Source organism: Panthera tigris, chromosome C1 (assembly GCF_018350195.1).
Source record: "Panthera tigris isolate Pti1 chromosome C1, P.tigris_Pti1_mat1.1, whole genome shotgun sequence".
Classification (NCBI taxonomy): domain Eukaryota; kingdom Metazoa; phylum Chordata; class Mammalia; order Carnivora; family Felidae; genus Panthera; species Panthera tigris.
The window spans coordinates 149245623-149367518 of record NC_056667.1 but is presented as its reverse complement, the minus strand read 5'-3'; the positions used below and the strand labels follow the sequence as shown (position 1 = coordinate 149367518).

The window sequence follows — 121896 nt, the reverse complement described above, 5'->3', positions numbered from 1 at the left end:
ATTTTCTAAAATTATTACTCTTGTACCATTTTAAGTAAAGTCCCCTCATTCAGTTTAATATATAGAAGCTGTCCTGAGTCCTCCCAAAAACTTCTCCAAAACAAATGCCCTGCGCTAAGATAAAATATATTAATGTCATACGGCTCAAATATAGCATCTTTACATGAATAAAGTTTTTCTTCATTTCAATCCCACAGAAGATGGTATCTATTCTATTTTCACCTGGATTCACAAAGCACTTCAGAATTTTAAAATTGACAAACATAAGAATTATAATTATGATGAGAGTGGTAGAGGATTTAGACATATTTGGGTACACTGGCCTGAATCGTGAAGTCTTTGGTCTTGAGAGTATATCCGTGTTCTGGCTATTTACTCAACTCAGAAAATATACACTTCAGAAAGAAATATTGCCTCCTTTAGGAGATTAATGTGCTCCCCTCTCAGATGAAGAAAACCCTACAAACACATTTTAATAAGACACATTGTTTCCCCTGATCGCTAGCTGTGGTAATGAGTTTTTACTGAGCCATGGTCCCACATCTTCACCTGCTCCCACTGTGGAAGCCGACAGCATTCCAAAACATAGTTTCTCTCTAGATATATTAATCCAGTGTTGTCTTCACTGTCCATGACATCTCACCAATCACCTCATTATGATACTTTGTGTCATATGACACAGAATCTTTCATGAATCAAAACGGTTCTTACAACACCACAAACTGTTTATGACTTAAAACAGTAGGATATCCTGAACTGAGACTAAAACAATGATTTGATAAATATGCTATATTAGAAATTTTTGAGACGAATTTTTTAAATGAACTTCCATTTAAAGATGGACCAAAGTAAGTACAGCTAAATATTCCAATAGTGTATATGTGTTACAACGAACCCCTATGTAAACATTATCTATGCATCAATAAATGCCAAGAAAATAAACTATGTTATAAGTGTTATAGCTAATCTAAGTTAATCTCAAAATCTGACAATGAAACATATAAACTTGTGACTTTCTGAATTTTGAAAAATGCATCATATTTATAACAGCATCAAAATAATCTAAAGTCAGAACACCTTCCTTGGATATAATTATATTATTATAATTCTCTACCTTGACAGATGACAATTTTAGAAAAAACCTAAATAGAACTTCTAGTATATGCACTAAAATAAAATGTTAACAGATAGACAACTCACCATAGTATAAGTAACACATTCAAATTTAGTAATTTATTTTCCAGGTGGAAACCAGGCTTCTTGGAAGACTTCAAACTATGCCAAATGGTCTGATTTTACCATAGAGGTAGGCACTAAAGGACTAAATTTACTTCTGTGTAATTTTTGTTAACTACATTTTGCATGCAAATGTCTATACAACCATGTTAATGAAGTTATAGAGAAGGAAAGAAAGTTGGCGTTCCCATTTTTCTGTTTTATTCAAAAGCAACTTTTCAGTTGACTCACTATGTCATTTTAAATCACTTTTCATTCAGTCATAAGAAAACAGAAAAGCCTAACAATGCATTCAAATTGGATCACAAGTCAAGAAAAATAATACCTTGCTTATGAACAGAATACAGGCTTGACAGTTTTTCTCCTGTACCTCAAATCTTCAACACATAGGATACCCCTACTGGAATCAGACAAAAAAAAAGTTCAGTTAATCATAAATATTTAGAAAGTACAATCTACTGGTCCAGAGTCAATCACTAATGGAAAAAAATTTTGTCCTTATTAGGAGCTCAAAATTTTTTGAACTCAACACGGGATTGGATGCTTAATAGATAGCTATCAAAAATTTTCTTTTCCAAGAAATATGAACAAATACATTTAAATTGTATGTGGGTGAATTTTCTATTAAAATTTTGATCTTCAAGCTTCAAAGCCCATGTTGGCAATGAAAGTACTGCTTTCAAGTGGGATGTTAATCCCAAATTTATCTCAGATTATAACAGCGGTTTCCCTATGGGTGTAGGAAAAAGAGTATTTTTAAAATAAAGGCACACTTGATTTGCAATAAAACTGAAAGTAATAACGTCAGAAGTGTTGGTGATAAAAGGAGAAAAAGGCAGAGGTAACGGTCACAACTCTGTATCGATGGTCTGTTACAGCCAGGACCAATACAATCTCACCCCAAAACATCCAGAAAAACAAAGCAAAATAAAACCTCTTTCACTTTCACACATTGAAGGCAATCAGGATCCTCACCCAAATTTCAAACTCCTGGAACTTGGAAATATCTGTAAAACCCCCAACACCAAGGTTTCTGAAACCTGCCACATCCCAGAAGTAGGCAGCTCTTCAACCATGGAGATATGACTATTAAGAATTCACAGATTATCTGAAACATTTGCTAATCACCCCACCCCCCTAGGCTAGAGGGAGAGGAAGACTCCAAGCATTGGTGAAGGCCTGCTGTGAAAATGCCAGACCCTTCTTAGGGCCTCAGGTTGTCCACCTAATTCCAGCCATAGCTATTACATGACCTTATCAGAGAAAACAGTATACTCGTGTGTGTGAGAACTGGGGTGGGGCCAGGATGTCAAGACATTTAACAAATTCATATGATTTTTTTTCTTTCATCATTTGAGCGCGTTGTGTTTATACACGCTGGGCAACGTAAATCATAAATCTTGCTAGATTTCTGCTATTGCTGCTTGAAGCCCACAAACGACATTCCTGTCAATGGGAGGAAGAGACAGACAGAAATCAAGACAGAGACAGGCAGCACCCCCAGGATGTGAAGCTTGTTCCTACTGCAAGCTGTAGTGGAAGGAGATGATGACATCCAGAACAAAATGTTTTTGCCCCGAGCATGCTAGAGCTCTTGCTTTGTGATCTCTGTGTATAAGAAAGAATGATCAATGGAGAGGACTTAATTTTCCCCCTTTTCTGGAATCAAACTATAAGGGCTTTTTAGTTATTTTTAAACTTCTTCCTGTAGAGTCCATTGCTGTGTTCCATGAAACAGACAAAACTCAGCAAGACAACAAAGACTTGATCTGCAGGAGAGAAGGTAATAAAGAGCAAGTCCTCTCCAGAGGGTAATTAATCCTTAGTCATTCATCCTAGAAGTCCCAGTTACAGTGGAGGTTAATGTTCAGGTAGCTTCTTTCTATTTTCTTTAAAATTTTTTTAAACATTTTTTTTTTTTTTTACAGAATGTTATACTATTAATTGCCAATTTGCATATGTGTGCAGCTGCTGTTTTGGCTCTGAACTCAATCCGATAAGCTTGCTGGAGGTATCGCAGAGCACTTGGCAGCTTTCCTATTTGAAAAGAAAGCCTCTCCCCACTACAGAACAGCTGATCGTCTATCAGCCATAGACCCTGATGGCGTGAATTACAATTACACTACTTTTCACACTAAATCTGGGTGATAGCTACTTGGAAAGAAGTTTCATCATTTTTTACCACAAACTGGAAAAAGAATTACATGGTCATGCTGTGCTTTTAAAGGCAGTTTGGTTCACTTTTGTCTATTTAACACCTAATTCCAAGAAGTCCATAGGCATCCAGAGATCTGAATGGCGCGTAATGAATTCACTGTTTAGATTGAAGATTTTTAAAATCTACCTCAAATTACATTTATTAACAAGGCGACCAGGAAGTGTTAAAGTTGTTAGACGCTTCATTTATTAAATAATTTGTGGGTATTTTCAGTTGTCATATCTAGAGTCATGGGGTTTGCTTATTTTTTTTAATTAGCAATCCAAAACAATGCTACTGCAATTTAACAATTCATCACGTAATCTTGGGCTCTTCAGTTCAGCTGTTAATGTTAGATAATTCAGATTGTTATTTTGATCTGTTTATAAATGATTTAGGTTGCATTGTGCTGGGAGGCGAACTGCAGCCGCCGAGGCAGAAGATCTTCCTCGTCTTTACTGCGGTGCTCAGGGCGGCTGAGGGCACTTCCCAAAATGCATTTGGGGAGCTTTGGGTCTAGCAGGAGGGAACACGTGACAGGGGCGAGGGCCACTAATCATGCCTTGATTTATTATGAGTCCTTGGTTTACTTCGTTATTGATTTACACTTCCTGTCTGCTTGGAACACTGAGGAAGGCCCTCGTCGCCAAAGTGCGTCTTCATAGAATCCTACACCTCTCGCAGCTTTTCTGGGACATTAGAAAGTCCCTTCCTTCCTCTTCTTGCAAGAACCCACCAATCATGAGAAAAACGTTATGAGGCCCCTAAGCACCCCTCTTCTCCACACGTTCCCCTCCCGCCTTGACATTTTTATCCATTTGCTTAAAAAACAGCAACAAAACAAAACAAAACAAAACAAGAACAAGAGGTAAACCCACCTCAAGCAGCAGAAGTGGAACACACCCATCCTGACGTAGTTCACCTAAGAGGAAAATAGATTGTTTTCCTTTTTTAGTCGCTAGCTTTATTAGATTTCTCACTCTCACAGATTATCCGAAGACTACCCATTGATTGATCGCCCGTAGAGCTGCATTTGGTGTAAAGAAAAAACTCACAGCTTTATTGGCTCCCAGGAGACAAAACAAACAGAACAAGATATTCATATTAATGCAAACAATGCAACAAATGAGGGGAAGAACCGCCCGGCTGGAGCGAGGCGCCGAGCGGCGCGGCCGGGCGGGGAAGGGCCTGGGCGCGTCCCGCCCCGGAGCCGGGCTCCCCGGCCGCCCCGACCCCGGGCCCGCAGCGGCCGGCCCCCCGCGCCGCTCCCCGGCCTCCCCGACCCCGGGCCCGGCGACGGGCCTCCAGGCCTCGCGGGCCCTCGCGGCTATGCAGGCCTCCAGTGCAGGCCTCGGGGAAGGGCCTGCCTAGGCCCTCCATCCTTCGCAGTGCTGGGCTGCAGGGATCGAAAAGCCCTCCTGGCTCTCTCCTTTCCCTTTCGGTCCGCTCCGACGAGGGCCCTGGCCCAGAGCTTCCGGCTCTGGGTCAGCGGCGAGAGTGGAGCCCTCCACTGTGCCTCCGGACCCACCTGACCCACCTGGAGGGAGAGGCTAGAAAGGCGCCTGCGGCCTCTGGGAGGGAGGAAGCTACCTGACACTGATTCTCTCTCTTGGAGAAGCTCACAGGATCATGGGGGAGGCTGTATAAACACATTTAAACACAACACAAAACACTGTATAATCGAAAACGAGGGGAGAAGTATGTACAACAAATGCTGAGAGAGATTTAAGAGGCACTGAGATTTTCCTTGAGGAGTGAGAAAGGAAGACCATTCCAATCACAAAAAAGGGGTAATTGCCTCAAACCTAATCACCCACCTCCAAATCCGCAAAAAGCAAAAAAAACAAACAAACAAACAAACAAAAAAAAACCCAAACCACAACAAAACAAAACGAAAAAAAAAAACTAGAGGAAAATCTGTTAAGTAAGACCTGATTTCACATCTTTATATTCAATGAAATATTAAAAATAGGATTCCCAGATATTGCATAGGGCATACTTTCAGTAAAAAATTATTTGTTGTTTATCTGAAATTTAATTGGGCATCCTGTATTTTTGTTTGCCAAGTCTGGCAATACTAACTGAACCACCACCACGCCCCCCCCCCGCCTTTTTTTTTTTTTTTTTGGAAGAAACCATACAAGAAGCAAGGCTCATTCTCTGATGTATATATTAATCAGAATATTCCGGACTTTTCAATAGGACTTTGCCTTTCAGAAGAAATGAGTTACTTTCACAGGATACTTTTCCAAGCACATTGTAGGGTGGAGGAAGAAGAAATGATGAAAACACTTGGAAATGTTCTTATATTTTAGAGGAAGTGGCAGTGTTATTGACTTGAACAGAAAATGGGCCAGGGTTCCTTCATTGAGATTGGGTCCTTTCCAGGCCAGTACAGGGTAACCATAGCATGTCTGAAGGTAGAGTGTCAGTTACAGTGGTGTTCCCATGTCAGGTTTATATACATTTTCTAATCTCTTACTATAGAGCCACACTACTCGTTGGTATTTATTTTACTTTGAAAGAGACAAAGTTGGGACTTGAAAACGTTAAAGGTGGAAGGGAAGAGCAAAATCTGCTTTGAAATTTATCAAGTGGTCTAAACCAATAAAACAGATCTCATCCAGGCCATACAGATGCTGAAAGAAAAGACTTTCAGAATGCCAGTGGTAAAACCTCAGGAGAAACTAAACAGTGAGTCTTTGCATATTGGAATGTGTGTGTGTGTGTGTGTGTGTGTGTGTGTGTGTGTGTGTGTGTGTGTGAAACCAAAAGCTGAACGGTAGAAGCCTGCTGCTTGAGTTTCTCCCTCAGTTCTGGTTAGTGAGAGCTTTTTCAAGGGAGCTTTATCACCCTCACTGATACTTTGGATTCCCAGGGAGCGTGCCTTCCTTTTAAGCCAATTGCTTGAAGTTGTCTGAATACACCCACACAGGATGCCCCTTTAACAACTGCGAAGGGAGAAACTATTTGTCTAATGAGAGCTGTTTTCAGAGCTGATTCACCAACATGTAAGGGAAGATAATATAATGCCAAGACCTCCTCACGAGCCTCAGGGCCATCTTGAGACAAGTGAAGGCAAACTCTTGAACCAATGGAACATTTGTTTGGTTTAGAGAATGTTTTAGTTCCAGTTTGATAGTTTTAGAAAATATATATGCTCACTTCCAGTTCATACTGGTTTACTTTTTTTTTTTTTTTTAAGTTTATTTATTTTGAGAGAGAGAGAGAGAGAGAGCAGGCATGAAAGTCAGGGAGGGGCAGAGAGAGGGAGAGAGAGAGAATCTCAGACAGGCTCTGCACTGTCGGTGCAGAACCTGATGCAGGGCTTGAACCCATAAACCATAAGATCATGACCTGAGCCGAAGTCAGACACTTAACCCACTGAACTACCCAGGTGCCTCTGGTTCACTTTTTTCCCTTTACCATACAAACTATAGCCTTTGGTTTAGAATTTAGACGATTAAAGGTAGTGTAGTGGTGTGGGTGTTACAGTGAGGTTTAACTCCAAGCTTTAGAGGTACAAATCTTTTTAACCTTTTCTCCTACCTTAGTTTGTGTCTCAAGCTATAAAAATACATCCCAACACTTGCTGCCTGGAGCAAGGCAAGAGAAATTCTTGACACTCAGTGCACGGAGGTGCTTCTTCCTCCCAGTAGAAATGTTCTGAGGCCTGTGTTAGGGGGGTGATTAATGGATAATCCCTAAATAATACATCCCACCCCTGGTCAGGTTAATGTCAGGCTCCCCACTGTCCCTGTGGTTTAATATAATGGTTAGTCTCTTTGTGTATAAAAGACTTCTGATAGAATGATTAAAGCTTTCTATGAAGCCAAGTACAAAGTCAGTGAAAAAGTATACCTGTTTTGAGGTAAAGGATTATAATGGAAAAAATAGTGGATTGAAAGACAGGAGAGCTTGAGTTAGGTTCTAACTATTTGAGTGGGTTTGAAGAACTCATTCATTCTCTTTAGCTGCATTTTTCTTTTTGGTTTGTTTTTTGTTTTTGTTTTTCATCCAAACAAAAAGAAAGTTGGATTAGGCAATCTTTAAGATTTTGTTATTTCGAAAACAATTATTCCTTGAATTAATTAGTAAGTGGTAACTTATCTTTGGTACACTGCTTCCGAAAGATATAAGTAAGATATTTAAAGAATTTATTCATGCTATAGCTCTAAACAACAAAGGAAGCATGGGCACACTTCAGGTTATCCAGGCATTCCAGATTCCCAGGGGATCTTCAAACAAGGGAGACCAGTTCAACATCAAGATATACCAGAAACAGGTGGAAAAAGTCTGGAGACATGTGAGCCACTTAATCCTATATACCCAGGACAAGGGCATAACATGTTCTGGAACTTATGGTTGAGTCCTATTTGGGGATTGAGACCTCAAAAAGAAGACTGCAGTAAAGAGAAAGCTAAAATTATTTACTAAATATACATGGCATCACTATCGTGAATATTCTAGCATTTGCTGCATTTTAAGTATGAAGTGCTCTTCACCCATGAAGAGCTCTGAGGCTGGAGAAGTTAGCAATCTAGTTGTAACTGATTCTTGAAAAGACCCAAGGAACTCACCTCCTTACATCGTATCAGGGTTATAAAGTGATAGGTCTTTTAATTTGAGGCCCTCCTTGTACCGTAAGCTCCAGCACGCTTTCGCTAAACAGACTTCATTCACATTCTGAATCTGGTTTTTGTCTCACACATATTAAATTTTACAAAACAGAAAGAAACAATAGAGCTTATTAGGAAAAACTTGTTTTGAATAGTAAATTAAGCATAATGGAAATAGGCACATGTTTTAGCACGGTCCCCCCCACCCTTTTTTTTTTTTTTTTTTTTTTTTTACCAATTGAACATTTACATCTTTTTCAAAGTGCTGTGATTTTCCCCTTAAGTCTTAAGCTGGCACCACACACTTTCAATAAATGAAACTTACATCACTTGTATCTACTGAGAGGAATCGTTGTGGTACTGTAGATTCCAAATGCGCAGCCTCTGTAAAAAGGGTTTTAAGCAGTCTCCCCTAAACTGTATTAATCAAATCATTGTGGCATTCTAAGAATCCAAAGAACTACCTAATTTCAAAGACAGTGTAAATTAACTATCAGTTCTGACTGGTTTCAAATTGTACCCTGTTCTTGGACACTGGAAACCTGTACATTCAGAGGCCCACTTGACTAGATGGTTTGTTAAGGAGAGATATGCCCCAGGTGGAGGCATCTCCAAAGCCAATATATTTTCTTTATAACTGGTGTCAAATTGATGTATATATTAAAAAATCTTGGAAATGATCTCAAAAAGGAAGTAACAGCCCAATGAGCCATATGTTCAGGGAACCTAACAGGTTTCCGTTGGGACCAAATTTCACTTCACCTTTTTGTCCTTATGTGCAAATAAAAACTTATCTGTAAATACACCATTAGAACAACCATGCAAATTTGTGAAGTCTGTAGACTGAGAAGAAATTGCATTAAAGTCATCCCAACCAAGATATTGGAAGGTAAAGAATTTGATTAGATATTAGATACTAGAAATAAATAATGCAACACGGAACTGAACTAAATGTATGTTTGAACTCTATTGGTTTACCACTTCAGGGAGAGAGGTTTTGGTTCTATAGAGTTGGTTAACGAAGAAAAGACTGATGAATAGATAATGAATTGATTAATTTTGATGCTGATGAAGCATCTGAACCTCCAAATTTACATTAATAAACGTAAGGTTAATTTTTTTTCTGTGAGATATTTTAATAGATTCAGATGCTAGGGAGTTTCCAAATACCAGATAGTACTTTAGCACTGAAAAGTCTGTGTCGCATTAAGTGCAGAAGAGTGCTGCTTAGTGGTTTTCCAAGGAGTAGAAACCACACACACATACACACACACACACAAAACCAAACCAAAAAACAAAAAACCCCAAAACCCCAAAACCAAACAAAAAACAACAAAAAACCCCATTATTTATATACAAAATTATTGATGTAACGCCTTTAAAAAATTCTCAATTTTAAAACTTTTAAACATTCTCTATTATTTTAGTAGATCCCAATAATTTTGCACTCACCTATTGTATTGGTATGCCTGGGCATCTTCTAAAAGGAAAAATGATTCACTCTGTGTTTGTGTAGGTTTTCATATGACTAGATCAATGATGGTATCAAATCGCAAAATTTACTCAAGTCATTTTTATTTTATTTTTTCCTATTGTACTTTTATTATGAAACATTACAAACAGATAAAGGTAGAGAGGTTAATATAAATGAAACTCTTATGTATAAATGACAGCTTTATCAAACCTTCACGTTTTAAATTGATCTTTTTTAAATGAACAGTTGTGTGTAAATTAATGCAATGGTAAAGGTCAGCAGAAAAAAATTATAATGGCTGGATTATCTTTCAGGGTCTTTCCTTTTCCATCTATGTTTGGGGGGAAGGAAGTTTTATGATGTTAATTTAGACACCTGCTTAGCTAAATAGCACGGAACTGGTTGGAAGGAATTGCATTTTCATTCAGTCCAAATTCCTACCAGTTCTCTGAAGCTATGTTTCGGTTAACCCTCTCAAGGCACGAGTACGTCAGTCAGTGTTTCAATGTTTTAATACATATGCAAATATAAAAGTGTTGGGTATGGTTAAAAGTGTATTTTAAGCAAAAGCTTCAAGCTCAACAATCAGCTTTTAAACTCAAAAAGTAGGAGGAAATTGATGCAAAACCTCAGGTCCCAGGCCTGCCTGCCTCAACAGGTATAGACCTTTTCCAGCGGACTCTGGTTCTGGTGGTTCACTCAGGTCAGAGTACTGAGAGGAGCAACCAAGCAGAGACCTGTCCTTCCGGAAATGCCCGGCCCCCTCTTGCCTCCCAGGCTATGCGGCAGAGGGTGGGGTGGCCGTTTTTTTAATGGCTTTCTGTCACCAGCAACAGTGTAATGGTGTGTCTCTGGGGATCCGGTCTAGTCTTGGGGTCAGGAGGTCAGGCCTTGGAAACGCAACTAATGCCAAGGTCCTTTATTTGTCCTCCTCACTCTGATTATTAAGTCGTGAGCGCTGCTTTGGCTTGGTGGGGTGTGGAAGGTGCTGGGGCGGGGGGGGGGGGGAGGTCTGCGGGGCACAATGAAGGAGCCTTCGCTAGGGTGTGACCTCGCTCGCTGCGCGGCTGCCCCGGGGCAGGCTGCGGGCCGCCGGAGGCCTTTGGGGGTGGCGGCTGCCCTAGGGCCGGTTATCAGATCTGCAGGTTGTCCCGGGGCCGTCTTTGCCTTTCTGATCTCAACTCTCTTCCCACTCCTGTCTGCCCCTCCTGGCCCTTGCCCTTCATGAATTCGCTTGGGTTCCCACTCGCTGCCCAACGCGTTCAGTCCACCGGCCGAAAGCAAGGCGGGCAGGAGAGTGCAGGCTCCTCGGCCTCTTCTCCAAGAGGTGGGTGCGAGAGCGCGGGCGCTTGCCCCACCCCCAGGAGGCGCCCAGGGGTGGGCGCTGGGCGCGGGCCGGTCCTGGGCTCTCTGGCGCCGGGTGGCTCTGGCCCTCGGCGAGCTTGCGGCCGGGCCCAGCGGAGGATGCCCGCGGCGGGCTGCGAGGGGGCTCCCGGCCCGCGAGGGACGCGATAGTTGTGGCTGAGTTCCACTTGCCAGCGGCGGGAAGGACGCGCGGGAAAGCGAGGGAGCAGGAAGCGGGTGGCGGCGGCGGCGGGCCCGCTGGAAAGGAGGGAGCGCCGCAGGCGGGAGGAGGGAGCGCGGAGGAGGGAGGCTGGGAGGAAGGAGGGAGCGCGGCAGGCAGGCGGAGGGAGGGCTGATTAGCATGCAGCAGCGCTCGCGCGCCCGGCTCCATTGTTTTAACACCTCCCCTCTCCTCCGCGCCAATCTGTCACCGTTCAGCAGGCGAACGCTGCTGCCTCAAATGCTGCTCTTCTCAAATGAGACGGATAATTAGTTGCCCCGCACGAATGCCGCACTCTTCTCACCCCTGATTGCTATCACCTTCTTGCTCCTGGCAGTTTTGACACCTCGTAATCAGCCTGCTGCTTTTCTCTTTTCTTCCCGACTTCTGCTTCCCTCCCCACCCCCATTTATTTATTTATTTATTTATTATTATTTTAAATGCAATCCTGGTTCCTATTTGGACCAGGCCCCCGTGGAGTTCACCTCACGCGTATACGTGTGCGCATATATGCGTATATGTAAAACAGGGTGTCTGTGCGAGTGTCGCGGGCGGCCCTGCAGCTTTGCGGGAATCACTGCTTCCACGGGGAGAGAATTCTCTTCTCCTGAAGATATTTTGGGGAAGGGAGGAGTTGGGGAGAGGGACGGGAGGGGAGACTTGGGGAGACCTCAATTAATGCTTTAAAGATCTCTTAGAAATTAACAAACTGGGGAGTCTCGGAATCTGCTGTCAGAAGCGTGTTCTCCCCGCTCTCCTCTAACAAGCACTGACAGTCTAATTACTGTAGCTACAAGCAGCTGTCGAGGCAGCAGCCCGGGAGAGAAGGCGCCACAGGCGGAGCGCACCAGGCCGGCCCCTGCGCCCGGCCCAACCGCCCAAACCGGCCCGGCTCCGGGGAGGATGCAGGATGGAGAGGACAAGGCCCCGCACCCGAGAGCCCCGCGAGCAGAAGGCGGGCCTGGGAGCCAGCGGACGCGTTTATCCGTTTCATATTTATAAAGTCTTTACCTTGAAGGTTAAAAGATGTGAAAAAAAAGGAGGGGACGTGGGGGAGTGGGAAGAACATCTCCTGAGCTCCCATCCACCCCTTTTCTACCTCCTCGAGCTCTCCCTCCCTCCGTGTTGGTAAAATAACCACGCAACCCGGGCTGAGGGGGCGGGGTGAGCCAGGCTGGAGTGTAAGAAAGCAGATGTCCCCGCTGGCAGCAGCCTCAGCCTCCGGGGAAAGCTGCACCGGGGGGGGGGGGGGGGGGCCCTCCCGAGGACATTCACCTCCCACTTCTCAGGCATCCCGCTCACAACTGCCTCGTCTCGGCGGGGGTGGTTTTTTCAGACTCAGCGTTTCGCGTGTGCAGCTTTTTTACCTGGGAGCTGTTCTTACCCGGCCACGCTTAGCAGATGCCAAGATGCGGCCCCTGCACGACTCCGTAATAAGAGACAGAGGGAGAGACCTGGCGGGTGCCCATTCCACCTTGAAAGCTGCAGTCAGCGCCACCTCTGCGGCGCGGGGCTGGAGCTTGCTCCCCAGGCTGCATTTCCTGTGGCCCAAGAGGGCCTTTGTCCCTCGGAAGTTGGAGCCCTGGAACCCAAAAGCAAAGGAGAGTTTCCCGCTCTTACTAACGGTGGTGGAGGTGGGAAAAGGGAGGACTGGGGAAGAGTCTGTGATAACACTTTAATTCGAGTCACTTTGTGGGCTATAATTTCCTTTGGCTGTCAGCAGGCTAGTAGATGTCAACTGTGTGAGAGGGGCTCTTTCTCTTCTAGAAAAGAAGGAAAAAGAAACCCCGTTTACGAGATAGGTACAGTGGTATATTCTGGCTGGTACAGGCTGAGAAGTTTTTATTTTTAATTGTGTGTGTGCGTGTGTGTGTGTGCGTGCGCGCGTGTGTGTGTGTGTGTGTGTGTGTGTGAGAGAGAGAGAGAGAGAGACACAGGGAGAGAGAGAGAGAGAAGTGAGCGAGAGGGGAGGCTGGGTGGGTGGGAGGTAGGGAGGAGACATGGGTAATTGTCTAGGTATTTCCATTCAGCCCCAGTGGCAGTGGAGGAAAGATGTACACGTCTCAGAAACCTTCACAGTGAATACCTAATAATCGCTATGTCACCTTGGTGAGGAAGATGTCAACCTGACGTGCTTGGCACCCTGAGCAGTCGAGGCACCATTCTCATGCTTCCACCAGTTAAGGCTCCTCACTGCAGCACAGAGGCCTCTCAAATTCCCCCATCCTAAAACCTTCCAATTTTTAAAAACACTTCCTCCAAAGAAGGCTTAAATTTCTGTTTTGAGAGTTGCAAATCAGTGTTCACTTTATAAAACGGAAGCCATGCCTCATTTTAAAAATTGGAGGGCAAAGGGAAACCTAAAAAACAAGCAGCATAGGGAAGAAAAATGAAAGGGAAGTCTCATTTTAAACAAAATTTTGCAGCATTCTGATTTGGTAGCCTTTCTCGCAAATGTCTTCCAGTGGCCATCAGTCAGGCTGCTGACAATGAATAACAAATTTCTCAACAACAATGTAAACATTTCTAATACAAATCAATAAATGTGGATAGTTCCTACAGGGTTTTAGATTTGCTCCCAATAAATACAAATACGTTTCTTTAGCAAGTTTACTTTGAAAATAATTTTTAAATTCAAAGTGATCGACTACTTGTAATTAAATGTCACCAGATCTGATATCACCCTTCTATCATTAGAAAACATGAATGTTTTAAACTTCCCCCAAATGTGATTTATTCCTTTTTTTTTTTTAACTCAGGAACAGAGAACATATTTAATGATCATGACATAAGTAACTTTAAATATTTAACTCATTTCATCATGTAGCTATACACATAGTAAAATTTAAAACCATGTATATTATTAAAAGAAAAAACAATCTGAAGTGTTTGAATAATCCTACCAGTGATTTTATCACTGGGTAACAAATCTTAGGTTTTGGTATTTATTTAGACATTTATGTTGTCTGCTGTTCTGTATTACAGGTTTATTAAAAAAAAAATCAGCGATAGCATAAATAATCTAATTTTTAAGTGAAACATCCTATAAACATTTGACATCACCAAATTTAATAAATTTAACTAGAAATCCAAGCAATAAGCTTAGACATTTGAAACAAACATAAATTAAGGTAATAAACAATGTAAACATGAATGCAATGAATTACAGTTTTATACAGAATGATCCATAAAAGTTAATAAAAGAAAGTTACAATATAAGTTTAGGAAAAAATTCAAATAGCTGTGACATAGCTATTTTTCAATGAACGATCTTGAACTAAGTTTTCAATCAAGTATTTATAGTATTACAAACCCAAGATCATCACATAGAACCTGATGATCACATAGAATCATTACACGGAGCTGTTTTCAAATGCATCTTAAGTCTCCCCATTAAAGTGTGAATTAAGATGCCGGAGGAAATCCCCCCTGGATGTAATGGATGGTGGGAAAACTGCTTGACAGAATTCACATACTCGAGGTATATGCAGTTCTGAGCCTGTGCCACTTAGTACCGATGATATATCACTGTCTTGATTAGGAAAGGGCTTCCAAACGGGCTATGGGAAACAAACAAAAATATCTTCTGTTATTTGTAGGTAAAATCAACTTAGAATAAATTTCAAATTCAAATTTTTTGAGTGGGTTTTGTGCATAAGTACAAAATTCCTTTATGAAAGCAAATTACCTTTCTACAGGGTTAGCATGAAGACCTAACTCAATTTTCCTTTCATTAAGGGCCCAACTAAACTTTGATTAAGTCACTTAAAATACATACATGCACTTTATCTTCACATATTTAAAATTTTTCCAGTTTTACCACCAGCAAATTTTAATACTCGTTATCATAACAGCAGTAGTTTTGGCACAACAGTCAATCATTAAGACTTTTTAAAAATTGAATTCTATCTTTTCTGTCTTACAACAGAAACCTTAAGTTATAGGGCTGTGATTAATACAAAGTGCACTAGACATGATGTGTGTACACATGCAGTTTGATCAAGAGCAGTTTAAATTTCACTATTTATAAGGAAATATACAATGAATAAAACACATAGGAATAAGTTGCTCTGGTTTTCGAAACGAAATTTTTTAAGTACTAAACAAATTCCACTGATCAGTTGTTTTTTTGAAACCTCAAATATTTAATCATTCAACCAAATCTAACATGGGATGCATTCTTTTGGCTTATTTTGCTCCTGCTATATAGTGCGTAGTTCTGCCTTCTTTCCCCTTTCTTGTGACTGAATAGTGTCAACAGTTGCCCAATTAAATAATTATGGAAAATCACAATTCAACAGAACTACCTCCATTATAAGCAGCACATAAATACGTGAAAATACTGCATTTATTCTTTCTAAAAAAATATCTAACAGGGCAGAAAAAGCATTTAGTTCAATAGTAGGTGCTCAATAAATATTTTTTGATTGGACTATCTTCTTTTCCTGAACTGCATACCAAATTATTTTTAAAATTTGCTTTCTGGTATACCTTGACATAGGTAAATTACCTTGACACAGTTAATTTCTGATACTTTGAGGAAAATCACTTAAAAAGTCAATTTAAAGAGACCTTTTTGGGCTCTTATTACTAATATGTTTTTATTAGTCCAACACCTGATACAGTGTTAAGTTTTCATTCCCTTCACCAATCTCTTTCATTCTAGTTAACCAATCATTTACAATAAACAGTGTATTACTAATTGAAGCATTTAAGTTTCACGACGTCACTGTCTTATAAACATTTTACTGGACAGCTGCGTACAGTTGGTGTAAATATACAAAGTCTGTCTAGACTGAGATACGTTCAAATATCAGAACAGAGGGTTTATGATAACATTGACTCAATTGCTTTTTAGAGAAGTGACAATTTTATCACAAAAAATAGTAATATTTAACATGTTTATTTTAAAATCTGGGGTAAGATAATTTTCTTCAGAAAAGGTATGATTCAAGAGCAGTGGTAATAAATGTGAGTATATAAGCCAAAATAAGTTAGAGTCAGCCAGATCTAAATTTTACTGTTTGCAGTTTAAACAAAAAGTACAAGTGATTAATATGCATCTCTTTAATGGGAAACTGATATGGATATAAAGAAAAGATTATTTATAAATAAAGATGATTCTTATTAAGATCTATAAAACAGTAAGAAATAGATTTAGAAGCAATTTAGCTTCTAAATTTGGTAAGCCAATCTTCTACTGCCAGTTTATCTTCAAAGTCCATCCTTATCCTTCTCTATTAGGAGTTATTAGTTCAGATTGGATCTTTTCAGAGAATTCAGTTGGGACCCCACTCACTGACTCAGCAAAACTATGAAGAAAATAAAATCACACAGAGCAAAAATCAGCAGATAGATTTTAATTTGAGGCTTTGTTATGATAGCTGAATGTTGAAAAAGGTGTTAAGTAGCGGTAATCGATACAGCATAAAAATCGGAAACATGAAACCCCAAATTTTCACTTCTCTTTGTCATTACCAACAATTCAAGAATTTTGTATTTATCATACTAGCTTTATTAATACAAATCAAACAGTAAAATGTTTTTAAAAATTAAGAAATATTCTTTCAATCCTAAACTGCAACGTGGCCTTCAAACAAACTAATTTCTTTGCCTTTTCTGCCAAAATATCAATTATCTAACCTTATGCCCCATGTCTTGTGACAGCTCAACACCAATTCTCCTGCATTTTTTAAGCTGAATACTTTTCCATCAAGTTGTAATCACATACCAGCTGTTTCCCTTGCTGTAGCATAGAAAGCAAATGCACAATGCAGGGTGCCATCTACTGAAACATGAATGCACACAGACTAACTAGTAAAAGAACAAGCAGGAGATATAATGGAGAAAAAAGTAACAAGCATTAGAACTGATGCACTTCACAGCTCCACAGGAATTCTACTTGTAATAAATGAAATTGTTTAATTTGCTTCATTTAGTAGTAACTATAACTGAGACTATGATGTGAAATAAGGCACAATGTAGAACATAAGTGAGTTTATAATTAAAGCTGATTGTCAGAGATGCCTAGTTTTCCCCCACTACTAAAATATGCCACAGCTTGACTACTGCCTCCTTTGTATGCTGATGTAAGTCTGTAACCTATACAGCACTTATAAAGCCAAAGGTATCCATCAAGGTGTTGGATTTTTTAAAAATAAGTATCTCAAGGCAAAAAGAAATTAAACAAATGTTTGCAAATTATATAGATATTTACACCAGTCAGTATTTTCACAAGCTTTTGCTTATTGTAACAATGATATATTTTTCATTTGCCTTCAGGCATTAATTTTTTTTTTTTTTTAAATAAAAGCACCATTCTCTGATAGAACCTGAATAAATGGGAGGGTAGTAGTGGACTGGGGGGCTGCAAGCTTTAAAAATATCGAAGTGTTTGATTAAAATCATACATATGCAGAGGCCATTTAAAAAATGTATTAGGCTGCATATTCATTGCCAGATTAGAAACCAAACCCTACAGATCTGCGTACTGTATAACTGAGAATGTAACAGAGTATTAGACGAAAGACAGTTCACTTATTTTCATATATAAAAATATGCAATGCAATTATTTACTTATGAAAAGCATTCTTTTAAAGATGAGTATGATATACACAAACTTTTTAATTTAAAAAATGCCATTTGTTTCCCAGTATGAAATTTAACAAAGAATGCTATTGTAACACTGATGCTGAGTAAAAAGCTTTGAATAAGGGACTAAGAAAGTGACACATACTAGCTATGGATTAGGCTGACATGTATTTTTTTAAAATGTTCCCTAAATTTTAAGGTACTTTATAATAGAGCTGTACTATAGAAGACGAGTATCTTCTATAATTTCATGTCATTTATTATAGGACTTGGATTTTTTTTTAAGTCTTAACTTTAACCAGTCATTAGTTTAAAAGGAATTATCTGATAACCTAAAAGAGATGCATATCTGTGCATGTATAGTAAAATATGTGTTCATGCATAATATATTTTTTAATGCAAAACAGTTACCTGCTGTGGTCCTCGGATAGCTTTTCCCGGGGAATCAAGTGAAGGAAAAGGTGCATCGGATGGTTCCTGAAGTGGTAATGTATTTACATATAATGCATTATGGTTTCCAGGTGGTAAACACGTAGCTCTATCCAGAGTTGTCCTGATACAAGTGTTTACAAGATTGGAGGGTTTTGTTTTGTCAGTTGTTTTAAGGTTTTGTATAGCTGATGCTATGGGGTCAATTTCCTGAATTTCAAATAAAGTTTCTTCTGTTTTAACAAAGTTTCCCGGGTTGTCTCTGAACTCCATATTAAATTTATCCTGGCACACTGCCTCAGATGTGGCAGGACCAAGGATGTTGGGTCTTTCTGGAGTGCTATGTAAGAAAGTAGAGTCATTGTCCATAGGTGGAAACTTGACATTGAATTTAGAAAGTGATTCGAAAGAGGTATCTTCCTCATCTCGGGCCAGTCCTCTCGGTGTGACAGATGTGATGCATGGTGCACCTCTATTTATATCATCTTTAGCCTGAGGCTTAAACAGCTCTTCTTGTTTATCTGTTGTATCCGTACACTGTACAGGAAGAGAGCACTGTGTTTCTGCAGGGAAAAGAACACAAAAGGAAAATGGTTGCATTCCAATCATTCTTAAAAATGATGAATATTATTTTTACAATTCCTTTTTATAGCAACTGAAGACAACTGGTACTTTTTACCTTTGCTACCACTTTCCATGGAATATTAGCAGTCTCCAGTGGGTGAACTGGAACGTAGCTTATTAGTTGCAGTGAAACTACTTTGTCTTTTCCTAGGTCTTTTGCTGTAAGCTTTGCATCTTGTTCACAGTTACACTGCTCTATGCTTAAAAAACATTTGCTTGTAGTGTATACATTTAAACATTTTGTCAGTAATGGAAGCTACAACTGTGAGCTTGCTTAGACAAATAAGTTGTTAAAAAGAAAATTCCTTACTAGGCATATATAACACTATACAGGTTAAGAATCTACATGAATTTGGCCATTTATTAGCCCTAATATCACTGTGTCACAAAATATATCAGCAATCAGTCTAGCCCTTGGGTATTCCCAATAATTCATGTGAGGGAGTGGTAGTGGTGGGGGTTGGAGAGAAAGAAGACAGTAAAGGCAAAAGAAGGATGAAATTTTGGGATGCATGTTCAGAAAACTGTATATGAATATATAATTCTCCCTTTATATATATATATATATATATATATATATATATATATATATATATATATATATATATAACATGTGTATATACACACACACACACACACACACACACACACACACATATATAAAAGGCCTATGAAGATAGCAGGTGGATATCAGGTAGATACCATGGCCTCTGCAGCTCATTTATCTGGAAGTTGCTCATCCAACAAATTCAGCTCCAGAACAAATTCAGCTCTCTAGGACACAGGCAAAAGCTAGAAAGTAAGTAAACAGAGCTTCTGAGGAGTCAGAATTAGAGCCAAAAGGCCCACAGATATATGTATTTTGCTCTTACTCTCATTTTAGATTTATTCTAACAAGCTTGATGATATTTCCCTTAGCTCAGAGCTGGTTAGAAGCAGCAAATTAAAAGGTAGGGATAGGAGTTGCTGAAGACAGATATAGATATCAACAAGAGCTGAAAACATGAGAGGAGACGAGAAAAACAAAATAGCAGATATAAGAACTCACAAAACACTACAGTCTGGTGTAGGGCCAATAAGGGCTACATTTCTCAATGCAAAAACACAATGATCAAAGCATTCTCTATGCTGATAATCCTGAGACATTAGAAAACACTAAATTATGCTCCACAATCTTACCTAAGAAGACAGTAGGTTGGAGATTGGTAATGTGTGATTTTCATTAAGCGGACAGAAGGAAGAGATTAAAAAAAAAATCAGCACTTTAAAAAGGTAGTCATCAGAGAAGTTTTATCTTCACAAAAGGAGACTTGCCCAAGGATGCCGATTTAAGCAGACGGGGTACACAGAACACCTTGTGTAGTGTCTGTCAAAGTTAGTAGGCACTTAACAAACGTCAGTTCCTTTCCTTCTGGTCCTTGCAGTCTCATGACACCTTCCTATCTTTTGCCACAGCACATTCCAACACAAGGTATTTTCTGTTTGGACACAACTGCAGTATATTGCAACCAAATCCTCAAGTTTACAACTTACCTCAAGTTTGCCTCTCTTTAGTACACACCACCTTATCTTGTTGGATTATTACAACAGCCTTTGAACTGCTTCTCTGCCCTTTAAACTTAGCTCATAGCCAATCCATTCTCTACATTGCTCCCTATTTCTTTTCTAAAGCACAAATCTGATCATGTTACCTTCCTCATAGAACCTTTTCATGGCTCTCCAAAGCCTCATCCCTCAGAAAAGTCATATAAAACTGTTCATGACTGGTCCCTGGTCACCTGTCCATACTCTCATCTTTCCCAACTGTTGCACTTCTTATTCCAGCTATAATGGACTTTGCACAGTTCTCCAAAACAGCCAGGCTCTCCTGTCTTTGGGCCTTTGCACAAGCTGTGCAGGCTGCCTGAAATGTCCTCTCCAGGTACTCTTTACCAAAGTCTTACTTGTCCTTCATTCCTTAATGTAGACTTAATTTCTCTGGATAGTTCTATCTAGCTCCCCAAGACCGGGTTAGGCATGACTCACAGGTGTCCCGAGGCTTACACATGTTGCACTGTATTTGTTCTTTCTCCCAATGACGTACATTTTTTAAGGTCTTAAACCATGCTTTGTTTCCCACTTAACCCCAGTACCCTGCCCAGTGCCTGACACATAGTATGCCCTCAATAAATGTATTCTGAATGCATTTGTATTCTGTTCACAAGACAGCCCAGTGTAATAATCCACATTCACTAGATAATCTGTCTGTGACTAGAAGTAGTACAGTAACAAAGACCGAGCTCAATTGTCTGGTAGAATTTCTTTGTCCTTGCAGGTTTCTCAAAGTCCTTTAACTCTCAAGTAGTCGTTTTTCCTGATAGTAGACTTAACAGTAGCAGGAATTCTAGGCAACGGTACTTTCTTTGCAGATTACATTTACTAACTGCAGGTAACAAATCAGGAAAATCAATTGCTGAGGTAACTACATTTTATAACACCTGAGGAGGAAATGCTTATCAAAATGATCTTCACAAGGAGAACAGGGAGAATGATGAAGAATCTGCTGCTGCTGCTAATGACAACTATTAACATCAATAGCACTTCTATGTGTCATGCACTACTATAATCATTTTATGTGTCTTAATTCATTTCATACTCAAAATAATCATGTGGTAGGCATTAGATTATCCCCACTTTACATGCGAAGAAACTGAGACATGGAGCAGTTACTTCCAAGGCTACACAGCTAATGAATGAGTGGTACATCTGGCATTGGAACCCAGGCAACCTAATTCTAGATCCTGTGCTCTGAACCATTATGTTAAATTAAACATACTGTATGCTGTACATATACACACATACACATAGAAGACACAGAAGACAAACATACTGTATGTGTGTGTATATGTATGTACACACACGTATACACACACACACACACACACACACACACACACACACACACAGAGAAGAGTCCCCGAAATGATTTTCTTTTCCAATAGATGACCTATCTCCCTTGTAAACAAAACCTGGGAAACTCAAAACAGCTATAATAAAGCAAATATTTTCTTTTTTATAGCTAGCAGGCATACCTCAGCCACATTCAAATAATTTTTGGAATTAATCTGTTCAAGCAATGAGTTACTATCAAAAAAAAAAAAAAAGATTTGGGGTGCCTGGGTGACTCAATCAATTGAGCCTCCAACTTCAGCCCAGGTCATGATCCTGTGCTTCGTGGGTTTGAACCCTGCATCAGGCTGTGTGCGGACAGCTCAGAGCCTGGAGCCTGCTTCAGATTCTGTGTCTCCCTGTCTCTCTGCCCCTCCCCCAACCCTGTCTGTCTCCCAAAAATAAATAAACATTAAAAAAAAAAAAAGATTTAAATGAGGTGCATAAAAGCACTTGTGATCCTGACACTATACTGAGAAACATGATCAGGTGGAGCAAATTACCTTTCTATTTTGTTTATTTTCAGAACACTTATTTTTGCAGGGACACAAAAAACACAATGAGAAACATTTTTAGGTTTCTAAATTTTAAGTACAGGCTGTCCATTTAGATTACTTCTTAGTCTAATTACCTCGTATATTGACAAAAGAAAAAGATCTGATGGTTGTTTGTAAGTTGCGATCCTATATTCTACTCTCTTCCATCTTCCCTGAAATAGGACTTTCCTTTATGGACCAAATAGCACTTTTTATGAAGCCACATTTGCTTAAACATACATTTTATCTTTATCCCTTCTCAAGGCTACTGCCATAAGTGGATGAGAAGAAAAAAGAAAAAGGAAATGTATAATTCTACTAACTCAGCAATTTTTCATGAATTATATGTTTATCTAAAGGTAAAAGTCAAATTTTAACAAAAAAAATAACATGGGGACAATACTGCTAAATACGCTCTTTCCAGATGTATTATACAAACCACATTTAAAATATTTTCCTTATATTTTTATTCAATGTAATGTTCATCCTTAAAAGGCCTGAACAGGCATCTTTTCCCAAAACATTTTTCTTTCTTTCCCTTTTTGATCTACTACTACCAGAATAATATTTAATATTTTGAGTTTTGTCTAGACCCAGCAAAACTTCACTGCAGTCTATGGCACAACAGATCTAAAACATTTCAAGAATATGCTGTACTTATTATTTGTGACACATTTACTATAAAACATAAGAATAACATTAGGAAGCGGTTTTAGTGGGGAAGAAAATGAAGCTAAACACTCAGTGTCCTAGTTGACAGATACATACTCAGATTTAGACCTGCACAATTTAAAAATGGTCAAAGTATTAAGCCACTGATAATGGGGTAGGTTCTCTGCATAACGATGAATATATCACCATTACAATGTTTTGATAAGATGCTGATGTTAAAAAAAAATCATGTTTATGAGTTCTATGTACTACATCTCTTTAGCTAGTAGATTTTAAATAAAAATAATTCTTTTACTTCAGAGGTACTTAGTGTCTTTAGCCTACACAAAAGATCAATTTCTCATGAAAATGACAAAAATTCAGGTGAAAGAATTAGCATTCTTTCTGGGTAGCTGGAGGGGGAAAAGGGGAAGAAATAAATTATGTCTGTCTACAAAGACTGTTTTGTTTCTCCACCATATTGTGTACCTTTTCTGAAGATAAAACAGGAGTAGTATGCAAAAAGTGAATTTACACTATAAAATGATTTTTAAATAGTCTAGATATAAGAGATGGAAGAGATGGAAAGTGATCTTTAATTAAAGGGGCATTAGCACTGCCGCAACATCTTTCAGAGTGAAAACTGTAAATCACATCTCTAGGGAACCATATGCAGAATATCTCAGATCACAAGGGTAAAGGAGAATTTATCATTTTAAATGATCAGTTTACCTTCCTTTTGTTATGGAAGTGCTTGGTAGCCAGATTCAATCTCTGGTGTTTTGCTATTCATATGCAACGGCTGAAGCAAACCCTGGTCTGGGGTTTTAGGAAAGGGTACAGGCTTTAAAAAACACACGGCAACACATGTGTAAAAACAGATGTTCCTTTTAAGTCATATTTTATACTAAATTTGTACTTTGTATCTCCAACAGGCTAGCCTCACGAAATGTGAAATGTTTATTTCTTGAACCAAATTATAAAAATCCATAGTGTCCAATGAACTTTCAAGCAGAAGTTAAAAACAAACCTGATGTTCTAATTTTACTTAGCTTATATATGGTAGTGCAGCTTCAAGGCTGCTTACTAATACATGAGTTAATGTTTAATTAACCCCCCCAAATAGCAACTGAAAACTTTGAGAGATATTTCCTATATTTATTTTGTACCCTTTGCAAGGTGGGACTTCTCATTAAGATGATTAGTAATTACATCACTCAAGTCACTCTACATAGCCCCACACACAATAAAGAGAGAAAAAAGCCAATCATTAGATAATGTAATACAGTACAGAACTTTAACAGCACTTACCCATTATAAGTGGTAGGAGGCGCAAATTGCAGATTCTTAGCACTTAACAAGCATTTAGAAATATTTTTACGATCAAAAAGAAATACATTTAAATCAATCAAGTTAATAGTACTGTGTGTTAAATCAAACCTTACCAGTTGCAGTGGCTGGTACATTAAGTTTGCTTAAGTGGTCTTTTTGTGCTTTTGCTAGCATGCATATTCTGTGAAATTCTTCTTTTAGATCCTGGAAAGTCTTCTCTATATAAGCCCTAGAAATGAATATTTTAAAATATGAAGCTTTATCTTTAAATATTTTCTATTGTCATTAAATTTTCATAGCACCATTTTATGTACCACAAAATAATTACTGAAAGGTTAAAGTTAAAAAAAATTATTTTAAAATCCTAGAAAATGTCCCAGAGAACTACTCTAATGTTTGGAGAGCCAGGTACAAAGGCACAAAGTAAGCAGCAAGTTAAAAGTTCTAATACATAGATGTAGCACAGACTAGCATATCTACTTATTTATAAATCACACTTTTGCTGGCTGTCTCATTCTCACATTAGAAATTTCAATACATGGAATTTTGTTCTCAGTAAACATCTTAAATAGAAGAAAATGAAATGTTCCTCATTTCGATAATGTTTACGTTAAGATCTGTCCATATAACATAATATGGCCATAATACTTGGTCGATTGAAATATTAATACCTTTCATGGAATAAAGGAATGCCAAGACTCCTTGGTGAAGTTTCTTTTCTAGGAGAAGAAACCTCTTGTCTTCTTGCCTTAAAGATACAAAATAATCACCAATTTAAATTGCTTCTAAACTCAAATGAGAATAGGTTAACAGAAAATACAATGGAAAATTCACCTCCGTCATTGAAACATATATGTACGTAGCTTACAGATACATATCTTTCTTTTCTTTAAATAAGAATCATCAGGGAAAAAGGAAAACTGAGGCAGAAGAATAGGATGGAGACAAGAAGTATTTCAGGTAACTTCTGTAATTACTATTTCCAGTACTGACAATTTAAGAAGCACCTGATATGACCAGAAACAAGGAAAAAAAAAAATCTGTGTATGTGTGTGTATTTACTTCTTTTCCATTATTGGTCTATAGGTTTAAGTTAATGTCTTTGTATTTTCTTATAGATTCTTTGCTGAGGAATGCAGCTGTGTAGAGAAGAAGAAAGAAAACCAGGCTACAGCACCTTAGCATTTAACAAGCATTTTACAGATAGTGCAATGATGTATTTAAGCTACTTTCTGAAGCTAAGTTCTTGCCTTTCACTCCCACCCTGTGGCTTATTCTGGTATTACATTCATTCTGACATTTAAAAGTCAACATTAAAAAACATGTAATACATCCACTGTATGGTTTAGATTTTTTAAAAATATTTAATAATACCTAGAAAACTCTGTGTATGTTCTAAAGTCACAAATTGACAAATACAAAGATTTGAAGAAGTCTTAATATTATACAATCATAAATTATAATTCTACCAAACCTGCATAGGTCTTGTTTAAGTTCAAATGAAACCAGTGGTCATTTATATTTAGTGACTTTTTAAGATTTAAGGTCATTGTAGCCATTATTAAAGTGGATGATTTTACTTCATTGTTTCTTGTCATCTGAGTATAACTCTTTTAATCTTGCTTTTCGAAAAGTTCCTTCAGTTTCTTAGGAGTCTCATTTGTTCTTTAAGAAAAAGACTTGATTCCAGTTTGTTTTTTTAAATTAGTATCTTCTCCAATTTATTTCAGTTTATTGCTCTACTTCTCCAGCTTTTTCTAAATACCAGTGTTGGCTTAACATTTCTAAAATAGAGTATTCCTTTAATTAGTAAAATGAAATCTCAGCAACCCAAACAATTTGTGATTTTATATATTATGTTGTCAGACTGAGGTAACAAAAAGATCATTTGCTGCTGCATACTTTTTGTCTGGCAAGCACTTAGGCCAGGTCTTCTTCTGGATGAAAAGTGTTTTACTGAGCTTACAAAGCAGTCACATCAGAAGACATTTTCACATTCACAGTTTGTTTTTAAAAGCAGTAGACAAGGTTTTTCTTTAGTGTTATGTGCAATTAAAAAACACTCAGTGGATTTTAGTGTGTACTAGGAAGAGAGGCGACATTTTAAAGATAGCCAATCATTCAGGATGCTATAAGTAGGAAAGCAAACTTTTAAAAGATACTATATTAAGGGGTGCCTGGCTGGCTCAGTCAGTAGAGCATGTAGACTCTTGATCGTGGGGATCATGAGTTCAAGCCCCATGTTGGGTGTAGAGTTTACTTAAAAAAAAAAAAATAAAATAAAGATATTATATTAAATCTGTATCAACAAAATCAGAGAAGAGGTAATATTAAGAGAATAGAAACACTTGGCAATTTAATGTTAAATCATAATATGTGATTAAATAAAATGACTAATCTTTTAGAATTTACTACTAGAAATCCTGAATATGAAACAAAATTATTTTATCACAAGCCAGAAAGAACCAAAAAGAAGCACAGTTGACCCTTGAACTATGGGGTTAGAAGTGCCAACCCCCATGTACAAAACCCATGTATAACTTCTGACTCCTCCAAAACTTAATTACTAATAGCCTACTATTGACCAGAAGCCTTACAATAACATAAATAGTTAACACATATTTTGTATGTTATATATATTACATACTGTATTCTTACAATAAAGTTAGCTAGAGAAAAGAAAATGTTATTACAAGAATCACGAGGAAGAGAAAATTACATTTACAATAGTGTACTGTATTTATGGGGAAAAATCCACATATAAGTGGACCCAATCAGTTCAAACTTGTGTTGTTCAAGGATTAACTGTACTCTAATTTTAAACCTAAAAATGAAGATATTTACATAAAGTAGTGAAGACTATTCCAGTTCCAAAGTACTGATTTTGGAATCAGTACTTGGAATGATTGCTTCTTATGTTAAAAAGAAACCTTAAAAATTGAGGGGGTGGGGGTGGAGATGAGAAAAAGGTGAAGGAAAAGGCAGGAAAAGAATGATAAACTTGTGTATGGTTTGGTAAATAACCTGTGACAACCTACTTGTTTGTTGTTTAGATTTGATAACTGGTGTGGGTGAATTAATTTATCCAGAAAAGACTCCTCAGGTGTATTGGTAGGGGGTAAAGGGAGGACTCTCTTATTAAGAAATTTCCACAAAGCATGTAAACTTAAGGTCTTCAGCTTCTTTGGGATTAGGAATACAGCCCTGCTTACTGTTATCTTTGTTACTATTATTGAAGAAAACTACTACGATTGTACTACGCAATACACTGCATCTTCTATCATTCACACCAAATAAATCTCTTGATATAGTTCAAATGAAAATTTTAGGTTTCCAGCATCCTAAGAAAAAATTTTAAAAGGGGCCTTTTAACATGTTAGCTCTGCAAACAAACAACAAAATTGGCAAACAGTTCTCCGACACTGTGAAGCAGGGTTTTATCTAGAATGGGTGTAGCATGTCAATGCTATTTTCCATTGTAGCTATCTGACACAACTTTCTGAAAACAATCATTTATACCTCAAAGGATGTAGAATTAGTGTAGTCAATGGCAGCTCCAACATTTCTCCCAGAAACTCAAGACTTGCTTTTCAATGCCAAGTTACTTTACTTAATAAAGACTATGCAGTTTGTTGAACATCCCAGAGAGTAAATAAACATTAAAGGAGGTAACTTGTAGTTTTCTTTCTATTCTCAAATATTATCCAGGCGGACCCTGCACTGCAGGAAGCTGAAGTTACTGTGACTTCAAATAAGAAAGCAAGGGAACTTTGAACATTATATTTTAGGAGATTTTAAACGTTAAATCATTCAACAAATGAGTTTATTTTGAGGTACTAAAACTTAAAATACTTAACATTATAAACTGTTCCAAGTACTAGTTTGGAAATGCCGAAGTTGTGGAATGAATACTGAAATAAGAGCTTTACACGTCGTACTTTTCATTTACACTTCCACTATGGCGCTGGAGAAGTCATTCAACTAAATCATTACGATAAACCCATTTGAAACAGTTGAAAGATGTTGTGAAATGATTCCTTAAATTGCCTCTTATGTGAATTGGGAGAATTTTGTTTTAGTGTAAATCAATTTAAGTTTCTCATAGATGGGTATCATATTAAAAATATATGCTCCAGGGCCAGCTGAATATGCAATGAGACTTAAGAAGGAAAAAGAAAAAGTGGCTAATATTTTTGTTAGTCAAAAACCAGGTTTATTCTTAATGCACAGATAATGGAAAACATTTTTGTGTTGGTCTGGGATCTGGCAGATATCAGCATCTTAAAGAAAGAAATGTACGCTTTCCCCAATTCTTGCCTTTATAAAATATTTAGCACAAAAGTGAAAGTATTTTATTCCTTTAATAAACTGATTTGAAAAATAAAGAAGTGACTCACAATAACCAAAATATGGATTTAACCTAAGTGTCTGTAAATGGATGAATGCTAAAGAAAATGTAGTGTGTGTGTATGTGTGTGTGTATACATACATATATATATAGTACAGTTGAGTCTTGAACCATATCAGTTTGAACTGTGCAGGCCCACTTCCACGCAGATTTTTTCAACAAATACAGGGCAGTACTGTAAATGTATTTTCCTTACGATTTTCTTAATATTTTCTTTTGTCTAGCTTATTTTATTATAAGAATACAGTATATAATACATATGCAAAATATGTGTTAGTCAACTGATAACAGTAAGGCTTCTGGTCAATAGTAGGCTATTAGTAGCTATGATTTGGGGAAGCCAAAAGTTAGATGTGGATTTTCAACCATGTGGGGAGTCAGTGTCCCTAACTATATCTATATCTATATCTATATCTATATCTATATCTATATCCACACACATACATAATGAATAGATCAACCTTAAAAAAGGAAGGAAATCAGGTCATTTGAGAAAACATGGATGAATCTGGAGGACATCACGCTGCATGACATAAGGCAGGCACAGAAAGACAAATTTGCACGATCTCACTTATATACGGAATCTAAAGAAGCCAAAATCATTAAAGTGGGGAGTAGAATGGTGGTTGCCAGGGTTTCAGGGTGGGGGAAATGGGGGGGATGTTGGTCAAAGAGTAGAAAGTTTCAGTTATGCAGGATAAGTTCTGAAGATCTAATATATAGCATGATGATTATAGTTAATACTATTACATTGTACACTTGAAACTTGCTAATAAAATAAATCTTATATGTATTCATCACAATGGAAAAAAAGATAACCATGTAAAATGATGGATATGTTGGCTTGACTATGGTAATCATTTCATAATGTATATATGTATCAAAGCACCATATATACTAAAAACATATACAATGAAAAATTTTTAAATGTTTACTTATTTTTGAGAGAGAGAGAGAGACAGAGAGAGAGATGGAGTGTGAGCGAGGGAGGGGCAGAGAGAGAGGTAGACACAGAATCTGAACCAGGCTCTAGGCTCCAAGCTGTCAGCACAGAGTCCAATGTGGGCTCGGACCCATGAACTGTGAGATCATGACCTGAACTGAAATTGCATGCTTAACTGACTGAGCCACCCAGACGCCCCTATGCAATTTTTATTTGTCAATTATACCTCCATAAAGCTGGGGGGAAAATGCAATAAAATTTAGACTCAAAATCATTTTTTTTTCTTAAAAATTTTAAGCAACTGAAGTCAGCAGAATTAAATTGTTATGAAACTTTTAAAGATAATACTAAATTCATTAATACAATGTATACTTTCTCATACGGAATTTAAACTTTAAAAGGCTAATATTGAATAAAGGTGGTAAGTTTGCAATGATACATATTTGAACTACAGCAATGACTATCATTCTATTCCAGTGTTCCTATCAAAGATGTCCTCTAAAATTTAGTTAAGATGCAGAAGGAATATTTATTTTTAGGTGGCTCAAGCAACTGTATGTAGCCACTATTGGATTTTGTTTCTGGATGAGGCTTAATAGAATTATTCTTTTATTTTACTTTATTTATTTTTTTAACTTAAAAATGTTATATATATATATATATATATATATATATATATATATATACACACATACACACACACACTTTTTTTTTTTTTTTTGAGAGGGAGAGACAGAGTGTGAGCAGGGGGGGTAGCAAAGAGAGGGAGACACAAAATTTGAAGCAGGCCCCAAGCTCTCAGCACAGAGCCCCACGCCGGGCTCGAAATCACGAACTGTGAGATCATGACCTGAGCTGAAGTCGGATGCTTAACCTACTCAGCCACCCAGGTGCCCCAATAGAATTATGCTTTTAAAATAGAAAAGAGAACTACGCTCTTACTTGGAACAATATAATTCAAGAAATGAGCCAAGGTGAGATAGGATGGATTAGTAAAGGAAACATAAACTGTGGAATAGTTATAAATACTAGCTTGATAAAGTTTTCTACAGAAAAAGGAGAAATAAATGAGCAGCGTAAAAAGAAACTGAAAATAATTTACTTATCACTTAGGTTACTGAAAGTAAGAATGAAATGAAAGGAGAAACTAAGGTTGAGTATTTTCTTACCAGTTTTAGATATATTTAGACAAAGATATTATGGTAAAGTCAAGCACTGAATATGGTCTAAATAGGGAGAAAGTGAGAATAGGGCTAAGACAAAAGAGATTAAGGTGGAAACACGAACAAAAAATTACAAAAAAAGAGATCTGATGAGTGTACAAAAGCAGAGTAAAAGGTAAACAAAAAATACAAGAAAATTGTATTTATGAGTATTTGCGGCCGTGTGAAATCTATAGTTCTCTCACCCTCATTAATATTATTGAAAATCTAGCAAAGCAAGAGGAACACAAATCCTATGAGTCTCATCTGCTTGGCATGGCAGAGTATGCCAGGTAAACCCACTGCCAGTGCAGGAACAATTTCAAGGCAAAATGGGATCCATTCCAGAGTTCTGAAGGAAGCAGCAAGAAAATAAACAATATAAGCATGAAGTTAAATACCCCAATTACTTCCAAGATCTTTATAGGATTCTGGTTTAATATAAATACCCCCAAATCACTATCAATTCTACAGTATTCTTTTAAAAAAGTTAAAATCCTTTACTAGTAGTAACACAACGACTATGGTTTCAATTCTATTATGTTAATTTGAAGCAGAGTGAGATTAATACTTTCCTATCATCTGCCTTTGGAGTCTTCACTGTGTATTAGGTTCCTTCTGCACACATCTTTCTGAATTTCTTGGAGAGCCCGATGCAGGGCTCGATCCCACGAACTGTGAGATCTCGACCTGAGCTGAAATCAAGAGTCCGATGTTTAACTAACTGAGTCACCCAGGCACCCCTGAATTTTTCTTTTTTTTAATTTTTTTAACGTTTTATTTATTTTTGAGACAGGGAGAGACAGAGCATGAACAGGGGAGGGTCAGAGAGAAGGACACACAGAATCCGAAACAGGCTCCAGGCTTTGAGCTGTCAGCACAGAGCCCGACGCGGGGCTCGAACTCACGGACCGCGAGATCATGACCTGAGCCGAAGCCGGCCGCTCAACCAACTGAGCCACCCAGGCGCCCCTGAATTTATTTTCTTAATAGGAAGAAATATTGAATTGTGGGGATGCCTTTTTATGAAAAATAGAAAATGAATACCTTAAATGACCAATTAAAAAAAAATAAGATAACCCATTCCCCTCACCCCTTCTCCAAACACTACATGTAAAACAAACTGATTTGGGAAAACCCTCTTCATTAGCCACAAATTTAATGTTACAGCATTGTCATGGTAAACAGAAAATACCTTCATGAAAGTAGCTGTTACTTAAGCAACTTGTATATATTAATTATTTAACTTAATCCACATAATCTTGTAAATTAGGTACTTTAATTTTAAAGTTTGCTGTAGCAATAAGGCTTTGGAGAGGTAAATGATTTGCCTACAGTTCGGTACGTGGGGTAGCTGTAGTTGGAACCCTTATCACTGTATGATCTTAACTTCTCCAGTTGAGAGAGGACTTGGCTGCCAGAGAAGTTCAGTAGTGGGTATCTAGCATGGTGAGGTAGATATAGAATGGTGACATTTACACACTGTACCAATGCAAACTAATTTTAAGCTTCTAAAACTTGTCATACAACAAATACATTTTTCACTGAGTAGTGATAAGCCAAGTTTTGATGTTTAAATTTTGCCTGGGAAAAAACCTTTGGTATGGCTTTTGTGTGTGTGTGTGTGTGTGTGTGTGTGTGTGTGTGTGTGCTCAAGAATGTCCAAATAGAAATTTACATTTAAAAATAACCCAGATAGATTTACCCAAGTTCTGTCAAACCAGTTCACTTGCTGACAGAAGTAATCTGGCAATAGTTTTTCTTAACCAAAACTTCACAGTTCCAATATTTCTCAAACTTACTATCAGAAGTTAGCCATTTGACAAACAATGACAATGAGGTATCTTCTTGTTAATTCTATCCTCTCAAAACCTGAACTCTCTTCCTGACTTCTCATCTCCCAGTAGAGGACTAGGCATAGTTTTAGTAGCTGATTTAAAACCCTTGCCTGATAATTTCACTATCTAGATCTACTCAGAGTTGGTGTGTTCGCCTGAAACTGGGTCACGTTTTACTGACTCTCCACATGTTGAGTAATTTTGGACTGTACCCTGAACACTGAATACGTTGTGGAGACATTATGCTACATGGTGCCAAAAGTGGTGATGATTTTGTTTTTGCAGGCACTTGGTTAGGCTTAGATTCCAAACTGTCACTCCTTTCAAGAAGGGTAGTTCAGATTTCAGATCAGTCCTTTTTAAGCTTTAGCTGCAAACTGCTTTATTTGCCTAGCACATCCATGGGCTCTGGGAACAGCCAGAAACTTGAGCTGAATCTAAACACAGAGCTTACGGTTCTCCTTCCTTCTCTGGCTCTCTCCTCTTTGGGGCTCCTTCCCTCTCCCTGGTGGCTATGCTTCTTCTGAACTCATTCTCTTTCCTGATTCTTCCAGCCTGAAGGATGGTGGGCTTTCTATTGGAATTTCAGTCACTGCAACTATGGCCATTCTCAGGACAAAACTATAGAAAACTGGGAATTTACTCTGAACTGATTACTTGCTCCACATTTTGACTCCTCTCTAAAATATGCAAAGTTCAGTGTCCAGTTTCTCAGGGAGTTGTTCTTGTATATGTTGCTAGAGTTAATACTGTTATTTGTAGAGGGATGGTTAACTACTCATTCTTCTATAACAGAAGCTCCAACTAGCAAACTCAGGGTTTGTTTGTTTTTAATCCCTTCATTCTTCTGAGATTTACCATGGTTTTCCAGAGATGTCTTCATCACTAATCCAATGGCTTCTCTTAAAACTCTCATTTTGTTCACTGCTCATTTGACAGTATTTCACACTACTGACCATATCCTCCTCCTTGAAACATTTTTTGGCTACCAGTATAACATGCTATTTAGGTTTTCTACTTAAAGTTTGATATTTTCATTGGCTTCTCTTCCTAGGCCATAAATGTGGGCATTCTCTAGGGTTCAGACATGGGTACACTGTTCTTCTCTCATTATATACTTTTCTTATCATTCATTCTCATGTCAATTCTATTGAGTATTCATTTCCTACAGTCTGTATTTTCAGGCCTACCCTCTCTCTTGATAACCACTCTCATCTCTTTTGAGCCAATGGATTTTCACTTGTTCTGTTATCTACTGTAGACAGAGTTTTAAAACCTAACCTAATTACCTTTTCCTCAAATATAGTTCCTATTTCTAATCTTCATTTTCCTTTTTTTTTTTTTTTTTTTTAATATAAGGCTGTTCTCCTTAGCATCAAAAATCTTAGGGCAAGATAAAATCTTAAAGAAAGTGAGGTAAGGCTTTCCTGACATAGCAAAATCCAAAACAAAACTGTAGGTCTGACAAAGGGCAATAAAATGCCAAGATCTATTATCTTTCTTATGTCAAAAAAGAATAGACATTTATCAAAAAAGTAGGAAGGAGAGAGTTTTAGATTCAGCTTTTGAAAAAAAGTTATTACCACTTTGTCCTTAGGACAAGAGGCGAAGCAAGAGCTAGGGGTAGGACTTGGGACTCCAAGGCTGCAGCATGGAAAAAGAGGAGGAGAGAATGTTTAAACAGCTACAGCAAGAAGGAAAGCAAGAGTTATCATGGCTATTTGGCCATCCAGCATAAGTTAATTTCAAATGACACTTCTGGGGAATATGGACAAGTCAGTGAGCAACATTATGTGGATGCAATGTGTAGGGAAACACACTGTCCTTAATGTTAAATAGTGAAGAGCAATTAGGGATAGAAAAACTGAGTAAACCCATCCAATATGGCCGTTATGGAATTACTCAGAGGAAAACTGAGTTGGAATACAAAAATCACACCACTGCTGACAAAATGGGAGAGAGAAAATAAAAGACACCCATCTTTGATAGAAAAAAAATTTTTTCAGAGAAAACGCCAGGTTTCATAACATAGCACGTAAGCAGCAGAGTTCAGAGAGTATAACACATTAGGTACAAATGAAAAATTGGGTGAGCCTTCCCTGCCTCTCCCCCACCAAATTCTAGAAATACCTCAAAGGGGACTACAAATCTGGTAAGAAGTTGTTAAAATACAATATTGGGAAAAATGCTAGCTAGAGATTCTGCGGTTAAATGAAGTGAAGTGGTTTTCTTACTGCTAATTTCAGATCCTATAATGCATTCTTATGTCTTTAAAATTCATCAGAAAGAGTACACAGTATGCAGCACTTTACAGGTCTGGGGTTCTGTGGAACACTTCAGGAAATGTACCAGGTACCACACTATCTTTTAACAGATGAGAGTCAAAATTCAGTTTGCTCCAGACTTAATATATTAGGTATAGCTAAGTAACTGGGAGCAGTTTACAGATATCATGACTTAATGTATAAAGATGTAGCTCTCTGGGCTCAGACCTAGTTTGCAGTGACATAGCTAAACACACCAAGGTCGGAATCACCGGTAAATATGGGACACATTATGGTGCCTCCCTTGGGAAAATGGTGAATTAGACTGAAATAAACCAGCATGCCAAATACACGTGCTCCTTCTGTGGCAAAACCAAGATGAAAAGATGAGCTGTGGGGATCTGGCACTGTGGTTCTTACATAAAAACGGTAGCTGGTGGTGTTTGGACCAACATCACTTCTGCCATTACAGGAAAGTCAGCCATCAAAAGACTAAGGAGTTGGAAGACCCGTAGAAGCTCCACCATTTGAAACATTGTTAGCCTATAATAAATGGGTACTTTATGTAACAACAACAACAAAGTATAAAGATGTAAAACAATTAGTTACCTAATAAATGTGAAAATGATGAACAAGCAGTATGACTTCCATACATAAATAAGGGTTCCTGAGGGGATGTTAAGAGTATTCTTAAAGTATGACGTTTTTTCAATAGAAGGAAAAGTAAGTAACTTACTGAGAAAAAGGCAATATTTTTCTAACAGAAAATTATAATCTAGTAAAACAGTGGTTCTCAAAATAAGGTCTAGGATCCCTGGAAGTCCTGAGATTCTTTCAAGGGATCTACCTTTGGGAAAGAAATCTACCTGGGCCCCGAGTGTCCCTACATTTTTGCTGTGTATGCCAAGAATATAAGGCTCTGATTGTTCTTTACCTGGGATATTTCTGAGGACTGTGTTTGCAGAGGGCAAACATGAAAGCTAATGTCTCTCTTGGACAATGAGCATGCTACTTACTGCTTGCTGTAAAATGACCCATCTCCCAAGCTCAGTGTTCCTTACTTTTAATGCAACCCATTACATATGTAGGCATCCATCTGGGTCTTACCACGTTACCCTTCCCTCTTTCCTGGAGGGACCAACACAAATAATAATGCTCTTGCTGCTTATGTGCTGTGTATAACAAAGATTTTTTTCTGATTCAAGAGCCTTGTGTCTTATTACAGCATCTCTGAAGCAGTAACTGGCTAACTTACTAGCTTGTGGGTAGCGTAAAATCAAATCCCTGACCCTGACATATATGGCGTCAACTATTATCACAGTACTATTAGATGTTATTTGTTTTTTTTACTCTTTTGATATTTATATTGATGATGCAAAAGCAATGGTGAGTAAAACTGCTAGTGCCTGAACATATCAAGGCCATGACACAAAACTGGAGTTACCGTTCTCTTTAATGCCACATACTCAGTAAAAAAAAAAAAAAAAAAAAAAAAAAAAAAAAAAAAAAAATCCTTGGGGTCCTGAAATGTCTCCTTGATGAGATAGTAAAAATTATTAATTTTATTAAATTTTGATCCCAAGTTAATAGCTTTTAAATACTGTGTGAGACAAAATAGGAAATACACACAAAGGACTTCTATCTCATACCAAACTACAAGGGTTGTCTTGGGGAAAAGCACTGGTTCAACTGTTTGAGAGTTGCAAGCTGAACTAGTCACTTTTTTAATGGAACACCATTTTCACTTGAAAGAATGACTGACATGCATGCTATGGTTATTCAGACATTCTCAAAAGTAAATGAAGTTAGCCTCTCACTTTATAGAAAACTGACAAGATTTGTTGTCCATGAAAAAAAATTTTAGAAAGTGAAAATGAAAATCTTGGGAACTGTGTACCCCTTATAGTAAGCTTGACAATTGCCCAATACTTAAAAAGACTTTTATGATGAGATCAGTGATGATGTTAAATGTGATTTTTAAATATCATAAGTCAACATTTGCAAGATCTGCATAGCACAGTGAACCAGTATTTTTCAAATGACCGATTTATGATGCTACAAAATCATATAGGTAAAAGACAGATCTAAAGATAGACAAGATAGACCTCTGGCTTTTAATGCAGTAGAAAAGTTTGGGGCGCCTGGGTGGCTCAGTCGGTTGAGCGTCCGACTTCGGGTCAGGTCATGATCTCACAGTCCGTGGGTTCGAGCCCCGCGTCGGGCTCTGTGCTGACCGCTCAGAGCCTGGAGCCTGTTTCAGATTCTGTGTCTCCCTCTCTCTCTGCCCCTCCCCCACTTGCACTCTCTCTCTGTCTCAAAAATAAATAAACATTTAAAAAAAAAAAAAGAAAAGTTCATTGGTTTCAGCTTTTATATTGCAATTGACACTTAAACTACTACTTACTGAATTTTGGTATAGTATCAAAAGAGAACAGCCACAATTTCTAAAAAGGTTATTAAAATATTATTCTCTTTCCTAACTACGTATCTATATGAAGCTAGATTTTCTTCAGATAATTCAACCAAAAAAACCAAAACAATAAAAAAACACAACAAATCACACCAGGTCCAATGCAGAAGCATTTTATAATGTTGAAAAACAAATGTCTTCAAAACGGATTTGAAATTAGGATGACAGATAATAATATGAGAGAAACTAGATTGTTTTGGGGGGCTAGTCCTAACCTACTGAGGCTGAGAGAATAGACTTTCATGCCTGGGTCAAGAGAAATCAGGGCTGAACAGAATATACTAACTCTTGTTTTGTGGGCTCTGGAGAAGAGTAGAGAAAAGAAAAATGGGAAATGCGAGGAAGAGCCTAATAGGGGGAAATGAGGGGAGAAAAACCATACCAGAAATAATCAAATCTGCTTAGAAGCCTGGGAAGAGAATTTAAGAAGTGATATGCCACTTCTCATTTTTTTCTCCCCTTAAAAATTATTTCCAGTATTATAAAAACAAAAACTCTAAAATGATGTATTGAATTAAAAAAGAGACCCAGAACAGGAAAGGGTTAGGATGGATTAATAACTCAGATTTGGAAACAATCAAAACTGCAACAGAAGTTTCAATATATTGAAATATTCAAAATAGTGAAATGTTTGGGATATTAATATATATATTTTTTGTTTCTTAAAATCTGTGATATATTTATTATAACACTTTGGGAAAAAACTCTGAACTTTGATGAATGAGCTGACTCAAGAGGATTTTTCTGCCTTCTAATTATTATTCTACCAGATAATCTATAAACAAAAGCGGTCTCCAAAGAGGAGTAATACAGAAATGTAATACTTTGAAAGAAGGTATATTCAATCCAGTCTCTAGAAACAACTTAGGGGAAATAGGACATTTGCTGTGACTGAGAAGAGGTGCTCACATACATTTCTCCAATACTACATAAGCCTCAGCTTAGGCTGGCATGTGCCATTGTATAGAGGGTACATCCCTATTTTTATCTAATAAAAGATGATAAAAAGAGAAGCTTGAGCATTAAAATATAGTCATTTTTTTAACAAAGTTGAGTAATGAACATTAAGTGAATTTATTTCAAGTTCCTCTCTTAGAAAAGGTAGTGTTTAGACAATGTAACCAAATTTGACTTTTCCCACAGAAATCACTTGATGGTTACATATCTTGACTAATGGTCTAATTTCTAACTTTCATTCAAATGATGAAAAAATATTTATCATATACCTGTATATGACAGTCTATTTTTTCCCAATAAATATGTATATTTTAAATCAGTTTGGTACATGATACAGATTGGTTTTACAGTTTTTAATGGACTAAAATAAACATTTCTAAATATAGTAGTGTCTGCTTATGTAACAAATATCTGTAAAGTAAAATAAGATATTTGAATAGAACTACATCCACATGAACAAATAAGAGAAGAAAAAGCTGAAAAGGTTCCTATATACCTTCTGGATTAAAAAAACACAAATTATTAATGGTTGAAGATAGTAAACTACTAAAGGAAGGGGGAAACAGTATGCAAGTTCTATTGTAAGAACTCTTTGTGCAAAACTTAACTGGTTTCATATTATGGTTTTGTTGTTAGAGCAGTATTCAAAATTACAGATGAAAGGCTTTATCAGCTACACTTTCACAAAAACTGCTATATGCATTGACAGAAACGTGTGGCAAGGTATTCATAATACGACAGTCTATTATAAAGCTTTTATAATGCTTATAAAACCAGGTACTTGGACAATATATGGCAAGTTGGCCAACAAACATAGTTGAAAAGACCTGCAATAGAAAAAAGGAGAAGCTGGGGCACCTGGGTGGCTCAGTTGATTAAGCATCTGACTCCTGATCTCAGCTCAGGTCACGATCTCACGGGTTTGTGAGATCAAGCCTTGCATCTCTGCGCTGACAGCATGGAGCCTGCTTGGGATTCTCTCCCTCTTTTGTCCCTCCCCCGCACTTGTGCAAGCTTGTGTGTGCACTCTCTCTCAAAATAAATAAACATTAAAAAAAAAAGGGAGAAACTATAGGGGGCCTAAACTCAGATATAGATCCCTAAGTGGGAGCTGCATCTGAAATCCATAGTATATGACAAATGAACACTGCAAGGATGGGGATACCATCTAAGACCTAGACTTGTGAGGCCAGTTTTATAAGTTACAAAAGTTCAGAAAGTAAAGCAGCATTAAAGTTCATACACTGTCTGTTGAAACTGTCATGCATAACAACTGGAGGAACACACCAATGCCTCTCAAGGACCATCCACAGAATAAGGTAACAAAATAGTAGGGAGCATTCTGTCTTCTGAAGCCATGATTATGTCATTTTAAAAGGGTTATAGTAGGGGCACCTACTATAGTCAGGTAAGTGTCTGACTCTTGATTTGGGCTCAGGTCATGATCTCACAGTTTGTGAATTCGAGCCCCATGTTGGACTCTGCGCTGACAGCATGGGACCTGCTTGGGATTCTCTGTCTCCCTGTCTCTCTCTGTCCCTCCTCTCTTTGTGTGTGCTCTCTCTCAAAATAAATAAATAAACTTAAAAAAAAAAAAGCTTATAGTAAATGAAATTGATCTTTCAAAATCGTCAGTTTTACCTTTCAGTTATGTATGTATGCATGTATGTATGTATGTAATCCTGCACCCAGTGTGGGGCATGAACTCATGACCCTAAGATCAAAAGTTACACACTTTACTGACTAAGCCACCCAGGCACCCAGGTTCAGTTTACATAATGTTCTCCAAAGTGGTCTTGAATAATCTGAGCTCGTATCTAGAAATTATTCTTTTCCCATTAAAATCTTGCAGAAAATTAGGTTTTCATACCTATGCACACAGTACCAAAACATAGGCACATAAGAATATGTTTTCTTTTCTCTCCTTGAACTAAATGTTGATCCCTGCTCAAGCCTACCTTTTAGCTCACTGGGAATTTTATTTTTAAATTAAGGTCCTATATGTTTTATCTGTACCATAAAATTATAATTATCATTTCATTTTATCATATAATTAAGACTTCACATTGACTTACAATGTTTGCTAATTGCTTTGGGGTCCAAATCTTTGTTTCTCCAATCAGACTACATGGCTCCTTAAAGTTAGAGACGGATCATGTCTCATTCTTTTTTTGTACTCCTGTCAATGACTAGCAAGACTAGGCAAATAGGAGTTCAACAAATACTTCTTGTCTAAGTGATTGACAAGTGAATTTTTAGACATCAGCTTTCTTCAAACATGTCAGAGCCTCTATATTCACTAGAATTACCAGGTACAGCACATCTTATTTCCTTAATGTTAGCACTGATGGCAGCTCCACGGCTACATCACTGTTTTACTCTTCAAAACCCACAAAATCTTTGCTGCTCCTTGATGCTACCATCTATCTACCGATCTAATCACAAGAATGGCGACATGAGGGATGGGCCAACTGTCTAACTGGCATCTTTCCGTAATAACTGCATTCTTTGTATTTTTACACTTTTGCTTAAAGCATGTAACTCAGATGAAAAAAGACGTATAAAGAACAAATGAGAAATACATACATAAAATCAGAAACAAAGCAGAAAATCAGCTCTTTGGACACATGATCTCTATGTTAAAAAACAGAAGTTCAAATAAACTCGTATTACACTTTGTATCCTGGATCCTAGACTCTGAAATGACCTTACAATATTCAGTAACGTTGATTTTGGTTATTAAATCAAAACTTTAAGCCAGCATCGACAATATTTCTTTGTTCTTCCAGTGGCTGGCAGTGTCAGGTACATAGCAGTTCAGTCACTGGACGAGTGAGCAAAGAAAATTTACCAGTATCACCAAATTCTTCTATGTATTCAATATCATCACTCCTTATACATTTTCTTGCATCCCAACATTTTATCTAGACTCTTGTATAACTTCCAAAAAAAATACTGTAGGATAGAAAGATGAGGGCAAACAATTTTTGTCAAACCCTGGACACCTAGAACAGTATTCAGTTTGGCAACTGAAGTGCTTCTCAGAAGCAGTATTATAAAAATCTCTTATTTCCAAGATCTTAAAAATGATCCAGGATATTACAATCCTAGTTTTTAAAAAAGTGAATTAAACAATGCCAATTTATATCTACATTAAGAAACACAATTTGTTATTTAAATAACTGCTCTCATGACATATGCTACTGTGTCTGACAATGGTGTTCTATAAACAAGAGATAGTTTTGTCAAGAATAAGTGTGTGCATTTTTGTGTTGATTTTCTACATATAAATATTTTCAATTTTCAAAACTGGTTATAAAAAAAGAAAACGTAACAACAGGCAATAGTTTCTTGGTTGTCTAAAACACTGCTCAGCTGTTCTCTGGAAAGTCTACATTCACGTCAGAGTTTTTGAAATTGTTTTTTTTTTAATTTTTTTTTTAACATTTATTTATTGAGAGACAAAGAGAGACAGAGCATGAGCATGGGAGGGGCAGAGAGAGGATGAGACACTGAATCTGAAGCAGGCTCCAGGCTCTGAGCGGTCAGCACAGAGCCCGACGTGGGGCTCAAATCCACAAACTGCGAGATCATGACCTGAGCCAAAGTCGGACGCTTAACCGACTGAGCCACTCAGGCGCCCCAGAATTTTTCAAATTGTTAAGATAAGAAGCTATGATATTTGTTTCTTCTGAGATTAACACTGATAGGATTCAGGAAGCTGAATTTACTATTAAATTCTGCCAAGGTCCTTGACTTTTCATTAGTATTTATCATATAAATCAAATACTACACACCACAACCTGATCTATGGTACCCTCTCTGTATGTCACAATCTACCATCCCGGGATGCTTTTAAAATACATGTACAAAATCTCTGGTACTCCTCCTTTCAAGAAGAGGAGCGTATTTCCTTGCCTCTGAAGCACTTTGTGACTTATTTCTAATGAGCAGAATAAAGTGGAAGTAAAGGTATGTGATTTTTAGAAACTAGGTCATGTAAAGCACTGTGGCTTTTTGTTGCTCTCTTCTCTTGGATCTCTTACTCTCTTACTTTGAGGAAATTATCGGCCAGGTTGTGAGAAAAGGCCATGGAGATGTCTCCTGCCAACAGTCATTTGAGTGAGCCATCTTGGATGTGGATCCTCCAACCACGCCAAGCCTTCAGATGACTGAAGCCCTTGCCCACATCCTAACTTCAGTCAAATAAGATCTTGAACCAGAACTACCCAGCTAAGTCACTTCCAAATTTCTGACCCACAGAAACTGAAATAATAAATATTTGTTGTTTTAAGTTGTTAAGTTCGGGCATAAAATTCGGGGTACTTTGTTGTATGATAGATAACGCAATGACCCCTTTGCCAAGACCGTATCTCCTCAAGAAAGACTGTGCAAACTATGGTGGTATATGAGAAGTGAAATTCAGGTTTTCCACTAAACTGAGTACTTTTTCTCTAATGTCTCTAAACTAAAGCAGAGTATTAAGGGTCACCCAATTATACAAGCTCTGCTGTCGTGACTTCCTTATGTCCTTTTAGAAGTCGAAGAATTCTTGCATGTTCTTTGTGGAGGAGTACCATGAACAGAGGCCGATCTACAAATTTCATGTTTCTCAAATAAAATTTTCTAAAAGGGCTTTTTTCCCCTCAAATACCCTTTTCCTCTGCTTTTTGTTTCATTTTCCAGGGCAGCCTGGCATTATGGCATTATTTCCTCAAAGTAAGAAAGTAAGAGATCCAAGAGAAGAGAGCAACAAGAAAGCCACATCATTTGCCATAATGCCATAATGTCATTTGTTGCTGTCAAATATCCTAACCAAATCCTGAACAAAATAAATAGTCAAAAGAAAACAAATCCTCAAACAACTCACCAAACAGAAGGAGGAAAGGACTGTGAGCGGTTAGCAGTAGCTTCCTTGTGTTATTGGTTCAAAGCATTTCTATTAGCTTATTCTTTACAGAGGCTAGGCCAACTGATTGGGAACGTGATTTCTAGAAATTGTTTAGTTTTTAAAAAGACTAATTACATAAAATTATATTGGAAACAGAAAAAAAGTGAATTGTACCATTCTCTTAGCCATTTGTACATGCTGCCTTTCAGTTTCTACACGTACATGCACACTTTTACAAAGCTGCAACTGACAACCAATATGCAATTTTTCATTTTGGAAAAACCCTGATACATCCAAAATCAAAATTCTTTAGGAAAGGATTTCACTTGTATTAACTAAAACTGAATTGAGTTTCAACTGCTTAATTGGCCAGTATTTTTCTAAATAAGGCCTATTTTTTTTTTTTACAATATACAGCCAGCTCTCAAATATTCAATAAATCCAATTCCTTCCTTCTTTTGGAATATATTTCTTCCTTTTAATCTGTTGCATATTTAGTGCTCATTTAGCACTTTGACTCTAGATAATGATGAGAAACCGGAAATATAAGAGTTAATTTTATTTTTATTAAATAGTTACAGTATAAGAAGACTGAGTTGATGAGCTATTCCAAGTATTAAATATGTAGCTGTCACATAAATGTTTCCCCTATTAGTAAAGATCATTAAGAGAACTCACTAGATTTATATTTCTCACTTTATTTTTTCCTCTATTGTCTGTTTACAAATAAAGTTACAATTGTGCAACATTATTAATTCTTTGGAAATAAGCCATCTCTGACATAATTTCTATTACTTACACTTAATGTAAGCCAGATATCCAGATAGTATATATTTTATAGACAAAAGACATCTTATAAAAATAAAACGAATGTAATTTAAAAAATAATTCAGAGGAAGGTTCCCACTGAACACTTACTGAATGAAAAATAAACCCTAAACCTTTCATAAACAATGACAAATTACCCAAATATAAAATAAATGAAATTACTAACATATCTAAGAGCCTTTTACACCATCCTGTTTGTTCTAACCAAGATTAATATTTTCAAAAATGCCTTCTGTATATTTTGAACTAGAGATATTTTATTATCTTCAAAGAAATGTTATAACTGGAATATATGTAGGAATTTTGATTAAAAATTGATGGTAAATAATCACATTTCAAAGTCTTCAAAACAAGGGGCACCTGGGTGGCTCAGTTGGTTAAGCAACCAACTTCGGCTCAGGTCATGATCTTGTAGTTCCTGAGTTCAAGCCCTGCACAAGGCTCTGTGCTGGCAGCTCAGAGCCTGGAGCCTGCTTCAGATGCTGTGTCTCCCTTTCTCTCTGCCCCTTCCCTGCTCACACTGTCTCTCTCTCTCAAAAATAAATACTAAAAAAAATTTTTTTAAGTAAAAGAAAGAAGTCCCCAAAACATGAAAATGGAATGTAAATACTGTTTACTTAAGCACTAAGTTTATGTGCTGCCATTTCACAGTAATTCAATTATTTTATAATGCACTATAATAGACCCAATCATAAAATTGTATTTCAGAAGTCAGAATCACTGTTTCTGAATTTTGTCTTTTGCAAAATAAACTGAAACATATTCCAGTGCCAGAGTTTCTTGTGTTTATCAGCATTTTTAGATAAATGGAAATTGGAGTGAGGGTGAAGAGACCTGAATGATTCAAATAAAAAAACAAGATTGATTTTTAAAAAAATGAAAGGGGAGATACATTAGAGAACTTCTCATTCTATTTTTTATATATATATTTTATATAATTTTATAAATTATATAAATTTTATAAATTTTTATATATAGAAAAGTATTTAAACTGGGTTTCTCATATTTCATGTTAAATAAAAACAAATTACAACAGTCTTAGTTATGGGATCGATAAATGAATAACCTTGGCACACAAAGCTAAAATCTTCTACCATATTTAGAAGAAAAGAAATAAATATAGCATTCTTGACTTAATTGGTCTTGTGGATGTTAAGAGTCCTCATTAGTTAGGAAATCTTATTTTATTGAAAAGCTATTTCATCCTTCTAAAACCTAACTCATTAAAAAATTCCTTTTTAAACACACATTTCAAGGATTCATAAAAACATGGAAAATAATACACATCTATGTATCTAGTACCTTGACTTAACAAGTGTTAACATTTCACTTCAGTAGTTTTCTTTAAAAAAAGAAAAGTTATAGATACAACTGATCTTTCATTTTATTCCCTTCCCAGAATCAGAGACTCTTCTCTCCCCAACTATGGAGGTGATCATTTTTCCAAGAAAGTTGTGGAACGTTCTTGTCCATGTTTTTATACTTTTACTACATACTTGTGTTTTTAGAAACAGTGTCATAATATTTTATATCTGAAAAAATTTACATAAGTCATTCCCATTTTATCATTTTGTAATTTCCACTTTTTGTTCAATACTGTTTCTGAAATCTAGGCATACGAATATATAAATGTTTGGTTTTTAGAACAAAATTTTAGAAAAATTTTAATTTTTCTAAAGTGTTTCCTGTAAAGGTGTACTGTTCTGCCACTGATGGATGTTTAATTTGTTTCTAACCAACATCCTTATACATGTCTCCTTGCAGAGATATGGAACGTTCCTTCTTATATTGTTTCAGTGAAGACTTTTGCCGAACTGGTTAGGTAGATTTTTTAAAAAATTAAGCACAGGAAATTGAAGAACAAACTAGAATGTTATTTTCTAATCCAGAATCATCTGTGCCTTACTACCTACCTTAGTTAAATGTTTTATTTCTTTGTGATATAGAAAAGAGGATACTAGGAAACATGAACCCTAAGCCTTTATTTTACCTGGAAATAGTGCTTCTATTTGAAATATGTAAGTCATTCGTTTGTGTACATCTACAATTTGTTTAGAATTCCAGTGGTGGATCTACCGCAGGAGAACAAAACAAAGAAGCACATGTGTTATGTGTCAGCATTTGAATGTTGCTTTTTGAAGCAATGGTAGGAGTGAAAAAAATCTCCTCCACCTTCTCCCTTGCTCTCGCCCACCCAAATTCTATAGAATACTGACTGAATAATTCAGTAAGTCTGTGGAATCCAATTTCTCATTTCTTATTTTCTTAAAAAAATTTTTTTTTCAATGTTTATTTTTGACAGAGAGAGAGAGAGACCAAGCACAAGTGGGAGAGGGGCAGAGAGAGAAGGAGACATAAAATCTAATAATGAAAGCAGGCTCCCAGCTCTGAGCTGTCAGCACAGAGCCCGATGTGGGGTCTGAACCCACGAACCACGAGATCATGACCCGCGCCAAAGTTGGGCGCTCAACAGACTGAGCCACCCAGGCATCCCATCACTTCTTATTTTCTTTAGGGAATAAACCAGCAGTGCAGTCTACCTTTAATTCTTTTTCTCTTGGTATTCCTGATTTTACTTTATCATGTGGCTGATCAAGAGTCAAATTATTCTTTCTTGCTTCACTGTCTTCAAGCAGAGGAACATAGCCAAAACTGTTATCTGCAAGACAAAAACCTCTTGGATATAAGTAGGATATCCCTGTTTTTGGTACCAGCTGAAAAAATAAAAAAAAATCAGAAACCCTAATTTTAAAGAAATTTTAAACTATGAGTTTCAGGAATTCTTAAGATAAAAATTACCTTGACAACTTAAATTTGCCCATTTAGATTTTTTCCATTCCCACAAAACTCCTACACTCCCCAAATCAGTGGTATAAAAACTATGTAGAATCTAGAAAACTAGAAGCTCTTTGAGGCCTACCATCAACAAGCAGGATTTTCAGGTATGCACTTCTTGTTTAAGACAATCATTTGCATAACTACTCCATACTTATTATAGGAAAATTAGAAAATGCAGACATACCAAAAATAAATAAATAAATAAAAGCTGCTCACAACCTTTATGACCTGTGAATTATTCCTGTCAAAATTTTAGTTTATATTTTATCACAGTTTTTCTTTTCCAATACATATAAATTCATACAAGAATCTTTTTTGTTGCTTTGTTCTTTCCTATATATAATGAACATGTCTCATGTTAGTAAGTTAACATCTATTATCATCGCTTTTTCTACACAGCTGATGATTATATGAAAGACTATAATTTAACTGTTGAACATTTCATTATATCTAATGTTTCATTATTAGAAGTTATACTGTGATAAGCATCCTTACATATGTATCTTTGAGTATTTGAACACACATTTTCTTATGGCATATGGTTAGGACTTGAATTTTTTGTTTAAAAGGCACAGACATTTAAGAAAGCTTTCACTACTTACTGGCAAATTGCCCTCTAAGAAGTTTTATCAACACAGAGTTCTACAAGAATGTTCATTTTCCCACACTCTGGCAAGTACTCATTTCATAAATGAAAACATGTAACTGCACCGCAATCATTAAAATATCAGAACTACTGAGAAACAATGGAGAAATAAAATAGAAACACTTGATTTCCATCTTTCTGTTCTTCAAGAGGTTTAAGAAATACATAAAAAATAAATATGAAGATACCTTGACTGGAATTCACAAGAAGTAACTGTGATTTCAGCTTGTCAATAATAGTTTGTTGAAGTGACAGCTGTTCCTGTTGCTCACGTATTCTCTGCTCATAGTTCTCAGTCTGTGGACATAAAAACCATTCAGCCTTGTATTTACTGACAGATGTGTGTACATACATCTACTGTCCATTAAGAATTACATATAGATATGGTTTGCCCTATTGCCATTTCCCAGGTAGTGAGCATGTTATTTGTGAGCCAAAAACTGGATCCAACGATACAGTAATAATCATTATAAACATCACTGACTTAAAACACTGTAAAATTTAAAAAGTCACTTTAATTAGAGAAATTTCAGTTAATAGTTCAACTCTTGGTCTTTCAGTTAGGATAAAAATTGTAATTTAGGATTCAGTTCTTAATGGCAGCAACGAAAAAAGCATGAATGACAAAATGGATTCATTCTATCATTCTATGCCACTGTATAAAAATACCTGTAACTTAAAAAATGTTAACATTTCACGTCTCTTAAGTAAAAACACTTCTGAATTTATACTTAGGGTATAAAATCACAAAGAAAGTAGCTCTGACTAAAACCCTATGAAAATTAAAGGAATGAGTACAAATTACAAAATTATACTGACCAAAAGCTTATTTTCTCAGATTAAGTTTTAAGAAGCAAGAGAATATGTGCTTAATCCTTACTGGATATCTTAAATATCATAATTTCCCTTATATTTTTAATCCATTCATCTTGCTATTTTATTGCAGTGGCTGTGAAAATTATGCAATGAAAAAAGACAGCAGTTTGCATTAGAGAATATAGATGTTAACAAACCTTCAAGCAAATTTGAAAATGCTACATTACAATTACCAAATTAGTACAAAGTCTTAAAAAATTATCACCAACAAATAACAGAGAATTCTTTATCAATTTTTATCACTGGTGCAACAATAAATGACTAAATTGTAAATTCCCTGAATATAAAAGAAGGTCCTAATAATCTTGGAATGTCCTTCAGTACATACTAAGTATTAGATTTTGAATTTTTTTTTAATTCAGAGTTCAAAATTAATGAAATTATTCTTTTCAGAGACCAGTAAGCTTAAAGTTCTTTATAAATTATATAGCGGTTCCTAGATTCCCAAAATATATTAGCTTAGGAAATTAAAGCAAAATACCACATTTTGCCAAACAAAAGGTGAAATTTTATAAGTAATACACTTCAAAGAAGAGTAACTGACAGAGCTGATAAGTAACTTAGGTGGTTCATTTTCTTTGCATGTTGCCTGAGGGTAGTGTTATAGGACTTGATACTCCCATTAAACTTTGCAAAGTAACATATACATAGGAGATATTTAGTACATGCTTGTTGAAAAAAAAAAATAATGGAAATAAAGAATCCAAGTTAAAAAAAAAAAAGGAATCCAAACTTTATTATTGCAAATAGAAGAATGTATCTTGTTAATCCATATGGATCACATATCCTACGATTATGAGTCTCAGAACTAAACCTTAAATACCAAAATCCAGTCTAGGGCCATGCCTCTCAGGACAAGACATCTCTTTCCTAGATAAATTTATGCCCAAGTCCCTAGAAAGAGCGAGTTGGCTGACTGAAAGGAAGATTTAAATGTCTATAGCAAATTCTGTAATACCTAAATTTACCTGGGCTGCACAGAGCTACCAGGCTGAGGAATCAGCAAACATGCTGATGTTACTTCCTCACTATCTACTTCTGTGTATTTACGGCTTTTTCCAAAGAACTCAAAGCTCTTCATAAATACTAACCAATAATTGCCCATTCTTTCATCACTATGTTTTGATAGGTAAAAATATTCTATTATCCAGACACTAAGTAACCAGTATAAAAAACTTAGCAAGTTAGAGATAGGCCCAGAATGAGTGTGTAAGTGATTCAAACTTCAGCCTATTCTCTTTCTACTATATATTTTTTCCCCACCTGCATGGAAAACCAAAGGACTCGTATTTTCTTTTGGAACCAAGTCAGAAGGTTCTGCCAGGTAATATTCATCTTTTATCTCTGGCTTAAAAACATACTTTAGCATACCTGCATATAAAATATTATAATAAACGAATAATGCTGAAAATGTAGTCACTGGATGGGAAAAATCAACAACTTTTTCAAGTTAAAGTTTTGAACTATTTCTTAAACCACTTAATAAAGTACTTTATAAACTCAAGCAAATTCTGTAATAAATTAAAAACTGATATTCTGGAAATACAGCAGGGGAAAAGAAGAGCAATGGCCCTTGTTCTCTTACTGCTTTTTCCACATACTTAAAGCAATTATAGTATTCTAGTCTCATTATCTATACTTCTGATTTCACTTTAGACTATGACCTCTTCAAGAGCAGAGACTATTTTCTTCTGGTATCTCTAGAGTATAGCAGAGTGGCACATTTTGAGATGCTAAGTATTAGTTGAATAAATAGACTTTAAGTTGTTAATTAAGTTGTTAATTATCAGAGAAATAGACTTCAGAAATAACTTAAGAAGTTACCTGAAAGAATGGAGAAAGGCTTTGCTTATACTTTATAAGGGAAACAGGAAAAATAGGAGACAGGTCACTAGGTGAATAAGAGAAAAGGAAATTAAGTTTGAGAAAATGGGTGCAAAAGATAGGCAATGTCTGAAGATCTTTTCTTTCTCTTTTTTTGGGGGGGGGCGGGGGGAGAAAAAGGGAAGCTTTTACCATCAGAAAAAAAGGTACCATTTCAAGAAAAGAAAATACATACTCAGAAAATAGTATAAAGATTTTGACCACAAGGCTACAAGATGGAGAGTCCACAAGAAGATACTGATTCAAATTCAGAAATAACCAGTAGAATTCAGTTTATTTGTTATATTTGGAAACTGAAACAGGAAGGTTTCTTTCCTTTTTATTAAATGCTTTTTGTTCACTGAACAGATCTGAATAAACTTATAACCTGAAAAGTCCTTTTAAAAGGTCAGATAATTGTTGCACTGTCACAGTATTTTTTAAAAAACAACACAATTACAAACCAAGTACATTCCAGCCCGATCAAAGATCCCACAAAACAGAAAAATCACTAACAACCACATTGAAAATGTACAACAGCAATGTCTTGTCAACACGTCTGTACAGAGCACAGACATGACAGCTAAAACAGACAGAAGAGAAGATGCTTTTGACAGCCAGTGTGTGTGAATGATTCTTTGAGTCAGATGGCAGCAACAAGTTACCAACTAGGAGATCTGCATGACAACTAACCATCCATCTGTATCAAACACCATCTGGCCAAGATGACTCTGGCTTCTGTGTATTTGACACTCCTTCCAATTCCAAAGACTAGCAAAACAAGTGGTCTACCAGTATCTGAAGAGGTAAACAGGTACTTAGGTATTTGTGCCATAATGCACTCTGTATTCTTTCTTAGTGTTCAAAAGCAAAGCTGAAAACAATGCTGATCAAGTATGGTATACATTTTAAATTTATTAAAAATGGTTGTCCATACATGCCTTCCTTGATTATCATAAACAAAGCAAAAAGATTATCTTTAGAACTGTCCCTTTATCCAGGGAAATTTCAATCTACCTTTAAAGCTAAGGCAGCATATTCTCTATAATTTTGGATATACAGCTGCTCAAGTTTTCATGTGTTTTATAAATATTAAAAGAGTTCTATAAATTGTTTTTTTCCCTATTGCTGACACTGAAAATTCTCATTTTTAAAATATTTTTCAAAGCACTTATTTCCTAGATGAGGGAAAAAAGTTCAAGTACCCTTACGTCATTGATGATACTTGCTAAAGGTCAAACATTATCTCTTTTCATCCTTAAAAACTAATCTCAATATTCTGAAAAATACCACTGTTTTCCTCCAGGTATAAGAAGAAGAGGAATTTAATAAATTGAATGGATTAAAACAAAAAAGAATCTCAATGTAAAAATCTTTCAGACTGTTCCAAGATTAACAAAGAGAACAAAAGCTTTGTAGAACGCTACCACAAATGTTCTCAATACGGAAGCTCCACAGTTCTTGAAGGAAGACAATTAAATAATAACTGTCTCAATACACAGCACTTTGAACACAAACTGTTTTATCTTGAAACTCTGGGTAAACTAAACATCAACTTCAAGTTAAAAAAAAAAAAAGATTGTATAGGATTAGCAACTCAGAGATCCTGATTTATACAGCCTATTCTTCAACCATTCTCTGCTATATTTTCTTATTATAACTAGGTTATAAACCCTGCCCTCCCCCATCCTCCTGGCATCAAGTCTTACCTAGACCTGCAATTTGACAGAACAAATTATCAATGTGAATATCTACTACTCAGTGCTGCCACCAATTTCTCAGCATGCCAAATGGTAAACTATGACAAGCTATTTTTATTTTGCAATCTTGTGTTTTGGTTCTGATTACTTATTAGCCTTTTTGAGGTTTGGTTTCTCTCTTCCTGAAATGAAAATGGTATTTACTTGAAGGACTGAAGGAAATGACATGTATAAATTATGTGGTACATACTAAGCTCTTTGCAAATGTTAGTTCCTTTCTTTTAATAATGAGCAAGGTATCTACATAATACCTGTTACCATAGCATGTAGCTCTATTACCCCTGAACATGGACAATTTGTCACCAGACTTACCACACAACTTCCCCATGCTCTAAGCCAGTTTTCTCAGTCTTTCTTCTAGTTCATTGTAACCCAGGATTCAGAAGTTTCTTTTTGAGAAAGCAGTATGGTACCTCCATTGAATCAAAAACATTCTGTCAAGCAAAAAAACTAAGAGCCCTGGTTGTTCAAAGTTTACAAAGGAAAAAATAGTCAAAAATGATTACGGAACCATTAATGGCTGTTAAAAATTACAAAAGTGGCACATTTGTTGAGAAAATGCACAAAACAAAATGTCTACTATCATTACCACCACAAAACCCCACATGTACAAGGTAAAGAGTAAGTCTTTCCCTTTACTATGCCTTTCATTCCTCCTCAGAGGTAACTACTGATGCTTTGGTCTATATCCTTTGGGAACTTCCGTGCACATGTATATGTATTCTACTTCTTAAAAACTGTGAACTGTTCCACAATCAAAATTTTCAACAATACACGATCATCATATGATCATTTCACCGAATACTTACTATGCACCAAAATCAGAGACCTTTGTTTCATTTTAGCTGTTAAACTGACTAATCTTCTGAGGCAGTTATTTCCTACATTTTACAGGTGAGAAAACTGAAGCACAAAGAGGTACAAAAAAACCTGGCCAAAGTTTCTTAGTAGGCAGTGGAGCTGGGATTTTAATCCAGGTTTTGCATGACCACCAAAGCCCAAGACCCTAAATAACCACCATGGCAGATCACGTGAGTATATTTAGCAAGGTATATTCTAGTATATTGTGCTAGTATATTCTAGCAAGGTCCTCTTTTTGCTATATAGGCTCCCCTTAAGCAATATCATCCCAAGTGGCAGGTTATACTCCAGACTCTCAAATATCTCCTTCTAGCCCAGACTTCTCTGGGATTTCTAGGTCTCTCTTCTAGATCTATGTCGCCAAGTGCTGCCGGGAAAGCATTTTAAATTTTACATATTCAAAATTGACGATCTTTTCCCTCCAACATCTCCTTCTCCCTCCTACCACCCCAGCCCCTGGGAAAATCAGGTCCTTTGCATTCCTTCTTTCAGTACAGGGCACCACTATCCATCTGGAAAGCTATAACCATCCTTGACATCTACTTGTTCTATAGCCAATCCATTACCAAGTGTCAATTTTAATACTGAATTATCTCTCAAATTTGTCCACTTTTTTATCTTCAATGTAGCCATCACCATTCAAGCCATCACATCCTTAATAGACTACTGCAATAGCCTTACTGCTCTCCCTAAGTGTAGCAGCCAATCCACTGTCTAAACTGCAGCCATTATGTATTTTGCAAAATGCAAATATAATCATAATACCCACTGGGTTCTCTCACCCTTCCCTCATAAATGTCTTAAATGGTTTCCTAATGTTTTCAAAATAAAGAATCAAAAATCCTCAACATGGCCTCTAAAGAGCCTACATAGTTTTGTCCCTGATTCTTATTGCACTTTTCTCTTATACTTTCAATTCTTCAGGCCAATGAGTCATTGTAACACAGTTTGTTTACTTGGAAAGTACCTCAAACCTGTCCTTTCAAAAATCACTTCATAAATATTATCTTCTCTGATCTCCTAGATTAGGTCAACTCCCTAACAGATGTTCTAACAACAGTTTACTTTTCTTCCTAATACTTACCAGAGTTTGAAATTTCACATTTATTTAAAAATAATTTTTTAAATGTTTAGTTATTTTCGAGAGAGAGAGAGAGAGAGAGAAGGGGGAGGGCAGAGAGAGAGAGAGGGAGACACAGAATGTGATGCAGGCTCCAGGCTCTGAGCTGTTGGCACAGACCCCGAGGCAGGGCTCGAACCCACAAACCGCAGTATCATGACCTGACTGAAGTCGGCTGCTTAGCCAACTGAGCCACCCAGGCACCACGAAAATTCACATTTATGAGATTATTTGACTAGTCTATTCTTTACTAGATGTGCCACCATTCCACGAAGCAGACAGCGTGTATGCTTATCATGGTGGACCCAGTACTTAGAACAGTTCCTGACACAATATACTGAGTAGGTGCTCACAATATCTTTGAATGGGTATCATAATTTAAACATTCCTAATTATTAACATAACTTCTTGAACTTCTACCTTAGCATGCCTGTCTAAAAGTTTTGACAGAACGTATTTCTGGAAATAAAAACCTGGAACAAAGGATACAAATATTTTAAATTTTGATAGGTAGAAAATGAGTCTATGGCAACGTACTGACAATGTACAATAGAGGAAATAAAACTTCAGTCAGAAACAGCAGAAGCACCTTTATTCTAATACCAGTAGCTTCTGTAGAAAGAAAGAATAGTAAATTGCTCCATTTCCACTGACACTTTACACAGAGGTTTTGGGGAACAAAGAAAGGAAAAAAAGAAGGGTGGTAAACAATGAGGCCATTCACATCTTAAGTGAAAATAAAGGATTTTTAAATAAAGTACTACCTATAATAAAGGCACATTATGCTTTAGTAAACATAGTCTACCAGCTTTTACAGGTAACATAAGCCTGACACTTTACATTTCAGATGGGTCAAGACTAGCTCTAGAATAAAGCAATCTGACAACACAGTCCTTAATGGTTTAACATTGTTGTTGGAAAAATGTTTGGCTCTATAATTTATGACAAAAAGTGCACAGTCAAATTTAGTCTTATTTGAGGCCTTCATCATTGACTGACTGGTTAGTGAGTGAGGATCTTTACTTAGCAAACAGGATGGTTTTAAGTATTCTGTATCCTTCACCTTTCTTAGCAGTACAAAGAAAGGAAATTTCGTTTGTAAGCACCTGAACTATCTTATAATTAAGGAGATTTTTACCTTCCCACATAAGACATTGTTGATTTTTCACTTTTAACCAAGAACAGGCAAGAAAAGACAAATACATTTTTTTCCACATTTCTCTTTCAACAAAGGAGATTTATATTTTCTTTTTACATAATGCAAAGATCTTGGGGAAAGCAGGAGACCCGCTCTAGGAAGTTTTCTGAAACTTAATCATTTATGAATACTGTAATCTGATTTTTAAATGGCAATCAGTTTTAAAATTTTCAGATTTTTAAATTACTTATTACTGATACTTCTCTTGGAAAGATGGTCAAATAAGCAATAGAGGGTACTTAAGTCTTTATTAAATATATTTGGTTTCTTCCACAGAACGGTGGCAGAAATGGATCAGAAGCAACTTGGTATAAGTAATACAGTCGATTAAATATTTAAGTCCACATTATAGACTCTTGTGATATTTGAAACCTTAGCCTAGTTAGTCAAAATGTGTGGCAAAGACTGCTAGTTATTCCCTCATATACCTTCTCGGTTTTTCTTTTAGTAATATAGACTTTTACCTGTGCACATGGTCATCCAGCTAGAGAATACATTTACTAGCCATATGACCATATGACTAAGTTCTGGCTAACAGGATGTGAACAGAAGTGACCTGTACAAATTTTGGACCACATTATTAAAAGAAAGCTGTCTGCTTTTCACTGTTTCTTTCTGTTCTCACTGGCAGGGAAATGTTAACAAGTAGAATGGCCGCTGTGATTCCAGAGGGGGAAACCGTATTTTAAGGATGGTAGAGCTGCCCCACTATCCCTGGCTACTCTGGACTGTTGCACGAGAGGACAAACTTTTATCTTATTTAAACACAGTACTTCCTGGTCTCTTGAATTAGTTACCCTGTACAGTAACTGATTCAAGGACCAAGCCAACTCTACCACTGTTCTATTTAATAGTTTCTTCTCTTATTCTGTAAGCATATTAAAAGTTGCCCATGTTAGGGGCTACTATGATTAAAACATCACTCTACTTTGGAAAAAATCAGAAGACCTCTTAGCATGGGTACATATGAATGCTTATACAAGGCAACAAACAGAAGAAGCAATATCAGATTGTGAACCCTTTAAGTGTATGATCTGTTTTATTTATCTTGTAATTCCTAGCATTTATTATGTACCTGGCACATCATAAATTGTAGAATGAATGAAAGAAATACGAACAGTAAGCCTTATACTCTCCAGCTTCTTTTCATAAGAGATGTATTAAACACAAAGTAAGGATTTATCCAAGAAAATAGGAAGCCAAATTAGATTATTCATAGTAATGGGAAGAACACTTTGAGTACCTGGAATGGGCTGTGATTTGCTAGGTTAGTAAAATAAATGTGGCCTCTGGATTTAGATAAACCTAGTTTCAGTACACATTCTGCCACTTTGCATAAAAAAATTAACTTATTTCTGAGTCTCAATTTCTTCATTTGAAAATGGGCTAACAATGCTTACTTTGCAGAGCTAGGAGGATTTACATACAAAGTTATTTGATACTTGTAAAATTTATGGTCAAATCACAGTTCTACCACCTTTATTACTCATTAGATGTGTGGTTGTGGGCAAGCTACTTCACCTCTCTGCACTTTCTTTTCCTCATCTGAAAAAATGAAAATAATACTTCCTCACCAGATTTGTATAATGATTAAATTAGATGACTGTATAAAGCACTCTGGTAAACATAGCTTTGATAAATCTTAGTGATGATGATGGTGAAGATAAAGACATTTTTGAAAAAATTTAACCTTTTACAGATCAGCACCATTCCATTTAAAAAAATATGATTCACATGTTCGGAAAGAATATATATCACATTACTAACAATGCTTACCCTTGGAGAGTAAGGGAAAAGACAATCACTTTACGTTCTGTATATCCTGAATTACTTGCATTTTTTTCAATAAGCATGTGCTGCTTTTGTAATTTCAGCCAGCAATATTTTAAAAATCACTTACTTGCCCTTATTTGTCTTTGTTTCCTTCATTAATTTGTAATAGTTGGATGTCTTTGCTTGACCGAATGCTTTTTTTTTTTCTGACCGAATGCTCTTAAATGGATGTAGCACACTGACTTCTTAAAGAGGAGTCTTTAAAATTTTATTATTTTTTAATGTAAGAGACAGAGAGGGAGAGAGAGCGCATGTGCATGAGCAGGGGAGAGGGAGAGAGAGAATCTTAAGCAGGGTCCACACTCAGCATGGAGCCTGATGTGGGGTTTGATCCCACGACTTTGCGATCATGATCTGGGCCAAACTCAAGAGTCAGATGCTCAACCAGTGGAGCCACCTAGGCCCCGAGAAGAGCCTTAAAGTGTACTTCTTCACAGAAACACTATGAGAAAAACTGGCTTGGAGTATGGACAACTAAGTGGTGAAAGGCTGGTGAGTTTGTATAGATGAATAGCATAGCAATAAAACGTATCTAGTAAGAGAATCTAGGCCACACCAATTCTTTTCTTTTTTTGCAACAGATTTTTTAAAGTTGTGGTAAAATATATATGTACAATTTGCCATTTTAACTATTTTTCAGTGTACAGTTCTGTGACATTAAGTAACACTCACAATGTGGTGTAATCATCACCACAAACTATTTCCAGAACTTTTTCATCTTCCTCAACTGAAACTCTGTATCTTTTAAACACTAATTCCCCATTCCCTTCCCTCAGCTTCTAGGAATCACCCTACTACTTTCTATCTCTATAATCTGACTAGGTAACTCATGTAAGTAGAATCATACATAAACATGTCCTTTTGTGACTAGCTTATTTCACTTAGCATATCTTCAAGGTTAATTCATGTTATACTATGTGTCAGAATTTCCTTCTTTTTAAAGGCTGTATAAATTCCATTATATGTATATATTGCATTTTGTTTATCCATTCATCCATCCATGGACATCTGGGTTGCTTCCACCTTCTGACTTACAAAGATTGCTATCAACACGGATGTTAGGATGTACAAATATCTCTTTTGAGTCCCTGCTTTCAATTCTTTGGGGTACATAGCCAGAGGTGGAACTACTAGGTCATATGGTAATCCTATGTTTATTTTTTTGAGGAAATACTATACATTTCCCACAGTGGTTACACCATCTTACATTCCCATCAGCAATGTATAAGAATTCTAACTTCTCCACATCTTTGAAGGAAGTTGGGTATGAAGTTGTATCTCATTGTGGTTTTGATTTGCATTTCCCTAACTGCTAATGATGTTGAGGATCACTTCATGTGCTTACAGGTCATTTTATAATTTCTTTGGAGAATGTCTATTCATATCCTTGCTTATTTTTTATTCAGATTATTTTGTTGTTGTTGTTCAGTTGTAGGAGTTCTTTATATATTCTAGATATCAACTCCTTATCAGATATACAATTTGCAAATACTTTATTTTTTTAATGTGTATTCATTTTTTTTTTTTTTTTTTTTTTTTTGAGAGAGCGAGCAAGCAAGTGCTAGTGGGGGAGGCGCAGAGAGCGAGGGAGACACAGAATCTGAAGCAGGCTCCAGGCTCTGTGCTGTCAGCACAGAGCCTGATGCAGGGCCTGAACCCATGAACTGTGGGATCTTGACCAGAGCCAAAGTTGGATGCTTAACTGACTGAGCCATCCAAGCACGCCTGTTCTCTCACCTTCCTTGGGATGCCTTTTCACTCTGTTGATAGTATCCTTTGATACACAAAAGTTTCAATTTTGATGAAGTTCAAGTTACCTAATTTCCTTTTGTTGCCTGATCTTTTGGGGTCATATCCAAGAAATCACTTCCAAATTCAATGTTATGAAGCTTTCCCCTTATGATTTCTTCTAAGAGTTTTATAGTATTAGCTCTTGCATTTAGGTCCTGGTTTGAGATCATTTTTGTATATGGTAAAAGGTAAATCCAATCCATGAGCATGGAATTTTCCACCATATGTTGATGTCTTATTTTTCCCAGTAATGTTTTGTAAAAGTCCGTCACCTACTTGGTTAAGTTTATTCCAAAGTATATTATTTACTTTGATGATATTGCAAATGAAGCTTTCTTAATTTTTTCACATTGTTTAATGTCAACGTATAGAAATGTTATTAATTTTTGTGTGATTTTGTATCCTACAATTTTGCTGAATTCATTAGTTCTAACAGTTTTGGTGAAATCTTTAGAGTTTTCTATATATAAGATTAAGTTGTCTGCAAACAATTTTACTTCTTCCTTTGCAATTTGGATATTGTTTTTCTTGTCTAATAGCTCTGGGTAGTACTGGAAACAGTACTATGTTGAACAAAAGTGGCAAAAGTGGATATCCTTGTCTTATTCCTGATCTTAGAAGCCTTCAGTCTTTTACTATGGATTATCATGTTAGTTGTGGGATTTTCATAAATGGCCTTTATTATGTTGAAATACTTCCTTCTATTCTTGGTTTATTGAGTGTTTTTATCATAAAAGGATGTTGAATTTTGTCAACTGCTTCTTCTGCATCAATTGAAATGATCATGTGGTAACCCCCCTTCATTCTGTTAAAGTGATGTACTATGCTGATTTTGTATGCTGCACCTTTCTTGCATTGCAAGAATAAATCTCACTTGGTCAAGGTGTAAAATCATTTTAATATGCTGTTGAAGTTGGTTTCCTAGTATTTTGTTGAGGATTTTTATATCAATGTTCTTAAGAAAATTTGTCTGCAGTCTTCTTGCAGTGTCTGTGTATATAGCTTTGGTATGAGGGTAATGCTGGCCTCATAGAGTGCATTAGGAAATGTTCCATCCTGTTCAATTTTTGGAAGAATATGAGAAGGACTGGTGTTAATTCCTCTTTGAATGTTTGGCGGAATTCACTATGAAGCCACTGGGTACTAGGCATTCTTGGCAGCTTTTTAATTACTATTAATCACTACTATTCTCTTCTTTCTGCTAGCTTTTGATTTAGTTTGTGCTTTCTTGTCTAGTTTCCTATGGTGTAAAGTTAGGTTATTGATTTGAGATCTCTCTTCTAAGATAAGTATTTAAAGTTAAAAACCTTCCTCTTGGCAGAGCTTTCACTGCGTCCCATAAATTTTGGTATGTTGTTTTCATTTTCATTGGTCTCAAGATATTTTCTAATTTCCCTTGTGATTTCTTCTTTGACCCACTAGCTGTTTTAGACTGTGCTATTTAATTTCTACATATTTTTAGTTTCCCAGTTTTCCTTCTGTCGTTGACTTCTAGTTTCATTCTATTGTGATTAGAAAAGATGCTTTGTATGATTCCAATCTTTTAGTATTCATTGAGTCTTTTTTAATGGCCCAACATATGGGCTATCCTGGATACTGTTCCATATGAACTTGAGAAAAAATACAAATTCTACTGTTGTTGAGTAGGGTATTCTGTATATGTTCCAACTGGCCTACAATGCTGTTCAAGACCTCATTTTCCTTATTAATCTTCTAACCTGGTTGTTCTACCCATTACTGAAAGTGTTGAAAATAGAGTACTAAAGTCTGATGGCTGCTGTAGAGCTGTAATTTCTTCTTTTAATACTGTCAATGTTTGTATCATATGTTTTAGAGCTCTGATGATTAGTGCATAATTACTGTATCTTCTAGACAAACTAATAACTTTGCCATTATGAAATGCCCCTCTTTATCTTCTATAAAAATCTCTGATGTAAAGTCTGTTTTGTCTGATGTCAATACAGACACCCTTGTTCTATTTTGGTAACTACTTGCATAGAATCTTCTCTCATCCTTTCATTTTCAACTTATTATGTATGTGCTTAAATCTAAAGTGAGTCTTGTAGATAACACACAGTGTTATCTGTGTAGGATAACACAGTGGGATTCCATTTCTTAATCCATTCTGCTAACCCATTTTTAAAAAAATTCATTTATTATTTAATTTACATCCAAGTTAGTTAGCATATGGTGCAACAATGATATTAGGAGTAGATTCCTTAATGCCCCTTACCCATTTAGACCATCCCCCCTCCCACATCCCTCCAGCAACCCTGTTTGTTCTCTATATTTAAGAATCTTTTATGTTTTGTCCCCCTCCCTGTTTTTCTATTATTTTTGCTTCCCTTCCCTTATGTTCATCTGTTTTGTATCTTAAATTCCTCATATGATAAGGTCATATATTTGTCTTTCTCTGACTAATTTCACTTAGCATAATACCCTCCAGTTCCAACCAAGTAGTTGCAAATGGCAAGATTTCATTCTTTTTGACTGCTGCATAATACTCCATTGTGTGTGTGTGTGTGTGTGTGTGTGTGTGTGTGTGTGTGTGTACACATATACCACATCTTCTTTATCCATTCATCCGTCAATGGACATTTGGGCTCTTTCCATACTTTGGTTATTGTTGATAGCACTGCTATAAACATTGGGGTGCATGTGCCCCTTTGAAACAGCATACCTGTGTCTCTTGGATAAATACTTAGTAGTACAATTGCTGGGTCGTAGGGTAGTTCCATTTTTAATTTGTTGAGGAACCTCCATACTGTTTTCCAGAGGGGCTACACCAGTTTGCATTCCCACCAGCAGTGCAAAAGAGATCTTCTTTCTCTGCATCCTTGCCAATATCTGTTGCTGCCTGAGTTGTCAATGTCAGCCATTCTGACAGGTGTGAGGTGGTACCTCCTTATAGTTTTGATTTGTATTTCCCTGATGATGAGTGATGTTGAGCATCTCTTCATGAGTCTGCTTGCCATCTGGATGTCTTCTTTGGAGAAGTGTCTATTCATGTCTTTTTCCCATTTCTTCACTGGATTATTTGTTTTTTTGGAGGGTGCTGAGTTTGATAAGTTCTTTATAGATTTTGGATACTAACCCTTTATCTATGTCATTTGCAAATATCTTGTCCCATTCTGTTGGTTGCCTTTTAGTTTTGCTGATTGTTTCCTTTGCGGTGCAGAAGCTTTTTACCCTGATGAGGTCTCAATAGTTCATTTTTGCTTTTGTTTCCCTTGCCTCTGGAGAGGTGTTGAGTAAGAAGCTGCTGCAGCTGAGGTCAAAGAGGTTTTTAACTGCTTTCTCCTTGAGGAGTTTGATGGCTTCCTGTCTTACATTTAAGTCCTTCTTCCATTTTGAGGGTTTTTTTTTGGTGTATGGTGCAAGAAAGTGGTCCAGGTTCATTCTTCTGCATGTTGCTGTCTGGTTTTCCCAGCACCACTTGCTGAAGAGACTGTCTTTATTCCACTGGATACTCTTTCCTGCTTTGTCAAAGATTAGTTGGCCAGGGGCACCTGGGTGGCTTGGTCGGTTAAGCATCCGACTTCGGCTCAGGTCATGATCTCACGGTCCATGAGTTCGAGCCCCGCGTCGGGCTCTGTGTTGACAGCTCAGAGCCTGGAGCCTGTTTCAGATTCTGTGTCTCCCTCTCTCTCTGCCCCTCCCCTGTTCATGCTCTGTCTCTGTCTCAAAAATAAATAAATGTTAAAAAAAAATTAAAAAAAAAAAAAAGATTAGTTGGCCATACCTTTATGGGTCCATTTATGTTCTCTACTCTGTTCCACTGATCTGAGTGTCTGTTCTTGTGCCAGTACCATACTGTCTTGATGATTACAGCTTTGTAGTATGTCTTGAAGTCCAGGAGTGTGATGCCTCCAGCTTCAGTTTTCTTTTTCACGATGGCTTTAGCTATTCGGGGTCTTTTCTGGTTCCATACAAATTATAGGATTGTTTGTTCTAGTTCTGTGAAGAATGCTGGTGTTATTTTGATAGGGGTTGCATTGAATATGCAGATTGCTTTGGGTAGTATCAACATTTTAACAATGTTTGTTCTTCCAATCCAGGAGCATGGAATATTTTTCCATTTTTGTGCATCTTCTTCAATTTCTTTCATAAGCTTTCTATAGTTTTCAGTGTAGAGATTTTTCACCTCTTTCGTTATGTTTATTCCTAGGTATTTTATGGTCTTTAGAAATCGATGTTTTTTGATTAGGGTGTTTTATTCATTTACACTTAAAGTAATTACCAATAGGGAAGTACTTAGTTTTGCCATTTTGTTATTTGTTTTCTGTATATGTTACAGCTTTTTGTTCTTCATTTCCTCCATTATTCTGTGTTTAGCTGGTTTTTTGTAGTGACACATTTTGATGTCTTCTCCTTTCCATTTGTGCATATTCTGTAGATCTTCTTTGTGGTTACCACTGAGACTACATACAACATCCTGAAGTTATGACAGTATCTTAAGCTGATACCAAACTAACTTCAACTGCATACAACAAACCCTCCAACTTTATAGCTCTACCTCCCTACTTTGTTACTGATATCACAAATTACATCTTTATATATTGTTCACCCATTAATAAAGATTTAAAGTAATTTTTATACATTTGTCTTTTAAATCCTGTAGAAAATAAAAAGGGGAGTTACAATCTAAAATTACAATAATGCTAGTTTTTATATTTGTCTGTACATTTCCTTTTACAGAAAACCCATTTTCATATGGCTTCAAGTTACTATGCAGCATCCTTTCCTTTCAACTTGAAGGCATTTCAATTCTTCAGCATTTCTTCTAGGTCAGGTCTAGTGGTCAGGTCTTCTAGGTCAGGTAGTTTTACCAGATATACAGAATTCTTGTTAACAGGTTTTCTTCTTACAGCACTTTATTTTTTTTTTTAATTTTTTTAACGTTTATTTATTATTGAGAGACAGAGAGAGACAGAGCATGAGCAGGTGAAAGGCAGAGACAGGAGGAGACACAGAATCCAAAGCAGGCTCCAGGCTCTAAGCCGTCAGCACAGAGCCTGATGCAGGGCTTGAACTTACAAACCGCGAGATCATGACCTGAGCTGAAGTCAGATGCTTAACTGACTGAGCCACCCAGGCGCCCCTTACAGCACTTTAAATATGTCATCCCATTGCCTTCTAGCCTGTAAGACTTCTGCTGAGAAATCCACTGACAGTCTTATTTGGACTCCCTTGTATATTATGAGTTCCTTTTCTCTTGCTGCTTTCTAGATTGTTTTTGTTGACAGTTGGTTATAATGGAGTTTGACATGGGGAACTCTGAATTTATCCTACATAGAATTTGTTGAGCTTCTTGGATATGTATATCTATGTTGTTCCCCAAATTTGGGAAGTCATCATTTAATATTTCTTTAAATAACCTATTTTTTTTCTATTTTTAAAAAATAATTTGTCTCTCTTCACCTTCTTCTATAATGTGTATATTGCCCCACTTGATAATGTCCCCTAAGTCTCTTAGGCTCTGCTCACTTTTGTTACTTTTTTCTTTTTGCTCTTCAGACTCCATTATTTCAAATGGCCTGTCTTGGAGTTCACTGATTTTTTTTTTAAACATTTATTTATTTTTTAGAGACAGAGTGAGACAGAGCACGAGTGGGCGAGGGGCAGAGAGACGGGGAGAGAGAGAATCCCAAGCAGTTTCCAAACTGTCAGCAAAGAGCCTGATGCAGGGCCTGAGCTCACGAACCATGAGATCATGACCTGAGCTAAAGTCAGACATTTAACAACTGAGTCACACAGGCATCCCTCCTTTGTTTATTTTGTATGCTCTCTGAGCATATTTATGACAGTGTTTTAAAGTCCTTGTCTAGTAAGTCTGATGCATGTTTATCAGCAACTGTTTCTGGAAATTTATTTTATTCTTTGAAAGGGCCACATTTCCCTGTTTCTTCATAGGCCTTGTAATTTATTGAAAACTGGGGCATGTGAATAAACTCTTCCAGTCTCTAAAGCCTGGTGTGGAAGACCTTCACTAATTAGCAGGCCCCTAATGAGAAAGACTGAAATCTGGCCATTTGTAGCAATGTGGATGGAACTGGAGAGTATTATGCTAAGCGAAATAAATCAGGCAGAGAAAGACAGATACCATATGTTTTCATTCATATGTGGATCCTGTGAAACTTAACAGAAGATTGTGGTGGGGGGGAATAAGTTACAGAGAGGGAAGGAGGCAAACCATAAGAGACTCTTAAATACTGAGAACAAACTGAGGGCTGATGGGGTTGGGGGAGAGGGGACAGTGGGTGATGGGCATTGAGGAGGGCACCTGTTGGGATGAGCACTGGGTGTTGTATGGAAACCAATTTGACAGTAAATTATATTTAGTAATAATAATAAAAAAGAAGTCAGAGGAAAAGAAAAGAAAACAAACAAAAACTAATTAGCAGGCCCCTTAGCCTTGAGATTGGCTCAGGGTAAAGCCTTAAGGTCTTCCTCGGTATTTGCCGAGTGTGTATCCTGTTTGGGCCAGTGGGTGTAGGTTTCTGTTTGTTTCTGATTTTCCCTGGCTAGCTGGAAGTATCTTAGCTTCTCAAAAGGTCTTACCCCAGCTTCTTAGGATCTTAGATGTTCTATTATAGTCTTCTTCCTTCAATCTCTTGCACTCAGCTGTCCATTGCAGTCCCCCTGCAGTTTCCACAGGCTAAATTGCCCACCACTGCCTTCCATGACTTCTAGCCTGAGACCCAAACTTATGCTACCATTCCCAACTCTGAGCTCCAAGTCAGATGAGACAGAACACACTCCCTTGGACAGTCCACAGACAGGTCATGATGTTTCAAACAAGTTTCACTCTTCTCCTTCCTTCCTGAGGGAGGGAACCAGGAATTGGGCTATTTCCTCCCAAATGCACCATACCACACTGGGCAGGTAGTGGGTCAAGGGCAAGTAGAAATGCCATGAAATTTCCTGCAGTTTTGAATATGGCTTTTCCTTGACTAGGCGTTTGCTTGGTTGCTGATGATCACTGATTTCCAGAACTCCTATAAAATTATTTCAATCAATCTGTAGTTGTTTATTTGATGTTTTCATGGAAGAACAAGGCCTAGAACTTCCTAGTTTGCCATCTTGCTGTCACTCAGTAGACCAATTCTTCAAGCACAGTGTTAGGAAGGGCAGCTAGGCTCACTGACAGCACATCCCTTGGGGCCCTTCTGACATCAGAATGCCAGACAACTTCTGCAAGGCTGTCCTCTTGCTTCTCTCTCTCACCCGATTCTTTTCCCCATTTGTAGCTCCTTCTCCTATTGCTCCAAATATCTCTGTGAAGATGATTCCCAAATTTGTGTTTTCAACTGATGCTTTACTTCAAAGATGCACACTTCAATTGCCTGCTGACCATCTTCGCCTAATCTTCTAACACTTGAACTCAAAATATCCAGATCAAATCAAGTAATAATTTCCTTTACCAAAATCAGCATTCAGAACCTTTGCTCTTATCTGCATACTATTAAGTTTGAGAACTTGTACATATCATCTTATTACTAAAGATTCTAAATGAGGAATATTTAGCTGGTTTTACTTCAAAGTTCAATTTCATTTCTGGGAGTAGTTAGATGAGAACAAATTAGTGATTTACACTTGGTATGTTTGAGTCTGTAATTCAAAAAACAATAAATATTCCATAAAATAAAATCCCAAGAAATGTCAAGAGGAAGTATACAGGTCTTCCCACAAAACTATTTTAGAAAATTGTTAACTTAAAAAAGCATAACAAATGAGATCGAAGCATAAAACTTAATGTCAGAACTATTTCGTTATACTATGGAGAAATGTAATGGCTAAAAACAACTGAATTTCAAAAAGACTGGTATCTCACTTAATTATTTATTTTTTTTTGAAGTTTATTTATTTATTTATTTATTTTTTGAGCAGAGAGAGACAGAGTGTGAGCAGGGGAGGGGTAGAGAGACAGAGAGGGAGACACAGAATCTGAAGCAGGCTCCAGGCTCTGGGCTGTCAGCACAGAGCCCGATGTGGGGCTCAAACTCATGAACTTGAAAGATCATGACCTGAGTCAAAGTTGGACACTTAACCGACTGAGTAACCTAGGCACACCTCACTTTAAAATGGGAATTATTGGGGCGCCTGGGTGGCTTGGTCGGTTAAGCGTCCGACTTTGGCTCAGGTCATGATCTCACAGTTTGTGAGGTCGAGCCCCGCGTCGGACTCTGTGCTGACAGCTCAGAGCCTGGAGCCTGTTTCAGATTCTGTTGTCTCCCTCTCTCTCTGCTCCTCCCCTGTTCATGCTCTGTCTCTCTCTGTCTCAAAAATAAATAAACGTTAAAAAAAAAAAATAAAAATAAAAAAATAAAATGGGAATTATTATGTTGTCTCTGGAGGATACAAATACCTCTGCAGTCCCCTCATATGAAGCTGTCTAATGTCCTATCAAACCACAGGGGTTGGGCAATGAAATAGGAAGTGGGAGAACAAGAAGATAAACACTATCTCGCCTCATCATTGCCACTTTTGAGCCATATTCCTTTAAACTTAAGCAAAAGGCCACCCACAAGGCATGCAATTAATACCAGTCTCTCCTCAAAACTGTTTATCTTAAAACATAGTAGTCATTCTCTCACATTCAAGAATTTCAGCTCTTTCTCTCACACAGTCTTTCTAAATGCTCCTAATCTTGTCACCACTTTAAGGAGAAGTGCTCTAATCTGAGTTTCTTAAAATTTCTCAATCCCACTCCGGCTATCCACTTTCATGACTCATTATGAAAACAGAAAATCTTAAACATCAATTCAAACTCATTGCGAACAGTCAATCCTTTCACTTCTCACATTCTTTTACTCCTTCTGGATCTGTTCTTTCACTTCATGGAAACTTCAGACATAAACCCTCTTTTTTTGTTTTAGTCTATTAGACTGCTAGATTAACTTCTTCTTGATGTTAGTTTGTATCTCAAAGCACACAATTTCAATTGCTTTTGCACCCACTTTCTGGCCACCACTATCCACATTCTTCTACTCTTAACTCTGCAATCTCCTAATCCTGGATTTGGCCATCTGCTCATTCCACTTCTATACGAAGAAAGCTGCTGAAAAAAATGACCAACAAACATGGATTGATACCACCAAAAATTCATGGTAAATGCTGGATGCAACATATTTCTTCTCCCATTTTTTAACTGAAGCTATTTCAGTTCTTTACTACCACTCTCAGAATATCCTAAAATCACTTCACTCAGATGACCTCACCATGTATTTCACAGAAAAAAATAGACTCTTACATTATAACCCTATTTTTCTTTTATTGAATAAATTTGACATGTAACGCTGTGTAAGTTTGAGGTGTACAGTGTGTTACTTTGATACATTTACATATTGTAATATGACTGCCCCTGTAGCAGTATTTATCACATTATATAATTATAGTATGATATTATTTTCTATATTCATTATACTGTGCATTAGATCTCTTTGGCTTATTCACTAATCATTACCTCATTACAAGTTTAAACCCTTAAACACCATCAATATTATGCCCACCTCCTAATCCCTGGTAACCACCATTTTACTGTTTTCAATAGGTTTGACTTTTTTAGATTCCACATATAAGTGATACATGATAACCCTGCTAACTTCCTGCCACCACCAACTCCTATCTGCAAACTTATCTTCGTGTGAACCTGTTTTTTTTTTTTTTTCTCATCCCTTCCAGTTCTGAGGAATAGGTGTTTCTCCTCTTGTTTCATAGTCAATTCTTTAGTTTTAAATCTCCAATGACCAACTGGTTGGTCTTATTTCCACCCTCTCACCCTCTTACCCTTCAAATACTCCTTTGCTCTATACACTCTAACTTGGAAATGCTATTTTATTCAACGCTATAATAAAATTTGTTATTCTTTAATCTATAACTATAATCTCTTCTTCACAATTCTACCTAAGCTTCTAAATCCATATTTGTAACCATCCATTATACAATTTCACCTGCGTGTCCCACAGGTAACTAAACTCGATAGCTAAAACCTAATTACACATCTTATTTCCCCATCTGTAAATCTGCATCTTCTCTACTGTTCCTTTCAGTCATCAGTACCACCATCAATCCAGTCTTCTATTCCAGATACTTAGTTATCATCTAGAATCTATGTTATCACACTCAGAAGTGGCCTGCATTCAGGTGCCACCTACTTTCCATTCTGTTTTCTAAATAAACATTAGACTGCTTCCCTAATTCATCCCTAATGCTTAAGTCTGCATGTTGACTGCTTAAAATGATTCATTTTTTTCTTTTTTACATTGAAGTATAATATATGTACAGTTGACCCCTGAACAGCACAGGTCCACTTATATGTCAATTTTTACCCCCAATAAATACAGTACAGTACTATATATAAATGTATTTTCTCTTATAATTTTCTTAATAACATTTTTTCTCTAGCTCACTTTATTGAAAGAATACAGTATATAATACATATAACATACAAAATATGTGTTAATCGATTGTTTTATGTTATTGGTAAGGTTTCCAGTCAACAGTAGACTAACAGTAGTTATGTTTTTGGAGAATCAAAAGTTACATGCAGATTTCTGACAGCGCGGGGGGGGTGGCGGGGATGGTAGTCAGCACCCCTAACCCCCTGCGTTATTCAAGGTCAACTGTATATATATAAAACATATGCATATTAATGGATACTTATATATTATCATACCATTTATATATGTATACCTTTACATACACATAATACATGAAACATATATGTATATATATATATATTAAAGTTGATAAAGTGCCTTGATGATTACCACTTATTTTTATATTCCTAGCTCTTAGAACACTGTTTATCATCAATATGTTTGTTGAGCTGAATTCTACATTGTCCTCTATCCTATATCCTAATGTCAGGAAGCCTTTTCTGAAGCATGTATATTAATCCTTCAGTACATTTTGATTAAGAATGTAGTATGAACTACTTAGTCCTATTCCTCATGATAGGCCCCTAATCTACCTTCACAGCTTCTTTTCCTGTACTGCTCTATTGTTCTTGTTGGAGCCATAGAATCACCTTATTGTATGTGGAACGTACCATATATTCCCTTCCTTTTGTGTTTTTATTACATACACTGCTCCCCCTGCTTGCAGGACTCTTCTTCCTTAATTTACCCAACTCCTAATCTCAGCCTAAGTGAGGGGTGTGAGAGTTGGCTTATCACCTGATCCTCCCAGACTGATTGAGGTGCCTCTTCTCTGTGCTCCTATGTTATCCTCCACAGATTTCCACTTTAGCACTTAGCATCCTATGATAAGAACTATTACTCTTCCTTTTTAGCTTCTAATTGGAAAGTTCCTTAAAGGTATAAACTATGTTTTGTTTCAGCATTCTCAGAACCTCATCAAGGGCCTAGTATACGGCAGACATACAATAATATTTTAAAATAGATCAGGATATTTTGAGTTTAGTACATAAGAATATATAGTATACATGTTTTCTTTATTCTTGAGTACTTGACAAATATTAAAAAAAAAAATTCCCTTTACCCTCCTTGAAATAATTGCTGACGTGAACAAAGGCTTCTTCCATGACAGTTAAAAGGTTAAATTACAAGAGTTTCTTACCATTACAAGAGTAAATATAAGAGTTGCTTACCATTGGCTAGTGCAGGCAGAGGAGCAGTTAGAAAAATTTCTGTCTCTGCCTTAACCTAAGAATATGTCAATACTGCTCTTCCGTAATTCTGTGTTTCCTAACTTTCCTAGAACAAGTATAGGATTGTTGAAATTTCTTAATGAACCTAATAGGAAAATAAGAAGAATAAAAGTTGGGAATTTTGTTTTTGTTTTTTCTGTTTTGTTTTTTAAAAAGTGATTATGCCTTATACCTGAACTAGAAAGGAAAAATCCAAATTCTAAACTTCAATAATTTTAGAAAACTCCCTGTCATTGTTATGCGTCTGTTTCTCCTCTGTGCACCCCAAGGAAGAACTTAGTCCATAAGTCTGCCTATACAAATGGAAGTATTCTTTTATAAACCAACAGGAGAATCACAAATAATAATGATTTCTGAGGAATGCAGGGAAATATGTATAACAGCTAGTTTTATAGATGTTTAAAGTAGGATGAAGAGAATTGTGTAGTTCCTAAATTTATGGAAGAAACTAAGAACTGCATGGCTAGCATATTTCTTAGACTTCAGAATTTCAAAGCTAATATATTTTTTTCTTAAATGAGAGAACCAATGTAAGATCTCCCACTTTCAACTACCTGTTGAAACTAATGAAGGTTAGCCCTTGGCTGGCATCTGGGAGCCTAACTTTGAGAACATTTCCTAAGTGATAAAGTTGACTGCTATGACGGCTTACTTAGACTATACCAAGAGACTATGAAATTTATGATGAAGACCTACTTTCCTTCTGAGAGTCTGAAATTTTGGTTGACATAGGGTATCTATGGGACTAGTTCTTTTTTTTTTTTTTTTGAGTCTTTACCTTTATTATTTTTTAAATATGAAATTTATTGTCAAATTGGTTTCCATACAACACCCAGTGCTCATCTCAACAGGTGCCCTCCTTAATGCCCATCACCCACTTTCCCCTCCCTCACACCCCTCATCAACCCTCAGTTTATTCTCAGTTTTTAAGAGTCTCTTATGTTTTGGCTCCCTCCCTCTCTAACTTTTTTTTGTCCCTTCCCCTCCCCCATGGTCTTCTGTTAAAGTTCTCAGGATCCACATAAGAGTGAAAACATATGGTATCTGTCTTTCTCTGTATGACTTCTTTCACTTAGCATCACACTCTCCAGTTCCATCCACGTTGCTACAAAAGGCCATATTTCATTCTTTCTCATTGCCAAGTAGTATTCCATTGTGTATGTAAACCACAATTTCTTTATCCATTCATCAGTTGGTGGACATTTCGGCTCTTTCCATAATTTGGCTATTGTTGAGAGTGCTGCTATAAACATTGGGGTACAAGGGCCCCTATGCATCAGTACTCCTGTATCCCTTGGGTAAATTCCTAGCAGTGCTATTGCTGGGTCATAGGGTAGATCTATTTTTAATTTTTTGAGGAACCTCCACACTGTTTTCCAGAGTGGCTGCACCAGTTTGCATTCCCACCAACAGTGCAAGAGGGTTCCCGTTTCTCCACATCCTCTCCAGCATCTATAGTTTCCTGATTTGTTCATTTTAGCCACTCTGACTAGCGTGAGGTGGTATCTCAGTGTGGTTTTGATTTGTATTTCCCTGATGAGGAGTGACGTTGAGCATCTTTTCATGTGCCTGTTGGCCATCTGGATGTCTTCTTTAGAGAAGTGTCTATTCATGTTTTCTGCCCATTTCTTCACTGGATTATTTGTTTTTCAGGTGGGGAGTTTGGTGAGCTCTTTATAGATTTTGGATACTAGCCCTTTGTCCGATATGTCATTTGCAAATATCTTTTCCCATTCTGTTGGTTGCCTTTTAGTTTTGTTGATTGTTTCCTTTGCAGTGCAGAAGCTTTTTATCTTCATGAGGTCCCAATAGTTCATTTTTGCTTTTAATTACCTTGCCTTTGTAGATGTTCTATGGGACTAGTTCTTAATAAAAACCCTTAACTCTTGCGTCTCAAATGGAGTTCCCTATGTAGAAGCACTGTACATGTGTGACTAAATTTTTGACTGGAGGCAGGGTGCACTCTGTGTGACCCCTCACAGGTGGGAAAGAGCATAGGAGGCCTGCATATGGATCTTTCTAGAATCTGCCTGATGGTTTTTTTATATTAATGATCTGGCTGTGTATCTTTATCATGACACTGTAATAAATCTTGGCTGTGAGCATTACTGTATGCTAAGTCCTGTGAGTCCCTTTAGAAACACAGAATGTATATATGCTATTGGGGACCCCCAAGACACTACTAAATAGTGATATTAAATAAATAAACAAAAACTCTATCATTATCATCTCACAAATGTGGGGGGCGGATTTTTTTGTTGTTTTTGTTTTTTTGTTTAGATAGAAAAAGAGAAGAGAACCCACAAGCAGGGGGGAGTGGCAGAGGGAAAAAGAGAGAATCTTAAGGAGGCTCCATCCTCAGCATGGAGCCCAATGCAGGGCTTGATCTTCTGGGAAGGGATCATGACCTGAGCTGAAGTCAAGAGATGGATGCTCAACCGACTGAACCATCCAGGTGCCCCACAAAAGTGTGTGTTAATACAATTCTGCCCTATACTCTGATAGTGTGGAAACATGGAAACATAATATGAGAATAAAGGACAGAATTTTGAATTGGATAAATTTAGCATTACAAGAAGTTCATTACATTCTTATTTTTCTCATTTTGCTACAGATCAGTGGAGACCTAATTATGGGCCAATAGCAGACATGTGCCGAGGAACTACTAAGGTAAATTTATGCCTAGGAAGTATACCTTTCCTCCAACTTACCCTCTTTTGCAACTGAAAATTAAAAATTATTCATGGAAGATAATACTCTTTGTGAACTCTTCCCTCTGGTCACAATGTTTTTTTAAAAAAAAAAACAATAACAATCTTAAATTCCATCCATTAATATAAATCTCTGTGTTTTAGTTATTTATAGTTCTTTAAGAAAGTTTCAAACAGTACAATATTTTTTAGTTGCAAAAGATTCTCAAATTCCATTTACCAGAAGAAATAACTTTCAAAACCAAAACCATATACCTTTTGCTGTAGCTCTTTTACTGCAGAATCTCTATCCATACATGCCTGTCGAAAGGCTTCATAAGCTTTATTGAGTTGCTCGCCAATATTTTTATCCATTCCTTTCTGTTCTGTAGCATCACTATAAAGGATGGAGTAAATGACAGGTCTGGAAAATAAAACAATTTAGATAGCTATTAAGTTACACAAATCTTATTTTTAAGACACATCTTAAAAACAGTTCCATACAGTTTATCATGAACATTATAGCACCAAGTACTATAAAGGTTTATAAAGGCATATGGGTCTCATCTAAAATCCTGATTAGAAATGTTAAGAAACCTTAACTTCTACAATTTTTAATATTCTTTACTAATGTTCAAGGAGCAAGTGGGGTTCCAACTCACAAAGATGCTACTTTGAAAACAGTAATCTATAAATGCAACCTTAAAATGGAGAAATATAAAAGGCCATTTGTTATTAATACTTTATTATAGAAATGCACAACAGGATTAACAACGTGGGAAGGGATTTCTTTTTACTAAACGGACAGTTATTCCCACTTACAAGGTGAATTCTTGCTACACTGAAATTAGAGCAAAGTTAAATAGATAATAAATGTTTGTGGATGGAGTTCACACTGCTGTTATCGCAGAGCAATTAAAATGTGTGAAAATGCTCTTATTTTAGCACAAAATCTAGGGAGAGTTGCTGTTGGATTGTACATTAAAAAAGAAAAAATCACATCCCTTCAGTCCTACCCACACTCTCTATTAGTTTTCCAAACTCCCTGCTGTTTTGAACTACAGGTGATCTACTGAGTGGAGGTAATTTGGTTTTATCATCTCAATTTGCATAACATCTCTAACCACATTCCTTGGCTCTGAGCAGAGGACCATATAATGCTTCGGATTCCTCCTGTCCAGCTGTAAAAAACAACACCACAGGACTTTTCTCTTAATCCTCTGAAAGCCAGAGAATAGATAAAATTCTCTATCAGTCCTAGGGGGCTTGAGGGTATTAAATTATTTCACTTCTTTATGATTGGAAATCCTTAATCTTACACTTTAAGCTTTCATAACATCTTTCATTTTATTTTGGGTACACAATGCTTTAAAAATAATTTTTTTTTCAGTATTTTACATTAAAGTACAATCACATAGGGGAGCCTGGGTGGCTCAGTCAGTTAAGATTCCGACTCTTGATTTCAGCTCAGTTCATGATCTCATGGTTTGGGGGATCAAATCTTGTTTCGAGCTTGGTGCTGACAGTGTGGAGCCTGCTTGGTATTCTCTCTCTCTCTTCCTCTCTCTCTGCAACCCCCCCCCCCCCCGCCCCACTCATGCCTGCCTGCTCTTTCTCTCTCAATAAATAAACTTAAAAAAATTAAATTAAAAATACAATTTATATAACATAAAATCCACCACATTAAAGCATACACTTCTGTGGCTTTTTGTTGTACAATCATCACCATTACCTAATTCCAGAACATTTTTTTACAATGTTTATTTTTGAGAGAGAGAGAGAAAGCGTGCAACAGGGAAGGGGCACAGAGAGAGGGGGACAGAGGATCTGAAGCAGGCTCTGTGCTGACAGCAGTGAGCATGATGCAGGGCTCGAACTCACAAACCACAAGATCACGACCAGAGCCAAAGTCAGACACTCAACCACCTGAGCCACTCAGGAGCCCCTAGTTGCAGAATATTTTTATCACTACACAAAGAAGGTAATATTAGCAGTTAATCCCAATTCCCCCCTCCCATCAATCCCCTAGCAATCACTAATCTTCTTTCTGACTCTATGGATTTGCCTATTTTAGACATTTCATATAAATGGAAACATGCAATATATGGCTTTTGTGTCTGGCTTTTTTCACATGGCATACAATTTCTGAGGTTTACCCATGTTGTAGCACGTAATAGTACTTCACTGCTTTTGATGTCTAATATTCCGTTGTATGAATTTACCACATTTGTTAATATGTTCCTCGGTTAATGGACATTTGAGTTCTTTCCATTTCTTGATTATCCTGAAGAAAGTTACTATTTGTGTATGCATACTTGTGTGAATATATGTTTTCAATTCTCTTGGTTACATACCTAGGAGCAGAATTGCTAGGTTAGATGATAATCTTCTTTAACTTTTTAAGGAACTGCCAAAGCTGTTTCCACAGAATGTGTACAAATTTCTATTTCTACTAGTAATATATAAGAGCCCTAATTTCTCTACATCTTCACCAACGCTTATTGTTCATTTTTTAAATGGACACCCATCCTAGTGGGTGTGAAGTGGTACCTCAACAATTTTGATTTGCATTTCCCTGATGATGTTGAACATCTTTCCAGTGCATACTGGTCATTTGTGTATCTTCTTTAGAGAAATGTCTATCTATCAAATCCTTTGTCCACTTTTTAATTCGGTTATTTGTCTTCATATTGTTGAGAGAGTGCAAGTGGGGGGAAGGGGGTGAGGGAGAAGGGAGAGAATCTCCAGCAGGCTCCACACTCAGCACGGAGCCCAACATAGGGCTTGATCCCATGACCCCAGGGCCAAGACCCAAGCCGAAATCAAGAGTCAGATGCTCAAAATGACTGAGTCACCCAGGTGGCCCTTCACATTGCTGAGTTGTAAGAGTTCTTTATATATTCTGGAAACTAGAGATTTATCAGATATATATAATTTACAAATTTTTCTCCCATTCTGTAGATTGTCTTTCTACTCCTTGATTTTAATTTTGATGATGTCTGATTTATCTATTTTTCATTTTGCTGCTTGCTTTTTTTCATGTCATATCTAAAAAACTGCTGCCTAATACAAGGCCATGCAGATTTTCATCTATGTTTCCCTACAAGAATTTTATACTTTTAGCCTTATATTTGGATCTTTGATCCACACAGAGTTTATCTGTATATGGCATGAGGTAGGGGTCCAAACTCTTTCTTTGGCATGTGGCTATCCAGCTGCCCTGGCACTAAAGGCTATTCTTTTCCTAATGAATGGCCTTGGCATTCTTATCAAAATTAGTTGACCATAAATCACAATGCTCTTTTAAATACCTAGGTAATATTTCAATCCTATCAGATGGTCTTTTCATTTTAAGATACTAAATACACTAAGTCATTTTCAGGTTTAATAAAAACAATTTTGAGGGTTTTGTTATGGGAATCAGAATGTTACTGTTTTCTGAAAAAATAAAAGAATGGTAATTTTTTTTGGCATTCCACTCAGGAAGTTTGTTTCTACTGCCACCTCTGATAGATATAAAGGACAAAATACCGTTAGGATAACTAACACTGCCAGGATCTCTGACATGCCATAGACACTACAGAAAAATAAATAATATTAACACACAAAGTATCACTTTGAGTAGTTTGGACACCATATCATTCAAAGAAGGATTTAAGGCAGCTTATAAAAATACAAGCAAGATAAAAATAAGTATACAAGAAGCGAAAGAAAACAAGAATAGGCAGCTATAGAGACTATAATATACTGTAATATGCTAATGCAGAAATTAGAGGTTTTAAGTAACTAAGTGACTAAGTTACCTATCACTGTCTTAAAAACCTGCATATCATAACAAATTGTCAACATACAACACATTTATATTTTAAAATCTGAGACAAACAGGAGCCTTGAATTAGGAATCCATCTAGTTTCTTATTTTGTTCTATCATTGAATAAGTCTGTGACCTGAGTTCAGGGCAACTGAATCTTTTATTTTTTTTTTTAGGTTTTATTTATTTTGAGAGAGAGAGAGAGAGAGAGAGAGAGAGAGAGAGAGAGAGAGAGAATGCACACAAATGGAGGAGGGGCAGACACAGGGAGAGAAAGAATCTTAAGCAGGTCCTATGCTGTCAGCACATAGCCCTAAAATTTATAGGGCTTGAACTCACAAACTGTGAGCGAGATCATGACCTGAGCTGAAATCAAGAGTTGGTTGCTTAACCGACTGAGCCACCCAGGAGCCCTTAAATCTTTCTGAACCCAAGTTTATTTCTCTCCAATACAAAAAAAGATGTTTGGACTTGATGTCGAAGAAACTTATTTGTTCTACAGTTCTTGAGTCTGTGAGTCTAAAACTGCAGGTCTGCTCCATCAAGAAGGTGCATTCTTGTTTTTAAAAATGTAAATGCAGTACTAAAAATAGCTGCATCATATGCAAGTAAATAGTGTGGAGGCTTTACTTCAGGTCCTTGAATTAGATCACACAAATGTCACTAAGAAGAGTTACTGAGTAAATTCCACATGGATGCATCCTATTTCCTGAAATAAGAATGTGTGGTGGAGAGATACAATTCAGGTCAATACAACTAAATAAATGATACATTTAATTTCTATCTCACAACCAAGAAGAGAATTGGGTGTTAGATCAGTGACACTGACCACAGAAAAAGTCGCTGGGACCCAACTAATTAAATTGGACAGATTTCAAATATTAACACCCTGAACTTTAAAGCCACTTGTTCCTCAATTTTTTTAAAGCATTTGTTAAGTGTAAAATTAATTTCACAATTTAAGAGGCAGTCACATTTCAATTACATTTTGGTATGCCTTCTGCAAAACTTGCCAGGCTCCAGGGAAATGGTTTTATTTATAGTAAACATGCTCAAACGCAAATCTCATCACCTAAACCCAGGAGATCCAAGCTAGAGCAACCTCTGCCTTGGAAACATTCTTACAGTTATGGTTTTTCTCTCTTAAGTGTATTTTTAGGAAAGCCATCCATGGTCTGGTTTGCTGGCTCCCCTCCATTCTATGAGGAAAAGATTAAGTTACTGATGCCCTAGAATGCATCTGGGCAAGGAGAAGGCAAAGCACCCCTACCCACTCAGGGCAATCCCCTGAAGCTAGGATAGTCCCTACCCACCCACATCTGCCCCTCTGGCAGTAGTTCCTTTTTTCCCCTGGGTGGTTCCTGTGAGAAGGAAAATGAAGGACAGCAAGTTCCTGTTCTGCCTCCTGGGTCCAGTGTGTGCCACTAGGAGGAGGCACCAAGAAAATCCCTGGGCAGCAGGCTGCTTCCTCTTTCATGAATCCCTTGGTTCAATCATGAAACTGTTCAATAATAAAGAGGTAGCCTACGTAAGGGAGATAATTTTATCTTTCCTTGGAAAAGTTTCCAAGCTCCAACAAAAGTTTGCCAACTGCTAGGGTCAAACTTAGATCTTAATAAAATATATCCCATTACTATTCAATTCAATTAAAAAAAAAAAAGTTTACTTATTAGCAAGGGGCTTCGGAGAGTACCACATTAGAGTTGTGTTCCTTTTACAAAGTTTTTCCACCAATTCTTTATTTCCTATTATTCACATTGCCATTTGACTGATTAAGAGCTCAGAGACATTAAAAGACTTGCCTAGAGCTACAAAGCTGTAAGTGTGCGAACTGGGAATAAAGATTTGAAACTCTTAGTTCAAGAACTGTTTATTAAAGGCAACTGCAAAGTATTCTCCCAGGGTGCCATGGTGGATATGTTCATTTGATGAAACATTGCCAAGGAGGAGCAAAGCCTGTACTGGGCACCACTGACACAGTGAGAACAAAACATACACAAAACCTATCCTCATGACAACATCATTAGCTGTAACTTAAAGTGTATGTGCACACGCACGCATGCGCGCACACACACACACACTCCCTGAGGTATCTAAAGGCCACAAAATTTGGAGAGGAAAGTGGTCACATCTATTTTTGAGGTTTAGGAAAGGCTTTGAGAGGTCGGTAACATTTGCACAGGGTTTTGAATTATGGATAGGAATGACCTCACCCATTCCTTTTATTTGATTATCAAACAGCAGTCATCCTTTCTAAAGTGGGTTCCCAAGGGCTATAAAGAGGTTTTTAGTGTTAGGTAATATTTATTCTTCACTAAAAAAGGCTAGGATAACAAGCATTTCTTTGTGCATTGTTCAGCTTGATTTTTCTGATCATACAACTCTGCAAACCTGAGATAATTCTTCAGTGTAACAATGATGGTTACTTACAGAAAGGGTTGATTAGGCTAGTGCTCTTCCCATGATACTTAAAACAAAGTAACAGTGGGAACGAAATAAAAGGCAAGTCTTGTACCTTCACTGGACCTCAATTTTCCTTGCTTTTAAAATGAAGGAGCTAAATGATTTAATCTCCTTCAACTTTATGATTATATAGCATTTCCAAGCAAAAAAAAGAGTACAGAAGCGATTGCTTGGCAAGTACAGTGATATATTTTTCCTCATATGATATAGATTTAAAAGAAGTATTCATTTTGTTTTAATTTTTATTATAAACTAGGCCTTGGTTACAAACCAGCTGATATGGCATTTAATTTTAGGATGGCAAGAAGCATGGAGTTAAGTTACATAGGGTGTCCTGGAAGTAAAGAAATGATATGATACTGTGAAAGTATGTGATATAAAAAACGTGAAATAACACTGTAAAGACTACTTTTATTTACTTAATAACATTTAAGTATGCCCTCCTAACATTGTACCGGATAGAAGGAAGAAAAGTAAAGGTTCTGGATTCAGATCCCAGATCTGCAATTTTCTAGCCATTTACTTAGCTTGTGTATTAGTTTTCTTATGACACACAGTTTGTAGTGTTATTGTGCAGATTAAATATGAAGTATGTATATTATCTGTTCCTCAACATCTGTTCTCTTCTCTAGTATTCCTGACTTATAGCTGGTATGGTCATGTGACTATGTTATGGTCATTGGCAAGTAAGTGCAACTTCCAAAAGGAGCTCTTCTCCTCACTTTTTTTTTTCCCTTCCCCAACTGGATGGGATGTTGTGGTTAGTCACCTAGAACACCATGGTGAGGACAATACTTCATAAGGCTGGAACAACAAGAATGAAGATGTCTATGTCCTTGATACCGTGGAGCTGCCAGATCAGCCCTGGACATCTTATACTTTAAATTGTAGTATGTGGAAGAAATAAAATTTCTGTCTTATTTAAGCCACTGTCTTTGAGGGTCCCTTAAGAGAGGAGGTGAGCTGTATGTTAACTGGTACAACAGTCAACACTAGTTCAGTGCTGAATGCATCGTACATGTTCCTTTTTTCCATGGGAAAGAGACAAAGTCATCGTCTTTGCCTTTTTCTCTAATTAGAGCTTGTAATTTAGTAAGGCAGGCATGCATGAAAATGATTAACCACACTAGCAGGCCAATTATAAATGTGTAAAAAGGTATGATCATATCATATCTTGATAGGGGTCTGGGAAGCACAGGTGGAAACATTTGTGGGAATTCACCCAACAGTTCACTGAAGATTTATTGCATGTAAGTTTTACCTCAAAAGAAGAAAAAAGAACTGCTAAATAAAAGGTGTAAGCAGGATAACAGCTCAAGAGGAAGAACAATTAAAATGAGAGGGATTGTGGAAAGCTTCACACAGGATCTGACACATGAGGATTTCAACTAGTGGAGAATTGAGAGGGAGGAAAGAATATTCACTCTGAAAGAGCAGAGGAATTGAGAAGCCACTAGTATAGTGCATTTAGGGACTGTAGGTATTTTATTTATGAAGTCTAGGATGTGTACAGAGAGGAAGGAGAGGTGAGGGTGTTAAGACAGAAGTCAAGGCTACCAGGTATGATTGTGCTGCACTGTAAAAGCCCTAGGGGATTCATGCAGACCATAATTGGAACCCCCTAGAGTTACAGAGTGTGCTAACTGCATTAACTATATGCAGCAGACTCAGTTATGGCCGGATTGCAGTGGACCCTGAATGTTACTATGAGAAATTTAGGTTTTAACCTGCTGACATTAAGAAGTAATGGAGGACTAGGGTGCCTGGGTGGCTCAGCTGGTCGAGTGTCCAACTTTGACTCCGGTCATGATCTCACAGTTCATGAGTTCAAGCCCTGCATTCAGCTCTCTACTGACAGCACGGAGCCTGCTGTGGATTCTCTGTCTCCCTCTCTCTCTGCCCTTCCCCTAGTCATGCTCTCTCTCTCAAAAATAAATATACATTAGAAAAAAATTTTATAAAAAAAAGAAGTAATGGAGGATTTTCAAGCAGGAGATGAACACATTTTAGAAAGGTAAATTGGATACACTGTGGAATACAAACCTGGAGACAAAGTGAGGATATCTATAGGAAGCTACTGCTGTATTCTGGGTGAAAGATGGCCTTGAACTAGAGCAGGGGAAATGAAAGATGAATGGATTCAAGAGACATTTCAAAGTCAGAATCAACAGGATTTGTTGGCCAAATGGATGTCCACAATACACACGAATGCAGCATTCAGGTCCCTGCAATTCTAAATCAGCTGGCCTGGGATGGGAATATGCATTTCAATAAGCAAAGCAACCCAGGTGACTTTGTTGAAGATGGTTCACCAGCGATATTTTTCAAAATACCAGGACTTTTGAAAGTCCTCTGATACTGGTAAGTCCTTTGACAGTCAACCAAGCCCAAATCTTTTTACCAAAAACAAACAAACCAACAAACAAAACCCTACATTTTTGTAAAGAAAATAATGGAAAGAGAAAGAAGCAATACCCATTATTGTATCATTTCATGTCACAAAATGTACACTCTTTTCCTTCCAAATATAAAGCAAAAAAGATAGGACCACTTATTATCTGGACAAGGTCATGTCAGAAGGTAAATAAACTAGGGAATGCATAAAATAGTAAGGCATTTTAGCAGAAGTCTGTTATCTTATACAAAGGCAAATAGGTAGGAATGTTATCTAAAGGGTCAGTTAACCCTTACATGCTGCTGAGTAACGGGAAAAATAATTCTGTCTGATTGTGTGATCTTTTTTTAAGTCTCCTCCCTTCTACTCTGCCAAATCTGTGACAATAAAGTAGCATTACTAATGATCTTTCACAAGAGTAGGATGGTTTGTACCTATCTTCTGGTGCTAACCAGAAGAGTCGGGGAAAAAAAATATTTTCAGTAATCTTAAAAAAGTCCCCCTACACAGACCACAATAATATAAGAGATGTCACAGGCTGCACAAGATTCATAAAAGGCAAAGTTGTTTTTGAAAAAGAAGTAGCTAAAATCTCATGAGTTAACAGATTAGGGACCCCTCCAGCATCTCTGAGTCATTTACTGTATCAGAACAAAATAAAACCACTATGAAAGGAAAGAGCTCTTCTATGAAGATAGTGAAACTTCAGGAGACAGGGGACCTTTTCACAAAAAGGCCTGTTTTCTCTTAAATCACAGTTTAAATTGCTGAGCAGTCATTTAGTGTTGAGAATATTACCAATGATAAATGGAAAAAGGCAAAAGCTTACATAATTATAAAGCTGTACTCTGTGCTCTTAACCATGGGCACAGGACTCCTCAGCTCTTCATAACCTTGTTTTTAATTTCCCTGAGGAACACCTAAAGGCTGCTGAGCAAATGTTTGCAAGTCACAACTTGTTTTATTAGAAGTAATTGTGAGAACTCCAATGGGAAAATAAATAAGGTTTCAGAGATTTCCAGATCTCTATTTCCAGTCATTCCCAAGACGTTTAGGGTGTGACTTTAAATGTATAATATGATAAAAGTTTAAAATCAGATACAATACCATGCAACACACTCTTTCACTCCAACTGTTGGATACTCCTGAAGACAAAACCCCCAAAATCCCTGGATATCCTGACAAACCAACTTCTCAAACTGGCATTTGTGCCCAAATTACCCAAGTCTCCACTCTCCTCAAGGCCAGTTTTTCTCAAATGTGAATATTCAGACCAAATAACACTTGCTGTGCTATCCTACTGTGAGGAAACAAGAGCTTATTAAAAATTTTCACTTTTTTCACTTTCACTTCTTTTTGTATCTGGAAAAAAAAAAGATGCTATAAGATGCAGATTCCAAAGTTAATTTTTAACTGAGACAACATCTTGTGTAAAATATATTAATTTCTTTATTAAGACAATTTGAACATTATAGATCAAAATCAAAAAGCCTAGTCAACCAAAGATAAAATCAGATTTAGGAGTACAGAGTACAAACTAGTTGACAGGTAAGAGTAAACAAGTCATTTAACCTTTCTGTGGACCTCAGTTCCCTCATCTGCCCCAGTTTAGGATGTTTGGGGTAGAACATACTGTAGGACATGGGTTAACAGAATCATCCAGGGCGGTTGAAAAAAAAACAACAGATCAGTAAACACTGTCTAAGACCTCTTGGATAATTTGGGGGGCGGGGGAGAGGGGGAAAAGCGGATGTAAGACAAATTTAGGATCATTGCCATAGGGGGTCAATTCATAACTGGGAAAGCCCTGTATTCTGTATAACAGTGTACAAATATGCACCATGGCAGGGAAACAGACTTTTGATAAGGTGTCTTTGTGTTCCACAATGATCTGCTTTTTGAACTGTTTCAGAAGAAGCATATAGAATTTGGAAACAAAAATAGCAGTTGCTTAGAAGATGTTCTTTAAAAGAAAGAAAGAAAAAAGGTATTTTGATACTTTGGCAGATGGCCCACAGCAATAGCACTCTAATGTTAATCTTGGTTTTGTGAAAATTCCACAACTCATCAGTTTATATGACAAGTGTTTCCTCTTGGAAACAGTATTAATGGAAGAGACTCCATTGATAGCATTTGCACTGAGGTTCATGTTGAGAGAGAAATCTGAGTGGGACCAAGTCTTCTCCCACCAAGCAGCAATGGCCCTTTCCACTCGATGCTCCCCCTACCAATACCCTAATCATTTCAATTCTATCTAAATTCTCAAACTATCTACAGATAGTTGAGAAAGGACATAGATCTCAATGACATGACTTAATTCCAAAAAGGCACACAGCCATGGACCAAAAAGACAATTTTAGATTTCTGTTTGAATGACAACAATTCCAACAATGAAGGAGGTATTTCCTCACAGGGAACATCAGGGATGGGGGTAAGGATTGATACCTATTGAGGTAATATTACTTGCCTCAGGTGCTTTATATAAAGTACCTTATTTTAATTTTTCTTTTGCAGGATCACAAACTGCCTTCCCTTTCTACATAAGGATACTGAGCTTCAAATTTATGTAAGTTGACTAAGGTCAAAGAATTAGAAAATGGAAGACCCAGATAACTCCAGGTCGCTCCAATATGAAAGTCCAATCTCTAGCTCATTTTATTCTAATTTAGTTTTTATTTTTAACCACAGAGATACATATCTATATTTTAATGAGTCAAAGAGCTTCACAAGGCTTAAGAAAAACATTAAGTCCCTTGCTCTCTTCTTTCCCCTCCCCATTTCCTGCTTCACCTTGGCAACAATTTTCAGTTCTTTTGGTTCTTTCTGGTATTTATCTCTGTATCTCCAAACATGCTAATGTTGCTACTATTGATTTTTCAGTTTTACTTTTCTTCCCACTATGCAAAGTAAGGATTCAGCTCTTTTTAACCCCCCACTCCCTGGCCCTGACCTGCAACTTTATACTCTCCCCATTCTCCCAAAATAGTTATATCTTCTAAAAAGAGGATAGTTAGATAAACATTCAGCTTTTACTTTCTTATAACTATGCAATGTTATTCACTGGTAAGCCATACTATGACTCCTTTCCCTTCCCTGAAACACCTTTCCCTTCCCTGAAACACCTTTCCCTGAAAAAACTTTATTTACTTTTATTTCCCATCATACTAATACAATCCATTCAGACACTTCAGTTACTCTACCATTTTCATCTTCTTAGAGGAACTCCCCTTGAGCTGTTTGACTTCAGTCTAGATTTGTTGATCTCTATGCCTGAAGGTAAACCTTCATCTCAAGACCTTCTTTCACCTTGATTTTGAGGATTCCCTTTGTTCATCTCTCTCTCTAGTTGAATCCCTCATTTTCAGTATCCCAAATTTTCATCTTTCTTGTTTTACTCATCCCATTTGGTGGACTAAACCCTCCAACAGCTTCCTGAGAAAGTGTTGGCAAAGAAAATTTTTTGAGACCTTGCATCACTGAAAATACCTTTACCCTCAGATTTAACTGATAGTTTGCCAGGTTAAAAATTCTAGGTTGGAAGCAATTTTTCCACAGAATTTTGAAAGCTTTGCTATGCTCTCTTCTAGCTTCCATTTGTTTTTGTTGAAGTCTAGAGCCATTTTGATTCCTGATCTTATATTTAACTCACCTGGAAGTTCATCCTTCAGTTCTGGGAATTTTCTTCAAATATTTTTTGGCCAATTTCATTTTTTCTGTATTCCTTTGTGGGACTCCTCTATCAGGATGTTGATTCTTCTTGTTACTCTAATTCCTCCTACCCACCTTCTTTTTAAGTGAACTTTTCTTACTTCATAGATAAAATATCTTAAGCTTGCTGTCTTTGGTAACCAATATTATTCTCCAAGTGACAGTTAACCAATCCTGAAGAAAATAAAATAGTAATCGAAGTGGTAGCGCTTCCAGAGCTCTACTGAGGCTGGGCATATGTGAACCAAACAACATTCCACCACCAATTGCCCAGCTCAACCAGAATAACTTAACTTTGATTAGTTATATATTTTGGGATTTCAAGTTTGAAAAGAATCACCGGCTTATAGGTATCAGATTCCCACCACCTCCACCCAGAATGATTTATAATGCTTTAATAAGGTCTATTTTTTGTGGAGTAGTAGAGACAATATGGGTGATTTGGAAGGTGGGAAAGGCCCCTCTGCTGGGTTTCCCCCACTGCTGAGACTATTCTACTTCTATGTAAGTGTTCTGCCAGGGTTCACACTTGTGGTAAGAGGGCACTTCAAATCCAATGCAGTTTCGGGACAGGGGGAGGAAATCACCTTGAGTTACCTCTTCCACTCTGTCCTAGAAAAGAAAGTCGCCTGCTTTTCCAACCCTCTGAGGTACGAATAGTAATAAGATTTCACATTCTATGTCAGAAAAGTTGCCACCTTAGCAAAAGAGATAAATAAATTAGTGAGAGATACACCCTGTCTTTTCTGTATTTTAGTTCTGTATTAGCCTCCTTACCCACAATTAGTATCAGAAACAAAAGTACGAGTCAATAACGGGAGTACATACCCTTAAATAAAAGGACATCCTCTGTCTTACATAGTTAGGGTAAAATTTTAAAGACATGCAAGAGTATGTGTGTTTTCCCTACTTGAAGAAGGGAAATGGATGAGAACTGTCACTCCTAACATTTAGTTATAATCATTTCCCACTTTTAAGATAGTTCCCTAACATAAGCAGCCAATTTCCCAAAATGACAGTTTGCATTTGTAGTCTCACTTTCCAATATACCCATAACACGCTGTACCTCAACTGTTAGTGTGTTACAGTCAGGCAGCTGAAATAATAGAAACTTAAATATCATTGAGTCAGCAGTGTTAGAATTTAGATTTTGTATTTTTTCCATAAGCTGGTGGTTAGCTAAATGCATCACGATAAACAAGGTAAGACAACTCCCTACTCATCAAACCAAAAGCTCCCCAGACGAGGTTTCCATTTTGCTGGATGTTAAAACTTGGTGAAACTTTTTGTGCTATCTTTTAAGAGTTGAAAGATTTCACAGCCAAAGACCACACCCATGTATTTCAGCTTTGCCTTACTTCCTTTTTTCCTCCAGTAGTAGTACTTCTTTCTCTCAGACTGTTTATCAAATTTTTTGAGTTGAAGTGTACAATCAGTGTAACACCAAAAGAAAACCGGACATGACATGTGGTATTCTACCCCGATGTGAACAGAAACATGGCACTGCTCAGTTAGCTTGCTCAGCTTCCTAAGGGGTATCCTCTCCTGCATTGGGGCCATGTTAAAATCTGGAAATGGTGAGTGGGGGTGAGGTTTATGCAGTTTAAAATGACTGTTTAATATTAAAAATCTGTTTTCTTAAGTCATATAAAGCAGTGCTCTGCAGAATATTCTTGGATGGGGGAACTACAAGAGAAAGAAGACTGTGTGGGAAAGAGGAGCAAATATGAAATGTCCTAGGATCTGTGAGATTTAAACGTTAATCAAAAAGGAGATAAGGATTCTAAAAAACCAAGAAACATCAATATCAATGGAAAGACATTTCTAGTTTAGAGACAGCAAATATATGAAATCATGAAATTATATTATAGTAAATGCTACATAACAAATGGCCATGAACAGTAAATGCATTTAAATATCCCACAATAGTTGATTTTATTCAAGCAATTTGAAATATTTTCTTAAACAGATCTGAGTCCCTGATTTCTGTCTTTTTAACAAGTCACTCTCCCTAGCAAATTACCTAGTTGTGTTTGTTCTGCTGTTCCAGAGAATAATGTTTATAACTCATTCTACGCAAATGTTTCAAAGATTCTTATAACTTCAACTTCTTGAGTAACAATCAAAATGGAACTTACATTATTTTTCTTAGTCCACTCAATTCCCAGTTAGTGCCTTACTGAAATGACTTGAAAAGATAGACCTTGTGTTCACAACCTACTTTCAACACTTTTTTTTTTTTTTTTTGCAAAGCAAAACTGTTGGTAGTAAGTGAAAGCAACTTCAGATTACCACTGCTCAGTTTACTCTCATAATTTAGTATTGATAATTACTATCAAAGAGAGTATCCCTGCATAAAAGGAAGAAAACTCAGGTTACTATCAAGTTACTATACAGGACATCTCCCTTGTGAGATAAATGATTATCATTATTTACTTCCCAGACTCTTTTTCTTAAAAGAGTAAGTCCCTTAAATGTTTTTCTTGGTTGCACAACAATGCAAATGCATTAAACCCTACCAAACTGTACTTAAAAATAGTTATGATGGTAATTTCATGTAATATGTATCTTACCATAATTTAAAAAAATGTTTTTTACAACTGGGGATTGAAAAACTATGACATATGTATTACACAGGTCTCAAAGGCCTGTTTTCAGTTTCAAAGAACCTAGTTCCAGTCCTTCTCAATTTTTTTGAACAGTGTCAAATATTGCACCTAGTTCAAAAGACTGTAAACTAATTAGCCATCCACCCACAAGGCAGTTCATTTTACATTCTCTGCTAGCCTTTTTTGAAGATGACTCAGAATCTTGGTCCCAGACTATAAAGAGATTTTTGTTACCTATTCTAGATAATAGCCTCCTCTTTCCCTCTACCCATGACTGAAAACCACAGCAGCAAGCATAGAAGATTGGGGGGTGGGGGGGGGTGGGGGGGGACAGGAGTAAAAGGGAATGGCAGCCACAACATAAATCCTACAGGAACCAGAAACCCAAACTTGTCTTGATATAATGAAACACAAACTAGGTGAAATTAAACAGTAATACAGATGTTTATAAAGTGTTAGAAAACAAAAAACCAAACAGTAGTTAACAGCTAATCAGTTAATGCATCACATCAGAACAGTTAGAATAGTGAAGTTTTATATCACAGGCTATCTATTTTTATTTACCATTTACTTTTAGATAATGAGCACAATTTTAAAAAGCATGCAAAGTCTTTCGTTGTTATAAGGCACACTCCCAAATCATGTCAATAATTATTTTTTTCTAGATTGATACAAAGTCAGTTAAAATACTCAAATATGCAAGCATTCAGATAATGACTGCATCTCTCTGTAAACAGCACTTATGAGTGTCTTAAAGTCCTCCACAGTTTACAGATGTATACTGTTATATGACATTACCCGCCTAAGGTCATATTCTTGACAGTGATCAGAAAGTGTCTGGAATAATCATTTATAAAAGGTAATAACTCGGGGCGCCTGGTGGCTCAGTTGGCTGAGTGTCAGACTCTTGATCTGAGCTCAGGTCTTAATTATAGGGGCAGGAGTTCAAGCCTCGCGTTGGATTCTGCACTGGGCGTGAAGCCTACTTAAAAAAAAAAAAAAGTAATAACTCTACCAAAGAGTACAAAATACACTATTATCCACATATAAACAGTAAACTATTAGTCTAGAAAAAAGGTGGCCTTTGGTGGTTTGTACTTGTTAAAAGCCATCCCTGTTCTATGTGTGTGCACGTGTCACACACGTATCTGGACTGTGTTAATAATTTTCACTTCATATTAAATAAGTACAGGCATGATGAGCTTGTATATTTTTTTCACCAACTCATTTTGAAACCCTCTTATGGGATTTGGCTACAGTAGCATGTAAGCTTGGTTATTACCTCTGAAGAAAGAAATTTCCCAACAAAATTGGGAAGCTAATGACAACAAAGTGAAACTGATGCTTTCCCAGTTGAGTGTCACTCCTGGTTTCCTTCAAGGCATAGAAGAACTTGCCCATGTAGAAGCAACACCCTTTACTTTCTTTATAGTATAACTGGAATAGAGGAAAGGACAGCAATACCTTTTATTATCAGCCTCAGCCTACCTACAGCATTTTCTCTGACCATGAAAAAAAAAAAAAAAAAAAGAGGTAGGGGAGAGAAAGGACTAGGATAAACACAGAATTCTTCTTTGTTCTCAACATACGGGTATTTTAGACTCTTTCATTTATTTGGATTTACTCTGAGGAGTTTCTGATTGTTAGCTTTTTTAAGTTCTGAGCCTTTTTCTGTGGATGTTGCTATTTTAAGAACAATAGTACTTTCAGGCCAAGATGGTTTCATGAGTTAATTCTTTCAGATCTTCAAAGAATAGAGAGCTCTTATGCTCTTTAAACTACTTCAGAGCAGAGAAAGAAGGAACTCTTCTCAGTTCTTTTTAGGAAACCATCATAACCCTGATATCAAACTCTAGCAAAGATAATACAGAAGAAGAGGACTATAGATGACACCCAATTACTGATTTTAAGTAAAAATGTTACCAAAAAGGAACCTATATGCTTAAATATTACACCATGATCAACTGTAAGGTTGGTTCACAAACTGGAAATCAACTAAAATAACCCATCATCCTAATAGGTCAAAGAAAAGCACACAATAGGTCACAACAGATGCCTAAAAGCCATATGACAAAACTCAACTTTCACTCCTGATAAAAATGTTTAGTTAAGTAGTAATGAGAAGGCATCATCTTAACAACAAGAAATATACAGACCAAATGAACACTCAACATCTATTATTCAAAATTGCTCGCAATATGCTAGCCAATGTAAACACACACACACACACACACACACACACACACACACCTTGGTCCAAAATCCACTCTTTCGAAAAATCCTAGTAAGCTAGAAATATTAAAGACACTTCCTTGATAAACAGAACTTATTGGAAATTAATAGTAAATGCCATATTTAATGATGACATGGTAAAAGTATCCAAAAACTAAGAAATAAGAAAAGGATGGCCAGAATCACTGTTATTACATATCACTAGGCTGGATTACATATCACTAGGCTGGAGAAACTAGCAATTCATTAAACCAAAGAAAGAAAAAAAGTATAAAGAAAGATAAGACTATGTTTAAATGATTGTTTTCCTAGAAAATTCAAGGGGGACAATTTATTAAAACTAATAAATTTAGAAAATCGGCCAGATGTATAATCACTCATCTACATACCAGCCACAAAGTATTAGTGAATATAATAGCTAAAACAGACCAAAGGATTATTTTAATGAAACATAAACAGTTTACTTTAAATTTTATGTCAAAATGAGTGCAATAATATTCAAGAAAATTTGAAAAAGATAAATGAAGAAGGACTTGCTGTAGGAATTACTTTAAAAATGCCAGAATCAAAGAGATTGGTATTTGTATAGGGAGAGACAAATAGAACAAAGCGACAGAATAATAATAATAATAATAATAATAATAATAAAAGACCCATGTAAATTTATTATACTAAGGTAGTATTTCTAGTCAGGAAGAATTGATTTTAACAAATGAGTTCAGAAAAAAATGGCTAAATCCCTATCTTATATAATGTACAAAAATAATTTTCAGATGTTTTAAAGAGTAGAGCATAAAAAACTATAAAATAATTAACAGGCAATATAGGAAAATATTTTAATAATTTTTGAGTAGGAACTGCCTTAAGTGATAAAAAACAAAAACAAAACCTGGGCATTTTAAACCAAAAGACTGACAGTTCTTGAAAATATCTGCCATATATTTCATTAAGGATTAATATATCTGTACTCTAATCAAGTACAGATAAATAATTTTGAATAATAATGGGCAAAATATAGGGACAAGCCACATTAAGAGATGGTTAACTATGTTATGGTACATGCTGATAGAGGAATACCATGCTGACATTAAGATAAAATAGAGCTATACATGGCAAGACTTGCACCATATATTTTTTGGTCTGAAAACTCAGAAAACAGAATAGTATGTTTATACAATCTCACTTTCACAAGAGAACGAAATAACATGTTTTGTGCATGTAAGAGAGATGTAGACGGTCTTGGAGTACCTACGACTGGAGAAAGGCCTGAGAACGTTTCATTTTCTTTATAAATTGTTGGCTTTATACACGGTTGTATCATTTTGGGGTTTTCCACCCCTTCCAAATGATGAGAATATAATTTTTCAACAGAATACAGTACTTGCTTCTCTGCTACATTTGAAATGTGTATTCCAACCATAGTAAGCAGGAAGATCATTTTATTTTCCTACATTTTCATATCACTTCACTTCTGTTACTACCCTTTTTCCCTTAAGATAACTTGTCAAAAGCATCGGTGAGATAAATGACACCTTACATAGCAAGGCTGCTCTACTTTTGCTTGTTACAGTATAACAAGGGACACACCCACTCCTTGGTTTGAGTATCTTCCCCCTACGTTCTTCGCTTGACAAGCACAGCTTTTTACACCTGTAACTCGTTGTTTCTGTTCACACGAGAGTGCAGACCCTAAGTAACGCCTGGTTCCCACTGCGGGTAGGGTATGCTTTTGCTTTTTCCGCCTCGCCCACCCATTCTCTCCGTCACCCTCGGGGAAGTTACCCCACTTCTCATTGACACGGCTATGATGACACCCCACAGGAAAGCAGAGAGCGGAATTATGCAACAACCTTGGGAAGAACAGAAAGACCTATTTAAAAGTTTTCGAAAGAATAACCACGATAATACTGCTTCCGGAAGACAACCCTTGCCCCGAAGGGAGTCTGGGACACTCGTGCCGGGACCCACTGCTCACCCAGACATCGCAAGCCCTGCCTCCCCTGTCTCCCGGCGAATAGGTCAAGTCGGCGCGAGCGCTGGACGCGGAGTTGGGCAGGATCCCTCCCCACGGAGCGTCACGGCGGGGACAGCGTTGCAGCGCTGACGTCGCGGGCCCGGAAAACCCCTCCCGGGTCCGCTCTGGGACGTACACCCGGGTGGTTTCTCTCGCACAACGTCCCTCTCCACTCTTGAGAGGTGGTTGTCTCCGCAGCTCTTCGGCTTCTTTCACTGCGGCACCAGTACTACCAGCGCACCGCCCTCGCTCACACACACAAGTTCCCCGCCATTGTGTTCGACGGGTTCCGAAAGACGAACTCGCTCGCGAAGTTTCTTACTCACAGTTCAGGGATTCCGCGCCCGGGATCCGCGGCGCCCGGCCGAGTGAATCGACCGGAAGTTGCTTTCCGTTCCTGTTCAGAGGGCAGCGCCTGCGCGCGGAGCTTTTAACCCTTCACCCTCCACCCGGCCAGGCCAAACCAGACCCCTCTCGCCCCACCCACACTCGCCCCGCCCGTCCAAGCCCCGCCCATCCAAGCCCCGCCCCGTCCCGTCTCACCCGGGAAAGGATAAAGGACGGCAGCCAAAAACCATCAATGTCAAGGTTAAAGGTCACCTGCCGGCCTTGGTTAGAATTTTTCCTAAAGAGAAAATAACCAGGTTTAACATCACCCTGTAAGTGGGTTAGCATACACAAGAATCATCTGACAGACTTGTTAAAGACGTAGATTTATCAATTCACCCCTAGAGATCTTAGAGTTCAGAGCAAACTGGGTTGTGGGCGGAAGCCTGGAACCTGCATTTTTGTCGAATCCTCATGTGAATGTGATTAAGGTGGTTAAGGTCCACACTGAGAAGCACTACACACACACACACACACACACACACACACACCCATTTGGCTTTTTCCCAACTGTAACACCTTTCACTAAATACACTTGCTAAAGTTGGATAGTTGGTAAATACAAGCAGAACTTCATAGAAAATTCTCATGAATTAAGACTTCCCCATTATTCCATTTCCTCGGCATGCCAGAATAATCTCCAAGATAGAAATTTTAGACATTACATCTAGAAATGTTGGAACTCCCAGTTTTAGCTCTGATACCTACTGGTTCAGGCAAGTTGCTTAACCTAATGAACCTGAATTTCTTATCTGACAAATGGAGACAGTGATAACTTACTTCACTGGATGAATGGTCAATCCAATAATGTAAGCAAAAGCACATGGTAAATTTTAGAATGTTCTACAAATTAAAGATACTGTCCTGCCAGCTTCATGTCAGGCTGGCTTCTTGCCACCATCAAGGTTTTCCCTGGGATTCTTTGCATGAAACTACTGCATATGTGGAAGCTTCCTGACAGCATTGAAGTCTAGGACTTTCCACATTGACTGGAGCATAATTGCATCTGACTGAATGCATATAGCACTCTCAGAAGCTTCTATATTAATTACCTATTTATTTATTTAATTTAAAAAATATTTTTATTATATAAATATTTATTTTTGAGACAGAGAGATAGACAGAGACAAAGCATGAGCCGGGGAGGGGCAGAGAGAGAGGGAGACAACAGAATCTGAAGCAGGCTCCAGGCTCCTATCAGTACACAGCCCGACACAGGGCTCGAACCCACGAACTGAAAGATCATGACCTGAGCCAAAGTTGGGTGCTTAATCCACTGAGCCATCCAGGTGTCCCTAAAAATATTTTTAGAACTCTCACTGCTTTTGTACATATCTTACATGGGTTGATGCTGTTTGAAAAAGACCTCATCACCAAGCACAAGCATACTAAGGACATTGAAATAACAGTTTGATAGACAGGATTAAAATGAGCAGGAGTGGCTCGGTGGGATGAGCATCTTACTCTAGATTTCAGCTCAGGTCATGATCCCAGGGTCGTGGGATAGGGCCCTGCATTGGGCTCTGTGCTGACAATGTAAAGCCTGCTTGAGATTCTCTCTCTCTCTCTCTCTCTCTCTCTCTCCCCCCCCCCCGCTCACACTCTTTCTCTCTCTCTCAAAATAAATAAATAAAAATTAAAAACAAATAAATAAATAAATAAAATGACTGTGAATACTATAGGCTGTTATCAGGTACAGCCTGCTCTAGAACATATGTTCTCTATCCATAGACTTGGCAAAATCTTCTGCAATTGAGAACTTTCTTGTCCTAGGGATCTTGGCCAAGCCATGCCTGAACAGGTCTTCAGTCAGTGATTCTTTCTTCATTCTGAAGATTCAAGCCCAGGCCTGGAATTCTTGAGCTCCCTTTTTTCTGGTCACATGGTCCCATATAACTTAGAAGGTGGTATCTTCTCATGGGAACTCAGCATCTTGCTCCCTGGGATTGTAGTTTTTCTTTGTTAGAGCAGGAGGATCAGGTTCTGGTTGCCTCACTTTCTTCTTACACTTCTGAGCCATGGTTATTTGCATTACTTTCCTTAAGCCTGCAAGTCCAAGGGTTTAAAAGCCTGCCAAGTTGCAGTGCATTTTTAAATATTGAGCTTACTTTTAAAAGTCAAAGCCAAAATATATTGCAAAAAACATTTAAACAAACAGAAACATCTTGTATATAACATTGTGATCAGTTGAAAAGTTTCTGTAGTAAGTAGTAATTGAGTTAAACATGACAGTAAAACACTGTTTTTTTAAAGAATTTATTTTTTATGGCAGTTTTGGGTTTATAGCAAAATTGAGTGGAAAGTACAATATATGCATAAGCCTCTTCCATTATCAACATCTCCCACCAAGTGGTACATTTGTCACAACTGATGAGTCTACATCAACGTAATATTATCATCCAAAGTCCATAGTTTATTTTAGGGGTCAGTCTTCATGTTGTACATTCTATGAGTTTGGACAGATAGATAATGGCATGTATCCATCATAATAGTATCATACTATAGTAGAGTAGTTTCACTGCCCTAAAAATCCTCTGTGCTCCACCTATTCATCCATTCCACCCCCAGTCCCAGGCAACCACTAATCTTTTTACTGTCTCCATAGTTTTGCCTTTTCTATAATGTCATATGGTTGGAATAAAAAAGTCCATCCTTTTCAGATGGACTCCTTTCACTTAGTAATAAACATTTCAGTTTCTTCCATGTCTTTTCATGGCTTGGCAGTTTATTTCTTTTTAGCACTGAATAGTATTACATTGCTTGGGCGTGCCAGTTTATTTATCCAATAACCTACTGAAGGACATCTTGGTTGCTTTCAATTTTTGGTGATTACAAATAAAGCTGCTGTAACATAAGTGTGCAGGTTTTTGTGTGGACATAAGTTTTCAACGCCTTTAGGTAAATACAAAGGAGTGGAATTGCTGGATCATATATATTTTTAGTATGTTTTTTAAAAAATATTTACTTACTTATGGGGGGGGCAGAGAGAGAGGGAGAGAGAGAGTCCCAAGCAGATTCCATGCTGTCAGCACAGAGCCCAACCAGTGGCTCGGTCTCAAGAGCCATGAGATCATGACCTCAGCTGAAACCAAGAGTAGGACGCTTGACCAACTGAGCCACCCAGGCACCCTTAGTATGTTTAGTTTTGTTGGAAGCTATCAAACTATGTTCCAAAGTGACTGGACTACCAGCAATGTATGCCCGCCAGCAATGAATGAGAGTTCCTGTTGCTCCACATCCCTGTCAGCATTTCGTGTTGTCAGTGTTCTGGATTTCAGCCATTCTAACAAGCATGTAGTATATCTCACTGTGTTTTAATTTTCACTTCCTTGATGACATATGATGTGGAGCATCTTTTCAAATGCTTATTTGCCATCCATACATACATCTTCTCTGGTGAGATATCTGTTAGGGTCTTTGACCCATTTAAAATTTGGGTTTTTATAAGCCATACAGAGAAAGACAGATACCATATGTTTTCACTCTTATGTGGATCCTGAGAAACTTAACAGAAACCCATGGGGGAAGGGAAAGAAAAAAAGAAGAGGTTAGAGTGGGAGAGAGCCAAAGCATAAGAGATTCTTAAAAACTGAGAACAAACTGAGGGTTGATGGGGGGGTGGGAGGGAGGGGAGCGTGGGTGATGGGTATTGAGGAGGGCACCTTTTGGGATGAGCACTGGGTGTTGTATGGAAACCAATTTGACAATAAATTTCATATATTGAAAAAATAAAAGTAAAATAAAATAAAATAAAATTTGGGTTTTTAGTTTTCTTGTTGTTGAACTTAAAGAGTTCTTTGTGTATTTTGTCTAACAGTCCTTTATCAGCTGTATCTCTTGCAAACATTTTCTCCTAGTCTGTGGCTTGTGTTTTTATTCTCTTCACATTATCTTTTGCAGAGCAGAAATTTTTAATTTTAATGAAGTCCAACTCATCCAACTTTTTAGTAAATTGAAAGAGCTGCTTGGTGACTTCTAATTGAAATGGTGGAATGTAATAATACACCTAGAATGCATAAGCATTTTGAACGTGGAGATGCTAAAAATTTGAATAAGGAAGAAAAAATTAAACATACACATTTCTTAAATATACTTTTTCCTCTCTTTTCAATTCCATGATATTGTAGTCATAAAGAGAAATGGCTACATATTTCTCCAGTGTGTGAAACATGCATGCATGCTGGGATAGATAGAGGAATTTCATGCTAAAACAGTTTCAAACATTTTCCTTTTTCTATAATGATGATTAATTTTTTAGAATTGACATACAGTATGTTTTACTGAAGTTAAGACTTGAGTTGAGACATTTATTTGAGGATTAATCCTTTAAAAGGTTGACATAATTTCCCTACAATTTTCCTTTATTCATATTATGTTTATATACCTTAGGTTAGCAAGCAGGACTTTGAGGTGGAGTGGGATGAAAATGAGAACTGAAAAAAAGGGGGGCACCTGGGTGGCTCAGCAGGGTAAGGACCTGACTCTTGATATCAGCTCAGGTCATGATGTCATGGTTCATGAGTTTGAGTCCCACTCTCTGCCCTCTGTCTCCCTCTCTCTCTGCCCCTCTCCTGCTCTCTCTCTCTCTCTCTCTCTCAAAAATAAGTAAATAAAATTAAAAAAAAAGAAAATGAGAACTGCATACTCATTGAATATATTTTAGGTTTTATTTTCACACTGCTTAATATTTTATTGAGAGTTCTGAATATAAATCTAGGGAAAAGGAAAGCTGCCAGTATAAACACCTACTACAACTTGGAATGCCAGGTATGCATCAATGATCTCAGCCAAATCTTTGATGTGAAATATCACTATTAATAGAATCTGGTTGACTTCTGATTTAGGATGACATCTGGACTAGCTGTTTGTGCCTTAGACTCTAAATTAAATTACTAAAGAAAAATTAGAGAAATATGAAAACTCATAATAGTTTTGAAAGGAAGAACTGGTGGCCAGATCCAGCATGTATGGATGGCTGAGCAGGCTCTCCCCTGTACAGAGCACCCAGCTGACAGAGGTGGTCACTTGTCAAACCTTGCCCCCTTGGGCTTGAGTATACCCCAAAGGGGTGCCTTTTTCTAAGTCAGAAAAAGATGTCAAAAGAGAAACTGTAACCCTGTTGACAAGCATCCTAGTAACAAAATGTGACAGGATTTCCAATCATTTGCAAGACCCATGGGATTGAAATGGACATAACCTTTGTTGCTTGAAGATAAAGAATAGTAATGGTTATAATTGGCCTGAAGAATAGTAATAAAACTATCTGCCTCATGGCACTTACTAATCAATTAAGCAATAACCCCACTACTATGTGGGACCTGCACATAGTATTTGACAATTCTTTGCCCAAATATCACCCAATAATACTTCTCTCTGTTGTCCATTTTGGAGCTGTGGTTTGGAGTATACCAACATGATCCCAATGAGAGTGGACAAATGTTCCATATTTAAGGGTATGTGAAGCCAATAATGAAAAGGGATGAGCAGACAGAGCTGTGTGTTGGGCTCTTTCTGAGACTTCGATTTTTTTTTTAATTTTTTTTTAACGTTTATTTATTTTTGAGACAGAGAGAGACAGAGCATGAACGGGTGAGGGGCAGAGAGAGAAGGAGACACAGAATCGGAAGCAGGCTCCAGGCTCTGAGCCATCAGCCCAGAGCCCGACGCGGGGCTCGAACTCACGGACCGTGAGATCATGACCTGAGCTGAAGTCGGACGCTTAACCGACTGAGCCACCCAGGCGCCCCGAGACTTCGATTTTTAATCTATGGTTCCTATCAAGGAAAAGACCAGTGATTGCTGCTGATTAACCAGGAATTCTCCTCTTCATAGTGAAATAACTAGGCAATAAGGGTAAGGGATTTTGGCTCAGGTAAATACCTATAGTGACAAAATTGATAAATGTCAGCTTCAGGCAAAAGTGTAGCTGTGACCTGTGCATGTCTACTTGTCTCTCAGCTCTATATCTGTGCTGAGGAACTAATAGAAATCGAGCAGATAATGAGAAGAACCAAGGAAAATCCATACATCTGGTTAGTAAGGGCTATAGAATGCTGGGAATGAGAAAATACAAGACAAAGCATCCATTTTGAAAGATTATGCTGTATAAAGGAAGAAAATAGAGTTCTCAAAATGCAAAGAAAATGAACACTTTGGAAAATGGTTTACCAGAAGCATAAGTAAATGGAAAAAATCTGCTTTGCATTTTCTATGAAAAAAGAGATGTCATATTAAACAGGATATTAGATGAAGAAAAGGAAGGACCTAGCTAAGAGGCAGGGAGAAATAACAACAAAGTTGGATAAGTTAAGGTTATAGAAACATGCAATGGCAAAATTCAGATATTATTTGAACATAATCAAGGATGGAATCAATACTACAGAATATTAATCAATGATTAGAGTAAAAGCTTGAAAAACTCTCTCAAATGTCAATGGAAAGGTCAAACAGAAGAAAACCATGAGATGGAATAGTGGAAAGATAGTTCTCTACCTTCTTCCTGGAGAAAAGATCAGAGTAAATGGAACAGAAATACCAACTATAGATACATCAGAAGATGTATCCAAAGCAATTGGAGATGAAAAGGACTCTAAGTTTTGAAACATAATTAATGGAACGAGACCAAACACTTGGACATATCCTGATAAAATTTTGATATTAAATGATCTATCAATTTATTTATTTATTCAGCAAATATTTTGTGAGTGCTCGCTATGTGCTAAAAGTTGGGGCTACAAAGATGACTAAGACACAGTCCTACTTTAAAAGAACTTCCTGTCTGTTGTGGGTAACACACATAGAAGAAGCAGGCAATTGCTCCACAATGTGGTATTACAATATTACAATACGGGTTAAGTATAGGGTACTTTGAAAACACACTGGAGAGGCTTGAGTTCAGGCTTGAGAGGTGAGGGAAGTTTTCTTATATCTAAAGTATGGCAAAAATTCACCAAGAATACAGGAAGAAAAAAAATAAATTACTTGCAAAGAAAGAAAAATAGAAAAAAATAGACTATCTTCAACATTAAGCTTCAGAAGCTGAACAGAATAACATCTATAATTGCATGGGAAAGGTTTAACTTTCAAAGTCTATACCCACCCAAGTTGTCATTCACATAGGAAATGAAAACAAAGATATTCTTTGATACTTCAAGGCTCACAAATATACCACCCATTTCCTGAAATAGTTGAAGATACACTTGTGTTGGTCAAGAAGGGAATCAAACTTTTCAAAAGAAGGAAAGGTAAAATTCTGAGATAAAAGAAATATTTCTAAATATTGGAAATAATTATTGGATTGAGTAAAAATCTGTAGCAAATATAATGAGGCTATTAAAAGTAACTTTGAAGACATAAGGTGCAAGTATAAATAAATAGCTTAATAAGAATGTATTCTAAAATTCTTGTTTATAGAAACAAAAACTCAAGTGGGTGGAAGAGAAGTGGCAGGAAGTAAAATGTTCTAATTTACTAATTTTCTTATCTTCTACATGTAGGAATAAGAAATAATAAATAGGATGTCCTTTTAACAATAATAATTGAACATATATTGTTTTAGGTTCTTTTTTAATGTGAAGGTAAGTAGCTATAAGTAGAATTCAAATTTTTATGGTTATTTTTTCACATTAAGAGAGGAAGAATGAAAAGCAAACATTGCCCATATAACAAAGATATAAAACTCTTACTTCCTGACATTTAATCAGTCCCCCAATAAGGTAACTCATATGAGTACTCCTCTGCAACATTTCTTGCATGCATATACTTTCTGTCCTCATTGTTAAACACTGTCTTCATAGCCATTTTCTGTCTCTATTGCCACTCTTTGTTCAAGACACCATCAATTCTAATGTATCATACTAGCCTCCTAATGGTTCGCCTCCCTTTCTCTCTTGTCAAACTCTGAATGTTATACTCAGTGAACTCCAGAAGGATAAACTCAAAGAGATCTATACCAAAGCATATTATAAGCAAACCATTGAGAGCCACAGATGAAAGAATCTTGAAAATAGTAAGACAGAAGTGACTCATTATGCACAAGGGAGCCTCAGTAAGATTAACAGCCAATTTCACTTTGAAATCATGGAATTCAGAAGGCAGTGGGATGACATATTTAAAGTGCTAAAAAAAAAATAGATGTCAACCAAGAATTCTCTATCTAGAAAAACTATTCTTCAAAAATGAAGGAAAATTTAAGATGTTCTGAGATAATCAAAAGCTGAAGGAGTTCAGTGCTAGTAGATAAAGGGAGTCTTGAAGGCTCAGATAAAAGGCTACTAGACAATAATTCAAAGCATTACAAAAAATAAACTTTGACAGAGGCAATTACAATGGTGAATATGAAAGCCAGCATGATTATAACTCCTCTTTTTATTTCCTACATGATTTAAAAAAGACGAATGCTTTTAAAAATCATAAATCTATATTAATGTGTACATAGTGTATAAAGATAAAAATCTGTTATTACAACAACATAAGAGAGAAGCTAAGCTGTATAGGAGTAAAGCTTTTGTATATTATTGAAGTTAAGTTGGTATTAATTCAAATTGGATAGTTACAAATTAAGTTGCTAATTGTAATCCTTATGGTAAGCACTAAGACAACATTGAAAAAAATACATAAAATAAAATGAGAAGGAATAAGGTGGTACAAAGCCAAGAACCGATTAAACACAAAAGAAGACATTAACGTAAGAAGTGAGGAACAGAAAAATGGTATAAAGCATACAGAAATCAAATAGCAAAATGGCAGAAATAAGTTCTTCCTTATCAGTGATTTCTTTACATATGAATGAATTAACCAATCCAAAGGCAAAACTTAGCAGAATGGATAATGTAACATGATCAAATGATATGGTTCCTACCAGAGACTTACTTTAGATCCAAAGACATAAGTTGAAAGTAAAATGATGGAAAAAAGATTTTCCATGCAAACAGTAACCAAAAGAAAGATGGGGGTGGTTATATTAACATCAGACAAAATGGCTTTCAAATCAAAAACTGTTACAAGAGACAAAGAAGGACATTATACACTGACAAAAGGGCCATTAATCAAAAAGATACAGCAATTATGCACATATACACACCAAACAATAGATCCCCCAAATGTATGAAGCAAATATTGGTAGAATTGAAGGGAGAAACAGACAGTACTACAATAACAGTTGGAGACTTTACTACTTACCGCTTTTTTTTATTTTACCACTTTTAATGATGGGTAGAAAACAGAAGATGAAAAAAGAGAGAACTTGAATAATAGTATTAATCAACTAGACTTAACAGACATATATAGATCACTCCACCCAACAACAGCAAAAGACACATTATTCTCGATGGAAACTTCTTCAGGATAAATCAAATGGTAGGCCACACACACACACAAAAGCCTCAATATATTTAAAAAGATTAAGCCATACAAAGTATCTTTTCTAACCAGAACGAAATGAAGCTAGATGCCAATTAACAGAAGGAAAACTGGAAAATTCAAATATATGCAAAGTAAGCAGCACATTCTTAAACAACCAATCAAAAGAGGAAATCACAAAGGAAATGAGATTTACTTAGAGATTAATGAAAACAAAATTGTACTATACCAAAACTTATGGAATGAGTGAAAGCAGTGCTCAGAGAGAAATTAATAGTAGTAAACATCTACAATAGAAGAGAAGACAGATCTGTAATCAATAACCTAACTTCACACTTCAAGGAACTAGAAAAAGAAGCAAACTGAACCCAAAGCTAGCAGAAGGGAAGAAAGAATAAAGATTAGAGCAGAGATAAATGAAATAGAGAATAGAAAAACAAAAGAATCAATGAAAGCTAAGTCAGTTCTTTGAAAAGACCGCAAAATTGACAAAACTTTTTCAGAGAATAATAAGTAACTAAAATCAGATATGGAAGTGGAGACGTTGTTACCAACCAAATAGAAATAACAAGGATTATAAGACAATACTATAAACAACTACCTGTTAACAAACAAGATGATCTAGCTGAAATGTAGAAATTCCTAGAAACACACAAACAATGAAAACTAAATCTACAAGAAACAGAAAACCTGAACAGACCTATAACAAAGAGATTCAATCAGTAATCAAAAACCTCCCAACAAAAAAAAAGTCCAGAACCAGATGGCTTCACTGGAGAAGTCTATCAAACACTTTAAAAAGAATTAGCATCTATCTTTCTTAAATGCTTTAAAAAAATATAAGAGGAGGGAATGCTTCCCAACTCATTTTATGAAGCCAGCATTACTGTGATATCAAAGTCAGACAAAAACACCAGAAAAAGAGAAAACTAAAAACCAACATGATTTATGAATAAAGATTTAAGATTCCACAAAATGCTAGTAAACTGAATTTAATAGCATATTAAATAGATTATGCATCATGACAAAATGTGATTTTTCCCTGGAATGCAAAGACGGTTAAAGAAAAAAAAATCAATGAAATACACTACATTATCGAATAAAGGAAAAACACCCACATGATGCTCTCTACTGATGCAGAAAAGGCATTTAACAAAACTAACATCCTTTCATGAATAAAAAAAAAACACTTAGAAAACTAGGAATAGAAGGGAACTTCTACAACACAAAAAAGAGAATTTATGAAAACCCATAGCTAACATCATACTCAATGATGAAAGACCAGAAGTTTTCCCCCTGAGATCAGGAAAAGACAAGGATGTTTTCTTTCACCACTACTATTCAACATTGTCCTGAAAGTTTCAGCTAGAGGGATTAAACGAGAAAAAGAAATAAAAGGCACGTAAATTAGAAAGAGTAAAAATATTTATATTTACAGATGGCATTATTTTATATACAGAAAATATCCTGAGGAATCCACAAGAAAGCTACTAGAGCTAATAAGTGAGTTTGGTTGCTCCTTAAAAAGTTAAAGAGAGTTACCATATGACCGCACAATTTCACTGCTTGGTATATACCCAGGAAGAATTGAAAACAGGTACTCAAACATATACATGTAAATGCATGGTCATAGCAGCACTATTTACAATAGCCATAAAGTGAAAGTAGCCCTACTATCCTACTCAACAATACACGAATGGATAAACAAATTGAGGTATATACATATGATAGAATATTACTTGGCCATAAAAGGAATGAAGTACTGACACATGCTACAGCATGGATGAATCTTGAAAACATGTTAAATGAAAGAAGCCAGTCAGAAAAAGTCACATGTTACATGATTTCACTCACACGAAATATCCAGAACAGGTCCATCCATAGAGACAGAACATGGGTTGCCAGAGGTTGAGAGGAGCAAGAAAAGCAGAGCACTGCTTAATGGACAACAGAGTTTTCTTTTGGGGTAATAAAAATGTTTTAACACTGGATAGAAGTGATTGGTTGCACAACTTTGTGAATGTAGTCAATGCCACTGAATTTTTCACTTTGTAAAAAATTTAATTTTATGTTATGTGGCTTTTACCTCAATTTTTTAAAAAGGGAGAAAATAAGAAAATCTGAATAAACTATGCATTGAGTTAAGAAAAATGTAAGACTACTGGTTCCTTAATGTACCATACTAATGTAAGATGTTAATAATAGGGGACACCAGGTGATGGGGCAGTGTATGGAAACTGCTGTGTTTGCTCAACATTTCTCTAAATCGAAAACTGTTCTAAACAAACAAAATCTATTAACTGAAAAAAGACTTCGTTGTCCTAAATAATTCTTGGATCAAAGAGGAAACAAAACTGCAAACTTATTTTGAAAACTTAAAATAACGAGGGGCCTGGGTGGCTCAGTCATTTAAGCATCTGACTTCGGCTTAAGTAATGATCTCACAGTTTAGGAGTTTGAGCCATGCATCAGGCTCTCTGCTGTCAGCTCGGAGCCTGCTTTGGATCCTCTGTCTCCCTCTCTGTCCCTCTCCCGCTCATGCCCATGTATTCTCTCTCTTAAATAAACATTAAAAAAAAAACCTTTGAAATCATAAATAAACAAAATTGGTAATGAAAAAGGGTTATCTACATGATTATGGAGATTATAAAAAAGTACGAGAATACTGTGTATGGTAATACCTTTGAAAAATTTGATGACAAGGATCATTTATAAGCAACCTAAACTGCGTGAAAAAAACAGCATAAAATCCAACAATATCAATAACAATAGAAAATATCAGAAAGCTTTTAAAGAACTACATCCAAAAGTGGGTGCCAAAGATAAACAGTGTGAAGATTTGCTCTTTAAATATTTCAAGGAACAGAAAACTCTCATTAAACCTTTTTAGAACATAGAAAACTTTGGTATTTTTATCAGAAAATAAAAATACAGATTCATTTCACTTGTGAAAATGAAAGCAAAAGTTCTCAGTAAATTACAGATATTTCTTTTTTTTTAATTCTATTAAAAAAATTTTTTTATGCTTACTTTTTAAGAGAGAGAAACAGAGCACGAGTTGGGGAAGGGCAGAGAGAGGGAGACACAGAATTCAAAGCAGTCTCCAAGCTCTGAGCTGTTAACATAGAGCCCTATGTGGGGCTCGAGCCCATGAACCACGAGATCATGACCTAAGCCAAAGCAGACACTTAACCAACTGAGCCACCCAGGCACCCCCAGATAATTCTCTTTTGGCATACATTTTCTTAATATAAATTGGCATAAAATTAATTTGATTTTTTTAACATTTATTTATTTTGAGAAACAGAGACAGAGCATGAGTGGGGGAGAAACAGAGAGAGAGGGAGACACAGAATCCAAAGCAGTCATAAAATTAATTAATTTGGACACATACTTTGCACACCACTGTTGGTTATAACAGAGTTGTGGCTTACAACTAGCACAGTCATAATAAGGAGAAAGCTTTTTTGCACAAAGCTGTAGGAACAGCTGCTTTGTTTGAGTATCTGGTTACTCTGCCTGGATAGGGTTCCTTGGCTATGCTACATTGTTTTCATTCTTTTCTGTTAATTTGAGCTGCGAACTAAATTGTGAAGCCAAAATAATAGAGGAGAGGCATCTAAGCATGTGGATAAAGAGAAAATGAGAAAATGTGTAGGTTTGGTTTGGTTCATTTTGATCAACTAATTTATTATTTTAACTAAAGCAATAACTAAATATGCTTTATATTATAAATCTACTTTTATGATGGAGGCATGATTTTTTATAACATATTTTTTTAAGTTTATTTATTCATTTTGAGAGACAGAGTGCAAGCAGGGGAGGGGCAGGGAGAGAGGGAGAGAGAGAGAGAGAATCTCAAGCAGGGATTCACACTGTCAGCACAGAGCCTGATGTGGGGCTTGAACTCACGAACCATGAGATCACAACCTGAGCTGAAATCAAGAATCAGAAGCTTGACTGACTGCACCACCCAGGTGCCCTGATAACATAGAAATTTTAAATAATGCAATTACTGTATTGTGTAATAGCAGAGCACTATATACTTTAAAGTAGACAAACCATAGAGTTGTCTATAATAATACCAAAATTACGTTGAATTTGTTTAACATGAAGTACTGATACACCTTTACTAAAATAGAATGAGAAGTAGATTTGGTAGTTACTTGGTTTTCATGATAAATATATTTATCTCAAACCAACAGCCATCGTCATTCTTAATGTTAACCACTAGGGAAATTCCCACTGAGATCAGAACAAGACATGGTTAGCTGTTATCTCCTCTGTTATTAAACACAGTTCTAGAAGTTTTGGAGAGAAGTAAAAAAAAAAAAAAGAGGAGAAAAAATTATATTTTTCCTAAACAGGCATCACCTATGAATTACCTAACTAATTTAGAACAAATAGAAAAACAATATAATAGCTGGATACAAGATAAAAATACGAAATAAAGAACTCTCCTAAATAATAGCAGTAATTAGTTAGAAAATACAGCAGAAAGAACATCCCTCTCCAATACGGTCCCTAACTCTACACACAAAAAAGATAAAATATATTGGAATACATTTGATAATAAACAAAGAACCTATATGTTTCCCAAGGCCTTAATATACGGAAAGAAAAATAATGTGTGCAGACAAGAAGGTTCTGTACTGTAAGGATGATCTTTTCCTTCAATTAGTGCCTAAGTTCCATGAAATTCCAGCTAGAACTGTCTTTTCTTGGCAGAATTTAACGAATGTATTTAAAAATTTCCACTTGGCCATGTCTTTCGCTGTCACAAGTGTTTAAGGAAATAACTGGATGTTGGCCGTAGGGCCCTACTAGCTGCTTGCAGGAACCTCAGTCAGGTTCAGCCCTGAACCTCAGGGCTCAGGTTTGAGCCCTGGGTCTGCCACTTACTAGCTGGAAGATCCTGTAACTTTTTCTCTAGCAGACATTCAATAAATGGCAGCTATTGATGCTAATAATGATTTCTGATGTTTAATCTGTCCAAACTATCAACTTTTCCTAGGACTATCCTTAAGAAAAAACTTAAAGAAATAGTACACAATCCTTAAATATTCATTTTTGATAACGAATATAACAGCCAATTGGTAATCAAATAACCCTGGATTACCGTAATGGTGAACTCTTAAATGTTTTAAGATAGGAAATGCAAAGTTGTCTATAAGGTTAATATTTTACTGTAAAAAAATATTCATTAGCATATGTTTCTTAGGAGATGAAAAAATACTAAACTTGAGTTAATTTTTGAATGGACACACTGGATCAGGCCAGAAGTGATCTTTAAGAATTTAGCTCCCCAGAAGTACAAATATATACAGTATTATTTTACTTTTAAATCTAGTAAGCTAATTATACCTTAACATATGCCAAATACATATCTTTCAAGTCTTACATTATGTTATAAAAACCACTCATTGGAGAAGGTCTATATTCCAGATATAAACTTAAAAAAAATTATTTCAAGTAGAGACATACATTTGCTCTTAAAAGTTGAGAGGAATGTAAAAAGAGCACAGTATTTTCAAAAATGTTCTTTGGTCTCGGCTTGGGGCCCTATTTTTTAAAGGCCAAATTTCCAGTTATGACAATGAATACAAGGCATTATCGAATCATGTCATAAATTACTCACTTTGCAGAAGCAAGAGCGGAACAAATCTGCAACGCTTCAGTCTAAGACATCCAGTCCACCTTGCTAGTTGAGAATTGGTAGGAACAACCCAAGTTTGGCTTATCTCTTTTCCAAGTTAGAAGTCTTCCTTCACAGAGTAGTGCTCTTGAAAGACGTAGGCAGTTACAGAGTCTGGAAACTTTATCTGCAGACTCTAGCAATGCCGCCCAAACTGTCCTGAGCTCTCCCTTGTGTTGAACTGGGAACTTCCACTGAGAAATCCCCTAAATTGAAGACTTCCTTATTTGTAGCTCTCAACAGCCAATCGTGGCAAGATATTGAAATGAAGTAAAGACTACCAGAAAATGTTCTGTAAACCACCCATGACTATAGCCCTGACTTCCTTCTGAATCAAAGATACTTTTTCTTGAATAGTTAGGGCATTTTAACAAAAATCCGGAAATTGTAAACACAAAAATATTTTTGTATGAAACACATTTTCATGCAAGAGAATTTTAAAGTTCATTTGATAAATGGCGCTTTTTTTTTTTTTTTTGGCTTTTAAGAAGGCATTTTTCAACCTAAGCGGCATATTTATAAACAGCAGGTAATGACTAGACTTGAAGGTGGTTGTCTTTGCTTCAAGGCCTTCAGAGGTCACATGGATGAAGCCTGGTAATAATAAAGTTTATGCTGGATGCCAGAGCATCATCTCAGGGACTAATGAAAAAGGTGAAGCAAAAAAGGCTCTTAAGACAGCTTTCTCCTTGGGAGCTGAGGTGCCCTGTTCATATGGATGAGTGCATGTTCTAGCACACTGGGGAAATGCTCCACAAATGCATGTATTCTTCTCAGGCCACTTGGAGCAAAACATCGAGTTTTACATGCAAATGGAAGGCAGCATAGGCACCACAGACATTTTTCTTTGTTATAAAATTTTAGAGCTGGAAATGTCCTGAGACACCATATGTTCCATTTCCTTTTTATTACAGATGAGGAAACAGGAGAGGGTAAATCCTCAAAGTCACAAAGAAAGTTAGAGGCATCTGAGGCTTTGAATCCAAGTGCACTTTTTTTTTTTTTTTTTTTTTTACTGTACTATGCTCTCAGCACAGCAAGTTATTGAGCAGGAAAATGACCGTAATCACAACAACAACAAAAGGTGGAGAGTCTCTGTGCAATTTCTGCATTTTGCAGATGAGGAATTTGAGACTTTACCAGAAGTTCCACGGTCAGAAGAATGACTAGAATTTAGAACTTCTGATTGTCAGTCTAGTTTCTTTTCTTCTCTCTCTTTTTTTTAAAGACTTTTATTTTTTTAATTATTTTATTTTATTTACTTTTTGAGAGACAAGGTGCGAGTGCGCGAGGGGCAGAGAGAGAGGGAGAGAGAGATTCCTATGAGGAGAGAGAGGAGAGAGAAAGAGAGAGAGAGAATCCCACGCAGGCTCTGCACTGTCAACGTGAAGTCCCAAGTGGGGCTCGAACTCACAAACTGTGAGATTATGACCTGAACCAAAGTCGGATGTTTAACTGATTGAGCCACCCAGGCGCCCCTAGTTTCTTTTCTACTTTAAAACATTACCTTCTCTTAAATTAGATGTTAAATAAGTCTGAGATATTTCTACCCATGATGACATTATTCTATGAAAAGGAAATACTTAAAAATTTTTAAAAATGTTTATTTATTTTTGAGAGAGAGAGATACAGAGAGTGTGAGTGGGGGAGGGGCAGAGAGAGAGGGAAGCACAGAATCTGAAACAGGCTACAGGCTCCGAGCTGTCAGCACAGAGCCTGATGGCTCCGACCCAGTGCTCAAACCCACCAACTGGGAGACAGGACCTGAGCTGAAGTTGGACACTTAACTGACTGAGCCATCCAGGTGCCCCTGAAAAGGAAATACTTTTTAAAATGTCTAAAATGATGAGTTAGCTTGTAATGAAAACCATTCCGTTTACTCATCTAACATGCAGTGAAATATTAATTTCTTTCAGCACTTTGTGTTTTACAAATTATCTTACTGATATCAAACATTAAACTCTCTTGCATACAACGGAAAAATAATCTAATACTGTAAGTACCACAAAATAAAACAGTGGAAGGAGAATTTTCTTCTCAAAAATTTATATTTTCCCATGAGCAGAATTTTAAAAATACACCTTAAAAAAAAAGTGGTGCTGATGTCTTAACTGGGAAATGCCCTTTTGATCTCTCTATTCTGTGCCCTTTCCATTTTCTATTTACTTTGGCATGTGAGCTTGGCTGATGTCCAAGCGCCTGCAGAGCTGGCTAGTCCTGAGTACTTGGCCTCAACCTGGAGGGGCACTGGCTGCAAGAGGGTCTTGAGGCAAGACAGAGAAGCTGTAGTTAGAGATTTTTGAAAATCTTTTTGAGTGCATGGTATTTAAAACCTGTGCCACCAACTGGTTCTGGCTCTAGGCAGAACATGTGAGGCAGATGTAAGTTCTTAACTCTGTTGTCTTTAGCAGTTCCTTTTCCTATTCCCTCCCCCTCCTTTTTTCCTCTCAGAGCCATAAACCCCGTGACCAGGCTGATAGAAATGTGGAGATTACTGCAGGGGAGGAAGGAGCAAAATGGCACCAAGCCAATATGGCAAAGGTTAGGGTACGATGACCGGGGCAGGAGGAGATGGGAGGCTGCTCCAAGCCCAAATTAGAGAACGAGAGGCAAAAGTCAGGTTCCCATTCAGGCAGAGGAGAGTGGCCAAGGAGTTTCTAATCAAATAGTGAACATATAATGAACAAATAATGCCACCTTGGGGTGGCAGGGTTCTCAGGGCAGATCTGGGTTAAAGGTCTTCCTAAGAAGAATTCTAGGAAAGCAAGAGTCTTCCCTGGGAAAAGTGGAGGGCAGGAAGGCCAGTGCCCTTCACTGCTGACTGGGATTCAGGGATAGGTTCTCTCCTCTATGAGGGGACGCCAAGTACCTGCAACTCTGGCCAAGAAGCTAGTTAAACAGCTGGGCTGCATGGGATAGGTATCTGATTGAGCAACTTGGTTCAGATGATGGATCACATGGGAAACTTCAGGGTGGATCTTTGTTCCAGGCATGGTATTTGTAGAACCAGTAGAATTTTCTAGCCTCCACTTGCTGGCAGGCTGATGTCCATTATAGGGCACATTATTTAATACAGATCTTCTCATTCACTGATACTATGGAATTTTAGAGGAGGTGAAAAGAAGTTCAGATGTTTTCCCTACCAATTTTTATTTCTTCTTATGCCTAATTTTGAAAGCTGCCAGACTGACAAGAAGTTAATGAACAGAGAGTATATCACCTCCAATCCCTGCGATATGCACTAGTTTGGCTTTAGGATGGGCATGTAAGAATGGTGTAATCAGAGACAACAAGAAGATGGGAAAGGAAAAGGAGGGTGATGCAGAAGGGGGTTTTTGCTGAGAGTAGAAGAGTGAATTAGACTTCATGCCTTTTCTAAAATATCAATTTAGGAAAATAGGGCAGACTGGGAGCAGATTCAATGTCATTAGTTAAGGAAAATGACAGTGCACCTTTTGATTGTGAAGATTTAATTATCCTTCAATTTTTTCCTTTCTAATCTGTTACGTATAATTTAGTAAGTCACACACAAAAGCAAAACCCATGGTACTTTCTTCAGGGTACAACGTGAACTATCTAACTTTCCATTAAAAATCTTATAAGTTAACAAAATTTCAGCAAGGAATAAATACACCTCACTATAGAAATGTCTGCGTCTGATGTTATGCATCCTACTTTCTCTTTTAGTGGCCAAGGTAGTGATACATTTAGTTTATTGCCAAATAGCCTTTTTATTTTGATCTATATACTGGGATTTCTCCTGTCCAAGGTTAATGAGAACCACCGATCAAAAGAATGAGTCTCACAGGCATTTTCTTTCTAAACTGAGAAACCCTGAAAAATGGTTTAGATATTGGAACAAAGAAAATAAAAATTACTTGGCTCCTTCACAGAGATCCAGAATTTATAAATGGTAGAAAACAAATTTGCATTACTGGAAACATATTTCTTTTGGATTTATGAATTCATGAAATTGAAATTCCTGCGAGATGCTTAAAGTCATTAAGGTCGTCAATAATTTTCTATGCAAACACATACAGTACGGTAATTTAGTCCTGATATAGTTTCTAATATTAGAAGGATTAATAGTTCATACTTGTAATTTTCTACAAATGAGGAGATTTAAAAAAACCCATGTTAACCAATCTGTAACCTCTAAGACGCAATGACAATGAGATAGAAATTAGAGAGAAGAGAAAAGAGGGAGAGACAAAAAGGATAATCCATAAACTCTGGGTTTTTTTATGGCTTTAATAAAATTAGTCAAACTTTCAAAGACATCTGCCCTTTGGAAACTGTTTAGCTTGATTCCGGGGGTGGGGGGGGGACACTGGAAGGCTTAACTAGCTGAAGCTCACAGAAAGATTTCAAGACTCTTTGTGTGTTATTTGTTCTTTGGTTTACCAGTTGCCTTTGAATTTGTTCATATTTGGAGAGATGCCAGAGCCATGATGAAAGAGTCAATAAACACGGTTCTAAGTAAAATCACAAGCTATTGTTTGAGGAGGAAAGATTGAAGTAGTGCTGGAAGTGTAAGAGTAATTGTGTATGTGTGCATGTGTGTGTGTGTGTGTGTGTGTGTGTGTGTGCATGTTGTTTTTCATATAACCTGGTTGAATCCCTTCACTTCAAAGAAGGAGAAACAGACTCCAAGAGGTTGATTTTGTCAATATCAAGCAGCTGATTGATGGTGTTGACAGATTTCCACTGGCATTAGACAACCTAGTTCCAAAGTACTTGATCATCTCTGACTTTATAATTTGAGGATGCTGTAAAGGTTTGAAAGCTGAGTGGGATGTGATTAGAGAACTTTTTCTAATTACCCTATTGGTGTTGTGTTTTGCCTCTTGTCATTGGGTTTCAAGTTTTAAAATATTGTTTGGATGGGGAAAAAATCCTAGAAGCACTGCTTTTCCATGCCATTCATTTATTCATTAGTCCTTCATTCACCAGTTGCTCTATGCTGATCACCTCTGGGGAGAGGGTACCACAGAACCGAGCTTTTTGTTTAACACATCAGAGGAATTGAAAATCACCTCTTTGTTAAGAGGCATTGTAGCAGAAGCATTAAGCGCATAGATACCTGAGCCATATTGCCTATATTCCAGATCCTGATTCCATTCTTGAATAGCTTCTTGTCTAAATCTTATGGTACTTTTGAGGATCAAATTGGTGAGTATATGCAAAACATTTAAAACACTGAGCACATGGTAAGACTATATAAAAGGTTTTTTGTTATGTTCTTTATTCCTTGTCATATTTTTATTTACTGTCTCTGTAAAAATCATAATGTGAATATGTACAAGGACTGCAGGAACACCTGACAGAGGAAATTAAATTATTTAGCAAGATATTTTGGTTCATCTATGCAGCATCCATATTGACTTTTCTTATTCCCCCTTATAGCCTATGTACTGTTTGGGAAGCTAATTCCATTCCTGATACATGGGTAAGCAATGATCTTGGTGAATCCCAGTACTCTTGTTTGGAATACAGAGGTCACTTTCTCACTGAGAGTAAACAAGGATGCACAAAGCTTGTTATGTCTGACAGCCAGCCTAACTGTACAAAAAGCTTCAGCCTTAGGATAAGCCACCACTGGGTGTCCAGAAAGAGCGATAGACAAAAATGAATCTTTAATGGTATCTCTGAGTCTCTGAATCAATCAACTTTGAAGTTCCTGGCTTTGTTATTATGTAATCCCCAAAGTTTTTTTTTTTATTGTTTAAGGTAGTTTGAGTTGGATTTTCTGTTACTCATAATTGAAATCTTGACATAATACTCATATAGTAAAAAAGAAGTCATGAATAACAGCAATAACCACACACACACACACACAAATAGCCTTTTGGAGAATTTGCTACTTGGCAAGCACTGTCCTAGGTACTGATCTTTACAACAACTCCCTGAGACACGTATTCTCTTTCTCTGTCTCTCAAAGTTTGGAACTCTGAATACCATGTGCAAAATATTATGACTGCAGTTCTTATATTTCCAACATGACCTGTTTGTGGTCTATTTTGTGCTAATATTTTTGCAGAAACAGATGTATAAAGTCCAATTAAATCACAAAACTCCCAGAAGAAAACATAGGTGGCAAGTTCCTTGATATAGGTCTTGATGATTTTTTAGATTTGACACCAAAAGCAAAGGCAACAAAAGCAAAAATAAACAAGTGGAACTACATTATACTAAAAAGCTTCTGCACAGCAAAGGAAACCATCAATAAAATGAAAAGACAACTTGCTGAATAGAAGAGATATTTGTACATTATATATCTGGGAAGAGGTTAATATCCAAAATATATAAAACACTCATAAAATTCAGTGACAAAAACAAAACAAAACGAAAAACAAAAAACTCTGATTAAAGAAGTGGGCAGAGTATCTGAATAGTCATTTTTCCAAAGAAAACATACAGATGGCCAATAGACACATGCAAAGAGGCTCAACATTACTAATGATCAGGGAAATGCAAATAAAAATCACTTTATACCTGTTAGAAAAGCTATTATCAAAAGACAATAAATAACAAGTGTTGGTGAGGATGTGGGGAAAAGGGAACCCTTGTGTAACTAGTGGGGATTTAAATCGGTGAAAAAATTTCCCCCCAAAAGTTAAAAGTTAAATTACCATGTGATCAGCAATTCAATTTTTGGGTGTTTATAGATAAAAGAGAAAGCACTAACTCAAAAAGATACCTGCACCTCCATATTCATTGCAGCATTATTTACAATAGCCAAGATATAGAAATGATCTAAGTAGTCATCAATAGATAAATGGGTAAAGAAGATGTGGTATATATATACAACGGAATATAGTTGAGCCATCAAAAAGGATGAAATTTTGCCATTTGCAACAACATGGAATGATTGACTTCAAGGGCATTACGCTAAGTAAAATAAGCCAGACAGAAAAAAGCAAATACTGTATGATCTCACTTATATGTGGAACCTAAAAACAAACAAACAAAGAAACAAACAAAAACTGAGCTTATTGATACAGAGAACAGATTGGTGGCTGCCAGAAGTGGGGGGTCAAGGGTGGGTGAAATGGGTGAATAGAGTAAAAAAGTAAAAACTTCTAGTTATAAAATCAATGAGTCACGGAGACGTAATGTACAACATGGTGACTATAGTTAATACTGTATTGCATACTTGAAAGTTGCTAAGAGAGTAGCTCCTAAAAATTCTCATCATTGAAAAAAACTGTAACTATATATGGTGATGGATATTAACTAAACTTATTGTGGTGGTCATTTTGCAATATATACAAATCTTGAATCATTATGTTGTACACCTGAATCTAGTATAATGTTATATGTTAATTATACCTCAATTTAGAAACCTAATTGGCCAGGGTCCCTCTTCCCTATTCCCATAGATAAATTTTTAAAAATGTTTGTTTGTTTGTTTGTTTGTTTATTTATTTTGAGAGAGAGTGCAGGTGAGCAGAGGTGGGGCAGATAGAGAGGGAGAGAGAGAGAGAATCCCAAACACCAGTAGTGCAGTACTGGTACAGAGCCTGACAAAGGGCTTGAAACCCCCGAACCATGAGATCATGATCTGAGCTGAAAACAAGAGTCAGATGTTCTGTTGACTGAGCCATCCAGGTGCCCCTTAGACAAATTCTTTGAACCTTTATTTTTTCAGGGACAAACATCTCTTATCCTCCCTCTTATATCAATCAAGGCCCAATCAGGAAACAGAAAACATACAGTAGTTTGAATAGGAAAAATTTAATATAAAGAATTATTAACTATAGCAGCTGATGATCTATAAAGAGGTAAAGACAACTAAAAACAAAACAAAACCCTAGGACGCAGAGTACCTAAGGAAGGAACAACGTGGAAAAGAGCCTTCCTCTCCAAGGCTGAAATTCTGGCCACATTGGAAAGGATGTGGCTTCACATCACTGGATTACAGAGAATGTTGCTTGGTTGCCCGGCCAGAACTGATCCACAAATGCTGAGGAAAGAGGTTGAAACACTCCTCCTAAATGTAGGTGGGCCAAGACTGGGATGCTGACTTCTGACACAAATGAGACTTATTGGGAAACTGTCAATAGAGATGTTACTGAAACTTGATGGGAAGCCATCCATATGTTTGCCACTGAAACTCAGTGGGGGCGTGTGCCACTGGGTGAACCCCAAACGTAAAGCTGGAAGCAGTGAGATAGGAACCAGAAGAAGCAAATAGGAAACACCAGACTCAGAAAGTGAAGCCCTATTTCTCTCATAATGTCTCTCCAGATCCCTGTACTGACAAAGGTTACCATCATCTTCACTGAAAAGGAGAATTGTTTCAACATTTTAGCTCCATTTTTTCAGAGTAGACAATAAAGCGTGGCTTTGGAACTGGGAGACAAAATATTTTTAGCTGGCACACTTTTGAATGTAAGGGATTTGTTTTCATTATATTCTGTTATGTCAATATTTAACAGTAGCTTTTACTAAGCATATTATCTATGTTACTTGAAGGTAGGTAAAACAGTGTTAACTACAAAATGTCTCTTCAGGCGTGGTCCCCACCAAAATCTTGGGGCTCACCAAATCGTCCTTGAGTGATGTCTGAAATAGGTTTGACCTTTATTTACAATACAAGACTTTGAACCCAATTAAATCTATCCATTAAGGAGAACCATTATACTGTTGCGGGCCATTAAACCTCAAGGTGGCTGAGACTCTAATGCTAACTATTGATAAGGACAATGAGAAATATTTGAGAAACTAGGTTGGAGGTGGTCACTGAAGAGGAACATGGTGAAGAATGAGGAGTCTATGAGTACAAAAGACAGTTTTACCCATTTCTCGATTTTGTCTAAACTGATTACGTGGAAATGAGGTAGAGGATATGATTTTTAAGAATAAGGGAAATTTGGCAGAAATACAGTTACTGGGAACTTTGTATATGATAGGGTGGCCTGTATCCTCTTAAGTGAAAGAATAAATGACTGAATGATACCAGAAGATGGAAAGTCCTTGGCTGCATACAGTGAATGAAGGGAAGAGTAACTCTCCAGTGCCTCAAATGTCAATCAACTCTAACATACCAATACTGCCTGATTCTAACCCCTGGCAGGATTGAGTTTCTTACACAGAGCTTGTTTATTAGGGGATAGGACACAGGAGATAATAGAGAAGAAAAGCAGGTAGAGTGAGGGTGAGGGCGTGAGAAGGAAGAATGTGAAGAAGGATGGCTGTGTTCAGGATGGCTGCACAGAGAGGGTTCCTTGCATTCTTGCAGTATGCAAGGAGGAGGTAGGGTTTTTAAGAAGAAAAAAATGAAGCTATCCAGAAACAAATACAATGTATTTAGTGTTTGATAGCATATTCATTTGGGACGTTCTATTTAATTGAATTGGCTGTCCTTTTTGCCCCAAGGTGAAACTTTCCCCTACAATTAGTCAGAAAACTTTCCTTTCTCTTCTGAACTTTTCTAGCACTGAGACTCTGAGGCATATAGGTTAGCTTATTTTGTACATTCCTTCATTATTATAACTGTCCTATGTATTTTGAGAGCAGAGGCCATGACTTGTGTGTATTTTGTACCCTCACAAACAGCTAGAAGTGCTATGCCTTTGCTAGGCACTTGATAGTCCATGATATATCTGGGGCATAAAGAAATATAAGACTGGCTTTGCAACCTGACATTCTTTATTACTGCTGAATGGGTGGTCACACAGAATGAGTTTATATTACTGAAGGAAGAATTTCCTCTTTGGCATTATACATTAAGAAAAACTTTTTATGGTAGCAAGACTCTCATTCAAAGAAATAAGAAGTTAACGGATTTCATTTACTCCTCTCTTGAGTTGATTTCTACCCAGAAACTTGAGGAAACTACCCAATCGAATACCTTGGCCCAACCCACTTATAAGAATTATAGTATAAGACATTAAACAAAGAAATTTATGACAATACTTAGTATAAGGTGAAGTCATTGCTGGCAGGACTCCAGGCTTTCTTCCAAGATCCTCAATATAATTTAAGGTATATGATGAGAGAGCCAAAAATAAATTAATAAAGAATATAAATAAACATATTTATTAAGTAACTTCATTATGCCAGCTACCACATTGGTGGCAATATACAAATACATTACCTTACTGAGTCATCTCAACCACACCATGAAGTAAATTTTATTCTCATTCTGCAGATGAGAAAACAGAGGTACAAGAGTCATATAGCTACTAATCTGGAATCAGGATTAGAATCAAGTCTGGTCCAACTCTGGAACCTATGCTGTTACCACCACATGACGCGGTGTCTCTTAAGAAGAGAATCTATAATAATCAGAATCAGTAGAAAATGGACACATGTTAGGCCCATGACATGGGTATCCTCTAAAAGCAGGTAACAGGGGTGCCTGGGTGGCTCAGTTGGTTGAATGTCGGACTCTTGATTTTGGCTCAGGTCATGATCTCATGGTTCGTGAGTTTGAGCCCTGCATCAAGCTCTGCACTGACAGTACAGAGCCTGCTTGGGATTCTCTTTCTCTCCCTCTATTTCTGCTCCTCCCCTACTCTCTCTCTCTCTCAAAATAAATAAATAGGCATTTTTTTTTAATTTAAATTTTATTTTTTTAATTTACATCCAAATTAGTTAGCATATAGTGCAACAATGATTTCAGGAGTAGATTCTTTAATGCCCCCTACCATTTAGCCCATCCCCCCTCCCACAACCCCTCCAGTAACCCTCAGTTTGTTCTTCATATTTAAGAGTCTCTTATGTTTTGTCCCCCTCCCTGTTTTTCTATTATTTTTGCTTCCCTTCTCTTGTGTTCATCTGTTCTGTGTCTTAAAGTCCTTGTATGAGTGAAGTCATATGATATTTGTCTTTCTCTGACTAACAAATTTCACTTAGCATAATACCCTCTAGTTCCATCCACATAGTTGCAAATGGCAAGATTTCATTCTTTTTAATTGTGGAGTAATACTCCACACACACGCATACACACACACACACACACACACACACACACACACACAGGAATATACCACATCTTCTTTATCCATTCATCCATCGATGGACATTTGGGCTCTTTCCATACTTTGGCTATTGTTGATAGTGCTGCTATAAACATGGGGGGTGCATGTGCCCCTTTGAAACAGCATACCTGTATCCCTTGGATAAATACCCAGTAGTGCAATTGCTAGGTCATAGGGTAGTTCTATTTTTAATGTTTTGAGGAAACTTCATACTGTTTTCCAGAGTGGCTGCACCAGTTTGCATTCCCACCAGCAGTGCAAAAGAGATCCTCTTTCTCCGTATCCTCGCCAACATCTGTTGTTGCCTGAGTTGTTAATGTCAGCCATTCTGATAGGTGTGAGGTGGTATCACATTGTGGTTTTGATTTCCCTGATGATGTTGAGCATTTTTTCATGTGTCGGTTGGCCATCTGTATGTCTTCTTTGGAGAAGTGTCTATTCATGTCTTTTGCCCATTTTTTTCACTGGATTATTTGTTTTTTGGGTGTTGAGTTTGATAAGTTCTTTATAGATTTTGGATATTAACCCTTTATCTGATATGCCATTTGCAAATATCTTCTCCCATTCCATTGGTTGCCTTTTAGTTTTGTTGATTGTTTTCTTCACTGTGAAGAAGCTTTTTATTTTGATGAGGTTCCAGTAGTTCATTTTTGTTTTTGTTTCCCTTGTCTCTGGAGACGTGTTGAGTAAGAAGTTGCTGCCACCAAGATCAAAGAGGTTTTTGCTTGCTTTCTTCGAGGATTTTGAAGGCTTCCTGTCTTGCATTGAGGTCTTTCATCCATTTTGAGTTTATTTTTGTATATGGTGTAAGAAAGTGGTCCAGGTTCATTCTTCTGCATGTCGCTGTCCAGTTTTCCCAGCACCATTTGCTGAAGAGACTGTCTTTATTCCATTGGATATTCTTTCCTGCTTTTTCAAAGATTAGTTGACCATATGTTTGTGGGTCCATTTCTGGGTTCTCTATTCTGTTCCATTGATCTGAGTGTCTGTTCTTGTGCCAGTACTATACTGTCTTGATGATTACAGCTTTGTAGTACAGCTTGAAGTCTGGGATTGTGATGCCTCCTGCTTTGGTTTTCTTTTTCAAGATGGCTTTGACTATTTGGGGTCTTTTCTAGTTCCATACAAATTTTAGGATTATTTATTCTAGCTCTGTGAAGAATGCTGGTGTTATTTTGATACATATTGCATTGAATATGTAGATTGCTTTGGGTAGTATCATCATTTTAACAATATTTGTTCTTCCTATCCAGGTGCATGGAATATTTTTCCATTTTTTTGTGTCTTCTTCAATTTCTTTCATAAGCTTTCTATAGTTTTTGGTGTATAGATTTTTCACCTCTTTGGTTAGATTTATTCATAGGTATTTTATGGTTTTTGGTGCAATTGTAAATTGCAATTCCTTGGGATCAATTCCTTGATTTCTCTTTCTGTTTCTTCATTGTTGGTATATAGGAATGCAACCGATTTCTGTGCCTTGATTTTATATCCTGCAACTTTGCTGAATTCATGAATCAGTTCTAGCAGTTTTTTGGTGGAATCTTTTGGGTTTTCCATATAGAATATCATGTCATCTGCGAAGAGTGAAAGTTTGACCTCCTCCTGGCCGATTTGGATGCCTTTTATATCTTTGTCTGATTGTAGAGGCTAAGACTTCTAATACTATGTTGGAAAACAGTGGCAAGAGTGGACATCCCTGTCTTGCTCCTGACCTTAGGGGGAAAGCTCCCAGTTTTTCCCCATTGAGGATGACATTAGTGTTGGGTCTTTCACATATGGCTTTTATGATCTTAAGGTGTGATCCTTCTATCCCTACTTTCTTGAGGGTTTTTATCAAGAAAGGATGCTGTATTTTGTCAAATGCTTTCTCTGCATCTACCGAGAGGATCATATGGTTCTTGTCCTTTCTTTTATTGATGTGGTGAATCACATTGATTGTTTTGCAGATATTGAACCAGCCCTGCATCCCAGGTATAAATCCCATTTGGTTGTGGTGGATAATTTTTTTAATGTATTGTTGGATCCAGTTGGCTAATATCTTGTTGAGGATTTTTGCATCCATGTTCATCAAGGAAATTGGTCTATAGTTCTCCTTTTTAGTGGGGTTTCTGTCTGGTTTTGGAATCAAGGTAATGCTGGCTTCATAGAAAGAGTTTGGAAATTTTCCTTCCACTTCTATTTTTTGGAACAGCTCAAGAGAATAGGTGTTAACCCTTCTTTAAATGTTTGGTAGAATTCCCCTGGAAAGCCATCTGGCCCTGGACTCTTGTTTTTTGGCAGATTTTTGATTGCTAATTCAATTTCTTTACTGGTTATAGGTCTGTTCAAATTTTCTATTTCTTCCTATTTCAGTTTCGGTAGTGTATATATTTCTAGGAACTGTCAATTTCTTCCAGATTGTCCATTTTATTGGCATATAGTTGCTCATAATATTATTTTATTATTGTTGTTATTTCTGCTGTGTTGGTTGTGATCTCTATTCTTTCATTCTTGATTTTATTTACTTGGGTCCTTTCCTTTTTCTTTTTGATCAAACTGGCTAGTGGTTTATCAATTTTGTTAATTCTTTTTTTTAATGTTTTATTTATTTTTGAGACAGAGAGAGAAAGAGCATGAACGGGGGAGGGTCAGAGAGAGAGGGAGACACAGAATCTGAAGCAGGCTCCAGGCTCTGAGCTGTCAGCACAGAGCCCGACGTGGGGCTTGAACTCACGGACTGTGAGATCATGACCTGAGCTGAAGTCAGACACTTAACCGACTGAGCCACCCAGGTGCCCCTCGATTTTGTTAATTCTCTCAAAGAACCAGCTTCTGGTTTCATTGATCTGTTCTACTGGTTTTTTTGTTTTGTTTTGTTTTGATAGCATTAATTTCTCCTCTAATCTTTATAATTTCCTGTCTTCTGCTGGGTTTGGGTTTTATTTGCTGTTCTTTTTCCAGCTCTTTAAGGTGTAAGGTTAGGTTGTATATCTGAGATCTTTCTTCCTTCTTTAGCAAGGCCTGGATTGCTATATAGTTTCCTCTTATGACTGCCTTTGCTGTGTCCCAGAGGTTTTGGGTTGTGGTGTTATCATTTTCATTGGCTTCCATGAACTTTTTAA

At 36.9% G+C, this 121896-nt stretch overlaps 1 protein-coding gene and 1 pseudogene across 9 annotated transcripts; one reads left to right on the top strand and one right to left on the bottom strand.

Annotated features, from left to right (window-relative positions):
- Window positions 1-13863: 13863 nt before the first annotated feature.
- TANK (TRAF family member associated NFKB activator) lies at window positions 13864-107952 on the bottom strand. Of its 9 annotated transcripts, none has more exons than XM_042994562.1 (9): window positions 92692-92826; window positions 85452-86208; window positions 73409-73556; window positions 47655-47763; window positions 46523-46641; window positions 24853-24929; window positions 24295-24410; window positions 18093-18673; window positions 13864-14650 (listed from the first exon to the last, which is right to left on the bottom strand). In XM_042994562.1, exons 3-9 carry the CDS (start codon window positions 73505-73507, stop codon window positions 14471-14473), a joined length of 1281 nt encoding a protein of 426 aa, XP_042850496.1. In that variant the 5' UTR covers window positions 73508-73556; window positions 85452-86208; window positions 92692-92826; the 3' UTR covers window positions 13864-14470. The 9 variants fall into 9 exon arrangements, with proteins under 9 accessions (XP_042850496.1, XP_042850497.1, XP_007078519.1 ...); XM_042994563.1 differs by lacking the exon at window positions 92692-92826 and having other exon boundaries at window positions 85452-85684; window positions 86098-87372; XM_007078457.3 differs by lacking the exons at window positions 85452-86208; window positions 92692-92826 and adding an exon at window positions 107751-107952.
- Window positions 34827-36330, top strand: LOC122241259 (annotated as a pseudogene).
- Window positions 107953-121896: the final 13944 nt, after the last annotated feature.

Excerpts from the sequence above, each read along its gene's own strand:
- TANK (XM_007078456.3), bottom strand. Across the intron at positions 47,764-73,408 it reads TAAAAGAGCTACAGCAAAAG|ACTGAGAACTATGAGCAGAG; the intron begins GTATATGGTTTT and ends TTATGTCCACAG. Across the intron at positions 46,642-47,654 it reads TCTTGTGAATTCCAGTCAAG|ATAACAGTTTTGGCTATGTT; the intron begins GTATCTTCATAT and ends TTTGTCTTGCAG.